Raw genomic sequence first — 135,688 nt, 5'->3', positions numbered from 1 at the left:
TACACGGTGGATAAAGAGATGTGAATGCTGCATTACACCAGGATACAGTGTACATCAAAGATAAAAGCCAGAATAAGCCTGCGAGAAATGACAAGACAGGGATTCTTGTATTACTCCTCTGTTTTCTGAGCTGGTGGTTCCTGTATTAGCTATTCTGTGTGTAGGGCTCATCCCCTTTGAGTCTGAATGGTGTCAAGAACTGAGGCTTGGGAGGGAATAGTTTATGAATGTAGAACATTGAGAAGTGATGTAAAGGAACACATTTCATTGTGGATCAAAGAGCAGGAAGTGCTCGTAGCCAGAGAATAAGTGTATTGCAGTATACTGTACGCATTAATGCCTGACTGACTGTATTATGATGTTTAGATACAGCACACACAGTTGGATCCGAGTGTGTCTGCAGTGGGCTGGTCGCCCAGTGCTTAATTAATAACCGGGTTAAAGTTCCTCACAGTAACTTTAAATAAAAGTAGCAACACAGAGTGGAAATAGATTCAAGTACACGTCAGTCATGCATTACAGTTCAAATTAGTATCCAAAATGTACTTAAAGTACCAAAAGTAAAAGTACTCATTGTACAGAATGGCCCATATCAGAATAATATGATATAATTGAATTACAATAATTGATTATTATAATTAATGTCATAAATATACGCACCACTTTAATGTTGCAGCTGGTAAAAGGTAGAGATGTTTTTGAACACATTTATATACTGACAGCTTGCTTAATCTGTGATAATACATAATAATTAGTCATTTACATTTTGTATTACTAATCTGAATCTGCAAAGTAACTACAGCCGTCAAATAAAAGTAGTGTCGTAACAAGTACAATACTTCCCTGAGGAATGTAGTGGATATGAGCAGCGACAGGCTGGGGATGAAGAATGCCTTTTGGGCTTCTCGACTCCGAGCGGCCCCCATGTTTAACAAAATAGGAATATTATATTCACACGTTGTTAATCAAGATAAAACCTGCTGCTATCTTTTTTTCATGAATAAAATCTAACAAATGAGATTGGAGGTGCCAAATGATTCCGCCGTTCAAGACAAAACTGTGAATAATTTTATCATTAGAGTTTTATTAGGGTAATAAATGAATATTCAGATGAACCTGCCTCCCTAATTAAATTAAAATGGAGCAACGCCTCTGCTTTGCTGCTTTGAGATGAACCCGGAGACATATGAAGAATTAATGAGAGTAAACTCTGAACAACAGGAAGCTGCTTTTTTTATTTCACCTCTGAATAATGAGTGTAAAAGATCCATTTCAATGTGGTCTGGTTTCACAGTTATGTTTATTAACATACAGAGATAGACTGTACTGCTTATAAAGAAACAAGTATATGCTGCCACAGCCATACCATGAACATAACACTTATCTGATCTAGAAACTGTAGCACCTGCCAACGCTGGTGTGTGTGTGTGTGTGTGTGTGTGTGTGTGGGAGATGAATACGTTTGTCTTTGGTCTCCTGAATGTGATTCAGAGTTTGGTGAAAAATGGCTCTATTTGTCCCCGTCATCTCTGTACTGTTTTCCCAGCTGGACCACTGCCTCGTGTTTGGAGTATTTTAGGCTGTGGATTTCACTTGAGGTCCTTGAGGCTTCCACGTCTCGACTGCCCTAAAAATTCCCCTTGTTTTTGAGGATACACATGCCAGTCACCTTCCCCGTGGTGTGCCCATGGGTCTCCGTCAGTCACTTTGTACAGCCCTACCATTTACTTGTACATGACCTGATTTCTCTGCTGGGGTCATGCGTTTCTCTGGGGTTTGACTGATCTCATGTTTCATCATCTTTCGGAAAAAGATGAAGGGTTAGAAGTACAGGGAGCTTGTGCGTGACGGATCCCTCTGGAAGAAGCCTGACTGAGCACCTCGTGGTTTTTTTTTAAGGGGGTAACATGGATGCGATTTGGCTCAAAAACCTTGTGTGTTTCACAACTGAAGCCCCGCCCTGTTTGTCCACTGACATCCCCCACATACTTTGTATCAAGAACTCGGATCAGGCTGACTCGCCCTTCTGCTTTGGGATGCGCCAGTCCACCTTTTTCCTCTCCCGATACCTAAAGTCTTTCAGGACAGCATCGATTTTTCTTTCCTAATAATAAGTATCCTGGCTCACCGGTCATGCAAACCGAGAAGGGCTGATCAATACTGATGAAATGGAAGAACTATATTTTCATCTACCTGAAAATAGACCCTCCCGAAAGAATCGGTGCTAAAAATGTGGATAGTGTATGAGCTTATACTGTCAGCTGTCACTCTGACGAAAATCCTTTAGTTAAGCACAGTCAACAAAATTTATTTTACCCATGTGCTCTTTTCCATTTCTGAACAGGAGACAACAAGAACTATAACAATAATACTCCTCAAATAGATTCACCCCCAGCATCCCACCTGTTTGCTTGTAATCACAAGGAAACAAGCAGAGTGCAGAGATATGGAAGGTGAAGTGAGTGCAACTGGAGTAACTGTGTTTTTACAGGAAACTTTAAAACTCCACCTGTTACCACCAAGCGGTGCGGCAGCAGTGTTGTACCCGTGAAAATCACTGAATAAAGCTGCATTAATTAGCATGAATAATTCATGCATCACCATGCCATCACCTCGTATGCAACAGTTGGTTTGACTTCGATTTGTGCGCGCACACACACACACACACATACATAGAGGTGCTCCTCCCAAGGACTTACAATAACAAATTTGTTATTTACAGATGGAAATTGAACCCATATTATGATTAAATTCAATATGCATTATGCACCTTTCTGCCTGAAGTCAGCAGATTTTAGTCCCACTCTGGTCCCCGTTAGTCGGTCAAGTTCCCGTCATTCATCTTGATGAGGTGTCTGCCTGAGACGTCTCGCCTGAGGCTGACCCAAGGAAATCTGTAAAGACACCCAGAGGCGTTGCCAGACATTTAAAAAAAATATGGCACAGGGGCACAAGCCGCCAGCACACCCTTCCCTAAAGAATACGTTTAAATCCATGGAAAGTGTGAGCAAGGCAGCATCTTTGTCATGAATAGCAATAACTGCAGATGAAGAAACTTGATCTAATAATATCATATACTCTGCAGTGGAAAAGAAAAATGAACATCGCCGCAGTACATCTACCAACAGAAATACAGTGAAAATCAGGCCACATTAACCACAACCCACAGATTCAGACACAGTGTAGGAAGGCAGACAGGCTGCGCTTTCTAAAAAGACAACATGTCGCCTCTGCCAGCTCATTGGTCCCGCAGCTCTGTCCCTACTGAACATGTGGACAACACAATATGCTGTTTATGTGAGCTCTGCTACTCTCACTTTATTGCATGCTTTATTGTGCATCTCAGACTCCAGACTGCAGCGCAGCTCAATACTCTTTCCCTGACAGACGACTGAATAACACTGAATCACATCAAATAATTACCAAATGAAAAGTTTCAGATTCACATCTCTCTCTCTGTCCATATTAGGGATGCGCCAAGCAGACTTTTTCAGTCCCAATACAGATACCTGGGCTTTGGGTATCGGTTGATGCCGAGTACCGATCCGATACCAGAGTTTGATCAACTAGCTGCATGCATCACTGTGTGGAAGAGCCCGGGACCATTCTTTTATATGTAAGGAAACATCGGGCTTGACTTGACATGTAAAACAAAATAAGACAAATAACTACATAAATGAACTGAATTGTTATGTATTAGAATGATGTATACGATACCAGATTGGCCATCGTCACCTATACCCGATCCAGCTAAGTATTGGACCAATATCCAGTATCAGTGATTCTCTCTCTCTCTCTCTCTCTCTCTCTCTCCTTTCCTTGTTTTCTTTTTTCTCTGGCTCTACAAATCAGTTAAATTAATCTATTTCCATTAGTATTGGAAATGGCAGTTTACCAAAGCCGGACATGGCTAACCCCCACCCCCCCCCCCCCCCCCCGACGCGGGTTTGACCCAGAATCTGAATGATTAATTTGTTCACAAATATTAAAATTGGTCAGAAAATCATGAATTCTGTCTCCCCATCACCAAGTCGGCTGCAGAATGTTTTATCATTGATTTAGGGGATGAAAATTTGACTTTGTAATACATTTCTATGACTAAATTATTTTTGGAATTAGTTTCTACAACTTCACATTTGTTCTCAGGACATCATCGTCATTATTATGTTTCTGCCTGTTAACAGATGGCGCATCGTGCTGCTGCTGCTGCATTGCCTTGTTTCTAACACTGTCCTTTACCAACACATGCCCTTGTGAAGCATCGGCGTGCCCCATCTCAAACACGTTGGCTGTGCAGTATGTAACCCTCACAACGCCTCTGCTCCAGGCAAAGAAATTGAAATCTTTGTCAATCCACTCAGCTGTCAGGCTCAGTGCACCAGTGGGGCTGACATCAGAGCTCTACAATGCCAGTTGTACGACTTAGTGCTGGGATGTCTGCCCTCTCCGCTGCTCCTGCAGACAGTACAGAATGGTGAAGATGTGAGATCAGATGTCTATCGCTTGGAGCTCATGAACCCGACGAGTAACGATGTTTAAACATTTGTTGGGTTTTTCTGTTTCACGCTTTAATAGCGTCTGTCAGATTTCTTTGTATTTTTAAAGACTACTGTCACAGATGCAGTTTGTGTGCCGTGAGCAGGATGTTTTTTCCGTCGTATTTGATGTTTTTGTAAATTCTGCAGTGCTTTTAAAGACGTCGGCATGCTTTCAGGTGGCAAATCTAGTTTGTTTCCGAGTCGTACCTCTGCCAACTAATCCGTCTGAAAATTTCAGCAGACGAAGCTTCCCAGATATGAAGAGCAGACATGAAGGCAACATCTCTACCCTATATCAGACATTATTGCATTTTAATACAGTGTGACAGCAGAGTATATGCACCTTTTAAATGCTTTTTCACAGCAGCACTTTCTTCCAGTCATTTGAAAGGACTTCTGTCCTGATGAAACTTTTATCAAATGAGTTTGAGACGCATACAGAACGGAGTAGTGGATAAGTATCACACTCTACAGGTACCAGTGTGCTTGACAAATTGTCTGAAACCCCCCCACGCCTTACTGACATTGGCCTGTGTCTCACTATTTTGTAGCTTTTTCCCCTGAATCTGACAATCCAGCATTCACGACAACGTCATGCAGTGATTGGACAGGTCTGAACTCCTTGGTTCTTTTAACGTGTTCGACAAGTGCAACGCCATGAATGCCTCTGTGGAGACACTGCGCCATTATTCCCATTCGTAGGATTCCTCACATCTCATTCCTCTCCATGATGGCAGGCTTTTTGCCTTTAGACATAGTCGGACCACACTTTCACACAAGATGGACAACGATGCACATGTATTTACATCAAAATGACGTCAAAGATCTTTACTGAGATCTGTAAATTAACCAAATTTCATAAAAAATATGTATCCAGGTTGGAAAATGAGTCTAAGTCATGCGTCATATAATTCAGACTCAGTGTCCTAAAGTTATATGAAAGTGCTTGAATTAGTGTCCATCCTATAGCACCATCAGATTTGTTTTAGATACAAAAATGTGGAAACTTACAACTTGTCCAGTGCTGGTTCCTTACCGAACGGCCCTGTGTTAAAACAATGCAAGAGGGTTGCATCGGTGGGGGCATATTGCTTCAGACCTCCTGCACAGGCCACAAACAATCACTAATCAAGGTCAATCACAGAGAAGCAAAAAATAGCTGCAAATTAAGGGGAAATGTCCAAACTAAGTACTGAGCCTCAGCGGGCTCCCTACTGAACATGTGGACAGCAGCAATAACACAACAGCTTCAGTGTCCAAACAATTAAGGCACAGCTTGAGCTCCAGAACAAACCAGACAGCAAGCAGTCAAATACACACAGCCATGACGTGACATGACCGTTAACCACCAGGAAAGCAAGACACAAAGACAGAGACAGAGAGAAAGTGTCTCTGACTCACCTTACTTGAAGTCTTTTCTTCAATGGAGGGGAACTGGTCCATATCCACACTTCACCTCTTGCTGCTCAGTTTATTCATTTAAATTACAACTTTCTATTATTTATTGTGAGGCTAGAGTAATATGCGCTTAACAATTCACTTCAGGGTTTCTCCTCAGAGAGCATGGCGACGTGCTCACCTGTCTGTTATCAAAGTTTGACACCTGCACGCTGTCCTGACTCCACGCCACTGCCTCGACTTTACGGGTGCAGTACCACCTTTCGCCACACAGACTGTGAGACACTGACCAGCGCTGGAACCCTGGGAGGCGCTGTTTCACTCATTTTAAGTAATATATTAAATACTGGTAAAGCAAAAAGGTCAACGAAACAAACGGAATAAAAGGTGTCAAAGTTAAATGAATGAAAGATATGGCTGTTTTGGATCTAGTTTATTGCATAGTGTGTTGCAGAAAAGTTTGAACAGCTTACCAGATGACGATAAATAGGCAAGGGAATCTATTACAGTTTTACAGTAAGGGAGTCCAGGATTACTTCTTAATAGAAAACACTAGGGGGTCACAAGGGGGCTTGTTGCCAAAGGGGAACTGGCCTCTCTTGTTGCCAAAGGACCACCAAAGCACAAACAAGTTGACATTCACACATCTAGCTCACTCACTGTCATTTGTTATAGTTTTGTTTTTTAGCAGTAACACTTCCAGGAAGTATTCTACTTACCAGCTGTATGTGTGTGTGTATGTGAACAGATCCTCGTGCTACTACTTTCAACTGCACGGTGCCAGAGGGGCTTCAGTGACTGGAGGCTCAGACTCCCAGTTAAGATATTGACAAACGTCCTCTTCATTAGCCTCGAGGACTCAAACTTGAAACAGTTCACCTCTCTGTAGCACGCAGGTGCAAACGCAGAGACAGCGAGAAGTTGACTGTTGATGATCCTCTCCCATATATTCCATTCACCTTATCATGTTATATCCGCTGAAAAGCCTCTAATGCAACCCTATTTATAGACATTATTTTGTGACTGCATTATAAACTGTTTACACAATTCAATATATATGACTTTATTGTCATTGTTTTGGGAAACAAATATTAATGTACAATGCATGCAAAATGATGTTGTAAAAAACAAACAAACTTAAAACGCAGAATACCAAAAACAAAGAAATATTTATGTTTAATCTGTAAAACTAATGCATTGGCAATGGCAATTACTGTATAGGGCATTTATTATAAGGCAGTGTGATGACAAGATAACTCCTCCAAATTACATGTATAAATATCGGTCTTTGTGTGGAAAGATAGGTGCTTATTTTTGCATGCTCATCATTGATACACCTGGTGTGTTTTTTGGCAATGATATGCCAGAACCACAGGTGACACCGGTGCATTCATCTGCAGGTTGGAGACTTTTATTCAAAACTTTAGCCATAAGGACACCAGGGAGCTGACCGTCATGCCTCACAGTCATAGGAAACAGCAGAGTCCACGTACCTCCAGATGGCTTTGTCTGAAACCTAATTTGGGTGTAAAGTAGTATCTGTCACGAAGACAGGCTGAAAGAAAACACTTCGGGCGGAGAAGCAACTGAAGTTTTTTAAAGAACCACGTTAGCAGAGAATATTTGTATGAGATTGTCCCAAACACATGGCACCACAATGACAGGAATTTGGGTAAACACAGTGACAGTTATTCAATTCAAGCAGCAGGAGGGAATTCACAAACCTACTTCTCTGATTTCAGCCTGTCCAACTGAGCTGATTAAAAATGAGATCTGAGAGAAACGCACCACTCAGCAATATGGAGGTCAAGAGAAATTGGAGCAAGAGAAATAGTCTATTTAAAAACATTTTAAAAAACAGACACAAAAGAACACTTGGCAACGAAGGATGCTGGGTTCATCTACAAAGGAGCACTGACATTTAAGAAATGTATGACTGCAGAGTAAACACCATCTCCAGCAGTGACATACCTGGAGTTTAAGTTACCTGAAGACAGAGAGTTTCGCTTGAAAGCCGGCACAGCTCAGTCTCAACATCCTTTTCAAAAGAAACTGACACAAACTGAGAAACAGTCTTCTATTTGGGGAATGGATACAAAAAGGTAGTAAAAGGAAGCTGCATGCTTATTATATACAGTAATATAAAGTGTATGGTTACATTGTTTTGGTGTTAGGATTTTAAAGGAATACTTCACACACAAAATGACCATTTGCATATCAATTGTCTCTGTCTGGATAGGTATACGACAATAATTCAAGGTAACAGGGTAATTGATATAAATATGATTATTTTGTGGGTAAAGTATTCCTTTAACAGTATCGGCAACCTTGCTATAAGTAAGAGGATGTAGAGCAATTATGATTGACTTCTACGTGTGCTCTCTGGTTTGGCTTCTGTCACTCAATTCTTTCTTTTTGTCGGAGGTTTTATATTTAGCAGCTTTTGCACCATTTCTCCCCGAACAGATTAAACTTTCCCCCTTTGCCATAACTTGAAAATTCTGAGGATTTTCTCTATTTGTTTTATTTTTCAAAAAGCCTCTCTGGGTTGCTCTCTTTTTGTGCACTCTGTCATGTAGTACGAAGTATATTTCCACCTCTTTTACGGCCTCTGTCTCTCTCAAACACCCCTCTCACAGCTATTCCATTCCTGCATTTCCTTCACGGATGGCAGACTATTGTGTCAGCTGCTGTCACACGTCTCAACGTTCAAGTGAGGGCTTCAGTTGTGTATTTACTGTATACCGATGAGAAAAAGAAACAATTTTCTGAAGTAAGGAAACAATAGTAAAGTACCTTCCCGAAAGGTTGTCAGTTTTCAGAACCCTCGCGACTGTGCAGTGATACCATCAGCTATTCAAATTAGACATTAAAGTCATCAGGTCCTGTAAAAGGCAGCATTACAGTCTACAGAGATGAGCAGGACAATATGATTGATAAGGAAACAAGACCATAAATCTAGGATAAATACACTATCGCCAAATCATTAGGATTCATCCTCTGGGCACCATGAATGTCATGACAATTTCATGGCAATCCATCCAATATTTGTTGATATATTTCAGTGTGAATCAAAATGGTGGACCAACTGACATTGTCATCTATATAGCCGTGGCCCTACCGTGAGTAAAACTAAACGAGCGATGTCATTATTTAAATTCGTACAATTTACTTACGAGTTTTATTGTTACTGTTTTATATCTGGCTTTCAGGAGGTCATATGATCGTTACACTCTCCATCCGCCAACACTAAAGATGTCTAAAGAATGGCAGGATAAGAAACAGCGGGGGCTTTTCAAATTTCTGATTGATTCAAGAAACTTTTCGATGTTGCTAAAGAGATGCGAAGCCCTGGGGAGATCAGCTATAAGCCTCTTTTAGATGTAACGTCTAGCTTTAATGAGATCTGCCAAAAGCACTCTATCACAAGAAAGAGACAGAGATGAAGTCAATAAGGTCAATTTAGAAAGAGCAAGAAAGTGAGCCTGTTCAGAATCTCCCAGCAGACCCGGGAACAGAAACTCAGAACTTACGCCGCAGAATGCAATTATCTGTTGCACAAAAGGTTATGGGCATCTTTGCATTTTGCACAAATTCAGATTTTTCTATATTTACAGAACCTCAGAAAATGGGCATAGTCAAAAACATTTTCCTGCAGTCAAAATTCCTTTATAACTGCTATAAAAATTCATCCACAACCCCAAAAAAAAAGACAGACAAGTAATATTTTGTTTGTTCCGTACAAAAGAAGACTGTTCAGGTATATGGAGAAGTGTGCCAGATACCTAAAGAGTGTACCAGTCATATGCGTACAGAGGAAAACCTGAGGAAAGCGTTTGGTCAGAGTGTCTGAAGCGGAAGCAGAGGATAACAGTGTTTCATGTGTAATGTGTGTGTCCTGTCAGCAGGCAGCCTCTGGGGCGCCTAAGTGTACCATCTGTAACCAGGTCTGCCATGCCATCACCATCATACCCTGTACCACTGCCACTGATGATGAGGTCGTGTTGAAGCACATGTCTATACTGCTTTCACTGCCGGGGAGCAGCGGAGAGGAGCCAACAGGAAGCGGGGTCCTTGTTTGTTTTTCTTGACATAGTTCTGAAATCATAATTATAAAGAAAAACATGTTATTTACCACAGATACGACATTTTGACAGCAAAGCTAACATGTCCGGCCCGCTAACAGCTTTCGTACAAAGCAGAGCCAGACAAAACACATCTCCGTACTGGATGTGCGGAGATGAAAATGTTATTGATCCTCTCTTGTAAATCTGTTTAGGACAGCAGACAAGTGTATTTCCCAAATTGAAAAATAATATTCCTTTGATATACTGTGATGGGATGCATCCTCTAATTTTGTCCTGTGATAATCTGCAGATCATTTGTGTATTTTCTCCCTAATGCAATTTTGTAGTAATATTGGCAAGGACATTACCTAAAGCACAGAGTATGGTTTTATGATTAATGAGGAATAAAAGTGCTCACAGAGGAGCTTTTGCATCTTCTTCTTAATGCCCCGGTCTATCCTAATAGAAAACATTTGACCTGTCTATGCATGTTCTGTATGTGTAGTGGGAAAGGGCTCTACAACTGCATTTCATTGTGCAATCCTGTATTGTGCTGTAATGACACTTAGGCTGAGCCTTTTGACCTTGAGAGCGAGAGAAGATGGTAAAAATAGTGAATTTTCAAAGATCAATGATGTGCACCACTTACTGAACACATCTCATTTGTTGCTGTTGTTGTTAAATCCTCCACCAGGCGATGGTATTGATGAGGCAGTGCCAGGAGGCTCCCAGAGGACAGGAGAGCTAAAGCTCTGCCAATGGTATTAGATCTGCAATGCAGTGTGCAAGAAGCAAGACTTGTGTTAACAGTAGAAATAACTTTTTACACCAATGAAGGGTGTTGTCGATAAATAGATTAAAGAGATCAATAGATCAATGGATAAAAGCACAAAAACAAAAAGAATACACAAATTGGCCCTTCCCTTAAAAACATGTAAAGCTTTGTTTATACTAAACCTTTTTACAGCTGACACAGTGACTTGTCAAACACAGGTGAAAGTAATCACAGTGGCTGCATTTCATTTAGCTGTGCCAGTTCTTACTGCTTAATGGAGCAGAGCCATCCTTAATGTTGGTTTCACATGTGCTTTTCCTGCTGCTGCGCAAAAGGTCTGTTATTACTGCAAATATGTTTTACAGCTGTTATGTGCAACTTGATCTGAACTGTTCTGTAATAGAAACATCGGACCGCCATATTTATGTTTTTACTGGTGCTTGACTAAATCTTTTCTTAGTTAACCTGCTAGCGACCTCATATGGAGCCTTGTGTTTGTCCTCGAACATAGGGAATTCAATAAATGAGCCTTGATACAACCGATGTTTAACAAAGATGAGACCATAAGCGCGAAATGCTGCTTTGATTATTATTGGAAAATATTAATTGCTGGCCTACTGTTAGTCAAATATCTTGCTTATTAAAAGCTACACACCCTGTGGGGTTTTTAGAATTTAATGACACTCAGGGAACACTAAACATGAACAACGAAAAAGAATGTCCATGCAGTGCAGGATGTCGAAATATTCATGATGCTGTCAGAATGCTCAGGAAATCAGAAACGCATGTGGACTAAGCTCCCCGCAGCTCTCCAATGGATCCCCGCTGTCCATCACTGCACACTTGATGACACGTTCCATCAGTTAAACACAAAAGCATGACAAGGAGCTCCACATGAATAACTTCAACTGTTTAACTCGGTGCAGTATTCAGATGTGCAGCAGACAATGAGAGAGAGAGCTGCGTCCCACGCCAGTCGAATCCTCCGTAGTAACATGTACTATGTCTGCATTGTGCATTACCTGCATTTTCTTCATTTCACTTTGTCGAATTGAAAGTCTATTTCCTAGAGGCTTCACTTCACGTGAACACAGAGCCCATCGAAGTGGCCCGAGTAAAGCTTCTGTCCCAGAGCTGGAAGTCCGACCTGAAATCAAGCAACAGGCGACAATGGACCCCAGTTGCCGAGGTGACTAAGATCCAAGGACCTGTCGAACTAAACTACAGCGTTCCTTGGCATGCTACAAGGGAATTTTCTGGAAAGACAACAGTCAGTGCAGCACTTCACAAATCTGGACTGTGTGGGAGAGTGGCCAGATGGCAGAAGACAGCAGCCTGGAGTTTGCAGAAAGCAGTGAAAGATTCTAAGAGCATGACGCAAAAGACTGTGGTCTGATTAAAATGAACACTGAAGACTTCGACCATAATGCAAACTGATATTTTTTAGTGTAAAACAGGAATCAGCATCGCTCCCCAAGTGGAGCATCATAGCGATCAGTCCTTACAAAACCAGTACAATGATAAGAAGCTATATAAAGGGAGTCATCAACATCCCCACTAAGACAGAGCAGAAGTATAAACAGATGACATCACACAAGAACATTAAGGAGGATCACAAGCTTTTCATTCAGGCGGTGAGGATTATAAAGATAAGGGAGTCCCATAACACCTGGAGCTCCTGGCAGTCATCCTGAAACCGAGTTGAGTTGAGTTGAGTCAGTAACACAAGGAAAACATACAACAAACGGGCACAAAAACTGCCAAATACAGATTAAAGACAGACACCTGCTAAAGAATGAAAAGGAAGAAAACATTTTGGAAAGTAAAAGAGAGATGAAGACATTACACGAGGTAAAAGAAAAAACAACCATGCAAGCGGCCCCGAGTGGTGCTTTGAACATCAGCCTGTTATTTCAGTCTGGACCAAAGTGGTGGAACAACAATGTCAGATCGACATTTCCATCCCTTCAGCCGCACACTATCCTGGCTTAAAACATGTGTGCATGCCTATGTTTTGTGTGTGGGACTGTTCATTCAGCTTTGTTTATCAAAACAAGTCTGAAGTCTGTGTTTATATTTATTGAGGGATTTTACTGTATTCTGCAGCGTGAGTGTAATAATTCCACAAATGTGATCCTCGACCTGATAGAAAATTGATAAAAGACAGCAAGTGCAGGAAATGAGAATGTGGGTGTTAATATCTTTTCACATATGAATATGATCAGAGGACGCAGAAGCACAGCTGAAAGCACAAACACAGAGAAACGCTCACTGAACATGTGCTTGTATCTTCTTTCACTGTGCTGTTCATATGTTGTTACACCTCACAATGTCAAAGTAACTCAGTCCAGTCCCCTTATATCAAGCATGTATTGAATAATTGATATGTTATATGATATTATTTAAGGTGCAAACTCTGCTATCCTACTCTGCTCTTTATGGGATGTGATATAACATTTCATTGCAGACATTTTCGTTATCATTACACCTCTTTCCTGCCCTGTGGCAACAGTAAGGGTTTCCTTACTAGAAACTGGTCATGACCTTGTGATGTGGGAAAAGCATCAATGGGAGAGAAGAGAGAGAACGCTGAGAGACACTGAGGAAATAAATGGTGAGGTGGTGAAGGAAAGTGACGGCCTGGGGCTGCTGGGAGGTAAATGTGTGTTGGAGAAAACAGCAGAAAAGAATTTGAAAAGGGGGGGGGGGGGAGAGGACAAGAAGGCAACAAAACTGAAAAAGTACATGAGATGGAGAGAGTGTCATAAAAAGATTGGCAGGACGGCATAACCGCCAGGCTCAAATTTCAGAGGAGAATTATCCACAGATTAAATCACTGTTCACTGTGACATTTTAGCAAAGCGACCTCTCTCACATTAATGTCAAAAGATTTTCATGAACCCAAAGCCTGCTTTTGATATCATCTACGCTCGGCATGTTTTTTATGATTTATGTTTTTTATGCATGTTTTTAATAGCCATTCCACGCATTTACATTCCGTAATTACTTCCTCATGTTGTAGTTGACATTGTTTGTGGCGGGGTCCGCCATTTCCACACTGAATTCAACATTACAAACCAAACTGATAGTGCCGCATGAAATCAGAGTGTGTTTGCAAATATTATCATTAAACCAACATCACATTTGTTGGCTGCTCTGTAAACACACACTGACACAAGTCACTCTGCTATTTCTGAGAAAGTAACTGCTTGACGAGTGTTTTTTCGTCTTAAACTGCACTTTCTGTGGCGTCACCAAAGCAACCATGACTGAAATACTAAAGATCATAACTTTAACTTTGGTTTGATGCTTTGGGAGCGGATGGAAAGTTGAGACTCTTATGGAAGTAAATAACAGCTGTATTCATTTGAATCTCAAAAGCATCTGAACACATAATTGTGAAATGTACCCATCACTCAATACTTCTTAACGTTGAAACTTAAATAACTGAAATAATAGCTTTAAAATATGATCGAAAAACGTCAAAAATCCAAAAAGCTTAAATTAAATTGGTCCAACTCCTACTTCAGACCCTTCAAGATTGCCTGCTGTATCTGAGATCTGAAAAAAGGCAACTCAAACTGCCTGGTTATAAATATTTTAAAGCTATTTAGCATTTATACAAGTCATATACAAACACTCACAGAACTTGTTTACAACACACTAGTATTACGCAGCTATCGAGACACTTTAAGTGTATATCTATGTATAGTATTAGTAGACAATAGTTGTTGGCCAATACATTAAAAACACTTAAATCTGCTGCTCACAACTCCATTACAGTGTATTGTAAACTGTTTATACTGCACGGCACCAAAGAAGTGTTGCTTATTGCTTCAATCATACTGCAGTGCAGGTTTCACTCCCATCTGCAGCTCTGGAGTCCGGCTGGTCTTTCTCTGGGACGGCTTTCTGTGATGTGACAGTGATTCATAAATTAGAGTACAACTAAACGAGCAATTAAGAGTCTCTCTGAAGCCGAATCAGACGGCGAAGGGATTTCACAAAAGCAGGTGAACCGAAGCAGATGTTGTGGTTCATGGGCACAATATTTGATATAAATAGTGCCAGGCCACCGCTTCAGAGCTGTTGTTGATGTGGTTGTTTGTTTTATCATCTGCAATATCAAAATCAGTGCAACATGAGCTCCATGTTGTGTAAAAATAGAACCACGTGTTCTCCAGCTGGCCAAGGATCAGGACCTAACAGAGACTCTGTCTTCTGCTTCCCTCTTGCTTCTCTCAGTGTCTAAATAAAGACTAAAATACTGGAGGTGAGACGCCAGAACAAAACAAAAAGCACAGCAATCAAAGCTTTTAAAACCTCTTCCAATTTTAGGCAAAGTCTACCAGCCATTTACCTGATATATATATTTATAGACTGTAACAAAATGAACACATGTTCTTACTAACCAGCCCTTAAACATGTCAGCTGTTAGGACAAGAAAAAGTATTAAAACGTATAGAATGACTTTAGCTGTTTGTCCTCTAAATATCTGTTTTGTCCTTGAACCAACCCATGTCACAAGGGAACTTCTTCTGTAAAGCTGACTTCAGGTCAGTGTATGTTGCCCCCAAGTGGAGAGACTGTGGAAAAACAAAGAGAAGACAACAGTGACGTAGAGGCAGCAAAGGCTTTTGACATTTGCCTGAAGATTGTGTTTGTTAAAGTGTAAATAATTTATATCTATAAATCATATTAAACGTGGTACCTTTCATTGGTGCATTCAGTAACTAAGTGCTCAGGTACTTACTGATTTATTTCAGGTTGTACTTTACTTGATACCTCTATTCCACACCATCTGAGTTAATTAATTAATTCGATATTTCGGTTGGTGGACCAACAACAGACCGATGTTGTCATCTTTAGAGCCACTCTGCTAGCATGGCTGAAATAAAAAGAGAGTTGTTTAATATCATCTGATTTGCTTTTTCGCCAACAAACGCAGCTTAAAATGACTATTTTGTTTTTGTGCATTTGTTTCTTCCTGTTTCCTGCGCTCCAGTCAGTCTGCTAGTGTTGTTGCTGCCTGCAGCTTCTGAATCTGTTGAGTTCAGCAGGAATCTAATCATATGCAGAAGACGTTTCCTCGAAATGTACAACTTACAGACATCTGAGTGGAGGGTCCACCAACTGACAAACAAAGATATCTCCAGGATAACTGTCTATCTTCTAAGCCACAGATATGCCAATTAAATCAATGTTGGGTTGAAATAAAGAAAAGTGAACTCGGCAAATGTTGTTTTTTGTCACATTTTCTTAGAATTCTCAGTGAAGCAACAGGCTCCGTGAGCTGCTTTGAGATTTTGGATCAGATTAAAACAATCATTTGGCTCATGAACAATACTCATCCTACTCCCAGAAGATTCAAATGTGTCCATGAAGCCAAAATGCAATAAATGTGCTGCCATTGTTTAAACACTGTTGTAGTTAAATGTAAGATTAGGCCGGTTGTTTGTGGTGTTTTAGGTTCGATCCAAGAGAAAAAAAAGAAATATGAGGGTGGCAGTTTGAACACGCCTCGTGCCAAACGCTCATACATTTGTTCAAACAATAGAGTTAACATGTTGCTTGGATGTTTCAGAAGAGGAGATTGTGGCTCTTTCAGACACTAATTATCGCAGACTATTCAATGCTTCAAGATAAGTTGGTATATAGAGTATATATAGTCTGTGAACATTTTAGTAAACTGAAGTTGTATACTGAAGTCAGTTTTCGAGGAGCTGCTGAGCTGCTTTGAAATCCACACTGCTTATGGATCTAAGAACGTGTTAAGATCAAATAACAAAACATGGCCTGAATCTGGTCCATGTAACTCCTCATGCTGACATTTTGATACGCACTTACATCATTTTTGAAGACTTCCCCCGCATGATTTATGGAGGCATATAAGGTTAAACTGGAGAAGGTATATCCATTTTTTTGTGTGTTTCAAATACAGAACACACAAAATATATTTAATTTATCTTAAACGTCAACACCAACATTGCTTCTTAAAATCCTGTCTTGTGGTCAGTTCACTTTCCTGGCAGTACTTTCTATCCATCCCTCCATCCCTCCATCCATCCCTCCATCCATCCCCATCCATTGCAGACTACATTTTCTTCAACTGACCAAACTGTTTTTAAATAATGACCCTCTGCCAAACAGTTGAGGTTTCCGTTTACAGTAAAAGTGCACTTTCAACCATCAGCGTTATTTTTTTCCGTTATAGTGAAATACAAAACTAAATTTTTATGGGCAACAGCAACATTAGTTTTATCATACTGAGAGAGGGTCATTACTTAACATCAGTCTGTTCAGTAAAAAAAAATTAAAAAATAACACGATGACCTAAAACTTCATCAAAAACATGCCACATGCTAACACCAATTTTCTAAAGGGTTGGTTCTAAAAAAGCGCAGTGCACCCTGGGTAGTTTTTAAGGGTTTCAGATAAGGTATTCCAACTTAAAAGCGGTTGTAGCTCACAGAGAGCCACGTGTGTTGATGGCATGTTGTGTTTGGTGTTATCAGTTACCAGCCTGTGTATGAATGTGTGATAGGAACTGAACAAACGTGTGCTTGCCTCACTACGGTCCCACTACAGGCCCACTAGAGATGTACGATGGGTGCCATCTAGTGGCTCATAAGTAGAGACACTAAAACATTTAAGTACTTGGTCAGTTTGACTTGACTTGTATTTTTGACATTGAGCAGTATAGAGTAAAGATTTGAGCTTATACAATGTGATTCAATTATTCCATTATTATATTAGTTCACAGGTATTATTAATTCAGTTATAACGAAGAGTCTGAAGAGTAAAAATGACCCGTGCATCCAACAAAATCTTATTTGTCTTATAATCATTGTATGTGCTATATGGACAGTATGCCGCTGCACATGTACATACAGTAAAACAGGGTTTTTCAAGCCTCACACAGTAAATTTCCTGACATTCAATTTGAGCAGAGACGTTGAGCAGCTTCCATTTCTAAGCGTGAACACACTCAGAGCTGCTGCCGATCTCTCCTGTGAGATTACACTATGAAATTCTTGCCAACGTCTGCTGGCAGAAATGTGACTTTGCCAGTCAGTCTAAATCAGACAGACCGCTTCAGTGTTTGTGGTAATAAATGTCCTCAAAATCACATTTTGAGGACTGGAATCCAGGATTTGAAGCGGGTTTGGCAGAGCTTTATAGGAAAGCCGAACCAAACCAGGCGACTCAACAAATACAAATTACAAGTGTGTTACTTATTCAAATAAATCCCCTCAAGATCTTTTACTTGATGCGTGTACTTTTCATCCAAAATGCCTGTTAAACCCCTTTGATTCAAATCCATTGATTCATGTTCAGATAGTAGAAAGCAACAGAATATTCCACCATTTAACGTGTCACTACTTCTGGATGTTGCTGCAACAATGCTTCTCATTTGAACAAAAATGCTATTTCTTTGTATATTTTCTTGTAGTTACATCTTCAATTGTATGGTTAACCTAAACACTGGCGTGTCTTTCTCTGTCATTACAAAACAAATGCAAATCTAAAATGCTAAAACGCAGAGCGTACCTAAAAAGATGCCAGCAGTTTTGTGAGATTTATATATCTTAGCCAACTATCAAGCAATTAACATGTTTCAGGATGCAAATAAACAAGTCCACTGTGGAAGAGCAGCTTGTTAATGAAACCGGGGCCAATGTTTGATTTATGGTTTAATTTGTTCCGCAGGGAGAAAATGAAAGTGAACATCATTCAGTCGAGAAAAAAAGGTTAATCTTGAATGAAAGATGTACTTATAAACTTAAAGAATAAGGCTGGTGTTATTCTGCACTGATGGAATTGATGTCCTTGTCCTATTTTCGATTTGACTGGTGGGTGGTGCTATTTCTTAGATAGTGCCTTTAAAGTCCCTCAGGTGCTTCTCTCTGACTCAGCTTTCATTGAGACTGTGTGGGTGTGGGTTGATCAGATTTGACTGACAGAGGCAACAGAAGCAAACAACCCTACCCAGATTCAAATGTTCCAAAATAAGGATAAACACATGGAAATACATCACATCACCTTCTCCCAACTGAGATCAGAACAAAACAAAACTAGAGACCATCTTGTTAAGGGATCACACCAGCCTGAGGCACCAAAAGGGGCCCTTCTACTTCTGGCGCCCTTACTTGGACCACACCCATCTTCAAACTTGATCTTTATTTTGATGTCAACTACACACCTGTAAAGATGTGTGACTGCCTCTTGCACGGTTGCGATGCTATCACAGTCACAAAATCTGTCCACAGACAGAAATATAAACATCTGGCAAAGTACTGAAATCACCTCTGTGGTAGTTCCTGCTACAGGTTGTCTCGTCAAACAAATCTCTCATCTAAAATAATTAAACGGCTCTAACTTTGGTGGGAAATGATGTGATTATATAGAATTATGTTGATTGGGAAAATGTGTTTTCAAGGCCCTTAAGTGAATGATGCAATAATGCGTACGCAGCATTATACCTGTACAATCAACACAGTGGTAATTGAAGCTATTACTAGTCATCCTGCAGTATGTACGAGCTCACCAGAGCAGTAAAAAGTACAATATTTCCTTTTCAATTGTAGTGGATGCATCAGTAAAGCAAAAGTACTGAAGTGTAGTACTTGATTAAATGCATCATTACTTCCCATGAGTAACTGCGATGTGTTCCTGTTCAAATGTGTGATGTTGTGCAAAATACCATCTCAAAGATATTTCACTTATTTTATGACTATCATTACATTGCAATAGCAATCTTCATCCAGTGGATGTCAGTCCTCCAATGTTTAAAATGTCAGTATTAGTGTACCAGTAGGGACAGCTTGGCCCCTCTGTTGGAAATGAAGTGTAATATATCTACATGTATGCTGTCTGTGTGGCCATAACCTCTCAGACGCTAGACGCAGGAATCAAACATCTGCTCAGGAAAAACAACATCTGTGGAGGGAGCTGACCACCAAGTCTAAACCATTGCTTCCAAAAAAAAAAAAAGCTCGCTGCTCATCCGATCAGAAACGAAAATAGGTTGAGGTCTTCAGCATTTTTTTTTTTTTAAATCTAGGCTATGCCCGTTCCAGACGGGTGTTTTGGGATAGCCTGAGGTTAGGCCTGAGAAGTGAATCAAAAATGGAATGGGTCGTTTAAATAGGGCAGATGTTCCTTGAGGAAAAGGCCCGACACGATTATTAAGTGCCAAATTTGCCCAAATAGCAAACTACCAATTGAACCACATTTTTGTATCATAAACATGCCACAGTATTTCAAAGCACGACACTTGAACCATGTCCTGTACATAAACACATTTTTATTTAGCCTGATATAGGTTACACATGGGGGGGAAAAACTAAATAATATTCTAAGAGAACTACTTCCCTTTGTGGAGCTAATGATATGACAGTTTTAAATCAGCTTATATCCCCACAAGACAGCCATCAACATTAGCTGCCGTGAGATGTGAGGAATTAAGCATAATCACATGCTACGACTGACCCGAGGCTTTTTTTTTTTTTTTAACCTTTCTTCAAAAGGAATAGAAAAAGAAAACATATCCCCTCAGCAGTCTTTATGTACGTTTTCTCACTAAATAATATGGAATGTTATCTTGGAAATGCAGGTAAAAAGCAAACTGTTCTCTGCAACAGCAGAAAACAAGATAAGAAACTGAATGAATAACAAAAAAAAGAAAACCGATTCCCAGAATCCTGTTCGCAAGCTGCTACTGTGTGTGTGTGTGAGGCGTTAAGAAAACACCACCTCAGTCCAAAGTGTGTTCGACGACAAAAATAACTGAAACCTGCCGCCGTGATTCAGTCTTATTATCCTAAAACATGGATATGAACAGAAAGCACAACCTCGATGCTCAATAGTACAGATTCAATTTACACTGCAGAGAAGCTTTGGAGTCTTATATATTAGGACCGACACACAAAGAAAAGACTGATGAGGGAAAAGAGGGGGCGGGTCTTAACATTGAACTAGTGTTAGTCTGTTTTTACTTGTAAATTTCACAAAGTGCAAATTTTTCATTTATATTACATCATAACCAATTTCAGAAATTGTTCATTTTCTATTATATAACAATGAAAAATGGTTAATTCCACATAACCCAACCCCCCCCCCAGCCAGAACCAACCCCCCTCCACATCGGCTATCCATCCGAATATTTAAAAAAAAGTAATTACTAAATACATGCTGCAATGCGCCCACCAATTTGTTTGAAACCGCTTTCGGCTCCTTGAATCTCTTACAGTACGTTGTTACCGTCAGCGTGCGTTTATAGTTAAAATATATATATTAATCTATCATTAAATAGTATGCCTCTTGCACAGTCTTGCATGCATTGAAGAGCATTTGGGGGCAAGCTGTACGAGGAGGAGAGGCGTGTGGACGGACTTGCTCAGGCTGTGGGCTCCGGGCCGGGACCAGGCACTCTTTCGCCACCACCTGTAAACGGTTTCTGCCCTTTACTCCTTGCAACCACGTCAGTTCAAAAGATGGTTCTCCAGTGTGTTTTTGTCGAGTGAGCATTTGTTTTGTGTGTACGTGTGTGTGTGTGTGTGTGCGTGCGTGCGGTCCTAAACTCTGTTTCACAGAAGAACTGTGTAGATCACTGAAGTTTTGTTCCAAGCTTTCGTTGTCTGTTCCTAGAAGAAAAACAACAAAACAAAAGAAGAATTGAATCACAAAACAAATGCAAAAGACGGAAATTCTGTTAATTTCAATGGAATCGCAGAGTACAGCGGATTCTGTAGTGAGGACGAAGTAAATGCACCCAAATCTTTAGCCAAAAGTGCAACTTTACTTAGCAAACTATATAAACTATCTTGACAAAATGGAAAATGGCTATTGTGCGTTATTAATTGTGTTGCACTATTCACTTTTATTTAAACTGCTCAATAACAGAGACATGGTCTGTAGACAGAAGACAGGAGTCAGTGGTGAAATACTGTATAAAATCTGAGCATCTCGTTAGCAAATGAGCTAACGAACTTGCTAACTGAGCGCAAGCAGACTAGATTATTGTACTGATTGTTTCGTTTTTCTGCTCATTTTGTCATTATTTTTGTTATATTTTTCTAAACTATATTAGCTTAGATTTGTTTCCATCTTTTTTGTTATTGTTGTATTTCTCTTCAAGTTGAGGAGAGGTCCGTTGTATAAGCCCGTTGCTTCTTGATCTCTCCGAAAACATGTCTTACTTTTTCAGTATCTGGATTTTATGCACTAAATAAAAAAGTGTCTCAGAAACTTACCTCGCCTCTGATCTGGTCACTGTATACTCAAACCATAAGATGTTGGGAATCAGACTTGTGTCTCGCACCAGGAAGTACTCTGATATTGGCCTATAAATTAAGAAAACATGAAGAAAAACAAATTATTAAGAGTGGCCATGAAAGACTAGTTGTATCCACTTATTCAGGCTACGGACGACTCGTCTTCCCCTGTGACACAAGGAGGAGGCGAAGAAATTAGAGCACGACTTACCACGCTGCTATTTTGGGGAATAATGGTGTCAGCATCTCTTGTGTGAAAAAGAACCAGAGTATGCCAATCGTACTACCGACCACTCCGCCATAGAAAACCTGGCTCCAGGTGTGATACAACAGGTAGACCCTGAGAAAGAGAGAGAGACAACACAATGCTCAAGAAAAAGTCAATTGAATATCTTTGGGTTCTGGATATTGAGTCAGACGGAACAAGAAACCACGAGGACATTTTATAGTCAAGGAAATAAAAATAGTGAAAGTAATGGTTGCAGCCTTACCTGCTGTATGAGACCGATAAGGCCACGCCCAACAGGATGATGGACAGTATGTGTCTCCACAGCAGGTCCACACATCGAGCATTGTTCGTTTGATGCATTCTGAAAAGACAGATCGGCGTGAGTTCACATCATGGAAAGGTGAAGTGAAAGCGTCTAATGAGTGGTAGTCAAAAACATAGATAACAGATATTGAACAAAAACTATATTTGATTAGTTTGTGGACGTTAAACTTCAGCTTGGGTCTACGCCTCTCACAAATAACACAGCTACATATTTCCACCCATGAACGTTCACAAACACCAAGAAAAGACGAGCTCACCTTAAATAAAGGAAAAGAAAGAAGTAAACAACAAAGAACCACATCAGCTGGGAGTGACTGGAGGGCATCCCATAGTCTGTGTGCAGGGTTGTGTGAGTTCCTGCAGAGAGACAACATAACCGGATATAAATACACATTGTCAATATGGAGTACATATCCATACAAACATTAGATTATTTTGGTCAGGTCAAGCACCAAAGTTGAAAAGTGAAGTGAGCGTCTTTCATTGCTCATCTGGCTGGGGTTGGGCGGAGCTAAATTTAATCAATTTGAAGAATATTTGCATATTTATTTCTATTTTAATTGTTTTGAATACCACTTGTATAAATGTCTCTCTTGTCTATGTTTTTATTCTGTATGTTTTCTTTCCTGACTGCTGAAAAATATATCTTAATCTCACTGAAACTACACATCTAAATAAATGATTCACTAAATGTCACTGTATCGTTTATACTGAGGAAATGCCTGTAATTGGTATCTCTCCCTTATGGCAGTTTGGATGTTTATATGATTTTTGCATCAGGTGATGAAGTACCTTGATTTTTCAGGAATTTAACTTAAAATAGAGCCGGCAATTAAGCCGTTAGTCAGTCTCTAGAAAACCAATCAGCCACTATTTTGACGATTGAGATGCGCAACATCGATATACAATCCAATGTGATGTAGAGAAACTAGACGTCTGAGCTGGTGATGTCCCGTTACCTGAACAAATAACGTGATTGCATCATGTCAACAGTTTGTTCTCTCACCTGCACATGGGCGCGGCTCTCTGAGAATGTGCTTCAGCAGCCAGTTCACCCCTTCATTCAGGATGAGTCCACCGAAGAAGGAAATCTGTAAACATTATATATAATATAGAAAAAAACAATAAGGTAAACGCATAAAGCTTGCAAACTTCTTGCCTGCCTGACACACATACTCAGCCCCCCTTAAATTGACTTGAAAAGTGATACTCTCTCTGAAACTTAAAAGTGTGCAGAACTCACCGTGTGCAGCTCCCGTTTAAACACTATGAGTGTAACAAAACCCACGAGGATTGCTATGGGTAGGAGACTGAAGTAGGCCAGCATGTGTCCCGTCAGGTCGCCTAAAAACACAGAGACACTGTCATGAATATGAGACCATCAAAAAAAACACAAATATTAAAGTCATCCAGCACCGGTGGGAGGGACACTTTGTGAACCCGGATGGCTGAAATATTTGACTGAATACAAGCAGGAAGCTGCTGCGGTGACGTAGCCAAGCCTTCATCTAACTAACGATCCACATTGTTTTATTTTGTTAACGCACAGCTCGGTGCAATGTGGTTTATGCTAGTTATACTAATCAGTATGAGGTCAAGGAGCTAGCTACTACGTTAGCCGCAGTCCTGGCTACAATGCTATAAAAGGTGAAATATATGGCTGTTTCCACCATAGTTATGAATAATATTTAGCTGTTCACGATGCTTTAATTGTGTTGAATAATTACTACAGGACGCGCCGTATTTGTTAACTCCTGAGAGGAGATATTAAAGCTGATAACAAGGCAGCTAACAGGCTAGCTAGCCTTCATTGTGGACATTAGCGCAACTGCGCATGCGGCTCTGTCTCACTATTTAGCAGTCCGGGTTGCATTCCCCGCTGCGCTCCGACGTTTCGCAGCGTCTCACTATTTGGCAGTAGCGCCAACGACCGTGTCCATTCAGTTACGAGCACACACACGCGCAGTCTTCGAAAATCACGCTAGCGGTTAGCATCTTCGGTAGTTAGAGAAAGACGTTGAGTTTTACATACCCTCCGGGAACTCTACGTGTGTCAGAGATATGGACCGCCATCGAGATGGTGCCGAGCACTGCTCTTCCAACGCCATCTTACCCCGGACACAACCGGGCAGTCCCAGTGAAACGCCCCAGACACGTGTCTAACCAATGGTGAACGGAGCGCTGTGTTCAAGCGGGTCCCGGCAGCGGAGACGCCGTCCAATCCCAGCCGCACACTGAATATGAGATATATAGTCCCCATAGAGAAGAATTATTGAATGAACAAAAAACACAAAAGTCCAGCTCTCCACTGCACTCATTCAAAAAAAATAAAGTTCATAATTAGGCTGCTGAATTAATTCAGGCTGTACATTAATTAAAATGGCATGCCATGTATATAATGCCGTGATATTGCCTCAGTATTTGCCCAGACACATTTTATCTAGATTAAACGATTCATCATTTAGTCTATAAAATATATAAATGAAAATGAAAAACATCCCTTTTAATTCCCCTTTGCTTAAAGTGAACTCTTAAAAATGTCTGTTATGGTTTTGATAAGATATTTTGTACTGACTGGTGTTTCTATTATTTTGGCCACCCTATTTATATCAATGAAGAATCTTAATAACAAAAACAACTCTCTGTGTAATGCAGCGTATTTCAACATCACCGGGAAATTTGAACCAATACATCATACAATAAATATGTTCAACAAAGCTGAACATTATAACCTTCATGAGGTATAAGAGAACCACATTTCTCCTCTGTATTGCATGACTATTGTGTTAAACCTCATTAGTTTTTAGCTATAGGTGTACTAAATACACTGGGTGTAGCTCACCTGCAAAGCAAAATAGGTGTCTATTCACTCAGGGAAAAACAAATATTGTGCCATTGTCAAAATTGCACAATATCTCAGCATTAGAGGGTTAGACCTAAATGTTGACATTGCTCATCTCGCAGTAGAAGATAGATAACATGTACTCACCCACACACACAGCAGACAAACTCAGGCTTTCTCCAACTCACATAAATTCAGCCACGAATAACAGGACACAAAGTAAAAAGCAAAAACCTGAACAAACAGACCCTATAAACAAACAGAGTATCTCCAACTGGAAAGAAAACCAAAAGAGGAAGCAGAGACTAATGGTAAAGATGCGTGTGACCTTTGTGTCAGCGTGTACAGTATCCAAAATGTAGGAGGAAATGAAAAGCAGAATAGGATTTAACGTTTTGAGATATTATGCATGTTTCAAGGCCTCCAACATCTTCAAAGCTGACTCTGTTTTAAACGTAATTTATGCATATTTTCTTTGAAAAGTGAGATAAAAATATATTTTTGTGGGGAAGTTTTGTTCAAGAAAAATAAGTGTTTTAAGACAATTCTTAAAGTTTTGGCAAAGCAGTGATGCTTTTAAATGGGGTGCGTTGATTATGTCCCCTGGTTGTGTAGTAGGCCTTTCCACAGACTAAACATTGCCTCGCTGTAGAGATGAGAAGAAGGTTTCTAAACTTGTTCAGCACACTCACAATATGAGTTGTGCACCCTCCACTGGCCTAACATCGAATCACTCCAGAGCTTCCTCTTGTATCTCTCCAACTGACTCTAGTTACTTTGTCAAGGTCTAAATGGTGTTAAGAAGCACAATAATGAATGAGAGTCCTGCATCAAATGTCACACTTTATTTACTGTTGCAGCCAACACAACATGGGCAACAGAAAAACAGATTCGACACGACTTCTTCATGATCTGTACCTCATTATTGCTGCCAATATTTAAAATAACCTTGTTTTTAATTTTAATAGTATATGGATCTTTGTATGAGTAAATACTGTATAATACACTGCAGGGTTTGAGCCGTCAAAAGACGATCCATTTCTCTCACATATTCATACTTTCTGCTCTTTTTAATTAAGCCAGTGCTTCTTATTCATTCATTCATTCTTAAAACATAAACCTCTACCACACTCATAAAATAATCTTGTGTTTTAGGAAAGTCGGATTCCTGGCGAGACATGAAATGCAATGAGCCGCCATCAGTTGGGAAAAGGTGTAATAAACGTAGTTTAATAACAAAAAAATAACATCTAATATGGAGAATCAAAATCAATTTACAGTTTGTGCTGGCATTTTAATTTAACAATAGAAAAGACAAAAGGCATGAATAGGACACTTGTAACGTACAGCAGTGAAAAAAATAGGTCTTTCTACATTTTGGCCGTCTGCAATCCTCATAAAACTCTTTAATCTATAGAATATACGCAAAGTATTACACTTCATTCCCGAATTTTGACATTCAAGTCATTATGAGTTAGCTTCTTTGTAACTTGGATTTTCAAAACTAACGATTAGAGCCTAGATCTAAAAGTGGCAAAGATACACTGATTGATGCATTTCAGAGAATGTTCACATGCAGAGGGATTCATCTCTGATCATCTCAGGACAGAGAAAAAGCAGACCGTCACGCGAACACAAGACTAAACTTCAGCATCTTTCCTTAGTTGCATTTACCTGCATGAGTCATACTTGATAGTCTACATTAACAGGGCTGAAACTTGGGAGAATGGACGGGACGGGACAAGCGGTGAAAAGTTAAAATTGGAGAATTTGAACATTTCAAACATGGAGACTAAAACAAAACCAGAATAAATCATTTTCATAAAATATTTTTCCGGGAACGATAGTTTCCATAGTGTACAGCATGTCAGTTCTACGATGCAATAAATAATTCAATATATTTGTACAGATAAACTCTTTAAACTGCTTTTACAAAAAGGGTTGTTGGACATTCCTGTATATCTTTCTGCTTTTCTGATAAAGTGCAAAATGCTTAAAAACACAAAGCTGCACATTTGCAAAACAAAACGTCTTCTTGTACAGTAAAAGCTTAATTTATAGAAGGATGTAAATGCTGGACAGAAACAGAAATAGTCCCACAGTGCCGACTCTGAGCAGTATTGTATTGCGACATGTAACATTTCTGAATTTCAGAGATTTGTTGCAACGAGAGCAGGATTTTGAATTGATCAAGACCACAAAACACACACTTGTATGATTATGAAAAACAAATAGCTGCTGATTTGTGTGATAAAACTAGTGAGACCCCAAAAATGATTTGACAGAAACGTCTTCTCTTTTCTCAATCACACGGGCAACGATAATCACACATACTGCCGCTCAAATAAATAATCTTCTCATCGCATTTCATGAAGATAATTTAGTTTTCTTCAACAAACAACCTACAGTCTGCATAACACACATCTGCTTTCACAGTGGTGGAGTAACCAGACTTAGTTTAACTTGGCATCTTAGTCATCTCTATGCTCTATCTTCATCAGTGCACTTATGTAGGTTACAGTCCGACTGTACAATGCCCGGTTCTTCATGAAACAGAACAACAATATCCTTACTAAGACGAGTAGAATGGCACCGTTTCATTTAGAGGTTGGGTCAATTTTAAAACGTGGCTCGAGATGGAAAATATCAACGTGTGTTTCCAAACAATCATAACACAAAGGTGGTATTAGATGACTGTGTGCACCGTTCTTTCTGACCCTCTGTGGCACTTAAAATTAATAATATTCACGTCATCTATTGCTGGAGAAAATCTGATCAGATCACTGAGAATGTCAATCTTTACAAAACGTTAGCATCTTAGCTGGATCAGCGCCATGTCCAAGAGGAGACAGCTGTGGGTCCAAATACCACTTTGGGATAATTAAACTTCAATATGAGTAACATGTTAACACACTTTACTAGTTTTACATGAGAACTTTTTGCAATTCACACAGTCTCTTGGATATTTGACATCTAAGCTTGCGCCATTAAACCACATTGGATTAAATAAGTACTTCTTCAGATTAAGGAGACAAATTCATTTAAATCCTCCAAGTCTTCCGCTGGCCAAGCCTGCCAGGAATTATTATGGTTTTTGCAAATATCCTTTCTTCTTTAATATAAAACATACAAACGCACATTTATTTTCACATAATTATGAACACTATGATATTCCACAAGTCAGATGAATGGAAGGTTACAATGCAACCACTGGTTCTCAGAGAGACTCGATCCCTGTGGAGTAACAGTGTAGAAGGCCTGGTCTTCCTGTGTTATGCAGGTGTGTTTAGGAAGTGTCCACGTCACCAAACAAGGCAGAGACAAGTCCTCACAAGTCGGAAGCCCTTAGTGACCCTAGTAGTCTTAGTTGGGCCCTGAAGGGCCCTCTGTGTCTCTCGGTAGGGCCCCGTTGAGCTCCAGAAGGTTGCTGATTCCCAGATACCCCAGTAAAATCTCACCCCGGCGGTGGGAAAGGTTCAGGATGTCCTCGGCCAGGCACTGGGCCGAGGTGAAGCGGACCTTGTCATGGTCAAACATGTCCTTCAGGTACTGCAGGATTTGTTGCTGCAGACGAAAGGAGAGAAATGAATGACATACACGTGACACGGTGAGTCTGACCAGGGCTGTATTAAATAAAAAAATAAATCATACTATGTACCCGCATTAAGCTCGTAGAAAGATCAAAGACTAATTTGATGAATCAATTTATTGAAATTGAGTTTCACATTCGAAGCTTCCTTCAAAAACCTGAAAAGAATCTTTGACTATTGAGGTTGCTAGTGACTCGGTTACTAACTGGGAGCATGGAGTCTCAGAAAAGATGCTAGTGAGTTGCATTATGGGAAATGTAGGACCCAGCATTTTTGGAGCTCGACCCATTAAAAGTCAGGATATATCGGCCTCTGCGGTTTACATTTTCACTATTCTGTGTTAAGTCTCTAGCCTCCAATCTTTATGGAGGTTACGATACGGCTTTTTATGAAGCTGGGGAGTTGAAAAAAAACTCTCCATACCAGAGGCTCAGAAGACATTATACAACTGTAGTCCTCCTCATGACGAATAAACTGAACGTCATGTGTAAAGTACGTGTTGCACCAGTAACGGTACTTGCCTTTCCAATATTGTGTTAAAATCACAGCGTCTTAGTTGTGCTCTCACCTTGAAAATGGTGCACACTTCACTTAGGTGCTGCCTGGGTCCCAAAAACCCAAAAGCTAAAACCGGGCTCACATGTTCTGATATGGCATAGAAGTGGGAGATAAAACCATCAGGAACCTATGGAGAGCAGCAAGAGAAACTCAGCTGTCAGAATCAAAGACATACAGGTTGCAATAAACAGTTCTCAATCTTTAAATTTGCTCAAACTCACCATAAGAAGACGCCTTTTTGCTTTTAGGACAGACCAGCAAGCAGTTGCCAGAGCCTAACAGACAAAACAACTCTGTTATTAGAGTAATTTGTAGCTAACACGTCGGTGGAATAGTCAAGGAATTGCTGTGTGTGTGTGTGTGTGTGTGTGTGTGTGTGTGTGTGTGTGTGTGTGTGTAAATCTACCGTCTCTTTAAAGCTGTCAGAGAGCCAGCGGTTCCTCAACACAGCCACCACAGAGGACGGAGGGTTCTCCAGGTCTTCAAAGGAGTCCATCAGGATGAAGTCCAAAACGATGTCGAAAAAGTTCATACACACCACCTGCAGAGACACGAGAACCCCCACAGTTCATTGTACTACATACGAAAGGGATTAGGTTTTCTCTAAAAACGTTATACTATATATATACAGTTGTCATGTACATAAATACACACATACTGTATATACATGTACACAGTCTGTTTCAATTGCCCTGCTGTTTTCATCCTGACTGTTTGCTGTCTTACCCTGAATTTATAAAGCGACGTTGAGTGCATTCTTTACATAACTTTGTACCTTTAACTTCTGAGGAAAACTTTAATTTCTTATGGTATCTTATGCATAGTATTTGTACTTCCTCTGTGAGGCATATTGCAAAGTATCCGACTGTAAACAAATGTGGCACTTAAATGAAGATGGATGGTTTGCCAGTTACACAACCGCCAACAGTGTTACACCGAGTAAAGTGCAGAGCGAACTGACTGTTGCCTGTATTTCAGTTAAAGTTTAATGCAGGTTAGCATGAACTTGAGATACCCTGTGCCCAAAGCCTGTTCCCATGGATGAACCAAGCAGGCCGCATGCTTGCAGGTAGAACAATATTGTTGGCAAAGAAAAAGACACATGAGATGAAGGACGGGATTACTCACCCCTCGACCCTCAAGCTCCATCTTTGTGACGGGCCACGTTTCTTCCCTCTTGGTGTAAAGCAGCATGTCCTCGTAGCTCTCCAGGAAGGCTTTGGGACTCTGCGTTAAAGCAACACAGGAACTAATTAGTTTCAGCTGCGCAAGCATGTCCACAGAAGCAGAAGCTTGTCTTGCTTATCCAAACAGGACGAGTTAATAAGTGAGGATCCAAACGAACAGTGTTTACCTTATTTGCCTTCACCATTAACCCTACAATCATTTGCTTCCCCGTCTCCATGAAAAACATGCGATGAGTTTCATCTAACAACAGGACCTGGAACAAACACAAAGTCATTTATAGAATAATTTGGTTCAAAACCACGTTTAACCTCCACAGTTAACCTGAAAGTGAATCATCTACCTCGGGCGGACCAGGGAGGGATCACTCTCATGGACCAAAATGAAATAAACTGTCAGAGCTACGCACCAACTAAAAACAGCTTCACTTCCCGCTGTGCAATTGTTATCAATAATTGCAATCATCTAAACAAAGAGAATGATCTCGTAAACAACATGGGTAAGTCTTAGGAGCTGGAACAGACCTGGAATGCTTGTCTCACACATTGAAGCTTGGCAAGGAAGTCTTGGTCACCAAAACATTCAAGTAATTCAGTCCTGGTGAAGAAGAGAGAGAAAAGGTATGAAGCTCCGTGAAACATCGACATGTTATCGTCTTGTGCTGTTGATACACAGCAGCGAGGGTGAACCAAAAACAACAGACACTCAATGCTCCATAGAGCCGAGGTTAATTGGAGATCCAGGGTTCCTTACTACGAACGACTCCTTTGATATTACAAATAATAATGTAATACACTTAGTTTTAAAATATTGATTCGTACAGCTTTTAATATTTAGGTACAGACGGTACACTTCACAGTTACCTCAGAGACCTATAGCACACTTTGCCCTCCCGGACCAGAGACAAGGCTTCTTCATAGAGAGCTGCTGGTTTATGTGGCTGGTAGACATCTTCTAAAGACAAGGCATCGAACAGCTGCACGGACAAAACACACACACACCTCAGTACACAGTCCACATAAGCTGTTTTACATAGAAAAACAGCAGATAGAAGAGTACTTTTATGTGTATTTGATACAAATACTAGGGAGCTACTTGGAATTTAGGGACTACTGTATATTTAGGTTTCTGTCAGTCTTTAGAGAGCAGAGGAAAGGAACTAACCTCTGCAGCCGAGAAAAAGGACTCGTCAGAGGTAACAGTGGTCGCATCATCATCATCATCATCTCGCAGTCTGTGGAAACTCTCCACTTGAGGCAAGATCAGAGTTCCTTCACTCTCTGCCAAAGGAACACCACAAACTCTGACTGACAGGGCAAGAACCAGAACACATGCACTTAACAGAAAAATAAAACGTGGGAACCCACTTTAAAAATCAGGAACTGTATTATTACTGAAGCACACTAACACTGTATCAATCATATATCAATAATAAACCATAAAAAAAACATATGTTTGGCAGCTCGTTACACCTCAAACTCTGAGTCTGTACTGTCATTTTGTTCTCTTTGATTAATATCATTCCTCTCGTTCTTTTAAGGTCACACATAAGCTCTTACCAAAATCTGCCAGCACGCTGTCTGTTGGGATACTGCTGCCAAAGTCCTCTTGTAGGTGGTACGCCCTGTGCAGTAGTGTCTCCAACTTCTCAGCAAACACTTTATTACGGGTTTCAGCCTATAATGAAGCAGAAAACAATTGTGCTGCATTGGTGCTGTGTCACCGACACCATCACATGTACAGAAGGCGAAATCTGTACTGTACTTAAGTGGAAAGTAATCCAACCATGTTCAAGAATATCATGCCGTCTGTATTGGTAATTATTGTTTGATAGTTACCATTGGAAAGTCCTCACACGTCGCCCCCTGCAGAGCGAGGCTGTTGTTGCTGCTGGAGGTCGAGGGGGTGTGATGGCGAATATTCAGGGCCTGTTCCCACTTCCGTAGAGCTTCCTCAAAGAGCTCCATCCCTAGCAGGAAGAGAGCGATAAGACGTCACGTTGTGAATGGGAAAATCTGAACTTTGAGCAAAGAGTGACTGTGGCACCAAGCTGCAGGTGTTATTTCTTACATTTCCTACTTTATCAAATATATTGCTAAATTAAGTGGCCCGAGTCTCTAGAGTTCTAAAAGGGGGAACATGGAGCAGAATTCAAATAGTTCATGCAGGATAATCCAAATATTAACCAACAGCACCCTGGGTCCAATAGTCCAACATTACCTGATAACAGCCTAGATTATCTCCAAATTACCAACAGCAGAAAATGAATGCTGACTTCCCACAATGTGGGAAACGCCGTATTATAAGCATGGCCATCAAACATGGTAAAACCACACACAATAACTTATACATATACTCAAGATACAAGTCATGCAGCATTTGTTTTTTAAATTAGTCACCAATAACGGATGATTTTGTTTCACGATCAATTGTTATTACTGACTAAAAGTACTGAACAAATACTAAGTGGTAAAGTAGAACTATAACACTATATCTAAGGCAACACAGCAAAATATCTGACATACATCCTCTGTATTACCTTTTTATAAAACCAGGAGTAATAGTAAATACCTACCCAATATATAGAGATTCTCTGCATTTGCATCCTCTATCGCCCCCGACTCTTCCACCACGGGCTCTGCCTCCCAGGGGGTGGATGGATTGGCTGACTGATTTGGAGAGTTTGGGACCCGTATCTATGCCAGAAACACAAACACACCATGACACATTAGGGAATGTGGGAAAAAGAAAACGGTAGCCAAAATGATATGGAATTAGTTGTAAATTGTCAAACTAACAGATGCCAGGCTGTGTGAGGAACTTGAGTGTTTACTGGGGGCCAGGGAAGAAATTCCACTCATGGTGTCATTGCTCCGATTGCTGGGACTCATCATCTGTCTGCCAGTAAACGGGCCTGTGGAGAGAAAAACATTCCCTTGTATGCATATTTCTCAATAGATGATACAAAGGAAACGTATCATTGGAACTTTTCCTCCGGGCGTAAAGTCATGCACACCTCTCTTAAATGACGAGGGTCTTCCCGTCTTCATCAGCGCATCAGGTATTCCCACTGTCTTCTGGCCCTCCTTCCCTTGTGTCACCTGCTTCCTTTTCCTCCCCCGCCTTTTCAGCTGATGAGCGGTGAGAGCCAGGGCGACGCTGCCCAGCGCTGTGGCAAACAGCACCTTCTTCAAGTTCGGGGAAAGCTTCAGCTGAGAAAATATGGACTGAAAGCAGGAGAGGCAAATGTAAGCTGTCATAAAGGGATCTACTAAACATTAACTTATCCATCGTCGATAGTGAATAGCGCATCTGTTTAGAGCTGTAAAACTTTAACTGTATGCAAAGCGGTTTACCTGCCCAAATGTGGAATACAGAAACACCGGTATCTCTGCTACAGTCATGGCCAAAGCCTGGGCGATGGACATCCCGTCTGCTCGTTTGAGTGACATCTCAGAAATGTAAACGCCTTCACGTTCCCCCTGTACAAGGTGTCGTCTCTGCTCTGAGATCAGCCAGCTCAGGGCTTGCTGACGAACCGCCTATCGTCATCCACTCCCGAAGCTTGTGCTCCACGCTCGTCCAATGGCTGACTGTAGATTTATTACCCTATAATAAATAAGACATGAGGAAATTATCAGAGTGTGGCGGCCTCCTCCTGCAAAGCAACATTATATTGCACAGGCCTTGTAACAGATAAAGACATCACACAGTTATTGGATCACTGCAACAGTGCTGTTGGCTCCAGGACAACATGTCTCGAGACACAAAATCAACTTGCAAAGGTCCATGGTTTAAGCTGGGAAAAATCAAGCTCACATCCACTGTTCAGCAGCAGAGCAACTTGACATGCTGCCAGCTACTTACCTACATACACTGGCTGGTATGCAGCCAGTTCACACACATACTGTACGTGACAAACAGCAGGTGAGGATTATACATGAGTTCTCCTCTTTCTTTGGAGCCAAACTGACTAATACAATAAACTGTGTAAACAATGTTTTTGCCAGTTACACAAGCCACATTACTGATAATGGTACTGCTAGCTGAAAGAGACTTGACTGTAGGTGAACAGCAAGCTAAGCAGTTAGCCCGTCCAGGCAGCTGAGACCACTTCTTTTTATTTTAAACAAGTCTAAGCTCTGTTTTTATAAATGTTGTTGCACTAGCAAGCAGGCATGAGCACCCACAGGCGAGCATGCTAACGTTAGCTAGCACACTTAGCTAACCTAGCTCAGCCTCATCTGTCAGTTGACAGCGTAGCATCATCGGGTCAACCACACACTGGCTGTGGGGCTTTGACTTTAACACCTCAGAGGCTTCAGCGGCTCTGTGTACAGCTAACCAGCGGTACGACTAATAACATAATCCGTCACATAGGTACATACCGTGGTCACCCAGGGCGCCAGGGAAGGGCATTCCACAGTCAGTGAAAGCCGCACACTAGCTTTTCTGCTCGGAGGCGGGGCTTTAAAAATGTATGGTTACTGACGCGGTCACCCAACCAATGGGACGAGGAGTACAGAGGTTTGCTTTTTTTCTTGACCAATCGGATGGACGTAAAGAGGGAAAAAATCAGGTCGCAGATTAAAGTCCGTCTTTCATCTGCGACCTGATTTCATCACCCTTTAAAAAATAGAAGGTAAAAACTGTCAGAAAGGTTCCCCTGGTACATAAAATTACATTTTGGCCAGTATTTTGCTCATATTAGTACTCTTTTTTTCTGGTGCAAGGACTTGCCTTTGTCATGGTAATGTTTTAAGAACAAGTAAAGACGTTCGCGCTCAGCCTTCGCAAAGTATCGTTAATTTACGAGTGGTCCCTGAAGGCGGCATTGCAGAATTGCCCTGGTGAAAGTGCTTTTGAATCACAGTGATATAAAGACATTGTTTCCGGTTTTGGCATATGCCTTTCAGAATAAAAGTGCAAAAATCACATAGGTTTAGGTGCGTATGTCTTACGAGGTACTTCTCAGGTCATATTCTATTTACTGTAACGCTAAGATTCAAGGCCACGTTTTTGTATAAATGCATACTATGTATGCGAGTATGTTTGTGTTGTGTGTTCAGATCGTTCAGATGACACGTTTATTTTGAAAAAGGCGGATCGGAAGCCACGGTCTGGCTATAGAGGAACACATTATAGTCTATTATTAGACAGGGCCTTGAAGTACTGTGTCAACACAACGGCTCAGATAACAGTAAACAACTGGACGGATTTCAGGTGATATTTAATTCAAACATGCCGACTAGAATAGCGGAACAGACCGCAAGGTGATGGACGTTAAACGGAAAAGAAACGGATCCTGGATTTAAGAGCACTCATCGGAATTTACCGAGAGCAGCCATTCATATCTGTGAATATGAATCCCCATGAATATGACTCCTCCATGTCTGGGCTTGTCTCAGTCTCGCCGCTTCTGCCTCAAGTTAAACGGCAGGAAAAATGAGCGTCGCCGGGCTTCCTGTAGCAGGGCTTTCCCATGGGCCTTGATATGAAACATCAGGTACGAGCCGGTTATTTAAAGTATAAAATAATAGATGGATGTACTGTACGTTAACGGATAAACATGCAACTCCACCCCCTGATCAATACAGATGTTCTGGCTCTGTCTGCTCAGCCTGAGCCTCCCTCTGTTGTTTTGGTTTGGACACGTGATCACACGGGACGGTCTGTCTCACGTTCTGCAAAGCAACGGGCTCAGGGGCTATATGAGGATCACGCCCGGCAGGATGGACCAGGTGAGAGGGAGAGAGAGAGACAACTTCTAGATTTTAAAATAAATGGTGCATAGTTACAAAATCATTTCACAACAGGTTAATAGCAGACCACCTCAAGGTGTCACGCAGAGAGAACCCGGACATTCTGATGTAGCATTTCAAAATTAAAGCCCTTCAAAATCTCATTCATGAGCTAACTTCAAATCACATTCATAAGACAATTGGCGTTACAAAAAATACATAGTCATATAGAATCACACGACAAATGCTTTCACATGACACCATCACCTGCATAAAATCCAACTGTTGTATTGTTGTTAGATACACTGAGAAAATAGCCTACCTGGCACAGGCCCAAGGGCCCAAAGTGTCAGGTCCACCCTGGCCTTTACCCACAACATGTCACTCAAAGATACACGCACCAACCAGGGAAAGACTAAAAATGACCACAAAGAAACATAATACGACTACAAAGAGACATAAAAAGACTACAAACAGATGCAAAGCAGCTGCAAAGAGACACACAATTACCACAAATTCAACTTTGGTTACTTAAATCACACGTCAAATATTATTTGGGGGAAGTTTTCGATCTACAAAAATGACAAAAAGTAACAGATCAGGCTTCAAAGTCAGACAAAACATATGTACATCAATACATATGTAATTCTGGCAGCATTACTACTGAGATATAATTCCCTATATGACCTAAAACACCTTTATCATTCTGCCCTCTTTCTCAACAGATCCTTTACATGCACTGCAGCCAGTGTGCCTTGGTCTCCAGCTCAGGTCAGATGTTCGGAGCTGGCGTTGGAGAAGAGATAGACAAAGTCGGATGCGTGATCCGGATGAACAATGCACCCACACAGGGGTATGAGAAAGACGTAGGGAACAGCACCAGTGTTCGGGTTGTCTCTCACACCAGTGTTCCCTTGCTGGTAAAAAATGAGCACTACTATTTCCAGCAATCAGCAGACACCACATATGTGTTCTGGGGTCCTGAGAGGAACATGAGGCAAGACGGGAAAGGACACGTCTTTAATACTCTCCTGAAAATAGCAGAGAAGTACCCAAAAGTCAGAATCTACGCTGTGACCACAGAGAAGATTCAGTACTGTGATGGCGTGTTTCAGAATGAAACTGGGAAAAACAGGTACAGTATGAGTTTAGAGTCCCAATCTAATGAATGAAAGCCATGAGTGAAGCACTGTTTGTTTGTTTTCCATGTATTTTAATAAACCAAAGTTACAGCCAGTTGTGGAGGAAGAATTAAGTAAAAGTACTTTTACCATACTGTAAAAATACAAGTAAAAGTCCTGCATTGAAAACGTTACTTAGCTAAAAGTATACTTAAATGTACTTTACTATTAGAAGTGCACAATGAAGAGAAACGTCCTCTGTGAGTTGCCAATGAATTTTTCAATCAATCCGCTAATTAGCTGTTTTAACTGTCAATTTCCGTTTGTCACAGCTCCTTTCAAAATAAGAAGCTTCCATGTGTACAGGAAACAACAAAATAAAGCCATGGAACAAAATACACTTACAAACGATTTTTTATCAAGATCTTACAAAATTAGTGTTACTAAAGTAATATACAAACTAATGATGTGATGTGCAGTTAATGACTGGAACCAGGCTTTTATTTTGGTCCTGTTAGAGTTTTAAATGAGCCTTTTAAGAACAAGTGCCTGCTGTCTCTCACTCAGAATGAAGACGGGGGCGTTTCTCAGTACTGGATTCTTCGCAATGATTCTCGCAATAGATATGTGTGACAGCATCCATGTTTATGGAATGATCGACGACAACTACTGCAGGTGAGACATTTTACACAATGACACATTTTATCCTAACTCGAGCTCCATCTTCTTTTTAAGTGTCGGAAATAACCGTTACCGAACTCCGGTACTTTTCTGCCCCTGACAGTCGAGCCAATCACAGCGTCGTTCCTTACCATTACTACGAGAGGAACCGAATCGACGAGTGCAAGATGTACAGGTTCCACGAGCACACACAACGCGGGGGTCATCGCTTCATCACTGAGAAGGCCATATATGCCAAATGGGCAACACGCCACAAGATGGAGTTCAAACACCCCTCTTGGAGCCTCTAAAGAAGGAGATGTTTAAACTCAGAAGATGTTGAACGTACAGTTGTAATACAGTTTTTTTTCTGGCTTTTAGTCTTCTTTACTAAAGATTTTGACAGTTTTTAAATAGAAAAAAAAAATCCATTTGATGCTGGCATAGTGGATAAAATAATCCGCAGCCATAAATATAAAATAATGCTTTAGATGTACCAGATGTAAAAGTCAGCTGGTACCACTGTCAGTATTACTGAACACTTACCGTTATGTATAGCCATATATCAGTATACTGACAAAGCATTAAGCCACTAAACTAGAACGTAAAACCAGTTTATACCAAAGCTTTTTTTTATACCCGTGCCTTGACTTTCAGTCTTATTTTGCACATGTACTCCATTACGATTTGATGCTGCAACCAGGCGTGCAGCTACAATATGCACCTTTGTTTAAGGCTGCAACTAACGATAACTAGCTGGCCTTTATTTTCTCAATTAATCAGTTTATCATTTGTTCTACAAATTGTCAGAAAGTAGTAAAAAAGAAGACTTTTTTTAAGAAGACTTAGAAGACTAAGAAAACCAGCAAATAATCCCATTTGAGAAGCTGGATCCAGAATCATTTTTTGTGTGGATTTTCGCAGAAAGAAAGACAAAAAAAGGTGCTGATTAATTATCTGTCAATCAGCTGATTGATTCATTGAGTAATCGTTTCAGTTTACTTTCCCTGACTGCAACCAGTTCCAGTGTTGTAATGCTTGAAGTAGTAGTAGTAGTAGTTAGCTTCTGATTTCATCAAAACATTTTATTTTAATGTTAACGGTGTCCACATGTTTCCATTGGGAGCTGAGTGCCATTTAACTCAATGAGAGATCATGCAGTGTGTAGTTGTGGAGAATGTGGGGATGGAGCGCAGTAACATATGTAAACGTGATGGCACGTATACGAACCACAGAGAAGTATTCAAATGTCACTGCAGAGAGGTCGACAGACCACAGTCCTCTGATATACAGCCCACAGCTTCAGTGGCCAACAAACAGTATTAAAAACAACGAGCATGATGGGAAAATACGAGCAGTTCTTTGTGGCTGACGGGACAAATGCAGTTTGGTGTTTTGTTTTAAACATAGGTTACTTTCCCTTCGTATTTCTTCTGCTGGTTTACAATGAAAAACATAGCGCTGCCTTTTTCAGTCACGTAATCCTGCTTTTGTGACGAATTCCAAAGACTGTAATATTATTTGCACGACTGAGCAAACTACTGTGTCAAAGTATTTCACGGTAATTTACATTTCAGACCGGAATTGTTTGAATTAATATGATTATTGACTTTTTGGGAACCACAGATTTATGTGGTGAACTGTGCAAAGTACAAACTTGAATGTAAACTTGACCACTGGTTACTGCAGACGGGTGCAAACATGAATAAATCTGCTGACAGTCTGCATGTGTGTGAGCTCGACTTTGAGTGAGACTATATACAAATGGTATTAATGTCTGTCATGTTTGAACCACTTGAACTGTGTCTACACATGGGAATGCAGTGAAAGGCTCTACGCACATGTGGTCCACCCACACAGGCGTCACATCACTGATTAGACTTCTTGGCAGGACAGTGTGGGCGTGTACAAACAGTTTCACACGCTCTAACAGGGACTGCGCTTCATTTTTATTTCCAAATTCCTGTACCTGTATTGTCCTGTTGTAGATTTAAAGGGCATTCTATTCAACCCCTTCATATACAAATAACCCAAAATTTGGAGTGAGCCCCCCGGATTTGCCCCTTTACCCCTTAATCCAGGCAGAAAGCCCATTAAAACACATTGATATATTATAATCCATCCAGGTAACAATTAAATAACTGCAGATTTCAATTTGTAGTGAACACCTGAGTTTCCACCTTAACTGAAAAGTTAAATTGAGCGGTGCGTGTCATGCTATTTTGTAAATTCTAAGGATTTCTTACCTTATGCAAAAAACATTCATATTGAATCTCTTCATATACAAATAAACCCAGATTTAGTGTGAACCTCTGAATTTGCAACCTGATGGAAAATGTACGGCCCTTTTAAGCTACAAATGAAGATATGGTGTACACTTTAAACACATGTAATGAAGTTTACCCAGAACATCCCACAACAACCTTATTTTATAATCCATTAAAATCCACCTTCAATCAGGATAAACCTATTTTCTGACTAACAATAATATCATGGATGTGTACCTGACAAATATTTCAGATCGCCAATGTAATACTTTGTCAAATACCTCAAATTAATTTAGGAGACGTAAATATAAATGATTTGTAATGCTTCGTCTCTTGGATATCTAGCTCATGTATTTTTTTATTATAGTACAATTTTAAAGGGGACTTCGAAATAACCCCCCACCCCCACCCACCCACGCGCACATCACCGTGCTGCAGTGGGAGACGTGATGATGACGTCGGCTAGTGGCGCAGGAAGATGGGGTACGAGAGGGAGATGATAAGAACGAGAGCAGACATCGAGACCGCAGAAGGCCATGAAACGGTAAACACCGGATTAACACTGGTGCTAACATGTCATGTTAGTTAATGTCTTAATCATATCTGTTGTTGTTAAAAAAAAAAGAACCAGTAGATGTACGTCATCACCGGAGGAAGAATGGCTGCGTAGGATGTTGTTTTTTTATTTTGGTGAACGTAATAACATTTATTGCCTTTTATGTATATAGCGTTAGATAAATATAAGCTTAAATAAAGATAACGATCGCTAGACTGCTATGAGCCTATTTCATAATGTCCTATGCAGCCTGGTGCGGAAATAGCTGTGCACGCTTTATTGTTATAACATCGGTGTGATGCTGATGCGTAAAACTCATTTATTTGAATACATTTGATATCAACCGTGCCATAACATTTGCATTACATGATTCCAATCTACAGTTTATTTGTCTCGTCCCGGACAGATATGAGGACAGACGGCCTCCGCCAGTGTGTTGGTACACATCCTGACCAGACAGCATGGGGCTGAAGATCAGCAAGGTAAGAAAAGACAACACAGTTCGGTAAAGTTGGAAAGATATACAGATTTGGACTTCCCGGATCAATAACTCGTTAGAAACGTGTTTTTTTAAGTCAAAAGCACATTTTTCTAAAATAGCTGTTGTAGTATAACAAGGAGGAGCCCATTAATGTATGAAGTGATCTTTGTCACACTACTTCAAAAGTTATTAAATATTTTTCCCAATAAAAATTCACCATAATTAGTCAAAAGCACATTTTTCTATAATAGCTGTCGTGGTATAACAAGGAGGAGCCCACTGATGTATGAAGTGACTTTGGTCAGGCTACACTTCATAACAAAGAAGCTATTGAATATATTGGTATATGTCTTTTCGCCATTGCACTGTGGAGACGGTCCCCGCGCACTCGTCTCACAACGCATTGAGACCGATGTTATTCGTGCAGTTCTGAGGACAGTCCGTTTAGATTCAACAAAGGTTGTAGCTCGTCGTCTACCTTATACGGTTACAGAGAGGCATCGTTTGTCTTTTAACAACTTTTTGCTGACGAGTTATTGATCCGCGGAAGTCCGAATCTGTGAATATCTTTACAACTTTACCGAACTAGAAAGGACCAAACAACTGTAGGGTGTGACGCTCAGACCTCTTGCCCTTCATCACCAGTATTATCGTTAATAGTATTATTGGGTAAAGGAGTATTACATCCATGCAGGTAGTATCATTGTCTTTATTGTTTACAAGTGGTGGATGAAGTATTTAGATCCTTTACTAAGTAAAAGTACTAATATCACACTGTAAAAACACCACTCTTGCATTGAACATATTATTTAGATACAAGTATTTGTCATCGGGAAAATGATCTGTTACTGTTATATATAACATTATATTATTAGTACGCATGCCTTAATGTATAAACTGCATTTTTAGTTGAGGTGGAGTTTTTAAAATATCTTATGTGAAGCTGCAACCAATGATTATTTTCATTATTAATTGGCAGATTAGCTTCTCAATCGTTTGGTTTGTATGTCCATGACTCAGAGCCCAAAAGTGACAATTACTTGTTTTGTCTGACAAAAAGTACAAAGCCCAAAATGATTCAGAAGGGTGGCTAAGTGGTTATAGCTAATGCATGGATGGATAATTCATGACATGGAAATGCTGAAAGGAAGAAGCTGAAAAAGCTGTGGTTGACATTTCTGGATGAAAAGCTCAAATATATATAAGTATATATCTATACTATATAAAGTACATACTATTGGGTAGTTAAATATATATTTTATGTGCTCTTCATGTTTTTTTTAATGTAAAATCTAAATTTGTAAAGTAACTACTGCTGTTAGATAACGTTGTGGAGTGAAAAGTACAAGAATTCCCTCTGAAATGTATAGATCGGATATATATGGTATATATATATGGTATAGCAGACTGTATAAAGTGGCACAAAATTGTAATTCTTGTGCTTCGTTCAGCGCTGTTGTTTTCCACTGCAGGGACAACAGAGCCACAGGCTGGTGATCTTCGCAGCCATCTTTGTCCTGATGACACTCCTCATCCTGTACGGCTCCAACAATGTCAACGAGTCTGTATATGCTCCCTTCCATGTGGCTACAAATTATGCCATCAAGGCCACAGATCTGAAGACGTGGTCCGGGAAAGACGGTTATGTGCCATTTCACGGGAACAAGGTATTTAATAGCTCGAACGCAAAATAATGTGTTTTTATGACGTGGAAATCCACACATGTTTAGATTACTATGTCATTGTGACTGAGACGATGTGTTTCTGTCACTCAAGGACTGCTTTGAATACTAGTGTACATGTAATTTGATTGGCTACTATACAAATCAGTGAAGGATGCAGCAGAAGGGAACAGTTACTGTTGCACTGACTGAATGTTTCTGTTAACTTCAGTACTCGAACAGGAGTAAAAAAACACACGATAGCAAAAGGAAGTTGTACACCAATAGAAACTAAACGCATGGACCTCCACATCACAACAGTAGGACATTATATGTAAGACATTATTAGGCGATTATTTAAAATGAAGAATAACCTTTAATAGATGAGTCACTCAAAAGCAAACTGTGTGAAAATGTCAGTGCAGTGTTGTCATGAGAATTCTCTCCAAATGAGCCAGATAACACGTTCCTGTTCTGTTTCTCAGTGCGTTATCTGTTTTCCATCTGCCTGTTTGTCTTTATCATATCCATCATTATACATGATGGATTTATTAATAAATAATAAATGCGTGTAAATAAAAATGAAAGCCGAAAGCAGTCAATTAAACGCATCCATTATTTACAAAGTGGGAACTTGTTGCTGTGAGTGAATTGTTGTTTGTAAGCTCCGTTAGCGGCTCTGTGCTGCTTTGAGCTAAATGCTAAGCATGTTAGACCATGTTCACTCACATTTGCTTATTAGTATTAAAAGCAGTTTACAGCAGAAGCTGAGGAGAATGTTTTGGTATTGCAAGTATTTAGTCAGAAACATAAGTGATTTCAATTCACCCTGGGGGGAGCATGAATGTGTGTACCAGATTACATGGCAATCCAGCCACTAGTTCAGTTTTAGCCACTAGGCCAGGGGTCACTAATAGGCGGACCGCGGTCCGGTTCCGGACCCAAACGCTGTTGTATGCGGACCCGGATCTAAAACCGATAATTGATAATTAATAAATTCTAACAGAGCGCTTCTATTTTTACCGGCACAGCTTTTCCAGCCTTTACGGCACTCGGTCAGAGGTCCAGGAAACACACCGACCAATTACATGTGTTGTAAATCATATATGTGTGTATTCCTATAAGCTTTGCAACTCCAGTGACATTTGCACACACACAAGAGAGAGACCCAACAGTCGGAGAAGTACGTGAGTCAGAGAAGTTATTTCACATCGTGTTCTCTAAGAAGAGACATGTGGACCAGAGAGACCAAGAATAGACAGACTCATATATCTTCATTCTTCCTACAGGCAGTTCAAAACCAGTGTGTCTCATATGTTCAGAGACAGCGTGTGAAGCGTCACAGCGCTGTTAACTCAACTTCCAAATTCAGCGATGTCAATATCACATCAACATTTTGTTTTTAGAAAACAAATACACAATTGGGGTAGGGGAACTCCTCAGCTACACTAATGATGGACTGTGTTTACACCTTAAATGTTTTTCATTTCAGAGTATGAACCTACGCTGTCAGAAATGTGCGCTGGTGACGAGCTCCAGCCACGTCCTGGGCAGTCGAGCAGGAGAAGACATCGACCGCACGGAGTGCGTGATTCGTATGAACGACGCTCCCACGTTGGGGTACGAGACTGATGTAGGGAACCAGACCTCTCTGAGGGTCGTGGCCCACTCCAGTGTGTTCAGGGTGATCCGGAAGCCTAATGAGTTCCTACAGAGGCCAGACAGCAGCCCTGTGATAATCTTCTGGGGACCCCCAAGCAAGATCGGCAAGGAGGGCAAAGGAACACTGTACAGGTTGATCCAGAGAGTCAGCATGACCTACAACAACTTGTCTTGTTTCAGTATCACAGCCAACAAGATGCGCAGATTTGACAGTCTGTTTCACAGGGAGACTGGACGAGATAGGTGAGTATTTAGGGAGCGAGTGAATCATATTTTATTGGGTAAAAGTCACTTTTCTTTCTCCAATATATTTTGTTTTTCTCTGCTCAGACAAAAATCTCACTCGTGGTTGAGCACAGGCTGGTTCACCATGGTCATAGCCATTGAGATGTGTGATAACATCAAAGTATACGGGATGGTTCCACCAAATCACTGCGGGTGAGTAATGATGGCACTCGTCAACCTATGTAGACTCATTAAAACACTATAAAGCCATCAGTCGACTCATTATCACAGATAAGATGGTTGTGAATTAGAATATTAAACCCCTTATTCTTCTAGGAAATCCAAACCTGGATCCAAGAAGATGCCCTACCACTACTACAAGCCCAGGGGTCCTGATGAATGTGTGACATACTTACAGAATGAGGGCAGCCGGAGAGGGAACCACCATCGCTTTATCACAGAGAAACAAGTGTTTGCACGCTGGGCAAAGCAGTACAACATCACCTTCACTCATCCCAAATGGTTTTAGACTTTTGTGAAAACCACAGAGAGATCCATCAGTGCTGAGAGAGGCCTCGAATGAGGCTTCAAAGAAAGCACATGATGAAATACTGCTGTTATCAGGAATAGCCACAAGGATGAAACATGTTTTGGACCGATTGACTGAGGAGAAGAGTGCAGGATCTCAGTTTGGAGAGGAACTACTATATTGTGTATATTCCACATGGACTTGTGGTGGCCAGCAGACGGGTGTTTTCGTAAATAGGAAAGAAGATGAATTTAAAGAAGAATTTTTACATGTTTGTAGTATTTTTGTTAACATGTATTAAAAAGGCATTATGTTTCCCATGGGAAGAGGGAATTATATCAGCAGGCATTCTCATTAGATTGGACTAAGTGGCCTACAAAACACTATCTCAGCTAGAGATTCGATTATTCTCAACAGTAATTGCAGTCTAATTCAGCAGACCACTAATTCATTCTACATGTACATTGGTGTAGTGTGTGTGAGCAATACAGCTGGGAACAATAACAGTTCCTGAACAGATGCCAAAACCACTTTTGTTCTCTTAGCTTAAATAATACGAGTATTTCAACATACATTTTGATTTATAAACAACTAAAGAACGTCTTAAATTTGGCAAAAAACAGGATTTTAATGAGGAAACTTCTGATTTCATATGTAAAGATGACTGCCAGCTTAGTATACTTGGTGCTACAGATACTCTGTTGATTCAACAGTGACAAACAATTACACTGCAGTTTGTGCATCAGCTATCTTGCCTGTAATAATTAAAACAGATTGCTGAAATTACGTGGCACCACATTTATTCTAGAGATACCGATTGCCAATTATAAAGATTTGAAATCTCAGAGTTGTTATAACATTAATTTCTTACTGAACTACTGATTACTGATCTAAAACCTTTTTTTTTTTTTAAATACCTCAGTGGCATTCCAGTGCATGCAGCTTGTGTTTAAATAGTCCACAGAATGCATCATGGTCGTGTTGTGTATCAGTGTGTTGCCCTGAGGACCGCACGATTCAATTAAAAGTGAAATTGTCATAAAACTAAACATGAGAAGGGTTCAATGTCTCTCACTGTGTTGCCTTTTGCAAGTTGTTGAGCGGTGAACGTGTCGTCAGAATATTTATCTTCAAGGAGAGGCCGTCATCACCGATTGTTGTGATGAAGCCTAAAATAACATGAGTTTTGTATATAATGCAAAAACAGTCAGTATCTATAACTCAACTACACTAACACTCATTTTATAATCAATGACGGTAGACGAAGTATTGGAAACGTGAACAAAACTAAATACAATTCAACAAAACCACAAAATACAGGCTCCAAAATGTCATCACCTCTCTAAAACAGTTAAACAAAAATGTAACATTAACTTGATTGAAGTATTAATTATTGCAGGACTGTTGTATCACTACTAAAAGCAGACGGGTGACTTTCTCTTACCGCGGGCGTGTGTTTGACCTACTCTCTCAGAAAAAATGGTGTTTATTGATGAAAATATTCAGTGACATTTGTTTGTGCGTGTTGTGCTTTGAAAAAATACAATACGAGTCGGTGCAAGCTTGTGGAAAGTATTTGTATTTAAATATGTACAATTTGTTAAGCCATTTACAAACACAGACATACAGAACGAAGACGTGAAGAGAAATGTGACAGGTATCTAGTGACAGTGTGTGACTGCACACAATGCAGTGATTGGGATGTTTGTATTAACAGCTGTTTTAACTGTAAGCAATGCTACAAAGGTCTAATTATGGAAAATTAACAACTTCATGGTGAATACTAGATGATAAAACGTCTGCCAGCATGTCTTTGTTTACTTTCTGTGATCACTAATTCTTTAATGAATCATTGGAAACATCTGAAAAGGCGGCGGTGATCTTCTGTCTAAGCCCGGCCATGGAAACCAAGATGGCCTCCTGTTGAAAACAAAATGAGAAAAACTAAATTAACACACCAGTGAGTGAAACAAGCTTAATCCAAAATACTTGCAGAATGTAAAGCATTTGCTGATGTCATGTGATAGGCCCTCACCTCTGTACGAATGGTCCTGCTGCCCTGACCGGGGCATGTGTTGAGGTACAGGTCAAATAACACACTGGGGTCAGTCACCTGCAGGTGTTGGTCCGTATCTACACTGGCCTCCAATCCCTGAAGGCCTCCAAAGACTACCAAAAGATGCCTAAAAAGGGGGAAAAAGTCGAGTTTAAATTAACACAAAGTAAAGACAACAATACAGAAAGTAGACGGCGCTTTCCGACACTAAAATTGCATTTTTCAGTTTAACTTTGAGCCCTTTCTGTCTCAGCAACAGACTCTCGTGAGATCTGGCAACTAATGTTCACAAACACCCCTGGCTAACTCATTTTGTTGATGCTAAATATAGCGGTTAGCTGTGTAAATATCTAATGCTAGCAAAAGAAAATCGAAATACATTGTGCAAATATAACCCGGTCCGCTTTCAACCATCCACACTACGTCCGCAACGTTTCCAAATGAGGTGGAGGGAGGGGAGGAGAGGCGAACAAGCAATGACTACGCCCACTTAGGAGACAGGAAGTGCACATGATTACAAATCATTGGCAGAGCTTGTGATGCCTTAGCTTGTGTTCTAAAGTACTTTTGGTACATCAGAGGTTGAAGGGAACGTCATTAGTTTTAGAAGCATTTGATTGGAAACCAAAATACTGGACAAATTCAATTTGACCTCATGGTGGCGCCAGAGGAAAAGTAAGGGGGATCACCAAAGTCAGTATTTACTAAATATAATGAGAATCCATCTGATGTTGAGATATTTCAGTCTGGGCCAAAGCAGACCAGCAGACAGACCAACATTAGCGTGCATGGCTAATAACAAATGTCTCAGAGACGCCCGGTCCCAATCTCATTGGCTCTGAACATACTTGAATGGTGACAGTGTTGCTTGGTCCATGTTGCCGCCTTTCTCTGATGTGCCAATAGTCAGATCGTATCCTTCTGCATATGGACTCTCAGTGAAGACTGCACCTGCATTAACAAACCGACAGCAATGAGGATAAAGCAGTCGCAGCAGGGCCACGCCGCATACTGGATTCTTGCACAAGTTAGTGGGTTGGTGTGGATGAAAAATCCAAGATGTTGCAAATTAATGTGGAGCATATGTTTGAGTGTATCATAAGGATAGGAAACCTACTGAGACACGACGCCAGACGGACACTGTAACCCCAGTAAACACCACCTTCAGTCCTGGGCAGGTGAGGAGCCACCACCACACCTTTACACATTTTGCTCTCTGAGGAAGACGGACACACACACTGAACTGATGTGCAGAATTGAATGTGCAATGAGGACTTTTCTTAGAAGAAGAAAAAAGGTATGTTACCCTGATTTTGTGTCTTATTGAGCTTCAATGTGACTCGAAGTCCAGACTGCAGCTGTTTATCTATCCGGACATCCTTTGGGAGCACATGGAGAGAGTTAATTCTGGGAAATTGTAAAAGTAATTTTTCACTGTTTTCTGACATTTTATAATCAATTGATCTAGAGAATACCTGGTAGATCAATAATCAGTTGCATCCAACACCTTCGATCATAGCGTCCACATCAGACGATGAACGTGACCTTTGTTAAAACATGCTCACCTTTCTCATTCCACAGTTGACCAATGAGCCTTTTCCTGGTTTGATCGGCCTGTCGAGGACGATTCCTTCCCGGTAATCTGATTCATCATCGATCCTCATGTGGTGAGGACTGTCTAAAGGGTTGAGCAAACCTGGTAGGAAAGAAGACCAATCACATCCTTTAGGGGCCTCTTTATACAATCGGTCTACATAGATAAAAGTATTCAGTTAATAACCAATTGTACCCTCCAGGATAACAACTTGATCTGATCTACACACTTTTAGGGCCCCCCACCTGAGGATCTAAGGCTGCCAGCTGACTCATACGGGGTCAACATTTCTGTTATGTAGCATGAGGCCAGACCCAGACGTGCTTTGAAAGTGGTCATTAAACTAACAGGAAGCCAATGAGAGAAGCAGGATTGGGGTGACGTGATGTCTTCTGTCAAACACAGTGAGAAGCCTCGCTAACTAGTGGGAGGCCAGAGTGTTGGCTAGCTGCTAAAAGCTAATTTGCCATATTTTAATGACGTCAGTTTAATAACTTTTGGGGATGCAGTTGTCTCAGTTTTTGTTTGAGGGGGGACCCACAGTGTAAAGACTTTGAAAACCAACGCTGTTAATGAATGCATGAAAAGGAAAATTGGATTATTACCTGCGTACTGTAAGTCTTGATGTTTTGGGAAAAACCACTTGCGCAGATACCTGGTGGAGAAGAAATGCTGCAATCACAATCTCATAAAATGGGCTGACACTGACATCCGATTATAAAACAATCCCACTTACTGGGGACATTCCAGGTACTGAAGGATTCTGGCAAGCTGAATACAAGCATGTCCTTTCTTCCCAACACCTTTAAATTCTCCTTCAACGCTCCTGTGGGACAAAGAACACATATTTTCTATGAGCTTTCTGGTGGTTTAGGGTGTTTGTTTTCTCCCATAAATTGTATCTTAATGGTTAACTTACTTGACATCTTCCCCATATTCATCAAACACGATGATCTCATCGACACAGAACACGACACAGGCTCGGGCGATCTGCCCGGCCAGGTACGTACGAAGCTCAGTGGACTGAGCGTTATCCAGGACAGAACCCGGCAGAGCCACGCTGACCGTGTAAGCCCGACCTAGAGAGAAACACGAACAGATCACACACTGCTCCACGCTGTTCACAGATATCATGACAATCCGTGAAATGATAACACGGGTTACCTTTTGTGCTTTGGATCTGATCATGTTTTGCTCTCTCTGCGGACTCTGTTTTCTTTTTCTGCTTTTCCAACTGTTTGATCAGCTTGGCCTCTTTCGTTTGCTTCTGAGCCTCTTTTACTGTCATCAAGGAAGAATCAATGACATTGGTAAGCACATTAGATATATGGAGACAGAATGGAAGGATCCACATTGATGGTCTATGACACCCAGGTCGGGAACCAGAGGTCTACAAATACAAATGTCAGTTGTACAGATTGAAAATTAAAACTTGTAACACTCTCTACAGTAGCAAATAAAGTCCAACTTTGACACGTGAGTCTCCAGGAGCGCAGTGATAATCACCTGAAACTAACCCAAGAAGTATAAATGATCATACATTAAAACAAACATGCTGTGTAATGCTGTGGCTAAATATGAGCTAAAACATCATATGCAATGTTAATATGTAACTTAACTGGAAGGTTTTGTAAAACAAACAAAACCCACACGTTTCTTTTTGAACAAAGACACGTTATAACAGCGTGGCTTGTTAAAACTTAATAAAGGAGCGTGCTGTAACTGACCTAAATGTAGCTAACGTTAGCTGTTTACTCACTTTCTGTTTTCCTTTTCTTCCAGTCCACCTTCTCCGCGGGCTGTTAAAATCAACAAACACATTACAGGTGATATAAAGAAATGTACAATGTCATTTTGATGTAAAACAATAGTGTTACGCTACCTGAGAAGGCACACTTTGGGGTCTTTTCGCTGAAACGTCGGTAGACATTTTTACACACACCAACACGTGAAGTGTATTTACTTCCGGGTCGCGATTCGCGTTTCAAAATAAAAGTCTGATGCTACCGTGGTTGACACTGACCGTACAGGCTGATTAATCCCGACGGTTTTATTTATTGAACTGCTGGGATTTCCTAACACACAACTGGGACGTCATAAAGGCATTGTCTTAAACAGTTTCCTCCTCCTTTACTTCTATTAGGACCCCAGAATATAAGTTTCAACTGAAGGAAATATCAATTTCCATGAGAGGGTGTTAATAACAACAAGTGAACCTTGAGTAATGCTTTTCAAATATTTCGATCTTTAGACATTTTCCCTACATCTACATTTGGCCTGGCGTGGGTATCTTCTAAAACTAAAATGAATATATGACATAGGAACCTCTACTTCCAAAAGGACCTCCCATACATTTGCTCATTTTTCAAACATCACATTACAAGTTGGCTTGATTGTTGATCAGGGTGTTATACGCCAGTTTATTGTGATTATTGCTGAAAACATTTTTTCCCCCCAAGGAATGAGACATATCTTGTCCATTTCTTGTTCTTTAGGTTGTTTAATAAAATGAACTTTTTGTGTAAAGGGGCCTGGCTTCAACTGTAAACATTTCTACTCTTCATATGGACATCAGAAGTATGCTCGGCTCACATTCTTTTATGAGACAAAAACACTGTCAATAGAGGACAGAGGACAGAGAAAGACAATAATGCTGAAGATGTGGATTTATCGAAAGCTTTATTTAACCTTTTGGATACTTGGATATAAGACAAATGTCTCTGCAGTTACTGAGAAATAGAGTAACGAGAAATATGTTGTACAGTTTTTTGCTTGGAAAATAAAAGTTAAGTAAGTGGACAAGTGATGCGTGACATGTGTGCTTTACTGTCTTTGACTCAATTTTCTCAAGATGTCCTCAGCTGCATCCAGAGTGGAGTCCTCCTTTTAGACAAAAAAAAGGTGAGTTTGAGTGACTGAAGGACGTACTGACAACGAGAAACACGATGAAAATAAGAGAGGACTTGAATCAAATTAAGATTTTGTTAACCTTGATGAAACAGAATCGGATATATTTGTCAAAGTCCTTTCTGTGCTCTGGGATGTAGAATACTGAGACAGAGATTGTTGCTAAACCCTGAAGAAAAAAATACAAATAACATAGAGAGAAGTTGAGAAATACATCGAAATATATGGTTAAATAAAACTTATGTTATTGCTTTAGGTAGTGATTTTAAATCAAATTAAATACAGTTTTTATGACATTTTAATTGTTTACCTTCTCTTTAATTAGCCATTTAACAAATCTGAAGTCATGGGGTTCATCCACAGACTATACTGTTGCATGCATACGTTTATTTCTCATACATCTGCCAGTCACTTCTCTCGCATGCTCTTATAAACATGAACATGGCCAACTATCAATTACACAATAAAACACCTGACAGGCTCAACTTGGGGTACCAACATCCTAAAGTTTTAACAAACACCAAAGTTGTTCCTCTGGGAGAGAAACTCTGTTCTCTTTCTGGGTGATTGAAACCAGGTTTATTCTCCACCACAGGGAGCAGTTTGCCGACAGGCTGATTGAACTTTACTGGCGTCTATAAAACTCTCGCACAGCTCAGGTGTCAAAAGTCCACCAGTGTCATCACCACTTACCACACATTTTTGTCCACACGCTCTGTACTGTGTGCATGAAAGCGTCCTGACGTGATTATCTGAAAAAGCAAAGCACAGTTGAAATTTGCCAATCATACAAATGCTCTTCAGTGCTGCTGCTGAACTCAGCTGTTAATGGTTTCTAATTGAACTCTGACAAACTTCAGTGAAACTTCCTGCAACATTAAGTCGCCTCCACCCCTCCTTCCCCCGATCTTTCAACCTTTTGTACCTTTATATGACAGCGCTGTTTCCCTTCAATGACTCCTTATTGAGCAAAATGTAGAGTCCTGACATCTTAAAAATAACACACAAAGTGCAAAAGACAATAATGTAGCAACAGAAAACATTTGCATGTGGTGGTGATATTCCTTTTAACATCTCGACCTTTAATCCAACATTCTGAGTAGATAATTTAATTAGAAACACCGTCAGTACACTGCTGACTATGAATGAGTTAGATACTCCGAACTCAGGTTGGCTGCCGACTCACATCGTTAATATGTTCAAGAAAAGCAGACACACAACTCTACAATAAATGACCTACAGTTTAGTCAATATAGTGTGATGAAAATCAATTTATTGTGATTAAAACATTAAGACAGTGGCTGCAGTGCTTTTAAGCCTCAACTTTAGCTGAACATATACGACTCTTATTAACTGTATATCTAAATTGCTATTAGGTTGTTGTTTCACACAGTTCACATGGACAACCAAATATTGCAATATACACTTAACACGACATGAGCCTCTGAAGCTACAACAGAAGATAAACACTAAAACAGAGTGGATTCATTAAAAGGCTTTCTAAAAATGTTCTGCTTGACATTATTGCAAAGGAAGATTCACATGGATTTTTTTTGTTGAAACCTGAGTTTTTACACAATGTGTATTAACATATAGGAGTGTAACGGTTCACAAAATTCTCGGTTCGGTTCAATACGATACAGTGGTGCCACGGTTCGGTACGTTTTCAATACAGCAAAAAAAGCAGAAAAGCCAGAACCTCGCTGGTGAGACTCTCGAGGGGGCGTGTCTAAAGAAGATGGCTCTTCATCTCCCATTCAGTATGGGATTGTGTTTTCTTTTACGAAGCAGGAATTGTGGTCTGGAGAAATGGGCTCGTGAAGGAGTCGTGTGTTTCAAACAAATGGTTTGTAATGCGTACCGAACCGAAAGCCTCGTACCGAACGGTTCAATACAAAAAACGTGTATTGTTACACCCCTAATGGACAACATTGTCTTTAAGTACTCAACTGTGCCATTAGGACACACAAGCACTGAATATGGCTCATTTCAACTGAGGAAGCAACCTAAGCCGGTTTATAAAGCCAGGTGAGCTCCGGACGGACGGGTGATGCTTCTTGTGGTGGGTGATTTTTTTTACTGTGTCTGACTCCACTTCCTTAAGATGTCCACTGCTGCATTCAGGGTGGAGTCCTCCTGTTAGACAAAGAGAGTGAGTGTGAGTCAAAGAGCGAGGCAGGAGAAGGCTGAGATCAGATTCATTTCAGTCCATTACGTTGAATTCACCTTGATGAAACAGAACCGAATGTATTTGTCGAACTCCTTGCTGTGCTCTGGACTGTAGAATGCTGAGACGGGGATTGTTGCTAAACCCTGAAGACAAATAAATGATATAGTAAAAAGTCAGAGAATTTAATTATACGCCAAAATTAAATGTTGCACAAAAACAGATTTCCATAAAAACAAACTGCAACACTTGTGCTGCTGCTTCAAAAGGAATTTGTTACTCGGTCCTTAATAAAATCCAATAAAGTATTAATTGAATTATGAATATTTACCTTCTCCTTAGTCAGCCACTTAACAAATCTGAAGTCAGTGGGCTCATCCTTAGTGCTCTGGTCATTCAAGTCCACCTCTGTCAAAAAACGAACATTAATTAGACAACGCGAATAAAAGAATGAACTGGAAAAACACATTTTTAAAAGCCGTTTTATTTTTTTAGCTAAGACGTATTCGGGCGTTTGTTCTTCACTCACTGGCAGACGAGATGTCAGCGATTATAAAATAGCCTCCCTCCGGCATGATGGGCCGCAGACCCACACTCTCCAGACACGAGGCCAGCTTCTCTCTCTTCTGGTGCAACATGGCAGGCAGCTGCTGGAAGTAGCTCTCTGGAGTCCCAAACAGCTCGTACTCTCTCTCAAACCCACGAGCTACTGCCTCCTGTTGAAGGCGGGAGTGGAGGGAAAGACCAACATGGGAAATGGGATACGTTTCTTATGTTAAAATGACAACGGTGACATTTGCAGATTGATTTGTTCAAGCAGAAGAAAAACTATCCTTAAAAGAAAACATGTTTTATTTCGACAGATGAATCTAAAATGCTCAGGTGTTGTGTATTTACCTGAGCGGCTGTAGGACAGTGGTAAACACAGTTCTGATGGATTGTTTTCATGTGTTGAATGATATGCCCAGAGCTGATGACCCAGCCAACCTGGAAAGAAAAAAAGGTGATCATAACAATGTTTAGTAAAGATGAATACATGACTGAAATACTCAAGACAGTTTGTGCATTACCTTCCAGCCGGTAGCACTGAAGGTCTTTCCTGCACTGCCGATGGTGATGGTTCGTTCCCACATGCCAGGGAGGCTGGCTGTCAACACATCAACATAATGAACATCATGCAGCTTCACACTTTGTGTGCATTCTGTTGAACTCGGGCTGCATCTCACCGATCTTCACGTGCTTGTTTCCATCATAAGTCAGCCACTCGTACACCTCATCACTGATGCACAGCACATCGTGTTTGATACACAGATCAGCAATCATTTGGAGCTCTTCCGTCTTGTAAACCTGTAATGGACATAAATGTGTGAACACATTTCATTCAGCTGGCTTTACAAAGAGACACTACTCTGGTAAATGTCTTACTTTGCCCAGTGGGTTGTTGGGAGTGTTGATGACGATGGCTTTTGTGCGTGGAGTGAATTTACTGGCCAGCTCCTCGGCAGAAAGAACCCAGTCTCCACTTGACGGGACGGTGCTTCCCTCAACTTTCTTGAATTTAATAAGAAAGAATAACGGTTGATGTATACTTTTTGTAAGGACACATATATACAAAGACAAAAAGGTGAAATTGTTGAAAGATGCTCTGCAATTATTTGTGTAAAAAGTGTAACTCACCGGCCTCAGAGGTACATAAACTGCCTTTCCTCCGGTCATCTTCACCATTGGCTGGTAGCAGTCGAAGAACGGTTCAACAATTATGACCTGAAAGAAAAGTTATTATTAGTTATTATTCAAAGGCTATTGGCCACAACGTTGGGTAACTGAAACCACAATATGTAGCACTGTGTTCACTGTGCTGAAGTTAAAGTTACCACAAGGAACTTGTATTTTGTGTTCATTTGGCCGGTCCCTGTGGACAGAAGTGGCAGTGTTTCCGTGAGTCCCTTTAGAAAACAGTTGAGTAAATTACTTTGACTTGAGTGGATTTTCATACCTCATCCCCTTCATCAATCAGAGCTTGAAATGTACAGAAGAGAGCCTGATAAGCTCCAACTGTGACCAGCACGTCTTCAAAAGGATCAATCTCGTGTCCCACGATCTTACTGAAGAACTTAGCCAGGATGTTTACAAGAGGAGGATGGCCCTGAGGAAAGAAATAAAAAATCAAACTTTAAATGAAACACAGGATACAATCCCGAGGAAAAAAGCAGGTTCCTCTTAGTGCTTCTCTGACATTCAAAGAAAGATTAAACTGTGACTAAGTGTGTCTCTCCACTTACAAAAGCTCGGGTATACTGGTGCATTTGGTGTCCTCCACTCACAGCTTTACAAAAAGCTTCTTGGACAAATGTGGGAGGAGAGAAGTCAGGAAATCCCTGTCCAAGATTCACCGCTTTGTAGTCTGCTGCCAGTTGTGTGAATTCAATCCTGTTGGTGCAAAACAGGTCACACACTGCAGTGCTGCTCCATAAGTTACAATGATATGACCACAAATCCTATCCTGCGATTTATTACGTACACACAAGTGAGTAAGAAAAATACATATAAACAATTATAAATGCTTTAGAATGAATTATTTGTGCAGAAAGTTTAATGCAAGAAAAAACCAACAAAATAATGATGTAGTTTCAAGACATATCTGGATCAGTGAGAAAATAATCTTTTATATAAACGTATAAATGTTGATATATGATTCAAACTGTATTACGTACCACACGTTCTTACAGACACCGACAGTTCTGCGTGCTTGAAGTTGTCGCGACATGATTGCCTGAAATAAAAAGCACATTTGTAAGAACGTCATGTGTCGCTTTATGTATCAATTAACTGCAGCTGTACTCACTTTATTAATGTTTCTTATTGAGGAGTTCTCAAATTAGCAGCCAGACTCCTGATTATTCCCTTCATCAATCACATATCTTGCAGAGAGAGAGAGAGAGAGAGAGCGAGAGCGGACTGAGAGAGCCTGAACACAGCAGGATAGAAGCTGCACTTTACCCCTTTAGCGAATTAGTGCATGATTAAGAGGAAACCCCCGTTGAGTGTTAGAATTAGTTCTAGAGACTTGGCTTTGTTAGTCATAAATGGTGAGAATGTTCATAATAGGCAATAGTAAAGTATCGACGATGTACATAACTATTCGTACTGGGTGTTAGGGTTACATCCTATTGAGAGCGCCTCGGGCATTAACCGTAAAAGACAATAATTCTGAAATCCTAACGATTCAGCTACGGGGTGAGATAGAAGGCCGAAGGTATTGTTGCGACACCTCCAAGAGGAACGGATATCCTCGCCGGTGGAACAGCCGGACGGAGTAACCTGTTAGGTGCGTAAGACTCCCCCGTTTAGACACGGGGGCGGGCAGGACCCGTTCACGCTACAGTACCTTACAAGCGAGCCGAAGTTCTCGTATTAGGCTCGTGCGACATAAACCAGGCGTGCGCACAATGCATGCCGGGTAGATTTGCCGGACGCAAATCTACCCGGCATGCGGGTAGCAAATCTACTTGATCCCGATTTGCTCTGACGTCATGAACTCGTGAGCAACGATAACCTCACGAGAGCGAGGCGGCCGCAGATTTTAGAGCCATGCGCTGCAGTTGCTCTCCACCGCCTGCATGACCCCAGGGCATGATGGGAAACTTCTGGCTGTCGTCGGATCAAAGAGCTGATTGGCTCTTAGATTTGACAACAAACAAGTTAAGTAGAAAATCCTAATTTTCTGTATAATTAATTGTAATACTTAACGCTAGATTGTCAGCCAATAGTCTCATTTTGTGCAATGATGTGGCTGATAATAATAATAATATATAAGGTTATTTATTTAGCATCTGTAAATAAAGATATTTATTGAGAAAGCCTGCATCCTACTTGATGTCAACATTTTTTCAGTCAGAGCACTGAATGTGTCCATCGATTAACGATTGTGAAGCATCACAAAACGTATTAAAAGAAAAGCACAATTGTCACTGATGGAAACTTGCAGTGTCGCCTTTCCTCCGTGTGCAGCCTGTTTATGTAGCTGTGATGTTTGGACTGTTGGTTCAGTTTTTACATTTCTTAAATTTACGCTTGTATGATTTGGAAATAGCGCTATCTTCACATATATTTATTTATATAAATGTTTAAATATGACATCCAAGAACTAACATATGCCCAATCGTATATCCTCAATTATAATAACATAGTTAAATATATAAAAAGACTATATAAATACATATATTATACTATATAATAATAAAGATTATTATTTTTGTACACAAAAAAAATTAAATGATTATTATTTAACTTTTTTTCTGAGATCAGCGGCCGCCGTCATCAGAAACAGACGTCGCTTCACGTGACGCAACTGAGGAAAAATGTCTCATATCTCTTAAAAAATATTTCCTCGTTTCCTCTCTCCTCGCATGGTTTCCTTGCGTCTCGCCATGCATCCCTGGTGGGAGGGACTAAGACGCAAGGAAAGGACCTAAGTGAGGGAAACGGGGATGCAATTAAGAGACTTGGGATGTACCCATAGCCAGGCTAGTCGTTTCCCCATTCCTAGCCTTCATGCTAAGCTAGTTAAGCTAACCAGCAGCTTGATTGATTCTACTCAAATATTCTCATTCTTCTCATCTAACTGAAAGCAAATAAGCGTATTTCCCATAATGTCGAACGATTCCCTTAAACGACACATGATATTTGGTAAAATAAACAAACAAATGATACAATAGTCGTCATTTAAGTTCATCATAAGGATCACATTTTATTGACAAATCATATTACTCCTCGACAGGAATAAAAGGTACAATACGTGCAGCAGCGCTTTAATATCATGTAAATGAATCATGCTGCCATAAAAAGAGACGGATTTACTTTCAACATTAAAACATCGCCTATGATTTTTTGTTTTTTGTTGTAAAACACGGCATAACACACAGTCCTCCTCTACAATGTTGCTTTCTTCAAGTCCTCTGGCAGCACTCGGCCTCTCTTCCTCGCCCTGTCCTTCTTCTTCTCGGTCTTGGCGTGCTTCTGTTTCTGGATGTTCTTCCGCCTCTTGTCCTGGCGGTGCTGCATCTTCTCGATGACGTTCTCGCTCCGCTCGCTCCACTGCTTCTTCCTCTGGTCGCCCCTCTTCTCCTTCTGCTTCAACGAGGAGCGCAGCATGACCTCGTTGTCTTTGATCTTGAGGCCCTCCGCCTTGTAGAGCACGTTGGTCCACTTCATCTTCTCCTCCATCTCGCGGGCCTTCCCCTCGTCCTTCTCCCTCAGCTCTTCCAGCTTGGCTTTGCGAGCCTCGACGCGACCGAGCAGCTGCTTGTAGTTCTTCCCAGTCAGCGGCGTCAACTGGCCCTTCATACTCTGCTTCTTGTTCTTCTTTTTCTGCATTTTGTCTACATACCTCTCTTCCACCATCTCCACCTTGTTGAACACAATGGCAGTTTCACTTCTCTTGTTCACGGCCGGGGCGCACTCTTCCTGTTTTATCTCCTGCTTTATCTCCGGCTGTTCTTTGCCACTTTCTTCAGCCAATTTCTTCAGCCGAAACTCTTTCCTCTTCCTCTTCTTGCGCTCCCGCTCCAACTTTCTTTTTGCTCGCTTAGCCTGGACGGCCTCTGATGCCGAATCCTTTGGGGCTCCCTGATAACAGATTAGTGCAGCGTGTTAGACGAACAGACACTTCACTTTTGAGTTTAACTACTGCGCAGTGTGTGATGACACTTTTGTTTCTGTTTTACAGTTCCACAACATGCATATACTTTGGTATGGACTCTGCATATGTGTTCAGGACATCTCTTACGATCTTATGATCTTATGATTCTGGTCATTCAACTTAAAGCTAAACATAAATGTTGAGCTCCAGTTAATGGTGGAGTCTCAGCACAACTCAAACAATGTTGGATACATTGTCACTAATAGAGAGCATCATTGAAACCTCGTCTGCTCCATCTTTACATACCTGCCCTCTGGACTCTTCGATCTTCTCATGAAGTCTCCTGCGTAGTACATCTACGGTGGAGAAGTTGGACTCTACAAATAAAAGAAAGAATAAAAAGTGACTGAAGGAACCATTTTTAATAACAACCAGGAACAGCCTGAGTAATGGATACACGTACTGTACCTTTAGGTGTCAGTGTCGATGCATTTATGCTCTGAGCTGTGGACCCATTCAGTTTAGCTGTGGCCGGGCCTTTCTGTGCTGCAGGGGAGGGTGAAGCCTTTATTTGGGGTTTAGGAGCCGGTGTCTTCTCATCAGTGCTCTTTTCTTTGAAATTCTTCTTCTTGCACTTTTTCTTCTTCTTTGGAGGACCAGTGTCATTTTTACCCTTAAAATATGCTACACACAGAAAAACACATGTATTAATGATCATATATATTATTAACATTTAAATATTTCACAAATAAACACAATTTTGTATATTGGAATTTAGATTTTTCTTTTTTTAAACACAAGGCACAATCTTAAGATCCACTGTATTATTGTTTCAAACAAGGTTGGGAAGCACAGAATTGATCAATTAACTTTTTTATTTATAAAAATGTCAGAAAATAGTGAAAGATGTCACAATTCCCTGGAGTACATTGACCTAAATTCTGCATCACAAATAATACCAAAACCTAACGATATCTAATTTACTAAAATAAAACCAGCATATCATCACATTTAAAAAAGCTCTAAATGGAGAATGTGAGGTATTTTTGCTTAATAAATGAAGTTTTTGTAGATCTGCTGCTCTTGCCTATTTCTGATATTTGTACACTCGATACTTTAGAAAAAACTGCTTTTAAACAGTACAGCGCCTCCTTTGGTCAACAGCGGAAATAATAACCACGTTGGATAACACCGTTTGACTTTTAGTACTTTTCTACAACCATCAACACATAAACAACTCCCATAGACACGCTGTTTAGCAGTCACAGCACATTCTAGGGTGAAAATGAGCTAAACCGGTGAGCTAACATTACCAAACGGTCTCTTCTTCGGCTCCTGGTCTTGTTGAGAAAACACTTTGCTGGCGAACTTCTGAATGTAGGAATCCCTCGAGACGAGATCCATGTTGACTAAATGAACAGAGCCTCTAAAGCAGCTAAAACAAGCTCTCAAAACACGAGCTTACCGATAGAAACATATCAACACATTTCTATGAACACACGTGGGTAACGTCCCGGGGCGGAGCGTCATCACACCGGAAGTAGTAACGCCAAAAGAAGTCCCCCTCCTGATAAGTTATGTTCTGTTATGACGGCTGTCTCCTCCGTGTTTTCTGATGTTTTGACCTAACATGTCGTCTTTAAAATTAGTGCTGGCTTATTCCACCAGAGTGCTAACGACGCTCAAACAAAAGGTAAGTTACATGTTTCATATCTGCGTTTTTTTCGTCTTCACCGAGTCATGTGAATGTCACTTTTCAGTGGTTTTCAGATTGCTGAGCTGATTTTCTGTCATTGCAGTCGCACGTCATTTACATCAAGAGGACTCTCGTGCTGTCCAGACTGCCACTCTTCAAACGTGCAGAAGGTAACTGTTAATAAACATAACGATGACACGTTGTACTTTTGTTTTTCACCATTAAAAAATGCACAGGAAAACTTATTAAAAGCAAACAATCCATAGCAATTCATAATACTGTGAAGAAACAAATATCCAGGATTGTTGATTTAGACAAATTTAAGAAAACATTATGAGTTACAAAGAGATAAAGCTTTAAATTCCTTTAAGAAGGCAGAGAATGTTCATCTATGTTTAAGGTACTTTACAAAAAATACATTTTCAAGGTAAAATTATCTTTAGATTTGTGCAGATTATGGGAAATACATAGCAGCAATAGCATGTATATACAGCATGTTATATAAATGTAACAAGGTTTAATCTCTGTCATGTATCGCTTAACTGAATAACATTTCTGAATAATCTTATACACATCTGTACATTTCTGTGTAAACACGTCCAGTGTCTTCACTTCCTGTCTTGCGTATTGTGAATTTCCAGGTAAGTTCGTCACCTTTGGGCGACAGTCGAGCTCCACAGCAGCCGAAGCGGAAAAAGCAGAAGACTCTTTCTTCAAATGGTTCCTGCTGCTCATCCCTGTCACCACCTTGGGCCTCGGTACTTGGCAGGTACAGCATATTTACTTTGTGTTTTCACATAAAAAATGAATGCTGATGGTTTGTTCTTGTTGGATGGACTCGTGATATATTTTGTTCCTGTGAAGCTGAAACGGCGTAAGTGGAAAATGCAGCTGATCAATGATCTGAAGACACTCACTGCTGCAGAACCCATTCCTCTTCCTCGCGAGTAAGTACTTGTGAGAAACGTTTCTTCGTATTCTCACACACTAAATGCAGCTGTGCCCCCTCCTGCTTAAGAAGTCTGGGATTTTAGAAATACAAATATGCAAGTTGCTTTATAAGAAATCCAGTGGCGTGGCTGAATATCAGGTCCACAATTTATTTTAAAATCTTTTCTTTTTTGTCTGTATATTGCCACAAATACCCTTTACAAATAAAAAAACAAAACATTTGCATGACTAACATGTTTTACTGATTTAAAAAGGGCACCTACGTGTGTAAAACAGACTTTGAACTTACTATATAATAATCAATACAATTGTGAAACTGTAAACAGCGTTGATTATCTTTCCTTGATAAATTGCACTTTAACGATTTGTCCTTGTCCCCGCCAAAGATTTGTATCGTTGTTATTAATGTGCAGATTTGCTTGCCATTTTCCTCCCTGGGTCTTAGTCCTAATGAGCTGAAAAGCCTGGAGTACAGGAGGGTGAAGGTGCGCGGACAGTACGACCACTCACAGGAGCTGTACATTCTGCCACGCTCACCAGTCGACCCGGAGAAAGAGGCCAGGGAGGCGGGCAGGCTGGCTTCAAGCGGAGAGACCGGCGCGAATGTCATCACTCCGTTCCACTGCACTGACCTCGGGTAGGACAACAGATTAAACATACTTACTGCACACGTGTCATCTCTTGCATCCAACACCCGCTGATGGTTGCTACCTTCACCTGCAGCATCACAATCCTGGTGAACAGAGGATACGTCCCAATGAAGAAGATCAGACCAGAGACCAGGGTGAAGGGACAGGTGGGTACTTCAGAGGATGTGACGCGTCACGGCCTCTTTATTCAGACGATTCTACCGGTTTAACATTGTCCAACTCACGATGGAACGTACAAAAAAAAAAAGAATAGAGAGAATCAAAATCAATGCAACAGAACTAGAGATCTTTATTCCACGCATGTCAAAACCTGGTGCCTGGATTACCCACAATGCAACTTGATTGCCAATAGTTTGGTTGTGCTATGCTCGTAATGTAGCCTCAAGAGGAGATGAGAGCTAAAGCGATCTCCACACCCCCATTTTTCATTTTCAAACTTGCAGTCTTCATCCCCAATCAACAATGACTCATGTGATGTCTTTTGAGGCAGTTTTATCACATTTTGTGTGGAGCTAAATTAACAAGTGCTCTCTAAGACCTGCAAACAGACTTAAACCTGTAAACTTGGTGGAGTTTCATCATCCTTCCAGACAACCTTTTTGTGGACACAAAGACATTTGATTAACTTGATTGTATCTGATTTACAGTACTCATCTAATGGTATTAGTGGCTCTGGGATTTCTATTTGGCCTCAGCTATAAACCACACAAAACCATTAACATCACATTTTATATTAAAGGAAATGGCGGCACCAAAGCTTCCCCGTCGTACTTTACATTTTTATTTCCTCGCAGCCTATTTAGACTTATCTGACAAAATGTAATGGCGCTTCTGTTCAGGTGGAAGGTGAGGTGGAGATTGTTGGGGTCGTTCGACTGACCGAGCTCCGCAAACCCTTTGTGCCGAACAATGATGTGGAGAAAAACCGCTGGCATTTCCGGGACCTGGAGGCCATGGGCAGCGTCACTGGAGCTGAGCCCGTCTTCATTGATGCAGACTTTGGTATGTTCTCGTGGACTACAAAGTCCACCATGCTCTTTGATTCAACTACATCATAGTGAATATCAAATCAAATATACAACTGGCTCATACACTTTGTAATTATTCTACAGGTGAGCAGAAAAAGGTTAAAGCCACTTATATTAAAGATGTTAGTTATAGATTCATGAGTAAATTAAAGTGTCTTGTATTAAACAGGGAGCACGACTCCTGGCGGACCAATAGGTGGACAAACCAGAGTCACCCTGAGGAACGAACACATGCAGTATGTAGTAACATGGTAAGTAGACTAAATACACCTGAGAAACATGTCTTTAAAATAACTCAATGTCCTTTAACCGTTTTTACTGAATTGATTTATTAAGTCCTCTTTTCTCCGAAGGTACGGCTTGTGTGCAGCAACCTCCTACATGTGGTATGCAAAGTTCATCAAGATGATTAAATGAGTGACCTTGTATTACATATGAAATATTGCTGTAGATTGTTCTACTGAAACTGTTTGAGAATAAATGTATAAGACTTCATTTAGCGCCATTCTGTATTTCTACATGTCTCAACTACTGTTCCATTAACTGATGGGGGACATTGAAAAGGTACAAACACCCTAAAATCTAAGTTTTCTGCAGATTTGTGCTTTGTATTAAAAGGAAACCACTGCCCCATGAACTGCAGTGACAACTTGTACAGTCTTTAAAAGCTTGAGGCCTCACATTCAGTAAAATCTACCATCTCAGTTTTCCAGGTCTCAGAAAATTGTTTATAGATCAGCCCCAAAAGGCATCTGTAGAAAAGTCAGTTATTTTCAAACAATTGAAAATTAAACTGCCAGAGCCTCACTATGTAAAATGTGACACCATGCACTCTCCTAACCCAACCATTTCTATGTGGCATTAATGTGCTGGGGCCTTTAGTGCCATGGGGACACTTACAACCGATAAAATGAAGGATCTGCTACATATTTTCATCATTAACTGCAGCAAGAATACTGTATTGATAAAATTAGACAGCCAAATTCATTGTTTCCCAGACATTAATGTTGTAGATTAATCTTAAAATACAATATAATAAAACCAAACAAGTCTCTTTTAAGACATACATTTTTTTATTCCAAATATTTTAACCAAGCTTGGTTGCCAGTTCCTTGGCCTTTGCCTTCTCCAGCTTAGTGATGCGGGCCGTAGATTTGGGGCCCATGATACCACCTCCCCAGTGACGACGGATCTGGAAAACAAATTTAGAGAGATTAAAATTGTGCACTTCTGTTGTATTATATTAACATTTTACTAATGCGGACGATATTTGCAGTCAACTCAAATGAAAGCTCACCTCCTCATATCTGTCATTGTAGTTGGTCTTGATGGCTTCCACAAGCTTGGCAAGTGCACCTTTATCCTCACTAGGAGAGAAGAAAGCCATTTATTAGAGTGCAGACATTATGAGGCGGGGCAACAAGGAATTGATTCAATGATCAGGTCTACTTTTAACAGGATAATGTAGATCAATCATTTACATATGTTGATTTCAAAAAGATCAGATCTTCAGTCAATCTCAAATTTGATTTTACGACCCTAGCGGCACACACGCACCACTCTATTGCACTCTTTGAAAGGATGAATCTGATCATAGACTAATGTTCACAATAAATGTGGTAAAACATGTTTTCTTGGTTTGTGGTCTCTGCTCAGGGTTAAAAAGCTCAAGTTTGATCCACATGGAGGATTCAGTCGAAGAAATTCATACATCATTGCTAGAGACCACTTTCTATTCTCAAAAAGACACCACAGCTCAGTTTGTGGGCATACTTACGGGTTAGTCTGTGTGAAGGCAACTGAAGTGCAGGTCTTTCTGTGCACCAGTCTGCCCAGTCTAGCCTTGCCCTTGACGATGCAGTACGGGACGCCCATCTTACGGCACAAAGCTGGCAGGAAGACGACGAGCTAGAGAAGTCAGGGAACCACAGGAGAAAACGTTAATATTTAATGAAGTATTAGCTTCAAGCAAAGCCAAAGAAAAGGATTAATCAGATTTATTCTTGGTTTGTGGTCTCTGCTCAGGGTTAAAAAGCTCAAGTTTGATCCACATGGAGGATTCAGTCGAAGAAATTCATACATCATTGCCAGAGACCACTTTCTATACTTGAACTTTGCCAATACGGCAAATTCCACTGCTACTAAAATAATGCGTGACAATCTTACCTCAATTGGATCCACATCGTGGGCAATGATGACCAGCTGGGCTTTCTTGCTCTCCACCAGAGAGGTGACCGTGTTCACACCTGCAGGGAAGTGGGAAAGGACAAAATCACTTTCTACCCAGAAAACACCCTGAAAACATCTTATTTATATTTTGGCCAATGCTCAGGGTTAAAAAGCTTAAACGCATCAGGGTTCAGGTGAAGAAATTCGAGTCATCACTGCATTAAGGCCAAGTTAGAGACGGGTCACACGATTAACATCGGATGTTCAACCCAGCCAGACTTAAAGGGCTTTCCAAGTTATACAACATGTTACCCATCAACTCTACTCTTTGTTCTTTAGTGAACCTCACCTGCACGGACCACAGGAGGCCTCTTGGTGGGAGTATCTCCCTTTCCAGCGGCCTTCTGCTCAGCACGGGCCAGCAGCCTCTGCTTCTTCTCCTGCTTGGTCTCTGGCCTGTACTTGTGGGCCAGCTTGAACAGCTGTGTGGCTGAGAAAAACATACAAATATGAAGTCAACCACCCAACAGTGGCTACATGCAGTATTTATACTATGACAAGTGGAATATATATATATATATATATATATATATATATATATATATATATATATCTCAAGAAGAGGCATCAGTGATCTTGGTGGGTGTCAGCACAGCTGTTCAGTTAGCAAATATTCTTTCACATCATCTGCAATGTCATCACGGTACTAGTAAGGACTTTAACAGCCTTGAGGACTAAAGCATCCCTCACTCACCGGTCTGGCGGTCCAGAGCCTGGGTGAACTGGTTGATTGCAGGGGGAACCTTCAGACGCTTGTAGAGGATGGCGCGCTGCCTCTGCAGGCGGATGTACCGAGGCCATTTCACAAAGCGTGTCAAATCACGCTTGGGCTGAATATCCTGGCCTGTGGGGGAAATATAATAATTTAGTATCTAGTACCAAACTTAGACCTTTTGATTTTCTCATCATAAGTGCATCAGCGATCTTGGTGATTAAAGTTGTCGTCAATGATGTTAAGATAGCAAATATTCGTTTCATCATCTGCACCGTTACAATGTTAAGTTTTCCCAAAAATCCACGCTGAGGATACTCACCGATGCCGTAGTTCTTTGGCCTCTTCTCGAACAGGGGGTTGACTACTTTCTTGGCCTCATGTTTCCTGGCCACATTAGGGGCCGGTGCCACCTTCTTCCCCTTAGCCTTCTTTCCCTTAGGCTGTCAAGAAAACAATGTTGGGAAGAATTAATGAAAAGGTACACAATACACAAACTACTTAAAACAGAAGAAAGTTATAAACACTTATAAACACTAATAAAATCTTAAATGTGTTGCCCAAGTAAGCCACAGAATAATTTAAGTTAACATCTAAATTTAACATTAATACTACTTGCACTGCCCAAACCAGCATGCATGAGTTTTAACATTGCTCAGCATGGAAGGTGGCCTTGTTCCACACACACACACACACACATTACCTTAGCCCACCCAAGACCATTTAACACAAGCAGTGTTTGAAGACCAGTAGTTTAAGCCAATAACACGCAATTAAGTTCCAGAGCAATATATTGAATAGAGCTAGACTACTCCATGTTGCAGGCTACACTGTTAGCATGCTACACAGACTCAAGACCAATAGCACTAGCTTGACTGCTAACGTTACTACTGACTGGTTATACTTTAAAAATGTTGATATTCGCCGAATACCAAGCTGACAAAGTCCTTAATAACGTGGGTTTGAGGTATGGAAGCCAACAGCACGTTACCATCTTAGCAGGAAGAAGCAATGCTCGGGCCTATCAACTCCATTGGATTTAACACCCGGATACACACTCGTATCACTCTACATTACAAGTAACGTTTTACTTCAATTAGTCACAAACTCAAATTAAATTAAAAATACAGAATAAAAGCGAGACAGTGGTCCCGAAATAACGTGTGTGCACCGACATTAGCTTTAGCTACGGTGCAAATCGTACCGGCAACACAATGCTCAACTTCACCAAGTTTTACCCTAAAAACAAAAACATCGACGCGAAATACCGACACTATAGATACTGGCAGGCTTCACATAAGTCATACATATATTTTAAAGAGTAATACAACGCATACATCAAGCGATGAAGACAGATACAACGGAAAGATTTATTCCTCAGAAGGATCGGCTATGTACCCACCATGTCGGTTCAGGCTGAAAGGAAGACCGAGGGATTCTGGGTAACCTAAATAGCGCGAGGCTTTGCACCGTGGTTACGTGGCTTCTTATGCACCGACCTGGAGTCAGATGTTACAGCTGCTCGCATGCTACAGCTTTGTAGTTTTAAAAGTCCTATTCTGACTCAGGATCAGTGATACAATATAATGTCTTTGAACGTCATACTCAATGGGACATTGGTTGTGTATAGTACACGGTCTGTAGTAACTCAGTAGTGGAAGTACATTTACAAAAGTACTGTATAATTTCAGGGTACTTGTACTTTGTATTTCCAACTTTGCAACAATTTACGACATCTTAAATTACTTTAAAGATTTAAATAAACATGAAATATAATCAACTTATAAAGGATATATTTTTATAAATGAAATACCTAGCAGTATATCAAGTAATTAAAAATAGCCCCATCTTTATCAGCTGCAACATTAAAGTTATGAACACATGAATGCATTAATAATCCAATAATATTATACTGAAATGGGTCATTCTTTTCAATGAGTACTTTTCGTAGTTTAACTATTTTGACTTTAATTAAATTAGTTAACCATTTTACTTTCAAAAGTATTATTTCACGTTTCAAAACTTAGTACTTCCCTGGCCACCATTTCTGTTAATATCTTTTTAAAATAATGACATTTGTTTCTACAAATAAAATGAACTAAGATATTATCTCATATTTGTATATTTCAGTAGGCATTTCCATAATTACAGATATTGTTGTTTGTAGTATTACCAGCGACAACAAACAAACACGCGTATACACGCTGCTAACTTCCGGGAGCTACTTGAGAGGCTCCATTAGCCGCCATTGCTGTAACAAAAATAACAGAGATGACGTGACTCTCATTAAACGACTCTGGATTTGACTATCTGCTTCCAGCGCAACATTGATAACTTCAAAAACCTTCTTTCGTTCATCCCAAAATCTCGATATATCGTTTAAGAACTGCTACTCTAAATTAATTTCCTTCACAAGTCATGATATATGTATTGTAAATGCACTGTGACTATACAACTGCCCCATTATCGGACATATTCGTTTTATGCTACGCTCAACCGTTGTTCCCACAGTGGAATCGGGGGCCAATTTAAACGACGTACAATATTACGTCACTTCCGTAAACAGGGATATTTAGCATCTAGCTATTTAATTGGTTTATACTTGTTAAATTACACGCAGCATGTACACGACAAAGATACGCGAGATAAAAACAAGGAAAGCCGGGTTTTATTTTTTAATCGCGCGTTGCTGTAGTCTGGGTTTGTCAGGTTGACGTCTCCGCGTTGCCTCCTCATCCTCCTCCTCCAGCCCTGCGTCGTGCCGTGCCGGCCGGGCCGTGCTGTGAATGTGACGGGGGTGGGAGGCGAGTTGTTTGGGGATGGTGGGCTTGGGTATCGCGTCTCTCGGCTCGGCTTCTGCACATACTGTTAGCATACTGTCACCCGCCCGCATCCAGTATCGATTGTTGCCAAGAAGAATGAAAAAATAGCGATTGTCGTCGCGGCAACTTCTTACGTTGGTAAATAAGTGGGATTCATAACTGCTGTTGTCATCGCTGCAGTGAGGAGATTTTTTTTCCTGAGCTTTTCTTGGTAAACATAAGGCCTGTCAGTTGATCGGTTCCACGGGTTTATGTGGGGGATTATTGTGAAAAGATTATCTAAACACGACAATAGACATCTTAACTCATGTGTCCGTTATCAGCCAGAGACGAGGCGCGTGTGGGTTCTCTTGGTGCACATCGTGTGTTTGTGTTGAGATGTTAAAGCTAGCTTTAGCAACAACAGCTTGGCATCTGTATCGCTACAATTTTGTTACACTGCCATGTTAAATTAGCACACGTCCCCTCCGATGAGAGTGAGCAGCTATGGCCGAACAAGACGTTTGTCCTCATCTGGATTCCATAGGAGAGGTAACCAAGGAGGACCTCCTCCAGAAATCCAAGGTGGGTTTTCATTCATTTACTGTAAATGTCAAAAGATGCACATTCCAGGTCTTTGGCTGTGTGTGCCATGGCCTACAGGTCTTTTAAGGTTGTTATAGCAGCCTTGCACCACTGTAATAATAACCACATGAGTTAGTGCATTTTGTTCTAATCCTTTCTATTCAATTCATGCTGCAGGGAACTTGCCAGTCTTGCGGAGCTGGGGGCCCGAACCTGTGGGCCTGTCTGCAGGTAGAGTCTTTTAAAATCAATTTTTAAATGTTTTGAATCTTTGTCCTTACAAGGGTAATTGCTGCTTTAGCTTGTGCGCCTTGCCACTTAAATGTTGACTCCTGCAAGCGCAACTACCTCTGCATTTCAGATAAGACGGCCAGGTGACTGCTAAATAATAAATGATGATGTGGGGCAAAAGTATTATTATAAATGCAGTAGTACTCAAAGCAAGTACACAATATAGCAGTTGCAGATTTGATACTCTGACATTTTATAATCTTGCATGACATTAATTTAGAGATTAAGCCGATTCAAACAGATAGAAAGGTAGATACTTTGATGTAATGTCTTTGCAAGACAGAAGAGAGGATTCAGAAGCCCGTCTAACACAGTGTCTCTGCTCTGTAGAGTGACTGCCCATATGTTGGTTGTGGAGAGTCCTTCTCCGATCACAGCACGCTGCATGCACAGGTAAAAACCCTCTCACGCTAAACATACCTGTCCCTTTACCTCCTTGGTGTATGGTGATGAGAGAAAACGTTTCAGACAGATCCCCCTGGACTGATTTGCGGGTGTGTTCCCTTTAGGCTGAGAAGCACAACCTGACTGTGAACCTGACGACGTTCAGGATCTGGTGTTATGTGTGTGAGCGGGAGGTGTTTTTGGAGCACAGGCCTGCTCTGCTGCCGGTACCTGCAGCTCCCCACCACTGTAAAGCCACGGAGCAGGTACGACTTTGCCTCCCAATCTGTCTGTAACACAGCTTTTTCCTCACTCACCTTCTTATTTATAGCATCTATTCATCTTTTTCCTAGGAAGCAGCTCCTCAGCCAGTAAGTAACCCACTAAAAGCAGTGCCAATTGCTGTGGCAGAAGAAGACGGTTCAGAGTCAGAGGATGATGACCTTAAACCCAGAGGTACAACAAGTCCACTGTCAACATTTCCTCTCCTAAACAACAGAACACATGGGTTTCTCAAATGGGTTGTGGTTAAGTTATTAAATCAGACAGAAAATGGTTTTAAGAATCATGCTTTTGGATTATAGCTGCCATCTTTAATAGATATAACTGCCATGGCCCGTTTCATTTTAATCCAGACTAGCATTGCTAATTAACCCTTGGTGGTGATCTATCTGCTCTGTTATAAAAAAGTAGCTTAGTTTGTACGCCTTTGCATTCTCTGGGAGTTTAAAACAACAGTATGGCTCTTGTTTTTTCTTGTTTGAAGGCTTGACAGGAATGAAAAATATTGGAAACTCCTGCTACATGAATGCGGCTCTTCAAGCCCTGTCCAACTGGTGAGGTCACTTCCTCTCATTACATCTGGCCCATTAGCTTCTATGTTTGTTAATTCGTTTTCCTTCCAGTTAAACAGTTGTGTTGACGTCATTGTTTTCCTCCCTTTCCTCACCAGTCCTCCTCTCACTCAGTTCTTCCTGGACTGCAGTGGATTGGTCCGCACCGATAAGAAGCCTGCTCTCTGCAAGAGCTACCAGAAACTCGTCTCAGAACTCTGGCATAAAAAACGGTACTAAACACATAAAACGTGACGTAAAATGACACGAGACGAGTGACAGAATGCAGCAATACGAGACTTTTCTGTACTAATGGATCATTTACAGTATATTGAACTAACTCTCATGGCGGCTACCCTCCCAGGCCCAGCTATGTCGTGCCTACCAGTCTGTCTCATGGCATCAAACTAGTAAACCCCATGTTTCGTGGTTACGCTCAGCAGGTAGGGGCAAGCAGCCAGCAGGTAACTACACCTGGCATCACTCAACAGCTTGACACGGTGTTGTTCTTTGTTTGTAAACCCCTGTGTATATTCTTCACACATTCCCTAAAAATGTCTTGTATATTTGCTATTAACAATTACATTTGTCATTAATAACCAAAAGCTTGGTTTGAGTTTCTTTGTACTTCAGTTTTTTGGGGGATTTTAGTATTTTTCTCACATCCTCAGGACCAGACAAAGTCATACATGCTTTAATAACTCTCTATGTCGAAACAGTGGAGAGTAACTGCAGGAGAGTATAGATATAATCAGATTTGTTTGTAATAATGAAATTTTATAATTGCATAAACTACAATGCCTACTTAAGTTAGTCCAGCCAAACCTCTTAGAGAGGCTTAATAGTGTATTTCTTAAAAGAATAGTTGACATTTTGGGAAGTGTGCTTTGTTACTTTCATGCACAGAAGCAGTTAGCTTAGCTTGAAGACTGGAAGCAGGGGGACACAGCTAGCGACAACCTGCTAAACTAAGACAACCGTCTCCTGGCTGTAGCCTTATATGTTGCACACTGACATGGGAATGGTATAGATCTTCTCCTCTAACTCTCGACAAGAAAGCAAACAAGTGTATTTTCCAAAATGTCAAAATGTCAAGCTCAACATACAGTCATACTGCTTGCAGAAACATTAAAAAAAAGCATCTGTCACCTTTGTCTGACTCTGTGGGAGAAAGGAAAAAAAGAATAATTTCTTTAAATACACAAACAACTCAAATCAAAACCATAACTGATTCTTTGTAAGACGATGAATCATCGGTGTAATCCAGTTTAAAAATGTCTTCATGTTTGATTGAGGTTCAGTGCATGTTTGGTTGTGTGAACTGTCTGATTCTGTTGGTTGGGGATTGCCATAGAAAAGTCTCTGAAAGCCTCTGAAATATTAATGAGTTTTGCCTGTTCGTACTGGGTGTGATAAGGTTCTCCTTGTACCACTTCTGACCAATATACAAAATGCCTTTTTGTTGCAAACAAGTCACATAATTACTCACACACTTGTCTTTCTATCTTCCTGTTTTGAAATGTCTCTGCATAACTCCTGTCTCTGTGTATGTAGCCGCACTCATGCGTCCTTTTGAGTGAACGCAATGTGCTTTTGTCGCTACAGGACACCCAGGAGTTCCTGCGCTGTCTGATGGACCAGTTACACGAAGAGCTGAAGGAGCCTCTGACAGAGTGCAGCATGAGCCGGGAGGGAAGTGACGGCGAGGAGATAAGAGACGGAGAGCGCTCGCCGTCTGAGGATGATTTCCTGTCCTGTGACTCTGGCTCCAGCAGTGACCGTGGGGAGGGAGGGGCAGCGGGTGACAGCGAGCTGCTCCTGCAGGATGTGTGTGACGGGGTCAGGTCACTGGCGGGAGGGATAGTGGGCATCGGTACCGGCGGGGTGATCTCAGAGAAGGAGAAGCTGAAGGAAAGGAGGGTATCTGGCTCACCCCTCCATGGAGGCTCGCAAGAGATGGATGAGGACGCCGATGTAGATACGGCAGCGGAGGACAGGGTTCCTGAGAGGGGAGAGGAAGAGGAGTCAACACCAACTGCAAACCCTGAGGTCCAAAGCCAAGAGAACAACCAGTTATCTGATACTGGGCAAGGGCAAGACCACAGCAGCAACCCCTCAGGTAAGCCAGCAGGGTCAAGAAAGTGGATTCTGGCATCATGTCACTCATTTGCCTCTAAACTGTGTATACTGCGCGTCCAACATGCTTTTTTTTTTTTTCTAGAGCCAGACAATGAAGCGTCAATGAACCAGCCCCAGTCCACTCCCTGCAGTCCTGTGCGAACCATTCAGGAGCTGCATCCCAAACTGTCGTCCAGTCCACCTCGCTCCAGCCCCCTCCGCTCTGCCGGACCGGTGTACTCCTTCAAAAAAGGTGAGGAAACATCCCAGAGTTCAGTAGACTCCTGCGGACTCTACGGACTCCTGGGGAGTTCCCGTGGAAGTCAAGTCAAACATCAACGATATTAAGTTGTTCCTCTAATATCCTCCCCTCCGTCATCAATCCTTCAGCTCAGCTGCAGCTCAGTGCCAGGAAGAAGAAACAGTGTCTCTATCGCAGCGTGATCTCGGACATCTTCGACGGCTCCATCCTCAGTCTGGTCCAGTGTTTAACCTGTGACCGGGTGAGCTGTGCTTCATTCAAACACCAGGGGGAGCTCCGTGTTTAGTCAGGAAGGGAAGTTTAGGTGAAAGCATGTCCTGTGTAACTGAGTCATTTCAGTATTTTTTTGTGATTAGAATGAAAAAAAAAAAAAGTGAAAATCTTAATTGAACAATTCACATTTTAAACTTTCATTAGCTGAGATTATTTGGTTTGTCTGTTATTTGTATAATTCACTGATGCCCTTTTTGAAAACATAGATGTTAAATGATTTATTTGACTCTAAAATCACTCCTCCACCACACTGTTCTGTTTGGATAAGCATCCATTATTCTATAAACATGTATTGTTTAAAGCTCTACTCTTACTGATGGAGGCATGCTGTGTAAACCTCGTCTCTCTGAACGTGTGACAGGTCTCTACTACAGTGGAAACCTTCCAAGACTTGTCCCTCCCTATTCCTGGGAAAGAGGACTTGGCCAAGCTCCACGCATCCATACACCAGAACCTTCCAGTCAAGACAGGCTTGAATCCCGACATTTATGGCTCGCAGGGCTGGATCTCCTTCCTCATGGACTCCATACGCCGGTCAGTGGACCACGTTTAGCCTTCAGAGGAAAGGGAGAAGTCAGCATGTTTGAAAGCATGACAGTGCATTTTAGATGCAACTTGAGACTTGCTCATCAGGTTATGACTTTTTGAGGGAGTGCCTTACAGAGAAAGAAAGCAAGTGGAATCCCAATTTAATTACTTATGTCTTTGAAAATCTAAATCAAGCACCATGAGGCTGCCAAGAAAAGTGTGGGCTCCTGTGAAGTGACTTCAGAGTAAATGCCGCCCTGTGTGGTTTTGGTTTCCACAGAAGCCGTCAACAAATAATTAGCTTGCACACCCCTACTTCACCACAGCAGCGGCCACAGATGATGCAGGTGAGGGCATGTAGGTATCAAGAGGGGTTTTGCTAGATCTGTCGAGGCAATGTGTGTGTCCTTGTTTTGTTTGCTGCACTTCTTTTACTTGCGTTATGAGGTGGATCAGCACAACGCATGCTAGCACGTTGCTAGTCGCAAGAAGTGGAAAGATGCCACAGCTGAACTGTCTTTTAAATATATCGTGACAATCAGCCGGGTGTTTCCGGTTACAAGACCTGCACCATGAACCGATGAAGGCCCCTGGTTCGACTTCTGCTCTGACAAAATTCAGGAATTCTTTCAGGGAAAAAGTTTGTTATGTTTCACGCCTCAAACCTGATAAAAATGTGTGTGTGGTTCATGCTGTGGGAGGGTCTCTTGTGGACTGATGGGTGGGTGGAGATTATGTAGACCGAGGAGGGCTCTGAAATGCCTGATCCAGTGCTCCAGGACAAGATGCGAGTGCTGAGCCAACAGGAGTGGTGTTGTATTTTCAAAGACTGTAGAGGTATTGTTTTTTTAACAGTGCAGCAGAATGTGTGGTTATTGTCCATGTCAGCAGAACAGTGTTTTCTGTTAACTGCTACGTACTGATGACCTAAAAGTAGAAATCACTTCCTTTGCCAAGTGCATCTGCACATGCCTGGACTATGTTACCCGAGTTTATCATCTCACATATTGGGACAGAGATGCAGAGATGGGCCTTGGCATGCTATTTGCTCATCTTCCAGCAGTTCTCAGATTTCAAAATCACTATCATAACAGTACTGGTGACGACGTTTCCAACTTAACGGTGACCGTCATGCTCATCCTGCTGCTTCTGTGGAAGACAACGCTGTGCCCTTCCAATTTACTGCCATCGACGACCCTGTCAGGAGCTAACATCGCTCTAGGCAGCATTTCTTTTGGGGTCACTTAATTGTTAAAAGTTGCCGAGCCACACGAAGGTCATTTTTCTCAGTATGATCTCTGTGACAGACTAGAATAGGTTGTAACTGTTATGTCTCTTTGTGTTACGCCTCTGAAACAGGTTCGTAGTCTCGTGTATCCCCACTTGGTTCTGGGGGCCCATGGTGACGCTGGAGGACTGCCTCGCCGCCTTCTTTGCTGCAGATGAACTCAAAGGTAAACAATGCTACACTGTGCTGTTCTACTTTAATGCTCTAGCGTTTAAATTGTCAAGTGTAGATGAGAAAATGTATTTCAAAATGTCCAATTTCTTTCTTTTCACAGGGGACAACATGTACAGCTGTGAGAGATGTAAAAAGTGAGTATGTTTAGTAAATCCAGATGGAGACATGAATTAGAATTAAAACATCAATTTAAGGACATTTTTCATTTAGACTTTTTTTACACAGTATTTTGTTTTCTACAGGTTGAGAAATGGTGTCAAATATTGCAAAGTACTTAGACTTCCCGAGGTACACTATATTTTTTTATCTGATCTCCTTCTTGCTGCAGATAACAAGTTTTAGTTTTGCTCGTGGTTGGCTTCATAAAGTTTCATTTGTTTGCGTAGATTCTGTGCATTCACCTGAAGCGCTTCCGGCACGAGGTCATGTATTCGTTCAAGATTAGCAGTCACGTGTCCTTCCCGTTGGAGGGCCTCGACATGCGGCCTTTCCTGGCCAAAGACAGTCCGTCCCAAGTCACCACTTACGATCTGCTGTCGGTCATATGTCACCATGGCACTGCAGGAAGTATGAGATAACATCATATGTGCATTTCAAACATGATTAACACATTTCAGAGAATATATAGGTTTAAATATATCTAAATCTAATTTATGCAGGGTAGTCACATGGCTTTCTTTACACTTTTCTTCCTCTTTTCTGGTGCTGCAGGTGGGCACTACATAGCTTACTGTCAGAATGTGATCAATGGCCAGTGGTATGAGTTCGATGACCAGTATGTGACGGAGGTCCATGAGACGGTGGTGCAGAATGCAGAGGCCTACGTGTTGTTCTATAGGTAAGCATTTGAAGGCACCTGTAATGTCTTAGCATTTATACCAAATCTATTTATCCCAAAATATTAATGACTGTACTTTTTACCCTGGACTCGTGCAGGAAAAGTAGCGAGGAGTCGGTGAGAGAGAGGCAGAAGGTTGTGGCTCTGGCCAACATGAAGGAGCCCAGCCTGCTGCAGTTCTACATCTCCAGAGAATGGCTGAACAAGTTCAACACCTTCGCCGAACCAGGACCCATCAGCAACCACACGTTTCTCTGTCAGCACGGAGGTGCGTGGTCAAATCTTAATGACGTTTAACGAGTGATGTAAAACAACAACCCTGCCTTAAAAGGGCATCAAAACAGTTTACGACTATTGAGATTTTAATGAAGAGATTCTGTTGATTTGCATATTGGGAAATATAGGATCCAGTGTTCTTTTATTTCTTTGTTTTGCCGTATTATTTTGCTGTTCAATGATGGAAGACAGATTTTTGAGGAGGTTTTCTGGCCTCTCGAGACATTTCAGCTCTTAAAACAAATAATTTGCATTCTTGTTAAACTGGATGTTTTCTTATTTTTACGAGAGTTGGCTAGTTTACTTGTCTCAATTGGAAAAACATGTCTTCAATGCTTTTGAGCTTTTGTGAGACCATCATAGTCCAGGGTGGGGATTTTGTTGTTGGGATTCTTTCTGGTCTCCAGTACGGGCCTGAAAGAGTCATAGATTTTGTCCTTTATCGTCGGTACATTTCTATCTCCGTACAGGGATCCCACCTAATAAATACCACTACATAGACGACCTGGTTGTGATTGTTCCCCAGAACGTGTGGGAGTACCTTTACAACAGGTAAATATGCAACGTGTTTGTCTCACTAATATTTCCATATGATATGGATCAAATTTGCACGGAGTCACACGCAGTGACAAACCTACAGAGAACGATCACACTGAAGTTCCCCTCAGCTCTACGCTGTCGTCATCATTTGTGTCAGTCTGTCACTATATCTTTCAAGTGCCTTTTATACTAAAAGTTGCCGTTTCCGTCCTCAGTTTTGGAGGCGGCCCCGCAGTCAACCACCTGTATATGTGTGCCATCTGCCAGGTGGAGATTGAAGCTCTGGCTAAACGCAGGAAAACAGAAATAGACACCTTCATCAAGGTAAAAGCCTGAATCCTGCTTTACCTGTGCGTAAATACGTCTTTACGCTTGGTGTTGGATGTTGAATGAGCAGGTTTGTCTTGTCCGTAGCTGAACAAAGAGTTTCAGGCTGAAGAGGCTCCGACGGTGATCCTGTGCATCAGCATGCAGTGGTTCAGAGAGTGGGAGAGTTTTGTGAAGGGCAAAGACAATGGTACGACCCTGCAGGAAGACAAACACAGTAGTGCGTTAAAACATCTTCATCTTTCCGTCTTTACAAGATATTTTTCATGATTTGTGTTCTCAGAGCCACCTGGTCCCATCGACAACAGTAAAATCTGTGTTATGAAAGGAGGGCACATACAACTCAAGCAAGGTAAACCTCAGCACTGGTTGTAAAAGGTGGAAGTGAGAAAAACAGGCAGTCAATAAACCATCTTTTTTATGTGCGTTTCTCACCCTCAGGTGCAGACTATGGTCAGATCTCGGAGGAGACGTGGCAGTACTTGTTGGGTATTTATGGCGGAGGCCCTGAGATCGCAGTGAGACAGACCGTGGCACCGGCTGACCCGGACAGCCTTCATGGAGAAAGGAAGATCGAGGCAGAAACCAGAGCACTTTGAGAAAAAACAGAGGTTGGAATGTATAATTATTGGGAAACACTGTAAAAATACAAGATCTCACATTCCCGTGCACAGACTTGCATACAATCACATGTTTGAATATACTTTTGGGTAATGTGTAGCTCTTTACTGGAAGCCGTGGAGCTGGTCCACCCACTCTGTCAACCACATGAGCTCATAAATTCCTTCTGGTCAGCAGACCGTAAAATAGCCGCACATGTGGCCAACAATAATAGAGGCAGTACATCCAGCGAATAAACAGCTGTAAATCCAATCCAGCAAGTTTGAGCTGTAGGCCCCATAAGCGGTCCATTTGTTCTCAACATGTTTTTCATTTTCAGGTCTTCTGATTCCCCTTTTCCACTCCTGCCCTCGCAGGAACATGAGGAATTTGCACCTTGGTGAAGAAGCCTCGTCGTGAGCACTTTGTAAATGTAGCAAGGCACTATTCTGAAGCCGTGTCGCAAGAGGGCGAAGCGGTACTTAAATATCACGTAGTTTATTTATTGAATAACTCTGATCCTTAATGTTAAGGTGTAAAAAATAAAATAAAACGTTGTGTCACATCTCTGGAGCTGTTCTTGGTAGCTATGGTGTTTCAGTGGCAGACAGCTGCTGCTGCTGGCGTCGGGAATCAGTCGGCTGAGGAGGAGAACAGAGCCGGTGTGATGTTTGGTTCAGAGCTTTTCTTCTGCATTGGAAGCTACAACCAAACGTTCTGTTGTTTACATGTTACATAGCAACACGTTCAGACATCGAGTGAGAGAGAGTGCATAAATCATACTCTTGCACCTACAACCTTAACTACACAGTATAACGGAGCCCTCAGGAATGGAAGTCTTTTGTTTTGGTTGAGCCAGTGAAATGATCAGATTATGGAACTTTTAAGAAAATACCACAGCTGGTTTGTGTCAAACCACAAAACATGCATGTGTCCCAAAAGACCACTTCCAGGGTGTATTTGAAAAGCTTCAAAATGCATGTGGCTGCTACTCCGTTATTTGGACCCGTATGGACATTTCGCTGACGGGATGAGGTGTGGAGTTTGTTCGCTCAAAACGCACAATAACGTCTTTTCTGGGTTTAAAATGAAATATTGAGTCGCTCCTGTCCAGCACTATCTATAAATGGGCATACAGGCGTTAACGTAGATATATGGCGATTATTGTAAACGAAGTAAAGAAACAGCAAGTTTCTAAAAAGACAAACTAATTTAAGTAACATATGGCAATAGTGCCGGAGTTAAAGGGTAACTTTAGTATTTTTCGATGTTGCTCCATTCTGGAAAAAATTTCAAAACTTGTCCTTATTCGTCACTTATACAAAAAAATATGGGAAAATAAAATCAAGGTTGAAAAATCCCAAAGTTACCCTTTAAGTAAGAAGAGAAGTACATATCTGGTGCAACAGCGGTACATTTGCCAAAAGGGGAATCTTGTGCAACAAAATATTGGAACTGGTGCAGTACCCGTTTAAGCCAAGAGAGGGCAGTACTTTCACCATGTAATCGTTTAGAAGACATAATCTGACTAAATCACAAATAATTAGCACAACATGCACAAATCCAGACAACAGTATAGGTAATTTATGATGACCATTTCATTGATCGAGTATATTTTCCTATTTCCGCATAGTATCTTAATTGTGTGTTATGTTTCGTCATCAGAAAGGTGAAGCTGTGGTAGGGATGTCGCACAATGAGCTATTTGCTTGTAAAAATATTTGTGCATCTGCAAATTGCCTTTTTGTTAAAGATGCATTTTAAAATTGGATGTAAAAATATTCAATCTTAGCTAATTGAGACACCATAGCTTGTTAACTCAAATTATATTCTGCTGTAAATTCTGAAGAACTCCACCCACACATTAAGTGGTGAATCATAACTTCCGTTGACACTTCGTGTCAAGAAAATTAGATTGAGATCTTGTGCTTCACTCGTCTTTTTTGGGGGTTTGTATCAGTTATCAGTGGTAAACGAGAGTCTTGTGCAATTTAACAAAACCACTAACGCCTCCAAATATTAAACTCTGGCTTCCATTTGAAGCAGCCAATATGCAGTTGATCAGAGCTTTTTTTAATCTAATAATTGTTTACTGTAATTGAGTTTTCATCTGAAATATCAATAGCAACAATATATATTGTTGTGTAGATTTGTGCAAGGGTAAAATCTTTCACAAATGGCGGACACGGACTAAGCTTAGCTAAATAAACCACATCATCCTCCATCTCATTTAAGATAAGTCACATGCTTGCCTTTTTAACTGTACAGTTCTGCATAGACAATATCTGCCTCCACGCTTAAGCAATTAAAGCCCAGCATTGTGGTAAGATTGAGCAACACATGGGAAACACAAGATAACAAGAATGTCAAGTGTAACTGTGCTGTTCTGTTATATTAATAAGAAATACCAATTTAGACAGCCAAAACTATATTTATATTGTTCTTTTAAATTAATGTATTATTAGTTATGTCTAAATTAATTTAAATTAATTAAATTAAAGTAGCAATTATACTTATTAGACATGCATTGAAAAACCTCCAGAAGTCAGAGTTCCAGTTGGATAAATGCTACACTTACCAGTCTAAACGGCCACGAGACGTATTAGAGTGACAGCATGTCAAAGCCTATTTGTGAAAGGAAAAGAGCCCGAATTTACCTTTTTTTTTACAATTTTCAATGCCAAATTAATTTAAATATGAAAGAAATTCTGTTGTTCTTACCTTCTGATTTTTTCCTCTTTTTTATTTTTGTAGCAGCATTCAGGCAATGGGATCTGAAATATAGTCGAGCAAATTATAAGCTGACATGTACAAAATATGACAATGTAGTAATTGATGATCTGCAATAGAGTCATCCTACCTTTCAATAGATTCAGGTGATAATTCTAGAACGAGAACTCTTCACTGTCTGTCATGCCCAGCAGGAATTGAACCTTCTTATAGGTCCCCTGCCCTCTCGGATGAAAACATTGAATACGTGGAGCTCATCAAACCTAAATCTGCGTTTGAGGCTCAGATAGCCGTCCTGAATGTCCTGCGACCAAAACCATTTAAAACTAAATAAAAAGGCAGCCATTCTGAACGCCATTAATTTCACTTGAAATGTTCCCGCTCTTACAGATCACACATCAACTCTGCCCGTTATGTTTATTCCAGACTACGGCCTACAGTAATCCATGTCTCCCTGTTTTATTTGTTGCTGTGTCCAAAGAGCAATTCACCAGTTTTAATAGTCGAGAACACAGAAATGTCGTTTTCTTTTAAGAAAACTGTTTTATCATGTTTTTCTTTTTTTTTACACACGTCTGGTCTGTATCTACCAGAGAGGATACTGGTAATATGGGGATGTGTGTTTAGATACATTTTGGGGGAGTAAGTGCAATGAGAAAAAGAAGACAAATCTTTGTGCAATCCTATCATCAAACAGACACTGGACAGCCATCAAACACGGAGACTGAGGCAGTAGAGACTGAGGCAGTGCAGCTTATTATATTGCAGTTAAGAAACGTTGAGTGGTAATTACTTTATCATCCCCACCCATGAGTTTGTTTGCTTGTGTTACAGCACGTTCTGTAGCTATGCGTGTGAGATTTCCATTTCACAAGACAAGACACACCACATTACAAGCATTGCTGTGGTTAGAGAGAGTTTATCATGACAGCCTGGAAGCAGCACAACAGGAATTTACTGACTCATGTGTTGCCCAAATTTTACAGTGTGTGGTTGATAATGGACCGGTGATGCTTTGATGAAATGGGACTTCAGTGGTTGACCTAATTTCAATGGGATGTCTTAATGTCTGTATAACTGATGTAATTACCCATGACGGTTAAATCATTAAAATTGCCTCGTCTTTGATTTGAAGTGTGTTTTTATTTGCTGTGATATAAATATGAGAATAGCTAGCAGGCAAAATGGAAAAACAGGAGCTTTTGTTTTTTGGATAAATATTTTGAAACCACACAGACAATTGTTTTTAAGAGGACATTTTATGCTTCACTTCTCAACCTGTGAAAACGGATGTATATCATCTTTTTGGGGCACTCGAGGGAGCTTCGTTGAGCCTGAGAAAATAACCCCGGTGATGTCATAGTGATATCATCTGGGACTCATTAAAGCTTGCAACCCAGGGATCATTTTGGGAAATATGCTTTCTTGCTGAGAGTCAGATGAGAAGATAGATCATCATATTTGTGTGTTAAAAAAAAGAAGGCTGAAGCTAACGCCAGGAGACAGTTAGCTTAGCATAAAGACTGTACACAGGGGGAAACAGCTAGCCTGGTTCTGTTCAAAAGGTAAGAAAATCCGCCTACCAGCACCTCTAAAGCTCACTAATTAACAAGTTATATTTCATTTTGTAAAAACTTCAGTATAAAAACGTCCTCACTCGTTGACACAGCTGTTTCGACCTGCATCCAGTATTTATGCTAAGCTAACAGGCTGCTGACTCCAGCTACATATTGAGCATGCAGACATGAGGGAACTTCCCAAAATGATCTCACTTGAGAAGAAGTGGGCGTTACCTTTACAAGGAGGCTCTATTTAAATGATGCTGCATTCATTGCATTATAGGAAATTACAGCACATAAAAATCTGCCTTTCCTAAATCCTCCAACTTTATTGGACTCTTGATGGGTGCAACGCTTCTTTGAAATGTATATATATATAAATAAATATGTCCAGATAAATCAGAATATGCACATATAAATGTATTACTATTTCCCTTTACACATTGACTTGGATTGTGTCCATTTTGGTTTCATCACTACTCATCTAGAGTAAAGCTTTAATGAGGAGGTAAAGATGAGGTGAATACGTTTTATGTGTCGTCTACTGAGAGCATTATAGTTAAGTGTAAGAGGCAGAGTGAGAGGGTTCACCTGTTTGGATTTGAGAAAGAGGGGGCAACTCTCAAGTGAGCAGCTGTGATGTCATCTCAAGTCCCATACGCATGCTGAGCTGCATCCAGCCCAGACCGAGCCAGACCGAGAGGAAAGCACACCGGGCTGACGAGAGGATATGATGCACACACCGAGAGCGTTCTGGAAGACAGGAGAGCCGACCCGCTGTTCAGGTAAGAGACAAAAACAAAAACTGGCTTAGAGGACACAAATGCAACCGCAGCATCCGTCCACATCACATTCCCTCAAACATTGGCATGTTTCCTGCACTGCATGTCACATCGGAGCTGGGATACTTACTCATAGGCTGTACGGGATGCATTTGGTGGCACACCAGGTATATTGATGAATAACATAGCAGTAGTTTTACAGGCCATTGCCGATCACAATACAGTGAGAATCCAGGACAGCAGGGGAGGCTTTAAGAGCCCCCTGCTGTGTCTAGTCACTGGGATGGGATGGGTGTGGCGAGTAGCAGCAGCCCACTTGCCCTTTCCATCCTCATCATCAACGTAATTTGCACTCTTGCTAATGTCTCTTTATGCACCAGCCAGCTTTGCATGATGAAGGTCAGGTGATAGATTTAGGAGGGAATGTTGAGATCTGCAATAATGAAGTGGAATAATTACCAATTATGCATTAACATATCTGAGCCAATGTGAAAGGGAAAGTGAGCTGCATGGATTCTCTTCTAGCTCTGTAACGGTTTTGTTGACTAAATGCATAAAGTACATATAGCATACACAGCTGAAATAACTGCTTGTTGCTACAGCTGTCAGAATAAACTGGATTCTGCAAGGGTTATATATACATTATTAATATTCCAGATTATAAACACTTGAGTGGTTCCCCCATTTTACCTTAGAGCATGCACTGGTTACCCCTCTCCTACTGTGCTCACAGCACTCCTGGATGTTTGCTACAAGTCATAAATCAGTGCTCACGAGGCCCACAAAGGGGGGGGGGAGATGCATGAAACCCATTCTAAATTCCTTACATTTTTTAAATAATTTGCTAGTCTTTGACTCTCTTTATGGTCTTGCACCAGCTTACTTGACATGTTTGCAATGTATGATCTGGCACGAAGCTTTACGTTGTTTCAAAGTGTGCATGCAAAAACTTTTAGTGAGGCAGCTTTTAGTTTGATGTTGCGAGCCGTTAAAACATTCTGCTCCAAATCTTCAGTCTGGCTTTTGACTAGCCTAATGTTCTTGTCTACACCTGTAACTTGTATATGTTACGTCTTATTTAACAGCCATGCTTCATCAGGCTGAAGAGAGGATGACTAACAAGACACAGAAGGCCATACATTTGTCAAAGTTCCAGGCCCTGTGGTGATCCTGCACCCACATAAACTCAAAGTGCCGCAGTATCGTCAGAGGAGCGAGTCACCAGAAAGTCATCCGGAAAGAAGCCATGCTGGACAGACTGTAGCACACTGCTTCAGCTCCTCGCTCTGGGAACTCTCTCTCTGTGGCTTTTGCAAAAAGCAACTGCTGTAAATATTTACATGCCGTGTCTGGCAGCTGTTAGAGACGGAGAACACTGTGAGATTATATGACTCCGAGACCTTTTAACTCATGGTGCACCTCGTTTGGCCCTGCAGGCAGGGCTGGATGTGAGACTTTGTTTTGGTTGCAGAAAACAGGAGAGTTCAGTAGTTGTGCTCCTTGTTTTGCGATACTCTTTGCTGCGCCTTTAAATTCCCTGCTTGTCTTTTTCTTTTTTTTGTTCACTCATATGAAACAGCAATAATCGACACATAGTGCAGTAGTTTGAAAGTATATTATTTAGTATATTCTACATTACAAATACACAGATATTATAAATGTCAAAATATTGATATCAGTACATGTAAATATATAATAAATGTTTTTCTCACCTGGAAAATATATTAAAGATGAATTAGTAGGGATGAGTATGCATACTGACGCCTGTGTGTAGATTAACTGTTAACACCTGTATAGTCTGTCTCCTGACCTGTTTGCACACACACACACACACACACACACACACACACACACACACACACACACACACACACACACACACACACACACACACACTATGGGCTGTGCCATGTGTTCCCAGCTGGTTGACAAGTGGACTGTGAGGGTGAGCAGGGCTGGCCGCAGGGCCATGGAGCTCACCGCCTACCCACAGACGCTCCAGGAAGGTTACCACCGAGTGACCGGCCTCCACTACATGTCCTCCTTCTCTGATGCCGAGGACTGCTGTGATGACAGCAGCTCAGGCAGCTCTCGCACGTTGGACTGGCAGACACAGGGCACCGACGGCTGACACTCGACCATACATGTAAATAAACATGATAAAAAACACATGTGGTGTGCTGTATTTGCGAGAAAATTGAGAGGAGAGATGTTTTTTTTACAATACCCTCTTTATTAGATTAATCTTTTTGATTTTTCAGCTGGGTTTGCATATTTTACTACCCTGATATCCTGTCATCCAGTTTAGGGGTTGCCAAGTTCAAGGTGAAGTCTTAACATGTCTTGTTTTGTCAGTCCAAAAAACAAAGTTATTCAGTTTAATATAAGTATAATACTCAACTCAAGTGCAAATACCCGAAAATTGTACTTAAGTAAATGTACTTAGTTATTTTCCACCACTGCTGTCATCAATAAAACTACGCAGAAATTATGACCGATTAGGATGTTGCGCAACTAAAGTACCGGATGATGGCAGCGGTGGAAATTTTCCTTGTTTTGCAACCAACTGCTCAACCCATATTCATATCTTACATGAAATCATTTTCTCAGCATGACCACCACACTACGCAGAGAGGACATGCGGGCTCACAAAGGTCTTCTTTCACCTGTAGGTAATGAGCCTTCCTCTCTTATACAGGTGCAGTGGTGGAATGTTCTTCAGTGCTGCACTTAAGAAGATTCTGAGGGTACATGTACTTTACTTGTATTTCCATGTTATGCTAATTTATACTCCTTTATACTTCCTGCTCCATTACATTTAAGCAGGAAATGTTTTATTTTACTTACTACGCTTATTTGACAGCTGTATTAGCAGTTATTAGTAGATTTTCAGAACATTTTTTTACATAACATTTTGAGTGTACTTTACTTCAGTATTACAATCTTAGGCTTCTAGCTTCTATTCTATTCTATTCATCTAGTCCACTATAATTCAGATGCAAATATTATACTTTTTACTTCACTATATTTATATCAAATTATGAAACCTTTGAGTTTTTAAAAGTATGTATTGCTAAGGATTTAGTTGCAGGAACTATCCTGTAATAGCCAATACAAAGTATTTAAATATGATCCGACTCTAGCAGCCACAACAGTAAAATGCTGCTTGCATAATAACAGGGATGAAGAGTACTAGAATATTCTCCTCAAGTACAAGTAAGATAACTTATGTAAAAATGTAGCCTACTTAGACAAAAATGTAGTCTAAGTAAACGGATTTTTTTAAAGAGGAGGGTAGCTTATATGATGATGATAATGATATATGATAGACATATTAAATAAAGGGCATTAACATGTCAATGTACACATTGACATGTACAGAAACCTTATGTCCAAACTAACGACATATCTTTTTTGATGGCACTCTGCAGCCAGTGCACACAACTGATTATCAATTACACAACTACTACTTGAATTAACCAGAAAAGAGACAAAACTCAGGCAATTACACAGAACGTGCCAACAATAAATAATTTATCAACAAGCATAATTTAGCCACATAAATGAAATAACCTGCCACTTCTTATGGAGTCAACAGAATAAAAACATCACTTCTCACATCATCTCCACATTAGCTGCAGCCACAAAAACACACATTAAAGCACAGAAATCACTGAATTATAGCTTATTAAAAAAACTCACCTTCAAACTTTTTAAACTGCAATCTCAAACACAAGCCCATGCTTACTCTCACATGCACACACATGCTTGCATGCTCGACACAATTACATTATTTTTTCTTTTCTTTCTTTCTTTCTAAGTGACTTTTTAAGTATAGCTGTAGCCTCGGGGAACCAATTTTTGCGTGCCAAGATGTTTCATTCTGGGATTCACGGAATTATGAATGAAACATTCCGTATCTTCTGTTAAATCTGCCATCGTAATTTGAGTGAGTGGGTGGAGGCATCACCGACGGTATTTAAATGACTCCTCCTCGGGCTCACTCTCACTTTTTTAGCAGCTTTACGCACGCACGCACCAATCTCAGAGCTCTTCTTCCATTCCAACAAATGGTTTGGATAATTGATGCAGAAATCATGGCAGCCTTGATGAAAAATCAAGTTTTCTCCTGTTTTGTTTTCTACGGCGTGCTTTTGGTGATGAAAATGTACATTCTAGCAATAATTACGGGACAAGTGAGGCTGCGCAAAAAGGTGAGTGACTATGATCATGAGAAAGCAGCATGAGTTCAGCACCGGGAAACTTTCACTGATAACTTATTTTCTTTTCTTTTTCCTTCTATCTTGAAAGGCTTTTGCCAACCCCGAGGACACGCTGAGACACGGAGGGTTACAGTATCACAGAGAGGATCCATATGTGGAAAGATGCCGGAGGTAAGAGAGCAGACAGTTTGACACTGTCACGACATGCTTTTAATTTGTAGAAGTACACGACTTATTTACTTTCAAAGTTAATATACTGCTGCTACAATCCTTTCGTTTTTTTAAATTAGATTATCCAGGAAGTATTCAGAGCCTTTACTTGGGTATAAAGTACCACAATGTAAAAATATCCCAATACAAGTAAGAGTTACTTGAAAAACTGTGTCAGCAAAATCTACTTAAATGTATAAAGTATAATAAAATGGCCTGCAAGGGTTATATTTTAGGCCTATTGATTATTGTAATTACCATTTTTATTAGTTACTTATCAGAAGTATTGTACATGCTGTTTGGTAGCTTATTATATATTACTATTCACATATTTTATAAACTCATCATACCTAAAATCCAAATGTGTAAAGTAAGCTTTCAAATAAATATAGTGGAGTATCTGCCTCTTGTAGAGTAGAAGTTCAGTACAAAGGGGCATGAAAGGAAAAAAACATAGTACCTCAAATGTGTACTTAAGTACAGTATCTGAGTACAGTACTTTCGACCACAGTATCATGAGGATGTTGCATTCAGCCACTGCATATCAAATTAGTAATATGTTAACATGTTAGGTGTTAACAGGCTTTACAGAAGCTTCTGGGGTTTCTGTGATCAATCTCTTGCTTTTTAATGTGCTGTTTCTGCAAGAACATGGCAGGTTTCCTAGAACAGTATAATGAAAAAGTTGATCCCAGGGGTTGGAGGGGAAGCAGGAACATTTTGCGGCTGATAGGTAGTCTGACAAACGTTCCAGACGCGTGCTGCTGTGGGATGCTTGTGAGAAATCATCCACAGTGTTAGATGAGCAAGGATTCGTCACCTTTCAGTTTACCAATTTTTCAGGAAAATTGCAAAAGAAACTATAACACAATCCAGAACTTGAATGAGTCACTAACATATTCCAGTGAGGAATAATTCATGCCTTCACTACGTCATAGGTAGCTGAATCACAACATTACAAGTAATTGAAAACATGTGTGACTAAACCGCCTTTTCTCTCCTTTAGAGCTCATATCAACGACATAGAGAACATCCTCCCCTTCCTCTTCCTGGGTGCTATCTACTCCATGACTGGACCTGGCCTGGCTGTGGCCCGCCTTCACTTCCTGGTCTTCTTCTTAGCTCGTGTGCTGCACAGCGTTGCCTATCTGTTTGCCCTGCAAGCGCCAACCCGCTCTCTGGCCTACATCGTTGCACAGATACCTTGCATCTCTATGGCTCTGCAGATCCTAATGGCAGTCTGGCAGTATGCCTAAATACCCAGAAACGAGGGACTGAACTAGAGGTGCTGTTCTTGCTGGAAAGATCGGTTACGATCTTTTATAGAAAAAGCACAAGGAGGATACCGGAGAGGCCTCCTGTGGGGGAAAAACTTAAAAGACAAGAATGTCAGTGAGAGTGCAATATAAGGTGTGCGATTATGCAGCAGATGGGTTTTGTGAGATTTTGTCAGTATTTTTATTGTTTTATTTACAATGTTGAAATGTGAGAATGTCCTAAAAGTTCTTTGAAGTTGACATCCTGTACTGTACTATTTGAAATGGAAATGAAGGTTGTTGCCCGCTTTTGTCTGTTTTAACCAGGTTATGTTGTTATGAACTAATGGAAACTAACTAACGAAGAGTTGTAGACATTTAGTTTAAGCGACATTGGAATATTTTCCAGCACTGCACTGTACGTTCATCCCTGCCCCCCTTTTGTGTTCACACACAACACAGACCGCCATAGTGTTGTATCCTCCATGGCTTCATCTGTTTCCCGTGTGGATATTCCATCTGTTTTTATTGTTTGTTTGCGTAGTGTGTTTAGCAGAAGTGTAATGGATCCTAACATGACTGATAATACCACTCAGTGAAATACAGTTTGATGCTTTTACTGTGTGAGGTTAACTTCTCTCTAGTTAACTACATTTTAAGGAAGAAGGAAGGAATCCTAACGGCCTCGAAATAAATGTCGCAACAACCTGCAGAAAACAAAAATGGTGAAATCATTTTCATCTGTGAAAACGTAGTTTGAGGCTTTTGTAATAATTTATTATTCAATTTAATGTATACAGATGCATTTTTGTAGGCAATAAAACAATTGACGCATGAAACGGAGCTATTGTGTTGACTTTGCCTGGTCGTGGAGAGACAGTAGAGTGTTCTTGTTTTCAGGGAACCGGGCCCCACTTTGTGTGTGCGTTTTTGTGGGAAAGTGAGATGATCCAAAAGTCTGTGGCAAAGCTCCAGCATTCCTCCACCTATTATGTAAGACCTTTGGCTCTGTGCTGTGTTCACTGTCGTATCCTGAGGGGCCAGGAGGGATCTGGGTAGCCTTACAGACGTACTGACAGTGTTCACAGCGATTACAGCATGTGTGAACTTCATGTCAACCTGCTCGAATCACTTGTTCCATCATCTTTTGTTCAAATGTTTTGTGTTCTATCACATCATCCTTGGCGTGGTTATTTCTCACACCTGTTAGACTTGTATTTTGCTCCAACCATTAATTTCCCAGCCCTAAGATGATGTATTTCCAGTAATCCCATTTCCAGTGTTGACTAAACTTAAAATTACAGAGCTATAATGTTTCGTGATTATGGAGTTTTTATTCCAAACAAAAGAAAAATATCAAACCCTGAGAACGTGGGAGGACTGGAAAAGCCGAATCCTTTGCTTTAAGTGGGTGAATGAGCTTTAGCAACACATATGATCTGGGTGAAACATAAAGCTAATGACATGTCAGGGACAAAGCGGTGTGGCTATATCCGGCATGCGTCAGCGGTGGGGTCGTCTCAACTTGCCTATAGCTTCAGGGTAAAAGGAAATAAGGCGCCTCACTTTTCCTCTCTTTGCCGCTCTCCTTTTCAGCCGATGAACTCACTGGGTGAATGAGCTGTGAGGCCTGACTCACACACACAACAATCACAGTTGCTGAGTGATGCAAAGTTATGGCTAGATACAAATATTAAGGTTTTCTTTTTTCTTTTCATGCCAGATCAGGAGACGGCTCTTACAAAAGTGCTGTTTTCGTTGTGTCTGGCTGTTCCCCGTCAAGGGATCAGTTTTTATTGGCTGGGACGGTCTATTGTTTCATGGGTGTAGGCTTTAGGAGAGTGAGAGTGAGAGTGAGAGAGAGAGAGAGATAGAGAGAGAGAGAGAGAGATACTCCAACAAGTACAAATCCTTTTTTTTTTGGTGATTTCATCAAAGTGCAGTTACATAATTATTTATCTCCACCTTGTGGTCACAATCAGCTCTAATAGCGTATGAAGAATTCAGAGTATTTACTGAAGAATATACTATAATTGATATTTTTATGATAATGTAACAAATGCACGGGCGTATTATGAAACAATGGGCCCCTGGGCACTGACATGCAAAAGGACCCCACCACCTTTCCCACACAAGCAGACACAGAGTTTATAGTTGTGAAAGTCTCTTTTTGCTGTTGTTTTGTGTTTGTAGACCTCCTTTTTGACTTTATTGTTCACCTTGGAATGACAAAGAGAACACAGCATGGGTTTAAGGCCCATCACAGCTTTAAAACGTATCTATGAAATGTTTAAACCAATTCTGAAGGCAATTAAGCCGGCCTGCTGACGCAAGGACTGGTGACGTAAAATGTTCTTACGCTTGTTTTTGAAATCCTGGCAGCAGAATTTTTAACAAGCAGCAAACAGGAAAGACGTTTTTAAAAGCAAATCTGAACTACTGATATAATGTGTATGTCTAAACTAAGATTGCAGTCAATCAGCGATGCAGTTGATGCTTTTTACCCGTTAGCTTTCCCATATCAGGCTCCCTTTCAAACGTTGTATTTGGTGCCCGATTGCATCGAACACCTCTTCAGACACCTCAGACACAATGTTTGGCTGTTAAACATGTGTTCAAAACATCAGCCTGCATGAGCCGCTCACACCTACACCTCAACTCTGTGCGCTGTTGCTGCTGGTGCACAGTAGGAAACAGATTGTTTCAAAATGAATAAACAACTCTGTTGGTAGTCCCACGGTGTTAGACGTTTCCTGGGTAAGATATATGACTAGTGAAATAGAAAGTCAGAAACAAACAAACAAGAAATTGAGTTCAAATTTCATAAATATTTATTACATATCAATGAACAGAATCGACTACTTTCACAGCAGTGGTCTACAGCACTTGTTTAAAATAATTGCTCAAATAATAATCATAATAATAATATAGTTTAGTTTCATTTGAGGCCACATTTGATACACAAACATTTACAAGTAGTACTTGGCATTAAAAACGATGGCGATACAATATTTTAAGACACTTGGTGTTTTTTTTGTTCATTTTCTTTCATTTTGATATCACAGAGGTTCAGCAACAGTCTAAACAGTAAATATAGATTAAAAATACAAAAACAAACAAACAAAAACAGTGAAAATGCCAAGGGGAGGTAGGAACAAAGAGTACTTGACAGAAATACAAGAGAAATAGGAACATCGTACGTGGGAGAAGCAGTGTCACAAACTGTAACTGACAGGCATCCCCCTCTCACCCAGAGTAATAAACACTAGAGTACCTTTTTAAAAATACCCCCCTCCCCCCATCCTATTCTTCTTCTTCCCTTTTTAGTCTTACCGAGTTGCGTTATAGTGTTCACACTGAGACAGGCAGGAGAACAGAGGAAAGGAGTGAGCGGTAAAGAGAAGGAGGCTCATGCAAGATCTGAAGGCTGCCGCGTTGTGAAACCACCACAGAGGCGGTCGCATATACCCACATCAGCATAGTTAGAACCACTGCTCCCAGTTTGTTGACCTATCTATAGTACCAGTGGATCCCCAAAGCTTTGTCTTTGGGCTTTACTGACTGCCTCACGAACATTTTCCCCGTTTCATGTTAGATTCAGGGTCGTCAGTGTGAGTTTCTCAGCGCTCAGTTTGAATGAAAAGTGCATTTATACTTGAGAATTTAGGAAGAAATTGCGGTGGGATTGAGTGCTGGCTGCTGAAAAGCTGACGCTAAGCTGTATTGCTTCACAAATTGCTGGGAGCTGGACAGCATTGCCTGAAAAGCTGGCGGGTGGACTGTAATGCTTGATGGATGGCTGGGAGCTAAAGCGCATTGCTGTTTTAACTTTAAATGAAGGACCATATGAATGAAGTATGAAGAGCTGCAATAGTAGAAAGGGCTGCAAATATAGTGTGAGCAGTGAAAGGTGTGGAAATGAATGTTTTAGTGGAAGGACTTGAGTTTTTTATACATTTAAAAAATGGATGCATGTGTTTTTCCATAGTTCATGTGGACATGCGTGTGTGAATTTGTACCATTAATTCCTTGTTTGAAAGGCCATGACTTGCTTTGTGTGCATGTGTGCCAGTTCAGAATACAATTGGATGGAAGTCCCATGGCTCATTGCGCAAACTGTGTGAGCCAGTTTTCTTCAATATTTCAATTGTTTGAAAGATGACACATTTTTCTATGTTTCGTTGAAAAAGGATGGTGTATGAAGAGTGAAAACTATGGGAGGAAGTTGAAGAGTCTAACAGCTCAACCCCACTCTGCTTGTGATGTCACCCACTCTACCTCTGAACATTGCATCCCTTCATTTGCATTTGGGAAAAATTCCTGAAAAACTCGTAATATTTTGCAACATATGAAAGATACGAATACTACAAGCATTCCGACAATGTCCTCAAAGGGTTGAACATGTTTAAGTTTGAAGGAAGTTGAACTGTATTGAAGTAGTTGTGCCAAAAAACGAGGAAGAATACAACTATCTAAATTCAGAATGTTTTCTGCGTGCAGCTGAAATGGGTTTCTGTGCAATATAATCAATATATTTTGAATTTATTTCTACATTGTTTCAATATTGGGATCACTTCCAAATTCATTACTTCTCTGCACCTTAGACGTACAAAAATAAAAAAGACACTTAAAACACTTCATACTTAATGTTATTTTAGTGTAGTTAGTGGTCTAGACAGTTTCAGCTTTGCACATTTCAACAAAATTTTGGCTTTATGTTTACGGCTATATGCTGTGTTTTAACTTTAGTTTTCACGTATTACTTGTAGTTTTGCTCTTTACTGTGCCATCGTACCTCGGCCCGGCACACACGCCAGTGTAGTAAAACATCCACACTTCTGCCGTCTCAGCTTGTGGTTTGCTTTAGGAGGCTATGTTTGGTATGATGTCGCAGATGTTATGGTTTCCATAGAAGCAATTTCTTTTGGAGCAGAAGTCACAATACATGTAGCAAAGTCAGGTCATGCAGTTTTAAGTACGTCTCATTCTTATGAGAGAGGGCCTCCGATAAGTGAATTCATCCAAACTGAATGGAGTTGTGGGACACCATATAGTAATCTAATGAGGACTACAATCATGGCTGCTACTGTCAGACACCAGAATATGGTGGCTGTTGGAGATGTAGTTCAGTGGAGGAGGCTGGGAAATGGCACTTGTGGGAGACTTTGCCTCCAGCCCTGTCTACCTGTATACTGTGAATAGGGAGAATAATAAGGAGTAAGATATGCAGAGAGCATAAAACATCATACTTTCACTAAATATGGGAATAAAATGGATTTTTATAATATATCTATAAATACACATCACAGGCATGACAGGCATACATGCTTGTCACTGTGTATGCATTTTCATGTATAAACAGATGTACACACATATGCATATCATACAACATTTGAAAGTGGATCGGAAATAATCACATAATATACAACACATTAAGCGCTAGCAACTTCAGAGGGCATTGTGAACGCAGAGATTTTTGTCGTGCCTCGGTGCGCAGATTTACATTCAGTTTGTGGTTTGGTAACATTATCTCAAGGCTGTCGCAGAGCTCTGAATAAACCACGGCATCTTACATAACCTCACCGCCTCTTTGGGTTATTTTCTGCGGGGCAACACAAACACCCAACACGCAGTGGCTGAGGGTAGGCTCGCGAAAAACAAACGCACACAGACACATCTTCCGCTGCACTCATCTCGTCCGATGAATGGGGGAGACCCAAGATACAGGGATATGAACAACAACAACAACAAAAAAAAGTTAAGAAAAAAGAATTCAACAAACAAATTTAAGAACAAACCAACTAAAACAATAAAATAATGGTGACAGTAAGGAGTGGGTGGGCAGAGAAGTGCACGGTGAGATTGTCTTCACTTTAGGTCCAGGACATCTTCTTCGAAGGATGTGGACAGGGCAAACGCGCTGGCGAGAGGCGGGCTCTCCTCTCGCAGCACCGCCTTCTCTGGCTCGGCCTCCGAACTGGGCGAACAATGCAGCTGGACGTCCAGGTCTGTCTCAGCAGACTCCGAGGCTAACCTGTGATTAGAAACGTATGACTCAAGCTCGCGTCACATTATGCAAGTGTTAAACGTGCGATGTTGCTGCTGATGAATCTGATACCTGTCGCTGTTTGTTGACGTCAGTGCTCGTGCTTTGGGGTCTTCCTCCGTGTTCTTCTTGCTCATCTTCCTCTGTTTGACTGTTCCACTGTCCGACTTTCCACTTGGTTCCTCTGTCAAGCCTTTGTTTGTGTGAAAATAAAATGTAAAAGGAGTAAAAGGGATAGTTCTATGTTTGGGAAATACGCTTATTTGCTTTCTTGACAACAGTTACATGAGAAGATCGATACCACTCTCATATCTCTCTTCAGTATAAGTCTACAGCTAGCAGCTTAGCTTAGCATAAAGTCTGGAGAAAACAGCTTGCCTACTAACACCTCTAAAACTCAATAATTAACAGTATTTCTTGGTTGTTTAATCTGTAAACAAGAACTATCCCCTTGCAGTATGCCGTTGCCAACATAAAATACATTTGTTATTTAGTGTTTCTTTAGTTCTTACCAAGCAGCTCCTTGCGTGTGCGGCTGGCTATCTCTTTGATTTCCATGCGGGACAGGGACAGCGAGTGCGTGGCGGAGATGAGGGTAGATGGGGACACCATGGGGGGGGCCGGCGTCGTCAGCACCTTGTTGACCAGAGGGGACTTGAGGGGCCTCTCGATGCTGCGGCCCACCAAGTTACACAGAGGGATCTTGAACATGTGCTTACATGCCAATTCACCTGGGAGGAAGAAACCCAGAGGAAGAGAAGGGTGGAAGGAAAGAGCAGTAGATAAAGTCAGAAAGAAGGAAGGAGCCACGTGACATGAGATAAAAAAGAGCAAAAATGGAGCGTCAGAAAAGAGACGCATATAAAGGGTGAGAAACACGTGGCAGTAAATGAGAAATGCATGAAACTCTTGACCTGAAGGACGATTTTTGCACGTGTTAACTCATTAGCTACGGAAATGTAGTTCTTTCTAAAGTATATCCTTTTTCGACTTTCTACGCAGCCACTGAACAGTCATTGTTAATGTATTTCATTCCAAAATTACATTACTGTTGCACAATAATGCACTTGGAAGAAGTGACTATTTGAAAACGTTTTGGGAAAATACGTTCATTTGGTTTCTTGCACAACATTAGAGGAGAAGATAGATACCACTCTCGTGTCACGGTCTGACTTCTGTCCATGCAATGGGTATTTCTTTTTCACAGAAACAGTTGCTTACTTCCATGACTCTAATGTAGCTAATGCTCATACATGAGAGGCATATGAAGTATCTTCATGTTTACCGGACAGACATGAGAGTGGCATCAACCATCTCATGTTATCCTATTCCTTTGAAGCCCTCTTTGGTGCATTCAAGGACCCTCTTAACATTCGCCATTGCTCTCATGTGCTGCATCGATGGAAAATTAAGCTCACAACAGAAATAGCAAGCAAACAGACTGTAGATGTAGTTGAAAGTATGATGTGAACTGGTGATTTTATGTAGTTAAAAAGAGTAATTGAATGCATCATTAGAGAGGGATTTCAAAACAGACACTGATTGCAACAGCGTCAAATAAAAATAAAAGTGCAATGGATAACGAACCTCAAGCAAGTATCAAGCCTCAGAGTCAATTTTCATAGCACATGAAAGGTAAAAAACGGCTGCCTAGAATATAAGAAATCAATCTAAAAATATGCAAAATGACCTTTTTGTGACTTCGGGTCTCGAGGTTGACGAGCCGCTACAATAGAACCAAACCTCCATTTTCAAACGAAGACACTCTAAAGCGATTAATAGTCCTATTTTCTGAAACAGCATGTGATCTTAAAATTAATCATCCTTACTACAGAGAGCTAATGTGATAGTTGTAATCATTTATAGCAGACCATCTATTATTCAGCAGAGACTATAAACGCTTAAAGTCTGCTTGGGACGCATCAAATGGATGTTTGGGAGTTTTTCAAATGGCACAATCTGCAGTGTGTCATCCTGCAGTGCCCAATTGTGCCATCGGGGAGCAGTATTGCAGTTCAGCAGCTCTTCTCCATCGAGGCAGGCTGACAGTAAGTAACATGGATGCGAGTGAATCAATGTGGAGGCTACGCCGCACAAAGAGGTCTCATCTGAAATGTCAACGGTTGAGAGGTGAGTAAAGGGCCGCAGAGAAAAATATAGGGCCACTGCCGACGTCTGACAGGTACACTGTGTTGCTGTTGTTACAGATCGTTTTCTCTTGTAGCAGCAAAGAATGGCAATAAACCAAAATGTGGAGGGAAAGCATGCAGTTATTTTAGAATATATAATCACAGAGATCAATATATTCCACATGCGTTTCTGGACCAGGGGAAGTGTCGCACCGCATCACACTGGCGAATAATTAAATATAAATATAGGGGGTGTTTTCAGCACTAATTGAAGTCAAATTCTCCACAGCAGAGAGATGTTTTGCTGCAGGTCGTTGGCGTGTCTTTAAGTCAGTGGAGGGAGGTGGCGGCTAGCAGCCGCATCAGTAACAGCATCTTGTTCACATTACTGGTGCGATTACATCAGATGAAACCCTCCCCAAGGAGCAGATACGGCAGGCGCACAGGCAGTTAGCGGATGGGATTTTTGTCAGCACCCCTTCTACCTCTCTTCCCCATCTGAATCCCCCCCCCCCCCCCCGATTGTGGCACTGCTATTTGGACTAGCACTTTGGATCGAAGAGAGGGCTGACAAAAGTCTCCATGGCGACAGTGCAATCTGTAAATCATGCTGCGGCAGACGTGTCTTCTCCCTCCCTCGTTCCCTTTTCTCCCCCCTTCTCTCCCAACCTCATGCTTATCCACCAACCCCTCCCTTCTCTCTTGCACTCATGCATACCTTTTCTGCACCTCCTCCTCTCTTCCCCCTGTAATGTTAACCCCCCTCCCCCTTTGATCGACATTATCTCCTCTGCTTCACTTTTTTACTTTGCACTCCATCACCTTTTCCCCCCTCTCTCTCTCACTCTGCCCTCGCACTAATGCTTTTTTATTAGTTAAGACAGAAGGGGGGGATGGGGAAGACAATGTTCACTTAACATTCAAGTCAACATGCCGCCTTGGAGCAGACAGGGTGGTACACTCTGGGAGCATGAGCATGTTAGTGGGGCAGCATTATGAGCATCATTTTCATGAACTGAGGACGAGTTGTGGGAGAATCCTGCAGTACCTTCGGCATCCTTAGACATGTACAGGGAAAGCTTGGTACCATAGGGGATCCGTATAGAATCTGAACCAGGGATGAAGAAGAGGGTTACACAAACCAAACACACACGCACACACAGTAGGTTCTCTGTTAGGTGTATGACTCCCAGTGATGCAGAATCATATGAATAACCAGCTAAAACAGGAAAGAAAATGAGAATCCATTTGAGAGAACCGATTACTCGAACCGGCCTAAAAGCATAAAGCCCGTCCTCGGCTAATTGAAGCAGCAACAGTCAAACCCTCCTCCCCGTTAGCCTTAATGGGACCTGTAAATACCCGCTCCCCGCTTTGATGGCGCACACAAGCAGAACATTTCAATAATTGTTCTCCTCAGGCCTCGTCCTTCCCCGCAGCCGTCAGAATTACAGGACGACTTTGTGTTCCTGTTAACAGCTAGAAAGTCTAATGAACATCGAGAAGTTGACATTGCCATGACCCATCAGTCTGTTGTGCTGAACGACAAACCTGTGTGTCGTTAACCACAGCTGTGCATCCCGCAGGTCCGCTGTGAGGGTCGGGGAGACTCCGAATGGCCAAAGACACAATGAAAGATGGAGGAGAGAATAGTGGGATGCAGGGAGCAAGGGGCTCGTATTGATCCTCAATCATCCTTGAAAGCATTCTCCGCCTCTGAGGACACTTATTGTGTGCCTTGAATGGTGGTGATGGTGGGAGGCATGTGGATGATTAGTCCGTTCTTCTTTTCGTAATTTACGTCTTATAGGAATTGAAAGGATCTATTTTTAACTAATTACATCTACATAGGTGCCAGACATTTTCCATATCATTCATGTATAGATGGAATTCCTTACGTATGTTGCAACCATGGATCTCCTTTTATTTAACTATTTTATGAAAATCAGTTTGCAAGAGAACCGATGACAGTATTGCCTTGATGTTTGTCAACGTTGTGTTATCATTGCATTAAAGTTAGGTCATATTGTACTGAAATAAATGAAGGCAAATGGCTGCATGGCTGGAGATTAATCTGAAATATGTGGAAAATAGTCAGCTATAATGTTAAGTTAACAAGATTTGTAAGTAATGGGCTAACATATTTAAAACTATCAGCAGGGTTGTATACGTTAGTAAAAAAAGAAGCTATGGAAAGACATTTTCATGTTTGTTATGAAACTAAACTATGTCAGTATTGCACCTTGAGAAAGGATGACGCAGTAATGAGGGGAAAGATGAATGCAACTGAATGTCTTGGCCTAGAAAACTACACATGATTCGACTGTGAGAAAGAAACAAGTCTGGAGGAGAAAGGCTGCAGCTTCAATTAACCATTCTGCTGAGACAGGTTTATGTAAATGGCTCTCTAGGCTAAGATGGCAGCATCCAAAGTCAAACAGACCTGCAGGCAAAACTGAAATTTTAAAACTGAAGCTACTACTATCAACATCCTCTGGTGCTTTCGCTGACCGGGGGAGGGGGGGGGGGGGGGGGGGGGTGGGGGGGCTTACCATCGCCGAGCGGCGAAGGGAACACAGGCATCTCATAGCCGGTGGGCGTCTGCGGGGAACTCTGGGAACTGGTGTCTCTTGAACTGCAGTTGGAGGCTGAGCTCACCGGGGCCGAGGAAACAAAATATATGTCCGACTGTGGGTGACACAGAGAGGAAATGAGGTCAATTCAGAGACATGACGAACATGTAAAGATGTTGGGAAATACTAAAGGAGGAAAATGGGACAGAAAGGATAACGGTGAAACATGGGAAAAAAGAAGGAATAACTATTTGTGCACTGTGGTTTTTTTTTAAATTATCTATGTGTATGAATAATGAGTGTATTATTGATTTTTAACCATGCAGATTGCCAGTCATATTTCCCACCAGGGTAATCAAGATAGATTGAAACGAGAAAGCTGAGACAGCTACTTCTATAACGCAGAGTGAGGCCTTCTAGCACTCATAATCTAAAAAGGACTCCTGCTAAAGTGAAACCCAGTGTGTTGTAGGTACACGTGTAGTTTTCTACTTGCATACATAAAACAATGAAGTATGAATGAAATATATCATTTACAAAGTGGCAGTGCACAACAGCAGGACGGGGACATGATATTGTGTTAGCTCTCAATCATACTGACCCGCGAGGCAGCCAACTGTAGCTCTGGGACCACTGCCGTGTACACAAGGTTACCATTAACGACCAGCCGGATCTCAATGGAGTCCGTTGTGAAGGCCAGGATGTAAGGAAACGCACAGACTGCAAAGACACCATGAGCACATGTTAAAACCATCGGCAAATGATCGAAGGGGGACGGAATTTGCTCAACACCCACAATACGAGACAATTAATAGTTTCACCCAGAAGGGCATTCTGAAACGCCATCATTACGCAGAACAATGAGAGACACACACACACACACACACACAACACTCAGGCTGAGCATCTCTCGTAGGGGCTCCGAACGCTTCCCCTGTTCTCCGTTTGTACAACAAGGTGAGAGCGAACTGCGCCGCCGCGTGGGAAGCCAGTGTCGACAAGTAAAAGAAGAATCTCTTAAACCCTAAAAAACAAACCGTCTCACAGGTGCAACTTGACAGGAAGAGGAGCGTTAAAGAGCTTGGACATGATCAAGCAATTATTAGAGTGAGTGTGTCTCTCTGTTTGTGTGTGTGTGTGTGTGTGTGTGTGTGTGTGTGTAAGGAGGGCAGCGGCATGTTGTTATCAACTGGGTCGGGTTACAGGTTCAATACCAATTGTATTTGCTTTTCATCACCTTATGCATTAATAAAAACATACACGCAGGAACACGCACGAACACACACACACACACACACACACACAAATAATCACGTCGGCCAATGGGATGCTTGCGGCTACACATGGTGTTTCCATGGCAACAGCAAGCTCCGGCCAGGCCGGCGGTAACCTACCGATAGCATTGGGCATCTGGTTCCAGCTGAAGTGGAAATCAGAGGTGTTGGCCTGGATCATCGGTGTGGAGCCGTTAAATGGACAAACTTTCTTATAGTAGCAAATGTCTGTAAGGACACACAGGAAACAGGTTCAACGTTCTAATTCAATGATTTAAATTGTTCTGCTTTTGTCTGTGTTTTATTGTAACTTTGAATGCGTAACTGTAAAATTTGAGATCTATTTGTCATACTATCCAGACATAAGAAAGCTAAAGTAGGTGGCTACGTCTGTGCTTTGATTTTTATTCCAGAAAGGTGCAGTGGCTGAGAGCAGACATCAAAGCTCAGCTTTGACAACAGAGACCTGAATCAAATAATGTCTGAAATATCCAGAGTTCAAGGAAGACTCACAGTTGTAACACAGCAGCAGACCCGCCTCCCCGTCTTCATACACATCAATGGCTGCTTCAAAATGTACCTGCAGGCAGAGACAAGTCAGTTTAGGAGAATTGTTTCAACGAGATCCAAAGGTCAAGTCAGGTTTTTGAGAAATAATGCCAGGTCACATACCCTCAAGACAATATAAAAGATACACTTCTTCAACAGTTTGTTACATTTTAATTTACTCTTTCAAAGGAGAAATTGTTAAAGCAGAAAAGGATGTCTTATTATAACAGCTGTTCATCCTCCAGCGTACTCGGTCCTTCCCCAGCTGGTGGCTGTGAATGACAACGTGTTGATTCACCCATAGGCAGCCTGTTATTCAGCAGGTAAATAAAGCCACTAATTGTTCTGGTCTCAAATCAGAAAACCATTAAAAGGTTTGCATGTGTGTATGTACGTGCACGTGCTGCCTCACCCTGTTGGCGTCGACGTGATGTAGCCGGTAGGCATCGCCAGTGCTCTCATTGATCAGGTCAAACTGATGCTTATAGGCCACACAGATCATGTTGTCATTTTCCCCCGTCGGCCCGTCCACCAGCGCCATCACCACCGGCGGGTCACACAGACAGATCTCCTAATGAGTGGATGGTACACAATAACCTCAGTGCTCACACAAACACACGTATATATAGTACAACATGAAAAAGGTAATAATGCTGTCTTTTCAATCTTTTTTACAATACTATTATTTTTCTTTGTCTTACTAGTATTTAAGTAGAGATAAAAGCTCTATGTTTTGGGCTACAACTTGATCCCCGTTTTTTAAAATTTGTTGACATTTTTGCAAATTGGCACCATTAAAAGTATGCCAAATTAGCTGTTAGTACTTCCTTTCTGCAATGTAGGCATGAATATGCAGACATATATCATATATCATATATCACTGCGGGATAAGTTTGGGATTAAAGATGTTTTTTCACGTCTTTTTTCAGATCTATATGCAGATTTATTCAGTTTATTTGACATTGGAGATGATGATATCCTCCGAAAGTGTAAGTCACACTGCATCTTAACATCTATCATTAATATCATGTCTGTGTGCTCAGACTTGATGTAATATAATTTTGACTTTGAGAAGTACGAGGTAGATTTATGCAAATTGGGGCATTTAAGACACTTAAAAAAAAATAAAAAAAATATTTAAAAGTAAGTTAATATTCTATTATCCTACTCATATTTTTATTCACTCATGTCGAGTTTGTTGTACCCGTATGTACTGAAACTCCTCCACCGGTGACTCTGCTGAAGGGGCGACGGCGCTCAAGCCTTCGAACCGTGGATGTTTCCTGGTGATGAGGAGGAGTTTGTTCCTGATGGCAGCCACAATCCTCAGCTCTGAGCCGTGGTGAGTGTTGATAGAGTACAAATGACAGCCTGGGACAAAGAGGAGGAGGAGTCGAATGGGGGCAGAGATAGAGAGACAGACAGTACATTGGACATGTGCTGTGCTGTGGGTGGTGTTCCCTGGCAGCATCCCACAGATCAATGCATCCACCACAGACAGCTGGCATGACACTAGCAGCAGGTTAAAGGTTGTGTGTTTGCACTGCCAAAAGGACGTTCAGAAAGGTCACGATATCCCGCTTTAGGCTGACCTGTCTAAGTGCATTAGGAGGCAATCTCTTCAATGGCTGGAATGAGCAGGAGAAATAATTGCCGCAAGCAAAAACAAAATGTTTGAATGTACATACGGCCACCTGACTGTTGTTTTAAAACAGCTGAATCAAAGTACATTTTTCGAGATTACAGTATATTTTTCTTGTTTGTTGTAGAGATTCATTTGCAGTGTGTGCAACACTACGCTTATTCTTTCGTTCCTCTCGTTGTACCTTTGGTTTTCTCCAGTTTATTTTCCCGGCTGTCACACTTGCTTCTGACGAGCTGCTTCTCCTCCAGGCCCCTCTTGAGCGTGCTGAGTCTGTACACATAGAGGCGAGCGTCCTTCCCTGGAAACGAAACAAAGGCCACTTCTGTTTTGCATGAAGGTTACTCTTAATTCGCAGAGCCTTTTTTAGCATCCTCCCACGGCCAGACAATAGCGTTGTGCTGCAGGAGGATTACTAGAAGGCATCTTAAGGCTTGTGCTCTCTCTGAAGCTTAATTAAAGCCCACACACAGTTGTGACAAATGTTTGCTCCGCCATCACATAATCGCCATCAAAACCGAGTCAACCCTGTTTGTCAATATTATGGTTAGCTAATCATCTGCCGGGTAATTAGTTACATGCTCTTCTGCTCGAGGCAAACACGAGAGGGATCCTACAGCTGTTTGTTAATACACAGCGACTTCTTGTATGTACTTTTTGTGTTTTACACTTGTAGTTCGGTATGTTTAATTAGTGATTTGTGTCTCTCTGCATGTCCGTCTATAGCCCTCTCCTCTCTGAGTCAATCCAGTCTCTCCACACACGCACACACACACACACACACGCACACACGCACGCGCGCACGCACACGCGCGCACACACGCACACGCGCGCACACACGCGGGATTGGTTCTCTATAGGTCAGCTCCCTTAGATCACAGCCAGAGATCAATGTGTTCACTGGGCCAGCGGAGGTGGAAATGTTAAGTATGTACTCAACTTCACAGCGAGAGATGACAGAGATGATATAAGACAGAGGGATGGGAATAATAAGAAAGAAGATGAGCTGTAAATACTGTTGAAATGAGGAATGAACGAGGGGATGACAAAGAATGGTTCTAGGGGGAAGCAGTCTCTGAAGTGCTGCAGGGAGGATGTTTTGTAGTCTCAGCCCACCTTTGTCAGCCCTGGTGATAAGCAGGTCCTGAGGCTCGAGAACGTGCACCTGCTTCACCACCATGGTTTTGTCAAACACCTGGACTGGGGGCACAGCCTGCGTCTCTGAAAACACAACGCATACATCATAATAAATAGACGGTTAAAATCGGACAAATATGTCATGTCAAAATACTGTACTGTTGCATTGCACTCACCAGCGTTGGACAAAGCTGGATCAGGGCCTGAAAGAGGACAACATCATTATCATCGTCGTCATGTTAGCTGTCAGCCTTGGCATTCTGCTGAGTGCAGTATTGAATGGATATGGATGGGTGGCTGTATTTTAGAGGACATGGGGAGACATCGATTAGGGATGACCTCACCATCTAGCAGCATGACCCCGGCTGCGTCGGTGGCAGCCAGCAGAGACTGACCCCAGGAGTCGGCACACACGATCTCATAGGGGAATGTGCTGCTGAACGTCTGGGACTCCCACGGCTGCAACATACATGTAGATACACACATAAACATATAAGTAGACACACATACTGGAATTAATATCCACTTGCAGTGCAGTGAAATGTCTCAGACGTGTCGTCACCTCTTTTCTGCACAGGCCGGTGGTGACAAGGCTAGTTGGGGCGTCTCCTCTCACAATGGTCTTCAGCTTCAGAGCCTAAAGACAAAATGTCAAATCAGATATGACACAACAGAGACATCTGCCAATTCTATATGCTTTGGCTTGCAATACTGGATGAAGTACTTAGATCCTTTGTTAAAGTACAAACATTAATAACACAATGTAAAAGAACAGCAAAATGTACTTAAAGTTTCATAACATATGCCACTATAAAGAGTGTTAATACTGGTCCAGCACTGTCAGTTTAAATGTAGCTGTTGTAGCTGGTTGAGGTGAAATTGAGGTTATTGTTGTAATTTTTAGTCCTGTGGTTTCTAACCTAAGGTTTGGTCTCCCTCCAAAGGGTCATGTGATATATCTGAGGGGTCGTGAGATGATTAATGAGGTAGGAAAAAAAAAGAACAAAATGTATTCCGCTTCATAAATTTGATGAAATATTGGATAATTTTACCACTTTGGGCCCTGAACAGATTTTATCTTCAATACTATTATGTATTTTATAAGCTTCTCATATGCTTTTTATTGTAACATCTTTATCTGAAAAGTAACTACAGCTGTAAGACAAACATAGTAAAGTAAAAAGTATAACATTTTCCTCTGAAATTTAGTGGAGTAGAAGCATAAACTAACATAAAAAGATACTCGAGTAAAGTACAAGTACCTCAAAGCAATATTTTCGTATAATGCTTGAGTAAATGTACTGCTAGTGGCGTGTTAAACATGTGTCACTTTAGGCAGAATGCACTTTAAACCTCTCTTTAAAAATAACTGACCACTTCTTGAAACAAAACATGTGCTTGATATCTAAACAATGTCTGGACAAGACATTCACATCATGGAAGCTGCATGTGAGTCGTGCATATAAATGCATTACAAGGAGGACAGCAGTGGTCCGAGCTTGCTGAATTATGCACATTGCACTAATATTGAACTAGCCTCCCATTGTTTATTCCTTATTTCCGTGCATATTTAGGCACCGAGAACTGTGACGCTAGCTCACAGAGGTGGCGAGGATCTGGACAAGCAGCCTGGCTGCAGTGTAAAGTATGATAAAGTATCATAATATAAATACAGTACATAAAATACAGTTTGCATAAATGCTCAAGCAACAACCATCTGATCAGATTGACAATTTCCATTTCAAGCTGTACAGTCGAGTGTTTCTATTTACATATCTCCATAAACAGGCAATCTGGAGATGATGAAATCAATACCAGCCAACAGAACAATGGTTTGGCAGAGCAGTGGACTTCGCCATCCACAAAAAACAAACATATTTTGACCTATCAGGAATCCACGACCAACACAAAAATCATTTTGTATAATGTGCATCACGCAATGAGGGACCGTACAGAGAGTCAGTTTAGTTGAGGACAAAACGCCTCGTCTCTACAAAACTGGATAATCAATGACTCAACACGTCTACATCCCTTTGTTTTCATGCTTTACAGCACAATGTGTCGATGCCTCGGCTTTTGCACAGGCAGGGTTTGCAAATGAAGATGACGAGCAGAGGAAACATGAGACACAGGATATCTTTGGTGGCATAAACATGCATCTTAACGAGCTAATTCAAAAAAAAGTTCACAGTGTTCTATGGAAAACACCTACTAAGTGTTTATCTTCAATGTAGACTAAAACCTAAAAAAACAGACATAGTTTTAACACAATATGCTTCAATTCACAGAAGGCCACACATATGTCCAAAGAATGCCTAACATCTCACCAACAGCCTGAAACTAATGACTTCCATAAAGCCAGAGGTCAACTAGGTTCAGCACCATGGACAGTTCTTTGCATGCTTTTCTTTTCTTCTTTGTTCCTGTATAATTGAAGTTACGTCAGCACCCAGGACAGAGGTGTAATGATGATTACATCAGCCCAGTGATGACAGAACTGTGGCTCAGAGACCTGGTTCTACAGTGTATTATCTCAACCCTGGCCCTCCTGATAGCAGGTGTCCAGTTCACTCAGCTGTGTCAGGAATTACAGCTCTTAAATGACCTCATGCTAGCATAAAGAGTCACAGATCTTCCTGAAATGAAAGAGGCTACGTTTTAAAGACCTCTGTTGCTTTAGCTACAATCGTGGTTTCTTTATTTGTCTCATCATTGTGTCAAAATTAAATAATGCACCAGCGCTGTTACATACATGTCTATAAGGGTCATTAAAAGGACTTATTTTTCTCATCTCGGACTGATTTGGCTTTGTATGAACTCTAAAATGTGTTTTGCACAAAAAAGGACTGAGCACTTCACTTACATTGAAATCGCAGGAACAATTGCAAGGACTTAAAATGTGTTCAATGATACCAATAAACATTTGTGTTTACATGTGGCTTTAGGTGTCTTACAGTAGGTGTGTTTGTGTTTGTCCATGTAGGCTTTTTATGTGTGTCTACCTTTGTCTGGGTGTCCATCCCGGTTCCCATGTGTGTGTACAAGTGGGTGTTTCTGCCTTAGTGCTGCAGAGCTCTGGGTGGTTGGTATTACTGCGTTTGTGTGTGTGTATTAATTCCTTACCTGCCCTATTCTGACAAATTCGGCCTGCCGTGCCTCCTCCTTCTTGCGTGCTGACTTTGGAGACTCAGGTAGCACGTCGCTGAAGGACCGGCGGTTTAACATGTTCTGGGGAGAAAAAGGAACCTAAACGTGGAACACCAACACCAACGCACACACAGGGGAAAAAGAAAGCAGAAAGGGGTCTTAGAGACTGACCCTAGCAGGGGGTGAGAACAGCAGCAGTGAAACACAGTGAGAAGTAAGTTGTGTTCGGAGCAACAGTGAAAGGATGGGGGGGGAGGGGGGACAAGAGAAATAGGAACAAAAGTGATGTGAGGAGAGAGAGCCCCGCTGAGAAAGTCAGCATTGCAGTAGTATCCAGTCGGTGTGGTGCAGTATGCAGAGGCAGACCGAGGGCTGCAGTGGAATACAGCAGAACACAACTCAGCAGTGGCTACAGTTGCTGCCAGTGACTGAAGTGACAAGGCGGAGACATAAAAAGGTACGTTCATCCAAGAATGAACAAGACACTAGACTGGTGGTCAGCAGTGCAGCTGTACCTTGTGCAGGTCAGGCATGAGGTCTTGGTAGAGCGAGCGGATCAACATGTCAAGGGTCCGCTGACGCTTCTGGGCAAACGTTGGCGTCTCCAGTGTGGCTTTCTCTCCATTGATTACTGCAAGAGATGAAGCGAGATCACTTAAGGCAATATGGACGGTGTATTTATTGGCCGTATCCTAATGCAGTTTTGTTTTCTTACATTTGACTAATAAAAAGTCCCTGAATTCTTGGTGATCAGTAAATACAGGCGGAGATGGGAGAGGGGGTCCAAACAGTGGAACACTCTCCTCTGAGAAAATCTTCAACCTGTGACAAAGAGCAGATATGTAGCATCTCTCTTAAACCTACAAATAATGCAGAGCACATCCCACAGTACGGTAAAGTAAACTACCCTTTTTAATCACAGAAACAATAAAGAGGATTATTTTCTTTCTAGGTAGAGAATTAAAAAGCAGTTGTTACAAAGTCTGGACTGGATTGGAACACCACAAACCCCAGCATTAATCAAAGCACTCACCTGTAACTGTCATTCTGGCTATTATACCTAACTAATGCAAAAATATCTGGAGGTGAAGTAAAGGAAACACTGATTATGTAGAAGACACAGTAGCAATCCACGCATCTTCAGTGATGCAGGGCTTGATGGGCTGATGCGATATCGGTTCAATAGCAGAACACGTCGCTGAACACGTCGCTGATTACCACTTCATTTCTCTGACAATCAATGTCCGAGTGAAGGATACGGGTGAAGTGCGATCGGATCATAGACGGTTTGAAGGACGACGATGCGTCATCCCCTTCCTGGAATACGATGGTAACAATGTCATTTCCAATGTGTCTCTTTCTCTCCACCTGACAGAGAGGAAAGACCAAAGAGACACAAGATGAGGGAAAAAGCCAACTTCACTTGAGCACTCTGGTAATGTCTTTAAACCTGGATTAATTGATTTTATGATCACTTAGGGGCTGAGCAACAAACTGTAAAGACAACACTGATAAATAATCACCGTGTAAAGTTGTTACGACAAACGTCACACAATTGCCTATTCAAACATCTAGCAGACACTGAGCAAAAGTAGCATTCAATGTTTCATTTTGGTAAATTGGCACCACTAAAAGTATGACGAATTATCTATTAGAAAGAAGCTCCTGTTTGCAAATTACCCACGGATGTATAGACATTACTTTGATACTGAAGAAAACTTAAAAACTAGATGATTCTCAGGTAGTTATAATCTGTTTTCTATGATATATTTTCGACAGACATCAGAGAAAATGGTATCCTGTGCAAGTGCAATTTATACTGAATCTAATAATGTGTATATCATGTCTGTTTGTTCAGATCCAACTGAGGTGCGACTCCAAAAAGAAGTTTGATGTTTGATGTATATTGCGGCAATCGGTCACTAAGCGTTTTAAAGTACCTTAATTACCACCAGCTGGTTATCACAGTCACTGCTGACCTTGTGGGACAAACTTTATTTGATGCCGGAAAGGTAGCATTAAGTGGTTTATCTGAGCTTTTTCACTAAAACAGCTGCTGAGTGTTTAGAAACGACTCTGCTGGGAGCAGTAAGACTGAATCAAAACTTTCAATTCAAATGGTTATATTAATTGTTGATGAGGAGCTGTGCAAGTATGACATGCTGGGGACATAGTGTGTGTGTGTGTGTGTGTGTGTGTTGAAAAGGGTGTCATTCTTACAGCGAATATTTTCCAAGCGCTCAACACCACAAACACCTTAAGAAGCCGGGATAATTTCAACTCTTTCACCTCAAAACTTCAAAGGCAGCGACATCGAGAACATCTACTGCACTTCGTTTTGCCGTCTCTAGTTTTCTTTTTTATCATATTTTCTTTCCCATCAACGACAAATTCATATATTTTGTGTCCATCCAACACTGTTCCAGAGAAAGACATCTCAAAATCTACGACCTGTTGGCATGCAGCACCGTCGTGCAAAAATCGACCCTGTCCAACTCTTTAGCTCATGACAACGTATCCTGAAAACTATTAAAAACCTGTAGTCCCATGATGGAAGCATGGTCCTCAGGGGATGAAGCTATCAACAAAATGCCAAAGCTTAAAGTTTCTGCAATGTCTCTAACACCAGTGTATAGCACAACCAGAGGGGTCCAATCTTCTGGAAGAGTTGGCGATGAAGGTGAAAGAAGAGTCAAATATGCAAAAAGTACAGAAAAAAAGGTGACAAGAAAACAACAGTAGAGAGAGACAAATCTGTCGTGTTGCTCGTCTGACCCAAAATGAGGCAACGGCCTCCATTAATCACAGTCGTTTTCTCTTTTGGATGAGCCAACATTAAACTAAGAGTATACAGCCACGCTAGCAAAAGTGACCATGCGAATGTGCTCAAAAAGACATCGCTGACATGCAATGTTTAGCAGGTGTAATGTTTACCATGTTTACTAGCATGCAAACATTTGCTAATTAGCACTAAACACAACTGAGGTTGACGGGAATGTCATTAGTTGTGCAGGTATTTGGTCATAAACCAAAGTATTGGAGAAACTAAGATTTGAAGTCATAACAAGTTATCCTCTGGGGATCCTGAATGTCTGCACCAAACGCCAATCCATCCAGTAAGTTACATATTCCATTCTGGGCCATAGTGGTGGACTGACAACAATACAAACTATAGAACAGGACCGAAATGCACAGCTACACATACCTGCTGTTTGTTCTCTTTAGAGTAGGGTAACATGGTGGACACATGGAACATGAGCTCATGGCCCTGATACACTGTGTAGATGGACTTCATTCCTGTAGTGTCATCTGCAGGTGAAAAGAGACAGACACAGATGAAGATAATTGGCATATTCAAAATCCTTTTAGTTTATAATGATCATTTTATGCCTTTCAGCAGATGTGAGCTCTCCTACTCTTGGTGTCCAGCCCTCCGCGGTAACCTGCCCATCCCTGCAGCGTAACGGACTCCCCCATCAGATTGAGAAACTTATCGAAGCTCTCACTCCCCGTCTCTGAAACAAACACGGGACGTTTGACCTAGGAGATATCTTTTTATGTATTGCAGTACATTCTGTTTTGATACAAGGATTGTTTGACATTTTGGGAAATGAGTTAGCTGAGAAGATCAAAACCCCTCTCTCATTTGTACACAAAATATGAAGCACCAGCAGCCACTTAGCTTAGCACAACTGGAAATAAGGGGAAAAAAAAGCTAGCCAGGCTCTGTCCGGAAGTAATGTTTATTCAATCTGTACAAAAATAACACAACTCCAGTAACCTGTCTTTCTTATATGTGCTGGACTATTTCTTGGCATAGCGCAGTAAACAAATGAGATATAACATGTTAATTAGTGAGCTTTAGAGGTGCTGGTTGGTGGATTTCATTACTTTCAGAACCACTGCTTCCAGTCTTTATGCTAAGCTAAACTAAGCGGCTAATGCCTCCAGCTTCACCTTGATCCGACAGATATGAAATTATTAGCAATCTTCTCATCCAACTCTTGGCCAGAGAGCGTATTTCCCTTTAATAGGTTTGAACACCGAGATAAGTCAGAGAGATTTACCGTTGCTAAACATCTCGTCGTCTGTGAGCTGTCCGTCTTTGGCAAACAGGACGCCAAATTTAAAGTTGACAGAACCCTACAAAAATATGGCTGGGTTAAAATCTTGAAGTTATTAAAAATTCACGCCTTTATATTATTAACTGTAGTTGGACATCAATTTTACTTTTAAGACAATAGCAAAAGATTATTTTTCAACAGTTTGGTGTTTACCAGATAAAGAATTAATAAAGAGTACAGTGTATCTGGTACGATATGCCAAACAAAAGGGACTACAACCAGGTACACACTGTACTCTCTTGAAAATAAAGAGACCTCTACCATTAACAATCAAAGAATAAGCTAAACTGTACGGTGAGAGCAGTATCATCCCATACCTCCTGTTCCTCCAACACCAGCAGGTCCTGAGGAAAGAGGACATAACAAATATTATTCACACTGACTAGCGCTCCAGCCTGAGGATATTATACAGTTTAGATGCTGCTGATCAGGCCTGGCATGAAATGTACCGGTGCTACATTTCATACAAGAGCTGGCAAATGCTCTGAATCTCACCTTCTGAATCTCCGGGTTGAGGATCTCCCTGGGGCCTTTCTCAAACCTGTCCATGTTCATTGCACTGGGAGTAAGAGAAGAGGAGGAAAAGAAAGAGTGGAGGAAGTAGTAATGAAAAAAAAAAAGAGAGAAAGGTGTGTTTAGGATTGATGGAAGACAAATAGTCCAGAGGGCGGAACAGAAAAAGGAGCAAGACCTGATACAGGGGATTTCTCATCCTGCTCGTACCATTTGTCCTTATACAGTTTCAGCGATGACGCCGCTCAGACTGATGAATTCATAATCTCCAATCTCCTGTTTCATGCATCTTGTTATATCCTGTTACCCATCACTCACGGAATTTGAAAATAATTACAGCTTGGTGGCAACCATGTTTGCACCTACACAACAGTAAACACAGTTCAAAATGGTGTTAACATAATTGGCATAAATGGAGGCGCTGGTTTGCTGACAGTCTTTATGTCTCAGTAGCAGCACGAGATAACCAACAATAATAATTCCCATACATGTTTTGTAAAGAGTGGATTAACTGTGCCCTCTTTGAGCTGCAGGCTGCACTTCTCACCTGAGGATGGACTTGACTGATAGTGTTTTGGTCGGGCTGTAGGGGAGGCTGATCTTCAGAGTGCCCTAAGCGAACAAGAATGACACAGATCAGGGATTACAAACTCATTCGCCTTTTCTCTGAGGAATCACTCACTCGAACCTGTTGCGCTGTTGCTCATTTTTAAATTCACAACACATTTTTCAAATCATTCGTAGAATCAATACAGAGGACAAAATCAAACCAGATCAGTTCAAGCCAAACAAAGTTGTTCTGCTCAACAACAACAACATCCTGTACCAGTTAGAGTCTGACAGAAACAAGACAAATCAATGCGATCAGGCAGCAGAGGTGCACCACCCTAATCAGGTTCCAGATAAGGCTGGAGGCCAAAATTAAATCCAAGCCATCTTCGTCATGAAGCTGAGTCGCCACACGGCAAACACACAATAATGAACATGCATCTCACACACACACACACAAAGTCCCTCAAGATGCCGTTTTGTGTCGTTTCATATTTAGATACACTGAAAAAGTACCACCAACATGTAATGTGTAATCCGATAGACGATGTACATGTTTGAGCTTTATCTGTTCTTCAAAAGTTTCAGTTCCTTCCCCTCTGTTTGGGGAGGATCCTGTGAGGCAGTAGTAGAAAGTAGCTAGGTATAAGTACAGTATGAGGTACACACTGTTGCAAAACAGATTCCTAATCCGGTGTTTTTCACATCCATGTTTACTGGCTAGCAGTCCTCATCTCCCCTGCCTTATTGAATGCGTGTGCATGTGCAGAAGATAAGCAAACAAAACAAAACTTAAAAACCCTCACAGGGAACCTTTAAGTTGAATTTTGAATGCAGGACTACATCTTGTAATGGAGTATTGGTACATTTACATAAGTAAAGGGTCTGAGTACTTGTTCCCCCACTGCTGTGAGGCGAGCAGATGGTGAACTCACCGTCTTTCTCCAGAGGACGGCTCTGTACTGAGGAACCCGCTGGTTGTTCTGGTCTGAGAGGACGACTGACAGGTAGAAGGGATTCTTCTCTGCATCTGTACCCACATAGTTCTGGTGGACTGGGGAGACAGAGATAATATACAGATACAATTATACCTATATATCTCTTAGGTATTCAACACTCCCTTTTAACCGCTTGCTATCTTGGCCTGTCTTTCCTCTGCCTTTTTGTCTTCCCTCCTACCTATTCTTTCATTATTTTCTGTAGCCCTTTCATTCACCCCCCCCCCCCCTCCATAGAGTCACACATTCATGCCTCTGCTTCTTCGGTTGACAGGGCAACGTCTTCAGAAACAATGCTGAACAGACCTCCAAACCCAATTAGACACAGGATCTCTGCCTGAATTGCTGTCCTTCCCTTTGTCCTCAATAAAGCACATTAATCAATCAGGAATTGTCGTCATATGTAATGCAAGACAACAGGGAGACAAACTAGGACAAACCATTTTACTATTCTTCACCTGATCATTGAGAAATTGAGAATTCAAGTCCTTGTATTGGATGCTTCATTAGACAGGAAGTGCTAGTGGTAGAATAATTGGCCTTGAGTTCATAATGTGTTGTATGATGCAATCAGCTCTGCTCAGGCTGTGAGGCACAGATGGCTCAGCTGCAGGTCGAGCCAACTTTCTGGAGACATGGCTGATTTTAAACTGCCCGTGCCATACTGTGATTAGACTCTGGCAGGAGGAGGAAAGGCCTTTCTTGCTGTTCAACTTTCCTTTACAATTATAAAAAGAAAGGTAAAGAAACAAACGGACAATGATCTTTTGTTCCACAACCTTCTATGCGAGCCCGAGAACAGGCTGGGTGATGAGATGATGAGGGTCAGAAAGGTGAAGGAGTAGGTGACCCCTTCTAATGCATTCCACAATCACAGAGGGCGCTTTCGGGAATGGCTCCTACTAGCCTGCTGCAGAGCACCGGGCTCATTTAAGACGCCAATAGTCCGATCTAAATTGTGTTATCTATTGGAGGCAAGCTTTGTCTGGTGGTGGTGAGGCTGTGTGTGCTCTAAGGGCTTCCTCCCTGGGCGGTGTATGGGATTAGACTGTGGTTGAGACTCTCAGTGGGGATATGGCCGGATGCTAACAAGTCTTGGCCTTGAATGAAGAGCAGTGCAGCGTGAGGACAAGGCTGACTTCATAAGATAAGACGCGTCCTGTGGACCAGGGAAGAAATTCAGAGGATGTTTTATTTCTGCAGCTCACAGGCTCTCCATCACCCTAACCCTATGTCTTTCTCTCTCCACTCCATGTGTCTGACTGAGTGTGTGTTTTAAAAAAAAAACATAACAGAGCAGCACTGACCTTTTCCCAGAAAGTATTTAAAGAACCATCTGGTGTGGTACTCTGGATTCTCCAGATGGACATCGGTTCTCCTCCAGGTTCCTGGTGTGTAGTCCAAAGCCTGTTTGTTGCACACACACACACACACACACACCACATTGTCATCATGATGGTCACAGCTTGAGTCACAGCAGTCTCCTCTGTGGAAAACTGTTGCAGCAATGCACACAAACAGCAGTAACGATTACAATACTTAGGTCAGGAAATCAGACACGACCAAAGCATGGACACAGTGAGCTGCAGTCAGTCTCTTTGCTATTATTGTTTTATCATGATGGAAATAATCCATATCAAGATGTGAGACAAAAGCAAAGGAGTGAATCACATTAGGATAGGGGACTCGTATCGCCAGACGCTCTGGTAAATAGAGACAATGACATTAGGAGATCTGGTGAGGAAGACGGCTGATGGACAACATGATTTCCCTGTATTATTCAAGAATAGGTTGGTGCATTTATCAACAGAAAATACAAGTTAAATGTCTTTCAATCAGCAATAATACATGTTAACTTTAACTCTCTATGCTAAAGCAAGTTTGTCTCGTTTTTAGATATTAACTTTTTTTCAGATTTTGAGCCATAGGCACAACATACAGTATCAAAAATCCTGATATTTCCTTTTGTCTGTTGACATATTTTTTAGCAAGTAAAGCAACTAATTTAACAAGCCAGTGGTTCCCAACTTTTTCAAATTGTGACTTTGTGCAACCCCTAATCACAGGTGGCATATGTTCATTAGTGGTGAGCACACCACTGATTTATTATTGTACATAACAGATCAATAGTCCCTCTTCTTTCCTATCCCATTAGCCAGCCAACACCTCAAAAAGCAAATATTGTTCATCATACTGGCAGCTGCACATGGAATAATTCAGCATGTTGAGAAACTCAATACAACTCTCGTGTGTGTGTGTATGATGAATATGAGCAGGCAGGTGTTCGCTTGCAGCAAGCGTGTCTCTTTTCAAGGGTTTAATCTGCCCACCAGCTCCTTCGTTCTCCACACGTTCTCTTGACACCGTAAGACTAATAGTTGCAGCATGCAACTCCCCATGAAACAAACAGATTAAACAAACAAGACAATGTGATAATGAGTGAGCTTTAGGGGTGACAGAAACAGGCTAGCCATCTCCCCCTGCTTCCAGTCTTTATGCTAAGCTAAGCTAAACTTAACTGAGCAAAGCTCTTGGCTGTAGGTTCATATTTAGCAGACATGAGAGTAATATTGAGCTTCCAATCTTACTCCCAGTATTCCTTAAATAAATGAAGTATCTTTTAATAATAATAATGTGTCTTCATGTCTGACTATCATCATTTTTAGGGGTTTCAGGACAATACAAAGCAACTCTATCGGCCACAAAACTATTATGACCATGATTTCAGATAATTTGTCAATTTACTGAGGTTGGTGAGAGCAAGATGTAATGGTGAGTGGATTGGTGGGATGCATGTGTGCAGAAAAGTGCCTTGTATTGACCTCATCCGACGAGCCATTCTCCACCCTGAAGCGCCCTGCCCTCTGTATGGCCCCATCTGCGTCACTAGAAATTAGCTGAGAGGGAGACAGAGAGACACAGACAGAGGCAGACATGTTTAAAATTAGACATGTGACAAACCATGACTTGTGGCGAACAGTAATATCCAGGTCATAAATACATTAGAGCAGACTATCGTTACGGACAAAAAAAAGAGGAACCAAGGCGGACGAATCACCTCCATGTGACAACAGCAGCAGGAGTCCAACAAGTATATCTGTCCTCAGCCATCTTTCCGTGTAGATTTAATACCAACATCTCCACAATTCTTAATCACTAATCATTACTCAAGTCTTCGCAATGATTCCTCCGACACTTCACTGTAAAAACAACAACGTATTTCTTTCTTTTTCGCATCTGCCACCCTCTACTTATCCGAATTATCTGTCTCTTGCTGACTCACTTCTCTCTGCTACAGAATTGGAAAGGACAGAATGTATCCTGTAAAGTACATATATACAGAAATGGTTGCACACTTTGGGAAACACTGTACACTTACTGACTTCTTTTGCAGGTTGAATGAGATTTAGGTAATGGCTAGACAACCTAAATTGAACTCAGCAGAGGAGTAAACATTCATTTTTAGCTATGCTAGCTGCAGCAGTTGGTCAGTTTGTTATAGAAGTTTGTTGTTTGGCGGGTAAAGTGAAGCCGATACTGACATTTATATCTGAACTTGGTGTGAATGCTTTGACACTAGTAATGATTTGCCTCCTTTCTCCTCATTGTGATCTACCAAACCCCCTTTTTTCTATTCCTCTTCACGTCCCCTTTTCCTTGTTATCCCCCCCCAACCCAACACCATCACACTGAATGATGCTTTGTTGCCAGGCAACGGAACGCAGAGTCTCTCCTCCCTTGTCCCCGTTTCTCCTCCTGGCTCTCTCCTCTGCGTCTTTGCCCTCTCCTCTTACCGCCTTGACTGTCGTGCTCCATTTCTTCTCCCCTCGCCGATAGAGGTCTCTGCTCTGCCGAAAAAAATAAATAAATAAATAAAAAGTTGGCTGTGTATCCCCGCACACACTGTGATACGTCCAGATGGTCTGGAGGAGCCACGCAAGAAGAGGAGGAAAAGGAAGTTCCTCGGAGAGAAGGTCTAAACATGGAAAGCTGCTAAATGTACCTCTTAGTGAAACTGACTTTTCGGAAGTAGACAGATTGTTGAGGTAACAGAAATAAGTGGCTGAGATGATCAGGAATCAAAGAAATACCTGCAGGCAGATGATCAGAAGACTGAATACTCCAATGATCAGACATTAAGGGATATTTTCCATGTAAACACCCTAAATATGATCCAAACCAGGACACGTAAATGTTCAGATTCAAGGGAAGTTTTCCTGCTTTTACAAACCATGCACAATGATTAACCGTTATCTAAAACCAAAATGTGAATGGCCAACACAACCTGTACAAAACTAAGTGTGTTCATCAGTCTGGAGCGTGGGTGGTGCGCCCTGCTTCAGCGGCTCATTAGATCACGTCAGACAGAACAATACCGAGGGAAAGTGATGAGAGAGCACTTATCGTGGAAAGAGAGAGACAGCGAGCGAGGGTTAAAGTCCATTCAAAAGATTCCTGTGGGCTAGTGAGGATGAAAGGCGAGAGCTTTACATTCTGAATAAAATCATTAATAACTGTCACGCTGACTTTATTGTTCATACTAAATTAAATCTGATATGCAGTGCTGTATAGCTGGGGGATTAGAAAGCTCTCAAATGAGATTCTGCAACTTTAGCTCGACTGGAGTTTGATCTCAAAGCATATATAAATGCTAAATATAATGTATGCAGTATATATAAAAAAATAATATATAAATATAAATATATATACACACTTATTTATGTATTGCAACACATAAATAAAGAGTTTGTTTTCAAGTAATGACAAACATTTAAAACAGACAACTTATTAAAAGACGCTGCTATATATCAGTTAACTGTACTTCTATTTTCACATAACATATTTATGAGCACATTTTTCAATAATTGTGCATCGAATAGAAGACAAGAAAAGAAATGCCACATGAAATAAGTTAATCCTGACAAAGAGCCTTTCCTCCTCGTCTCCCATCTGATTCACTTAAATGATTAAACTTAAATGTTTCATATGTGAACGGCCAACCCAGGTAGTTTCTATTAAAAAAAAAAAAATAGTTTCTGATTTTATCTTACCAAACAAAGTGGCCCTGCAAATAATGATTATTTTCAGTTAATTAATTCAGTTAATTCAAATTGCTTGTTTTGTTTGACTAACTGTTCAAAACCCAAAGATATTTATTTTGCCGTCACATAAGACAAAGAAATGCAGAAAATCATCACAAGTAAAAAGCAAACGTTTCGGATTTTTGTTTGAAAAATGACTTGAACTATTAATTGATTGTCAAAAGTTATTTCTCCGTCAGTCAATTAACTGATTAATAGACAAAACATTGATATTGTAAAAACATTTCTATTCATACAGCACTGATTTCACCCACCCACTCAAGTAAAGCACTGCCTACATTTTCTCCCCATGGTATACTGCATATAATAAGAGAATACAATCCAGCCAAGCATGTTTACTGCAGGTGTGAAGCTCTGATAAACGACAGAGAGCTTTCTGTGCAATAATTGGCTGCGTCTTAGGAAAGGCTGCAGGAAATACTGCCTTCTCTCCTCTCGCATGCATATTAATAGGCCTGAAAACAAATATATGTTCTACTTACTTCCTGGTGTGGTGGTGTGTGCCAGTGTTTGTGTGTGAGTTAATGAGCTTTTACTTTAAAATCTGTGCGTATGCGCCGAAATTGGAAAGTAAATGTCGAAGCTATGGGCCTCTATCTTCCTCCATTTCTCCTGCCTCCTGCAACATTAACCGTCCAACTGCAGGATAATGGAGGGGAAACCAATGCAGCGTTCAGACGGAGCAACGCACCGCCTCCATGGTGTATTTGTGTGTGTGGAAAAGAGAGGAAAATAAGTGTGTCACATTCTGTATTAAATGTGAGTTTAGGTAAGTGTTTCTGCGGCTGGGTGTGAATAGGCTTTCTTGACGTTTTTTGGGGTGAAAGAATGAAAAATGGCAGGAGAAAGGAGCCATTACTGTAAGCGCTCTGAGGAGTCTGAGTCTGTGTGTGTCTATGCGCACACTCATGCATTCATCACGCGGCCACTGCTTTCAAATCATACAACAGAAGAGTGGCAAAGAAGGAAAAGCTGCACTCCAACGGTTCCCCAGTGGGCCGGGGGATGCAGGGAAGAGGAAACAGGGGAGAAAGGGCAGCGGGTTATGCTTCTACGCTTTAACAAACAACCCATAAAACATCTCACCTCTGCCGGGGAGCAATAGTGGAGGGATAGGGCAGGACTAAGGAGAAGTGGAATCAAACATACAGAGAGTGGGGGACAGAATGAAGGATGAGGCCGCTGGGGAAGAGAGGGAAAGAGCAATGTGTAATGACAACAAAAAGCCAGATGATAAAAGAATAATAGCTGTCTCCACGATGCGTAACCCCGTGGGAGCATTACAGACAGAGAATAGATGCGTGCACACACACACACACACACTCTCTATTATACACACACACTTAAACAGCTCTCATTTTAGGGCATGACTTGAACATTTCACAAACACAATCGAGCTCACGCCGTACTCGGAGAACGTCTGATTTCCCCAAGGCACATGAGACAAAGGAGCGCTGCAGTGCAGACAGAATGTGTGTGTGTGTGTGTGTGTGTGTGTGTGTGTGTGTGTGTGTTGAGGTATTAAATCAATACTTTTGTGACTGCTGATAGATAATTGATCTCATCAGTGGGCCCGTTCATGCACACTCACAATCCTCCAGGAAGGCAGAGAACACTGAGGTGTAGGCGGCAGAGGAAGTCAGCAGAGGGCGAGGATGGAAGTAGTAAGTAGGGAGGGGGGGGGGGGGGATGAAGAGAGGCAGGTGCACAGTCAGAGGGAAGACATGAGTGAGGGATGAGAGGAAAGAGAGAAAATAAGAGAGGAGATGAATAGAGGCAGAAAGGAAGAAAAAGAGAGGAGGCAGAAAATGCAGATCCAGAGTAATCAAGGAAACGGTTATCTGATATATTTTTCTTCTATAAGCAACCTGAACTAGACAGGGTTTGTCTGCTCCAGCTTAAGATGCAAATGTTGCCTGGCTAATACGCTTACTTGCACTTTGTGGAGTTATTAAACAGGATATGTAGGGAAAGTACTTGTTCGAGGATGGAGCATATGTATGGGAGCTTGTTGCTATATCAGGGTTTAGGGTCAAAATAGCAGCTCTCAAGTTCACACTCCAGCAACCTCAGCCAAACTTTTGACAAGTCATTCCTCATCATGAAGTCATCTCCACTCGTACCGTTTGGGAACACAAATATTAAAGTATAAATCTAACCACTGTGTCACATGACCAAGTGCGTTCTGTAGCTTTTATGGATGTTTGAACAAATAACATTTTTATGAAATAAAAGTTAAGAGAACGCCTTTGTGTACAGATACAAGTGAAAGATTCAAGCAAACCGTGTGACAGCACACTTATAAAAATGTGTTTTTAAGAGGGATTTAATAGAGGTTCAGGATCTTGCCAGTCTAATCTCTTCAGGGAGGTCTATTAAAAGTCTGCCAGCAACAGTTGTCATTTTCACCGAGCGAAATCCACAGAGGCCTTCTTTTGTTTATGTCTGTGTGAAAACGAAGGCCCAATGTTTTCAAAAATAATGGTGACTTTAGACTGATAAATCTGTCAGTTATAGCAACAGTAATAGAAGGTCCAGTTAGGGCGCTCCCAGTGAGTCTGTGTGCGTCTCTGTGTAGGTTTTACAGGAGAGTTATCATTAAAAGGTTGCACCGATATATAAACAGAGTCTGAGAGCTGTATGGACATGAATGTCTCAGTGTGTCACATAGGTCATCCGATGACTCAGACAGACGGTTAAAAATACTACAGCTGCTGCATTCAGAGAAGGAAGTGAAACTTGGCAACTCCGTCGCCTTACGTTGCTCAGTCTTTCCCAAAATGAGTGACGGCGTCGATACAAGAAATCAAGGAATCCCATAACAAGATCAAACAATGAACAAAACCTACTCGCAAATACTGACTGTGTAGTCAAAGCCCGATTCATCTGTGCCACAGAGGGTCCATTGTGTTTCAATAGTTGTTTGTTTTTAAGCTCTTTGTCAGAGGAACAAGCTTCATCAGGCTTCAGATACACAGAGTATTCTTGTCAGTTTGATCATTTTCTTGCTGTCTTTTTTTAAATTTGATGACAATACGAAAAATATAGAATATCTACAGATTTATCTTTTAAATATTTGAGAATTCATTTAGTCTACTTTCATACAACATAAGTTGAATCTTGAAGTTTTCATGTTATTTCTAGGAGCTCCTCCTGTCAAGCTTTGATCAAGCAAACGGATCACTGCACAACATGGATGCAAAAAGCCCTTTCGTGCAGTGGCAGACCCCTGCAATGCTATTAATGATGTATGATGCATGATGTTGCCGCACAGAAGACATGAAGTAACAACCGCCGACCAGTGAAGGAGAAAATGAGAGGTGAAAATTGTAATTCAAAGGCAAACGATGTCTGTCATGTGGCTATTTGCCGTGTTGCCGTTGACTGCACCTGATTAGCATTAACGCTGCCTGTGGCTAGGACAAACCCAGCCACGCTAACAACAGCACCAATAATCTGCCCATAAATATGACGCCAACACTGGCGATGACTACTGAAGGCATCGGGCCACCCAGGAATCACACTAGTAGGGTGCAGCAGCTTTAAGGGCCCTCAAGAGTGGGCAGATGCTGCAGTGAAGCCTGTGATCTCAGAGTGCCGCAGCAGCAGAGCACCATGCATCAGCTGCTTTAATAGACAGTTACGTTTCAGAGAAGATGGGAGGAGGAGGAGAGAGAGAGATGGAGAGACAAGAGCAAGAAGATAAAAGCTTAATCTACGATGTAGTAACTTTAAACAGGTGTTTCACGCTCCAAACTGATTTTATTTTAGGTTAGTGTGATACTGGTTACAACGACAAACCGCCGTTTCATTCTTGTGGAGAGTATGATTGAGTTTTCTTAGACCTTGTGAACAAAAATCAATTACCTTCGAGGATGCAAATTCATTTTCAAGTAATTACATGCATCACTTTGCTTTTAGAAGCTTGGATACAGTTTGCAAGGGTAGAAGACAGCATGGAAGAAAAACAAACCAAGAAATGCAGAGTTTAGAGGAGCTAAACAACCCCTGGTCCGACATTTAAGTTGCAACTCGCCGCTGTAGCTTCATTTAAGTGTCAAACAGGCAATTGAGCTCAAACAGAACAACGACCTCTAAGTATAGATCCCAATAATAGAAATAATATACACGGGCCCTCTCAGAAAACCCTGTGATTATTAGCGTCACACGCACACAATAAACAGAGCAAACGTTGTCAACCTTTAAAGAAGCACTGGTGAGCTAATGTCATCTGCAGCTTCTGGGAGGGTTTGCACTAAAATTTGCAAGTGTGTGTTCCTCTGTGAATCTAGGTGTCGAGCACCACCCACCATATACCACTGTAATCTAACTATCACACAGTTCTCCAATAGTTAACCTCAGTGGCTTTAGTTATGACTCACGAGTGTGTATTCCTGTAAAGAAGGAAGCTGTCCACACATCTTGGCATGTAGCTAAATATGAATATTGTGAGGCCTACAAATCTATAAAGGATTATTTCACCCACATTACGACCATTTGTATATCAATTACTCACCATGTGTTACCTCGAATTTTAAAAGAAAACAGTTTCACGCTTGCTAGTTTGGCACCAGACAGTTGCTGTTGTTAAACGTGGCCTCCTATTGCTTCATTCATCAAGACTTTTCTCCGTTTTTGGAGGAATTCAAGGTAACACGGGGTGAGAGATGTTTATCTGGTCGGTGCTTGGTTTTGGCGCGACCGTTTTCAACATGGCGGCTGGGTCAAAAACGTTCTCATTTTACACTAAAATATGCTTCTGAAAACATTTTAGGAAAGAAAAAGACAATGCAGTAACAGAATCTTGGATCAGTGCTGCCTAGACTGTTGGATTGGAGTTCACGAGTAGTTATTTTGCTCCTGGTGCGGTGGAACAGGAGCACTAAGAGGAGGCAGAGGAACGAGATCTTTCCACAGATTTTCTGTCTCATGTGCTACAGTCAGGATATAGTGACAATTTGAGCAAATATAACAAAAGGTCATCTCTGTAGCTTTAATAACTTTTTCTACAGTTAAATTACATTAAAGTATGTCACAACATATTAATAAAATAAGAATTAAACGTATTGTACCTCATGAAAGGAAACTCAATCTTGTAATTGCCACTTGTGGCCATAGTGGCTGCTGTTCAGCAAAAGCCACGCAGCCTCGCTTTGAAAGAACACACAAACAAACACAGTCACACATGGTGAGACACGCATACGCCGAGAGTGGGAATAAATTCAGTGTGACAGTGCAGTCAAAAGCCTCCGAGGCAGTGACAGTAACACTGGCAGGCAGGTGGGAGTGGAGCAGTCTGCTCACCAGTCGCTGTGCAAGACTGACAGCTAACCTCTCAACACAATGCCACACACACACAGCCAGCGCCCACCTCTCACCTATCCGTCACTGCCTTCATCTCAAATGAAGAAAATTCAATTCACTAGGAAAATAAATAAAACAAATCACTGCCACCCTCTCCAAGCTGTTGTCAGGATGAAACAGGTTTAATTGTTTCAGCTTTAGCGCCAAACACACAATTAAGCTTTTAAAAGTAGACCGTGAAGTTGTCACTGACTAAAGACAGGGTGGGAGTTGCCTTTGTGTTTGTGTTGTTGTCTCTTTTCTCTGAATGCAGATGCCATCATGGAGTATTTGCTTTCAAATTCACTCAGAGCCTTTCGCTTAAAGGAAACTCAATAGAATATCTTGCAGTAGTTTAGGCTATACAATAATTTAGATGGACTGCAGATGATGCTCTGGGTCAACAGGATCCTGGTTGTTAGTCTTCTGCCTGCGCAAATCTATTCAAACCTTTTCCTGAAAAACGGTTCTTTGCATTTCAAAAGTGTCCCTGATTCCTACAACTTCATATGTCCTACATATCTACTTAGTACAGAGTATTCATTTCAAACTCTCCATCAGTGCGCTGAAATGCAACGGGATCCTTCACACTTCTATAATGTCAAAAGTGGTTTCCGTGTGGACTGGAGTGAATCATGCAGTCACAACGGTGTCTGTGGAGGAAGCTGCTCATATTGGCAACTGCCACCCAGTTTCAATGATGCCAAAAATAAAAAACAAACACACAGGATGAGTCACGGCTCTGCTTATGCTGGTCCCTCTTATTAGGGAGACCCTGCTTTGAATCTGTGTCTCCCTTGTGTTCAGACATTTGAAAGCGTGTTCTTCAAAGCACTAGAACACACTGGCCTTAGTGTCGTGTCTAGAAAAGATGCAACAAAAAAGTATTTCTCTCCACAATTAGATCCTAGCAGCATAGAGAAGGCTTTCCAACACTACACCAATAACATGTACAGAAGTCAAATTTAAGACAAGAATTAATGTTAAGAGCATTTATAACATTACATTACTTTTCTATTCTGACATTTCTTGTTACATTCCTTCGAGGCGGCAATTTATCAGCAGCTAAATATCTTCAAAGTGAGACCAACATTAATACATTATCAGAATTGTGCATATTCACCACTTATATTACATGACTTCTATGTTTTTGATGGAAATGTCAGGTGCTGAAACGTTGCCCACTTCACATTGGACAGGCACACAGACCGTGAGCACACAAATTCAATACCGTCAACACAAGGAGCTGTTTGTTGGATAAAAGGCATCAGAACCAGACTCGTTCCCAATCTTTGCACAAACCTCCCCTGGAGACACGCAGCCTTAAACAGTGTGAGAGCCAGAGTTAACGAAAACACTTTCCCTTGTATGTTCACACAGGCAATTATAGTTGTCTTTCCAACAGAAAAACAGACGTAATTTCACTGCAGAGTCAAGGACCAAAGATTAGACTTGTTTTTTTTTCTCACATTTCTGTTTTGTATGAATTAAACAAACAAGGTGTCGAGGTGCTGGCCGTTTCCCGTCTTTGTGCTAAGCTCACTTGCTGACGCTGGCTTCAATTTTACTGAACAGACATGAGAGTCGTATCCATCCTGTTATTGAACTCGCAGCAGGAGAGCGAATAACCCAAATATTTCTTTAACACAAAATCCACAGATACTGTACACTTTTCAAATTATTATCCACTTGACGAGGGCGGCTTCAACCACACGTGCCAATGCCCATTGGTTTCTGTTTCCATCACTAGCAGCCATGAGAACAAAGTTTTGCAGCTGCATCGCAGCGGCCTGTTTGGCAGTTTTCTAGACTACATTTTTCATTGACAAAAATGACTCTTTTCCCCATCGTGACTTAACGCAGCCACATCGAGACAAAGCATCATGGGAGTAAAGTAAAAAAATAAAATAGAATTAGCGTAGTTTTAATTTTATTTCCCCTTATGTTAAATGAACGGTGTAAGTGAATTATTTAAACTGTGATCACTACAAGTGGTTTCCATTTAATTATGCAACATGTGATAGATGCAACAATTAACAAATCAATAATGAATGACAATAATTATTAGTTCAGCCTACAGTGAACAACTCGGGAGGTCATTTTAACAGGACCAGTCCCTCTTATTAGCATCAAACCTTGGAAGTTGACAACTGTTTTCAACTTTTCAACAATTTCAATAATTACCAAAGCATATTGTCTTAATATCTAAAAGTTTATCCATCATGATGGATCACAGAGGACCCTTAAGCCTTCATATCAAATTCTAGTGTAGCATATACAAAGATGAAGAAGGCATACAGCGTCTAGTGCGGAGGAAGAGGAAGAGGCGTCTCACACTGCTGTGTGATGGGCACACTGCGAGTACTGAGGCTATCAGTTCACTCATGCTGGCTCACACTCACTACGGTGTTTGGAAACTGCTCTCTCTCTCTTTATTTTTCTCACGTACACACCCCCACACACAGCAGCATTGTGTGTCTGCTAGCGCTGATAGGCGGCATGTGGTTTCTCCTCAACACTAATCAGTCGTACACGTGGCGCGCAGCACTCATGGAACAACCCACAATATGTCGCGGGTAGGAAGTACGATTGCAGTGTAAAACCGTAGGACTTCCTGTGCCTCTGGGCTATCGGGATGCACAGAGCCGCATTCAGCTCACAGTGGAGGGACGTTCACTCACACTCATACACCCCTACAGCAATAATGACTCAACAGCTTAGTAACCAACCACAAAGACACACACACTGTGATGCAGCATTCAAAACAAATGAACTTTGGAGGCTGAGCAGGCAGCAGAGTCCTGCATCGATCACCCATTGTGATCCACGCTGGCAAAGCATATCGCTGGACCACACCCAGGACGTCATGACTCATCAGTCCCCCTCTGTTGTCCGTCCATGTCAACCAAAAAAAGAGGGGAAGGCAATAACAGAGAGAGAGAGGTGAAAAGGGAGGGGGAGATCATGAGCAGAAGAATCCACAAAGAGGATGAGTGGACGGTCACAGTGAGACATAAAAGACAGCAACAAACAGATTAGTGCATTGTGGGTGGGACTCACCAGCTCCACCGAACCATAGTGTTTCCTGCTGAAGTCTCCCCGCCTGCAGCCCAAGTCCTCCGAGGCAGAGCTGCAACACAAACGCATGGTCAGACACATGGCCTGTCTGTCCTCCATCACACAACACAGGCACATATAAACTGAGGCAGTTGCAGCATCTGCTTTTCTTCCGTCTTTCTTGGATCTCAATTTGTCTTCTTGGTCATGCCTACTTTGTTCGCCCTACGTTCTTTCTTTCTCTCTCTCTCTTCTTCCCTTTTTTTTCTCTCTCTCTCTCTCTCTTCTTCCCTTTCTTTCCCTTCCTCCTGTCGATGTGGTTGGGCGGCTGGTGGCATGGTGACTGGCCGGGACCGGCGGCCAACCCCAGTTCTGATTGAGACGCTGGTCCTGATTGAATTAAGCCACAGTGATAGATGGAGACTGGCTGGGGGAGCGGACTGCACCGACTGGTCAAACAGCCAAATGCGCACACAGACGAGACACGTCCGCTAATACATAGAAAGAGACTACCATCTTTCACGTTTAAGCTTCAAAATGATTTGAATATTTTATGTCATAGAAGAAAACATTTAAATAAATTAAACTTGTGTTAACCACAGACATGGAGACAAGGGAACCGGAAGCACAGAAATGTTAACTTATCTCCGCCTTTTAAGACTCATTCCTGCAGCCCTCTCTATACAGCAGCGAGTGGTAAACCATGTGTGTGCACATGTGGGTGGTATTTCATGTTCGCATACATCTTTATGATTGTCTGAGTGACAATATGACCTGCATGCTTTCTGCTTCCTTAGTCTCTTTGGACCACATCCCCCACTCCTCTTATAGCTCTCCTTAACTCTTCTCCTCCCTGGTCAGGTTTCTCTCTCTCTGTCTGCAGAGTGGGTAATATATAATGCACACTCAAGCTTAAATGACTCATTTTAAAGAGCGTTCGGGCTACAGGATGTATCCATCACTGTTTCCTGACCCACTCTCTTCCTCTATAGACTGGTGATTGGGGTGGGGTCTGCTGGAGCTCCACCACAACATGTGCTCCATCAGCATTTACCTTTGTGTGCTCCCACTTATTCTTCTCAGCAGCCAGGTTGCTATCTTTCCTGCCCTTCACCTTTCCTCCGAGAGGGGCCATGAGAAGGATTGTACCTTGGTGCTGGGAAGATGAAGTGGTACCACCCCACCCACCTTCCTAATGAAAAACTCCTCCATCTCCTAAGGAAACTCATCTTCTTCTATTAAGGCTTCTTGGGATGGTACATATGGATGGACATTTTATGTTCAGACTGAACTGAAAGGTAATAATAAAAGATGAAAAAAAGAGTTTTTGAAATTGCATATACCATCAACAACATCTCTCTAGTCGCTATGGTTCAAGAGGGATTTTTATGTTTCATAACCTTAGTTAGTTGGTTCGGCTGCATCAAAGCAGTCACTCACACACACAAGGAAAGATACGTTTTCAAAACCAAAACACTTGGCTGTATATTGCCAGATTTAAAATGCTTCCCTTTGTACTTGGGGAAAAGTGTTCAGTGTTAAATTCTCTTTAAACAGGAGAGATATTTTAACACATGTAGGAGGTGTAGCCCTTGGTGAGTTAAGAGCCATTTGCGCACAAGGTGGTTTCTGTCAGACCAAAAAGCTGTTGCCGACACCTATTAAGGAGGTGGAACGAGCCGAAGAAGTAAAGTGCCTTAAGTGTAATGAGGAACATGTACCTGTCAATAGAGTTCTGGGAGTGCAACGCAGTGGATATGACATATTTGGATTTCAAGTATAGCGTGTTAATTAAAGCAACAAAAAAAAAAAGATCCTTTAAGGTGTGAGCTTGTTCATCCTGTCAGGAATTATTGCTTTATATACCAGAACCTAGGTCTGAAACTGATAGAAGATACTTTATTCTTGGGGGAAATACAAACTTGTCCCAATCATGTTGTTTTTAGTGCCAATTAGTACATGCAAGCATGCTAACATACACAAATACTTCAGTAAACATGGTAAAAATGATACCTGCTAAACATCAGCATGTTAGCATTGTCATTGTGGGTATGTTAGCATACCGGCATTAGCGTTTAGCTCAAAGCTCAACCGACAGACTACAGAGCTACCAGCATGGCTTTAGACTCTCAGTCTTGCGATTACAAGAGCGATTGATAAAATACCTGTCCCGTTGCCTTACAGTCCTGACATGCTGCTGGACATTTGAGACCATTATCCAGCATTCAAAGCTGCCCATGTCTTTGGCCATCATAACTTGAACTCTGCACCACAAAAGGTTCAATCCCTTTCCAGCAGCGTAATGGCTGTTTGCCAAAGAAAAATGACGTTGAAAGCTTGGACCAAAGAGAAATAGCTCTGAAACAGAACAGAGGTAAAATAGATATGCATTACTCAACTGCTGCCCTCAGTAATGGAGTACGGGAAAGCTTACAAATTGTGGTTTCTATCACAAGACAATGGACAGTCGCCACTGAAAGGCTCCATACAGTACAGTGAAATGTGAAGCATAAATCACACTGTCACCCATCATACTAAACCTCATGCTGCCGAAGAAAAGAAGCCAATCCTTTTATCGGTTGTGTTAAATACGGAACGACTCTTTAAACCTTTAAATCACTCCATGGAGAGGCTCTCTTTGAGATTGTGTAGACCTCGATGTCAACAAGCAGAAGCAAAAACAAGACTCTTGAGAGCAATGACACGTATGAAAAAGGTCCACCAGCCAGAATTTATCAAACATTCAACAGCTTTCTGTCGCATACATACATCTGGCAATTAAATGTGCGATTTTAATCATTTAAATGACTGTTTCCTACTGCAGTTCCTAGAAATGACTGCAATCATGTGACCTTAAAATGTAGAACAATAGCACTAGTCTTTTTTCCACCAAAATGACGTTCAATTTGGCAACTTTAATCCAATTTGAATTCATCCGCTAAGACTTTAATTAGTCAATCAATTTTAAAAAAGTTACAGTTACAGATTGGTGCGCTACATGCACAGTGCGGACACTTTTACCAGAGCTTCTAGATTATTCTCAATAAAACTAATAATAGAAAATATGAGGATGAGCTGGATGAAGATGCAGATGACTCTCACACAAAACTGAGAAAAAAAATAAGCCAAAACATGCCATAACAGCAATATGATAAGTCATGAGAGGCTTTCATAACAAAAGGAGCATTTCATGGAAATTTCCTGACATCTCCGGCTCTTCTCCTCCCTCTCTGCACCAGTGGTGCAGCATGGAAAGCAGGCGTCTCCGCTATTGGCAGCACTGTGCCATAAGAGCTTTATGATCACCATATGATCTCTCTCTGTTCAGGTGTAACTGCATTGCACAGCATTGCATTTTCAGAACAATCTAAGAGGCTGGAAATGAGCTACCATACTAAGTAACCCTGGACTACATCTGAGCTGTACAGTTTAAACCAGATGCCTGCCTTCAGTGTGGCTGCATACGTTATTATGTCGCTGTCATAATGCCAGAGCTGCATGTACCTCCACTCTACCATGAACAGAAAAGCTTGCGATGCATAATTCATAATTGTCCTTGTGCATACTGAAATATCTGCACAATTAATAAGGAACAGAATATCCGCACAGATGAACAGACTCCGTTTCATAAAACTGGCGACAAAGCTGCGCATAGACCAGCGCAGTGGTTCAATTAAAAGCTGTTGTGGCTAAAAAGAGTCTGATGTGAAGCGTCAATACTTCCAGACTGGAGACTTGTGGATTCAGTTGGGCTCCGTTTGCCAGCCGTGCCAGGGTAAACGGAAAAAAACACTTCATACATAACTAGTATCAAAACTCGACCCAAACAGTGGATTATTCTTAACGTTGTTAGACGATCCGAGAGCGCAAAAATGGCACTTTACGCATAAATGGTCTGCACACCGGAGCAGGTGTCTTCAGCTGTCTCATTTGCTCGGGTCTGCAGAATAAAATAAGCCAGTGCTGCAGGTATGTGAAGGAGCGACGACAGAGAGCTATGCATTCAACAGATGAGCGGTAGCATGCAGAAGCACAGGTAAAAGTAGGATGTTTTCGTTGTTGTTTTTTACCGATGATTGAAAGTCAACAGTTTGTTAGAGGCTGGATCCACACTGTTCATGTCCCCATGCGATGTCAGTCCAGCGGACCAGGCGACAACAACAAACCGGCGTCTTCTTCTCTCTTCTCTCCGTGTGTTTGTCCTCCCGTTAAGAGCGCAGGGACATCACTGCAGCGCAAACTCCTACAACAGTGGATCAAAACCCGGTTGGCGGTCGGACTCTTTTTGGCTCCGGTCTCTACGCGCAACTGGTCACAGCATGATGATGAAGCGGAACGGCTCTGCCATAGGAGCTGTGTGTTTAGTGTGTGATCTCTCTCTCTCTCTCTCTCTCTCTATCAAACCCCCCCATTCCCCCTTCCCCCTCCCTCCACTCCACAATTTGTTGCTGGAGGCTCTGCAGAGCAAAAGGCACCATTCAGAGTAGAATATCTGTATCGCCCCCCTTCCTTCTTCTTCTTTGAGCTACTGTTACATCACCGTCAATTATGTGACGCTTACAGTTATAATATCCTGGAGCGCAAAGTGATGTTAGGATATTCCTAGCAGGATGCAGGACCGAGGCTGCAGGTTCGCGGCACATCATTTGGTGTGAGAGAAAATAAGGGAATTTGAACATGCATTTGCATTTTTTTTTCTGCTCTAAAATGTGAATTCTGGTCAGTTAGGAGCAGAAAATGCACCTGTGATAAACTTTGCATCCTATTATGTCGCATCAGCTTTTATTTTGAAGTCAAATGTCGTTACACTTGCTAATAAGTCACGTTTAACTTGTAACTAACGGCTTTATTAATAGTGAGCGAATACGTTCCTATTCTTTCATATGAAAGAACAGAATAAGTTAATAATGAGAGCAACTTTTGGGTTGCCAGGTTGTGAACAACTTTTTGGCTTGCCTTTTTCTTCATTGGCCACATTACACAAGTTGGTAATTCATCATCATGCTGGATTTCCTATTTTCTAACGAGTCTAACATTCTACATGTTAGCATGCCATTAATAAAAGGTTTTAATCCATTAAAATCTGCCATTTTAAATATCAATATATTGATTTTGGTCCCACAACAGTTTTTCACGACCTGGCAACTCAAAAGTTGTTCCAATGGCCTATATACTATAATGCATTAGTAAATGATTTGCTTACATCTTAAGAAGGATATAAAGGACAGATATAATTCAACAAAAATAATTATCTTTAAGCAGAAGCGGATCTTTGCAGTTCTTTTGCCCCTCAGATCACATCGATCGCTCTCTGGGGTCTACCCATAATGCCACTCAACAAAAGGTCCAGGCAATGATGAGGTCATTCATTCATTCCTTCATGCAGCCTCCCTCTTCTCCTCTTCAAAATGCACTTCATGCCTTCCATTGACTTATTTAACACTATGTGGTCACAATGTGTGAGTGGCGTTTATTACACCGCTGATGCATTTATTAGAGGAACTGAGTGATTGCGTGCCACAGCAAATGTGTTTTGTAGTCATTTGTCTCCCTTTCTCAGTGTTTCGGGTCCCACAGACCCCAATAATGTATGTGTAAAAATATCAAAAACATACTTCCTTTTATAGTTATCTTTTCTTTTCTTCTGGCTCATCAAAACTCAATACTGTAACAAGTAATTAAGTGGTTTAATTAGCTAAGAACTGAGTTTGCACGTTTGATGAATATATTTGGACAAAATATGGAAATTATGATAAAAAGCAATATTATTACTGGAGCTCGACTAGATTTGAGCATATGACGGATATATTGGTAACATTGGAAGAAATTGCCAAACTAGGTTTAAGGTTATTTAGAAACTAGTGTCTTTATTACATAATTTGTCCACATTAGCTGCTCAATGCTCCACTATGTTCACCAGTTTGTCAGCAGCTGTGTCTATCTGCCGTTTGGTTCTGAGCAGGTAGTGTACTACAGTGGGCTTTTAGAAGTTTTTTGCCGACGACAACAGCTGCCTGCTGTGACTGAAAAACAACAGTATTAGGGGCGGTTATAGTGACCTAACGCAGTAAAGTTGCCCGATAGCTAAACAAGAGCTGGAACTCTGTATAAAGCTCTGTTAAGTCGAGAGGAGCTTCAGATTCAGGTGATGATTCTCTGTGGGTTTGCTACTACAAGCGACTCCTTGCACATTGTTTTCACATTTTCATCCGATACGTTGTTATCATAAAAATAGCAGCTATAGCCGTTTTAAGTATCGTGGTGATAAAACAAGTGCACGTTTTGTTTAAGCTGTTAAAAAGAGCCCGGATCAAAACATTAGGGGTAAGGTTTTAAACACTCAAAGTAATGCGACAGTCTGTGTAAAATACTTGTCATGTCACATGTCAGCATGTGTAATAGAACGATGGAGCACACAAGGAAAGAAGATATTGAACATGTGAGGGGAAGAGCAGAGGAATCTGGTAAAAGCAGTCAAAACGGACTTTAATTGTTTATTCTCTGCACACACACACAAGCAGCATAGCAGGTGAAATATGAGCTTAGTTAAATCCGATACCTTCACAACAGCCCTACCACCGCCTGTGTCTCTAGGTCAGTCTGCACACAAACACACACACGACATAAAAGACTGCAGGAATGCTCGGCTCAGGCTACATGGCACTCAGCTGCTCATCAATTTTTTAAATCAGCAGAAACCCCCCCTCTGTGGCACGCCACACCACAAGAAAACACCTAAAGCTTCCGACACACATGGCATTTCTGAATGAGACTACCTTTTATAGATAGCTCATGTGGAAATGCAGCTGAGATCCGCGACAGCCGGAAGAAAGAGAAATCCTTTTCAAAAAGAGAGACACTGAAAATACTGCCCTCGTTTCCTCGCGTCAGGATCGAGTTACAAAGAATCAGCCTGAGATACCTGAACACCCCCGCCTCTAATTAGAGCCCCAGGACGATCACATACACACAGAGACATTCATACATGTTGCATGAACGCAGCCTCACAACACACCCTCCCATTGTTACACTTTGACACGCACTGTCCACATGACCTTTGCAAAAGGGCCTCTGGTCTACAACGGTCGTCTGTGAAGCCAGTCTAACAAGGGAAGTCAGAAGGGGAATACTTCCTGTTCAAAGATCAGCTTGTTAATGTGGCCTTGGTATCATCCAACAAAGCTGCCATGAGAGAAATAACTAGGATACTGTGGTAGTCAAATGATTTGTAATACACCGATTCCTCACAAGGAAAAGAAGACAGGAAATACAAGGTGTATGTGTGTAATTCTTTCCTGAGGTCTCCCTTCA

The 135,688-nt window shown here is 41.3% G+C and overlaps 12 protein-coding genes and 5 non-coding genes across 26 annotated transcripts; 5 read left to right on the top strand and 12 right to left on the bottom strand.

The window, feature by feature from the left end:
• Window positions 1-20,065: 20,065 nt before the first annotated feature.
• dolpp1 (dolichyldiphosphatase 1) lies at window positions 20,066-24,776 on the bottom strand. Its single transcript, XM_076086070.1, has 8 exons — window positions 24,640-24,776; window positions 23,851-23,951; window positions 23,614-23,698; window positions 22,865-22,964; window positions 22,546-22,644; window positions 22,266-22,394; window positions 22,034-22,123; window positions 20,066-21,424 (listed from the first exon to the last, which is right to left on the bottom strand). Exons 1-8 carry the CDS (start codon window positions 24,713-24,715, stop codon window positions 21,388-21,390), a joined length of 717 nt encoding a protein of 238 aa, XP_075942185.1. The 5' UTR covers window positions 24,716-24,776; the 3' UTR covers window positions 20,066-21,387.
• Window positions 24,777-26,648: 1,872 nt separating this feature from the next.
• miga2 (mitoguardin 2) lies at window positions 26,649-35,216 on the bottom strand. The gene is made up of 16 exons (XM_076086059.1): window positions 35,171-35,216; window positions 34,139-34,391; window positions 33,799-34,009; window positions 33,581-33,696; window positions 33,358-33,478; window positions 32,621-32,751; window positions 32,342-32,459; window positions 31,947-32,089; window positions 31,646-31,758; window positions 31,307-31,379; window positions 30,952-31,038; window positions 30,726-30,824; window positions 30,004-30,138; window positions 29,819-29,872; window positions 29,608-29,724; window positions 26,649-29,013 (listed from the first exon to the last, which is right to left on the bottom strand). The coding sequence occupies exons 2-16, from the start codon at window positions 34,232-34,234 to the stop codon at window positions 28,813-28,815; spliced, it is 1,815 nt and encodes a 604-aa protein (XP_075942174.1). The 5' UTR covers window positions 34,235-34,391; window positions 35,171-35,216; the 3' UTR covers window positions 26,649-28,812.
• A 736-nt stretch (window positions 35,217-35,952) lies between these two features.
• Window positions 35,953-40,027, top strand: st6galnac4 (ST6 (alpha-N-acetyl-neuraminyl-2,3-beta-galactosyl-1,3)-N-acetylgalactosaminide alpha-2,6-sialyltransferase 4). The gene is made up of 5 exons (XM_076098750.1): window positions 35,953-36,288; window positions 36,380-36,523; window positions 37,249-37,658; window positions 38,212-38,319; window positions 38,429-40,027. The coding sequence occupies exons 1-5, from the start codon at window positions 36,265-36,267 to the stop codon at window positions 38,613-38,615; spliced, it is 873 nt and encodes a 290-aa protein (XP_075954865.1). The 5' UTR covers window positions 35,953-36,264; the 3' UTR covers window positions 38,616-40,027.
• A 958-nt stretch (window positions 40,028-40,985) lies between these two features.
• On the top strand, window positions 40,986-46,734 carry st6galnac6 (ST6 (alpha-N-acetyl-neuraminyl-2,3-beta-galactosyl-1,3)-N-acetylgalactosaminide alpha-2,6-sialyltransferase 6). Of its 4 annotated transcripts, none has more exons than XM_076086038.1 (6): window positions 40,986-41,115; window positions 41,534-41,609; window positions 43,081-43,275; window positions 44,762-45,174; window positions 45,262-45,369; window positions 45,493-46,734. In XM_076086038.1, the coding sequence occupies exons 2-6, from the start codon at window positions 41,589-41,591 to the stop codon at window positions 45,683-45,685; spliced, it is 930 nt and encodes a 309-aa protein (XP_075942153.1). In that variant the 5' UTR covers window positions 40,986-41,115; window positions 41,534-41,588; the 3' UTR covers window positions 45,686-46,734. The 4 variants fall into 4 exon arrangements, with proteins under 4 accessions (XP_075942153.1, XP_075942135.1, XP_075942143.1 ...); XM_076086020.1 differs by having other exon boundaries at window positions 43,060-43,275; XM_076086028.1 differs by lacking the exon at window positions 40,986-41,115 and adding an exon at window positions 41,148-41,267 and having other exon boundaries at window positions 43,060-43,275.
• Window positions 46,735-47,244: 510 nt separating this feature from the next.
• spout1 (SPOUT domain containing methyltransferase 1) lies at window positions 47,245-51,311 on the bottom strand. The gene is made up of 12 exons (XM_076086007.1): window positions 51,218-51,311; window positions 51,095-51,134; window positions 50,500-50,616; window positions 50,255-50,414; window positions 50,072-50,161; window positions 49,941-49,990; window positions 49,307-49,437; window positions 49,048-49,120; window positions 48,859-48,957; window positions 48,590-48,692; window positions 47,721-47,868; window positions 47,245-47,605 (listed from the first exon to the last, which is right to left on the bottom strand). The coding sequence occupies exons 1-12, from the start codon at window positions 51,263-51,265 to the stop codon at window positions 47,519-47,521; spliced, it is 1,146 nt and encodes a 381-aa protein (XP_075942122.1). The 5' UTR covers window positions 51,266-51,311; the 3' UTR covers window positions 47,245-47,518.
• A 2,190-nt stretch (window positions 51,312-53,501) lies between these two features.
• kyat1 (kynurenine aminotransferase 1) lies at window positions 53,502-58,008 on the bottom strand. 3 transcript variants are annotated; one of them, XM_076085985.1, is made up of 13 exons: window positions 57,798-58,008; window positions 57,124-57,182; window positions 56,692-56,839; window positions 56,406-56,555; window positions 56,087-56,173; window positions 55,835-55,960; window positions 55,636-55,756; window positions 55,480-55,556; window positions 55,307-55,396; window positions 54,939-55,125; window positions 54,741-54,817; window positions 54,469-54,555; window positions 53,502-54,378 (listed from the first exon to the last, which is right to left on the bottom strand). In XM_076085985.1, the coding sequence occupies exons 2-13, from the start codon at window positions 57,174-57,176 to the stop codon at window positions 54,319-54,321; spliced, it is 1,263 nt and encodes a 420-aa protein (XP_075942100.1). In that variant the 5' UTR covers window positions 57,177-57,182; window positions 57,798-58,008; the 3' UTR covers window positions 53,502-54,318. The 3 variants fall into 3 exon arrangements, with proteins under 3 accessions (XP_075942100.1, XP_075942094.1, XP_075942111.1); XM_076085979.1 differs by having other exon boundaries at window positions 57,255-58,007; XM_076085996.1 differs by lacking the exons at window positions 56,692-56,839; window positions 57,124-57,182; window positions 57,798-58,008 and adding an exon at window positions 56,284-56,321 and having other exon boundaries at window positions 56,406-56,523.
• A 1,125-nt stretch (window positions 58,009-59,133) lies between these two features.
• On the bottom strand, window positions 59,134-61,569 carry surf6 (surfeit 6). Its single transcript, XM_076085942.1, has 4 exons — window positions 61,364-61,569; window positions 60,519-60,734; window positions 60,357-60,427; window positions 59,134-60,037 (listed from the first exon to the last, which is right to left on the bottom strand). Exons 1-4 carry the CDS (start codon window positions 61,452-61,454, stop codon window positions 59,342-59,344), a joined length of 1,074 nt encoding a protein of 357 aa, XP_075942057.1. The 5' UTR covers window positions 61,455-61,569; the 3' UTR covers window positions 59,134-59,341.
• Window positions 61,570-61,584: 15 nt separating this feature from the next.
• surf1 (SURF1 cytochrome c oxidase assembly factor) lies at window positions 61,585-64,870 on the top strand. The gene is made up of 9 exons (XM_076085954.1): window positions 61,585-61,743; window positions 61,850-61,916; window positions 62,388-62,515; window positions 62,611-62,693; window positions 63,143-63,334; window positions 63,421-63,493; window positions 64,187-64,349; window positions 64,545-64,626; window positions 64,729-64,870. The coding sequence occupies exons 1-9, from the start codon at window positions 61,681-61,683 to the stop codon at window positions 64,790-64,792; spliced, it is 915 nt and encodes a 304-aa protein (XP_075942069.1). The 5' UTR covers window positions 61,585-61,680; the 3' UTR covers window positions 64,793-64,870.
• Window positions 64,871-65,429: 559 nt separating this feature from the next.
• rpl7a (ribosomal protein L7a) lies at window positions 65,430-68,740 on the bottom strand. The gene is made up of 8 exons (XM_076085967.1): window positions 68,719-68,740; window positions 67,639-67,759; window positions 67,299-67,448; window positions 66,894-67,034; window positions 66,542-66,621; window positions 66,153-66,283; window positions 65,673-65,742; window positions 65,430-65,567 (listed from the first exon to the last, which is right to left on the bottom strand). Exons 1-8 carry the CDS (start codon window positions 68,719-68,721, stop codon window positions 65,463-65,465), a joined length of 801 nt encoding a protein of 266 aa, XP_075942082.1. The 5' UTR covers window positions 68,722-68,740; the 3' UTR covers window positions 65,430-65,462.
• On the bottom strand, window positions 66,023-66,096 carry LOC142948266 (small nucleolar RNA SNORD36). The gene has a single exon (XR_012953476.1). It is a non-coding gene; the product is annotated as a small nucleolar RNA SNORD36 (small nucleolar RNA).
• Window positions 66,392-66,465, bottom strand: LOC142948280 (small nucleolar RNA SNORD36). The gene has a single exon (XR_012953484.1). It is a non-coding gene; the product is annotated as a small nucleolar RNA SNORD36 (small nucleolar RNA).
• LOC142948281 (small nucleolar RNA SNORD36) lies at window positions 66,699-66,765 on the bottom strand. The gene has a single exon (XR_012953486.1). It is a non-coding gene; the product is annotated as a small nucleolar RNA SNORD36 (small nucleolar RNA).
• Window positions 67,168-67,236, bottom strand: LOC142948286 (small nucleolar RNA SNORD24). The gene has a single exon (XR_012953488.1). It is a non-coding gene; the product is annotated as a small nucleolar RNA SNORD24 (small nucleolar RNA).
• LOC142948283 (small nucleolar RNA SNORD24) lies at window positions 67,517-67,590 on the bottom strand. The gene has a single exon (XR_012953487.1). It is a non-coding gene; the product is annotated as a small nucleolar RNA SNORD24 (small nucleolar RNA).
• A 1,141-nt stretch (window positions 68,741-69,881) lies between the features above and the next one.
• Window positions 69,882-79,999, top strand: usp20 (ubiquitin specific peptidase 20). 3 transcript variants are annotated; one of them, XM_076085928.1, is made up of 24 exons: window positions 69,895-70,702; window positions 70,880-70,933; window positions 71,324-71,386; window positions 71,503-71,643; window positions 71,731-71,833; window positions 72,144-72,213; window positions 72,330-72,443; window positions 72,575-72,653; window positions 73,816-74,329; window positions 74,432-74,581; window positions 74,719-74,831; window positions 75,225-75,397; window positions 76,751-76,845; window positions 76,954-76,987; window positions 77,096-77,141; window positions 77,240-77,420; window positions 77,565-77,691; window positions 77,790-77,959; window positions 78,438-78,519; window positions 78,723-78,831; window positions 78,922-79,024; window positions 79,118-79,186; window positions 79,276-79,445; window positions 79,775-79,999. In XM_076085928.1, the coding sequence occupies exons 1-23, from the start codon at window positions 70,625-70,627 to the stop codon at window positions 79,431-79,433; spliced, it is 2,826 nt and encodes a 941-aa protein (XP_075942043.1). In that variant the 5' UTR covers window positions 69,895-70,624; the 3' UTR covers window positions 79,434-79,445; window positions 79,775-79,999. The 3 variants fall into 3 exon arrangements, 2 of the variants coding, with proteins under 2 accessions (XP_075942043.1, XP_075942034.1); XM_076085919.1 differs by having other exon boundaries at window positions 72,575-72,674; XR_012952879.1 differs by lacking the exons at window positions 79,276-79,445; window positions 79,775-79,999 and having other exon boundaries at window positions 69,882-70,702; window positions 72,575-72,674; window positions 78,775-78,831; window positions 79,118-79,152.
• An 8,291-nt stretch (window positions 80,000-88,290) lies between these two features.
• ptges (prostaglandin E synthase) lies at window positions 88,291-90,670 on the top strand. The gene is made up of 3 exons (XM_076098652.1): window positions 88,291-88,719; window positions 88,817-88,899; window positions 89,945-90,670. The coding sequence occupies exons 1-3, from the start codon at window positions 88,489-88,491 to the stop codon at window positions 90,192-90,194; spliced, it is 564 nt and encodes a 187-aa protein (XP_075954767.1). The 5' UTR covers window positions 88,291-88,488; the 3' UTR covers window positions 90,195-90,670.
• A 2,332-nt stretch (window positions 90,671-93,002) lies between these two features.
• Window positions 93,003-132,765, bottom strand: garnl3 (GTPase activating Rap/RanGAP domain like 3). Of its 3 annotated transcripts, XM_076085889.1 has the most exons (31): window positions 132,448-132,765; window positions 128,381-128,450; window positions 117,698-117,772; window positions 116,183-116,282; window positions 114,813-114,931; window positions 113,876-113,940; window positions 113,311-113,374; window positions 113,133-113,159; window positions 112,759-112,834; window positions 112,108-112,206; window positions 111,897-112,000; window positions 109,951-110,059; window positions 109,725-109,770; window positions 109,407-109,513; window positions 109,207-109,322; window positions 108,668-108,772; window positions 106,107-106,181; window positions 105,889-106,003; window positions 105,721-105,747; window positions 105,524-105,628; window positions 104,592-104,708; window positions 103,970-104,136; window positions 103,178-103,336; window positions 102,730-102,796; window positions 102,337-102,444; window positions 101,544-101,662; window positions 100,922-101,057; window positions 99,418-99,477; window positions 96,753-96,971; window positions 96,313-96,433; window positions 93,003-96,228 (listed from the first exon to the last, which is right to left on the bottom strand). In XM_076085889.1, exons 1-31 carry the CDS (start codon window positions 132,495-132,497, stop codon window positions 96,063-96,065), a joined length of 3,093 nt encoding a protein of 1,030 aa, XP_075942004.1. In that variant the 5' UTR covers window positions 132,498-132,765; the 3' UTR covers window positions 93,003-96,062. The 3 variants fall into 3 exon arrangements, with proteins under 3 accessions (XP_075942004.1, XP_075942014.1, XP_075942024.1); XM_076085899.1 differs by lacking the exon at window positions 99,418-99,477; XM_076085909.1 differs by lacking the exons at window positions 113,876-113,940; window positions 114,813-114,931; window positions 116,183-116,282; ... (1 more) ...; window positions 128,381-128,450; window positions 132,448-132,765 and adding an exon at window positions 113,539-113,595.
• Window positions 132,766-135,688: the final 2,923 nt, after the last annotated feature.

The sequence above is a fragment of the Anarhichas minor genome, unplaced genomic scaffold (genome assembly GCF_050575085.1).
Source record: "Anarhichas minor isolate MPS153535 unplaced genomic scaffold, ASM5057508v1 ptg000002l, whole genome shotgun sequence".
NCBI classification, from domain to species: domain Eukaryota; kingdom Metazoa; phylum Chordata; class Actinopteri; order Perciformes; family Anarhichadidae; genus Anarhichas; species Anarhichas minor.
This window is presented reverse-complemented; position numbering and strand designations above follow the sequence as displayed.

What these genes read in the sequence shown, in the direction of transcription:
- rpl7a (XM_076085967.1), bottom strand. An exon ending in GCCAAAGAACTACGGCATCG is followed by an intron (nt 67,449 to 67,638) that starts GTGAGTATCCTC and finishes TTTCCCCCACAG; the next exon opens with GCCAGGATATTCAGCCCAAG. An exon ending in GCCTTCACACAGACTAACCC is followed by an intron (nt 65,743 to 66,152) that starts GTAAGTATGCCC and finishes CTTCTCTCCTAG; the next exon opens with TGAGGATAAAGGTGCACTTG.
- garnl3 (XM_076085889.1), bottom strand. Translation starts at nt 132,497, where the DNA reads ATGAACAGTGTGGATCCAGCCTCTAACAAACTGTTGACTTTCAATCAT. An exon ending in TCATGCCTGACCTGCACAAG is followed by an intron (nt 108,773 to 109,206) that starts GTACAGCTGCAC and finishes TTTTCTCCCCAG; the next exon opens with AACATGTTAAACCGCCGGTC. An exon ending in TCTGCTGCTGTGTTACAACT is followed by an intron (nt 102,445 to 102,729) that starts GTGAGTCTTCCT and finishes GTGTCCTTACAG; the next exon opens with ACATTTGCTACTATAAGAAA.
- surf6 (XM_076085942.1), bottom strand. Translation starts at nt 61,454, where the DNA reads ATGGATCTCGTCTCGAGGGATTCCTACATTCAGAAGTTCGCCAGCAAA. An exon ending in GCCGAAGAAGAGACCGTTTG is followed by an intron (nt 60,735 to 61,363) that starts GTAATGTTAGCT and finishes TTCTGTGTGTAG; the next exon opens with CATATTTTAAGGGTAAAAAT. An exon ending in ATCGACACTGACACCTAAAG is followed by an intron (nt 60,428 to 60,518) that starts GTACAGTACGTG and finishes TTTTATTTGTAG; the next exon opens with AGTCCAACTTCTCCACCGTA.
- ptges (XM_076098652.1), top strand. Translation starts at nt 88,489, where the DNA reads ATGACTCCTCCTCGGGCTCACTCTCACTTTTTTAGCAGCTTTACGCAC. An exon ending in AAGTGAGGCTGCGCAAAAAG is followed by an intron (nt 88,720 to 88,816) that starts GTGAGTGACTAT and finishes CTATCTTGAAAG; the next exon opens with GCTTTTGCCAACCCCGAGGA. An exon ending in TATGTGGAAAGATGCCGGAG is followed by an intron (nt 88,900 to 89,944) that starts GTAAGAGAGCAG and finishes TCTCTCCTTTAG; the next exon opens with AGCTCATATCAACGACATAG.
- dolpp1 (XM_076086070.1), bottom strand. Translation starts at nt 24,715, where the DNA reads ATGGCGTTGGAAGAGCAGTGCTCGGCACCATCTCGATGGCGGTCCATA. An exon ending in ACACGTAGAGTTCCCGGAGG is followed by an intron (nt 23,952 to 24,639) that starts GTATGTAAAACT and finishes CTGTGTTTTTAG; the next exon opens with GCGACCTGACGGGACACATG. An exon ending in AGAGCCGCGCCCATGTGCAG is followed by an intron (nt 22,965 to 23,613) that starts GTGAGAGAACAA and finishes GTCTCTCTGCAG; the next exon opens with GAACTCACACAACCCTGCAC.
- st6galnac6 (XM_076086020.1), top strand. Translation starts at nt 41,589, where the DNA reads ATGGGGCTGAAGATCAGCAAG. An exon ending in TGGGGCTGAAGATCAGCAAG is followed by an intron (nt 41,610 to 43,059) that starts GTAAGAAAAGAC and finishes TGCTTCGTTCAG; the next exon opens with CGCTGTTGTTTTCCACTGCA. An exon ending in AGGGAGACTGGACGAGATAG is followed by an intron (nt 45,175 to 45,261) that starts GTGAGTATTTAG and finishes TTCTCTGCTCAG; the next exon opens with ACAAAAATCTCACTCGTGGT.
- spout1 (XM_076086007.1), bottom strand. Translation starts at nt 51,265, where the DNA reads ATGTCTACCGACGTTTCAGCGAAAAGACCCCAAAGTGTGCCTTCTCAG. An exon ending in GAATATGGGGAAGATGTCAA is followed by an intron (nt 50,162 to 50,254) that starts GTAAGTTAACCA and finishes TTTGTCCCACAG; the next exon opens with GAGCGTTGAAGGAGAATTTA. An exon ending in CAGTACCTGGAATGTCCCCA is followed by an intron (nt 49,991 to 50,071) that starts GTAAGTGGGATT and finishes CTTCTCCACCAG; the next exon opens with GTATCTGCGCAAGTGGTTTT.
- surf1 (XM_076085954.1), top strand. Translation starts at nt 61,681, where the DNA reads ATGTCGTCTTTAAAATTAGTGCTGGCTTATTCCACCAGAGTGCTAACG. An exon ending in TAACGACGCTCAAACAAAAG is followed by an intron (nt 61,744 to 61,849) that starts GTAAGTTACATG and finishes CTGTCATTGCAG; the next exon opens with TCGCACGTCATTTACATCAA. An exon ending in AGACCAGGGTGAAGGGACAG is followed by an intron (nt 63,494 to 64,186) that starts GTGGGTACTTCA and finishes GCTTCTGTTCAG; the next exon opens with GTGGAAGGTGAGGTGGAGAT.
- usp20 (XM_076085919.1), top strand. Translation starts at nt 70,625, where the DNA reads ATGGCCGAACAAGACGTTTGTCCTCATCTGGATTCCATAGGAGAGGTA. An exon ending in AGTGTTTAACCTGTGACCGG is followed by an intron (nt 74,832 to 75,224) that starts GTGAGCTGTGCT and finishes AACGTGTGACAG; the next exon opens with GTCTCTACTACAGTGGAAAC. An exon ending in CTCATGGACTCCATACGCCG is followed by an intron (nt 75,398 to 76,750) that starts GTCAGTGGACCA and finishes CCTCTGAAACAG; the next exon opens with GTTCGTAGTCTCGTGTATCC.
- miga2 (XM_076086059.1), bottom strand. Translation starts at nt 34,234, where the DNA reads ATGTCACTCAAACGAGCAGACGGGATGTCCATCGCCCAGGCTTTGGCC. An exon ending in CAGCGTGCTGGCAGATTTTG is followed by an intron (nt 32,090 to 32,341) that starts GTAAGAGCTTAT and finishes TTGCCCTGTCAG; the next exon opens with TCAGAGTTTGTGGTGTTCCT. An exon ending in GTGTGCTATAGGTCTCTGAG is followed by an intron (nt 31,380 to 31,645) that starts GTAACTGTGAAG and finishes CTTCTTCACCAG; the next exon opens with GACTGAATTACTTGAATGTT.
- st6galnac4 (XM_076098750.1), top strand. Translation starts at nt 36,265, where the DNA reads ATGGGCCTTGATATGAAACATCAG. An exon ending in CGCCCGGCAGGATGGACCAG is followed by an intron (nt 36,524 to 37,248) that starts GTGAGAGGGAGA and finishes CTTTCTCAACAG; the next exon opens with ATCCTTTACATGCACTGCAG. An exon ending in ATCGACGACAACTACTGCAG is followed by an intron (nt 38,320 to 38,428) that starts GTGAGACATTTT and finishes TGCCCCTGACAG; the next exon opens with TCGAGCCAATCACAGCGTCG.
- kyat1 (XM_076085985.1), bottom strand. Translation starts at nt 57,176, where the DNA reads ATGTCGCGACAACTTCAAGCACGCAGAACTGTCGGTGTCTGTAAGAAC. An exon ending in GGTGTCTGTAAGAACGTGTG is followed by an intron (nt 56,840 to 57,123) that starts GTACGTAATACA and finishes TTGCACCAACAG; the next exon opens with GATTGAATTCACACAACTGG. An exon ending in ACTGTCCTACAGCCGCTCAG is followed by an intron (nt 55,126 to 55,306) that starts GTAAATACACAA and finishes CGCCTTCAACAG; the next exon opens with GAGGCAGTAGCTCGTGGGTT.